The sequence below is a fragment of the Balaenoptera physalus genome, assembly GCF_965194825.1.
Source record: "Balaenoptera physalus genome assembly, chromosome: 13".
In the NCBI taxonomy this organism is placed as follows: domain Eukaryota; kingdom Metazoa; phylum Chordata; class Mammalia; order Artiodactyla; family Balaenopteridae; genus Balaenoptera; species Balaenoptera physalus.
The window spans coordinates 103537356-103681534 of NC_138892.1; the positions used below are offsets into that span (position 1 = coordinate 103537356).

The window sequence follows — 144179 nt, forward strand, 5'->3', positions numbered from 1 at the left end:
TAGAGAAGAAAACAAAAGTCCAAGATCAAGGTGTTGGCAGGGCTGGTTTCTTCTCAGTCCTCTTTCCTGGGCTTACAGATTGCTGTCTTCTCCCTGTGTCCTCACGTTGTCTTCCCTCTGTGTGTGTCTGTCCTAATCTCATCTAACAAGGACATGGGTCGTATTGTATTAAGGTCCACCCTAATGACCCCATTTTAACTTAATTACCTTTTAAAAGGCTCCTTCTCCAAAAACAGTCACATTTTGAGGTACTGGGGGTTAGGACACCAACATGAATTTGGGGGGGACATAATTCAGCCCATAACACCTATCCTTGAACTTTATGTAAATGTAATCGTACAGATTACACTCTTTTGTATTTGGCCTCTTTCACTCAACATATTTTTGAGATTCACTCATGTGCTTGTGTGTATCACTAGTTTATTCCTTTTATTCATTGTATGCATATATCCTAGTTTGTTTATCTATTCTTTTTTGTGGACATTTGGATTGTTTCCATTTTTTTGCTATTACTGCTAAATCTGCTATAAACATTCTTATTCAAGTGTTTTTGTACATATGTGTTCATTTCTCTTGGGGGTAGAATACAAGGTCAGAGGAAAGGTGCAGGGTTAATTTTGTAAGATCATACCCAGCTTCCCAAAGTATTGGGTTGGCCAAAACTTCGTTCGTGTTTTTCTGTAACATCGTACGAAAAACCAAACGAATTTTTGGCCAATCCAATAGCTATACCATTTTACAAGCCCACCAACGGCATTCAAGATCTCCAGTTCCTGTACCTCTTTGTCAATACTTGGTATTGTTGGTCTTAAATTTGATCATTCTAGAGCGTGTGAAATAGTACCTCATTGTGGTTTTCGTTGAATTTCCCTGAAGACCAGTGATGTTGAGTCCCTTTGCATGTGCTTATTGAGTTTTCATACATCTTTGTGAAGTGTATACGGTGGTCAAGTGTTTTTGCCCTTTTAAAAAAGTTGAATTGTCTTTTTTATAACTAATTCATAGGATTTCTTCTGTATTCTGTATAAAAGTTATTTGTCAGATATGTGTATTAAGAATATGTTTTCCAGTCTGCGGCTTGCTTTTCCATTTTCTTAATGGTATCTTTGAATGAGAAGAAATTGTTAACGTTATGAAGTCCAACGTATCATTTTTTCTTTTACAGTTAGTATTTTTGATGTCCTGTCTGAGATATTTTTGCCTATCCCATAGTTACAGATGTATTCCCCTATGCTTTCTTCTAGAAGCTTTATAGTTTTACCTTTTGCATTTTGTTATATGATCTATGTTAAACTAATTCCTGAGTGTAGTGTGAGGTATTTTTTGCAATTCACCTTTTCCCCCGTACAGGCTCTAGTTGTTCCAGCGTTATTTGTTTAAAGACTTTCCTCTCTCCATTGAATTGCCTTGATGACTTTGTCAAAAAATTAATTAACCATATATGTTTGTGTTTATTTCTGGACTCTCTATTGTGTTCCATTGACCTACTTGTCAATTCTGTGTCAGTATCACCCTGTCTTGTTACTGTAGTTTTATAATAAATCTTGAAATCAGGTTTATAATTCCTCCAACATGTTTAAGCAACAAACGTCTTTGCTTTGGTCCTTATCTTAGGGGGAAATAATTTCAATATTTCACTATAAATTATGCTGCTAACTATAGGGTTTTTGTAGATATTATTTATGAGACTGCAGAAGTTTCCTTCTATTTCTAGATTATTGAAAGGTATGTTTCTCCTTTTTCATGAATAAGTATTAAATTTTGTGAAATTCTTTTTCTCCATCTAGAGAGATGATAATAGATTAATGTGGTTAATTATATTAATTGAATTTTTAATGTTAAACTTTGCTTTCCTCAATAAATTCTACTTGGTCATAAGTATCATATATATTCATTTTATATATATATATATATATATAATTTCTAACAGTTTATTAAGAATATTTATATAGAGATTTTTATGTAGCCACAGAATTAATAAGTGGGGGAGTCACAGTTTGAACCCACGTCTATTTGATTTCATATCCAGTGTTCTGTCTAATACAACGTCCTACTATGTTCTGCTAAAGCATTCTATAAGCCTGTGTTTTTTAAACATCTATGGAGATTCTAAAAGATCTACCCAGTGGCTGGTATCATTGAGATGTTGCTGCTCGCTCTGTCATGGGAAGCACCTTAGAATTGAAAGGTGGGCTGGGCTAGGAGTCAAAAGTATCCCTCATGGAGATAGTGGGACAAATTCGACTCTTAATTATCAATCAAACCCATTTTAATACCTATAAAAATGGTTCTGCTCAAACAGAAGTATACGGTAAAGTTAGTGTCATTTGAGTAGAGATACTCAGGTTCTGCCCCTACTTCTGCTACAAGTTAGAAGTACATCTGTGTATAATATTTTAATCTTTCCATGTTTGCAAATTCTTATTAAAATTGCATAAGGTGCAAGATAAGTGCAATCAGTTATCAACAATTAAAATCCCAATTGACCTTAATAATGGATACTCAATGTTTATTTTCACTTTTGTCTATGAGGATTTTGGTGATATCCTTCTGCTAAATCAAGTGTCATATACCTTCCCTTGTTAGAGAAAGTACATTTCAAAACACTTTATAACAATTTTATAAAAGCAAACAGAAAGAAAAAGGCCATACATAGAAGAAGAAGAAGAAGGGGAAGAAGAAGAAGGAGAGAAACAAGGCAAAACCTAACTTCCCATTCATAGAATAGGTATTTTAAATCAATAATATTTGAAGCAGTGGGTAAAATGCACAGCACTTTGGCACATCATGTCGTTAGCATAAAGGCAATCTATAAACTCATAGAGGGAATTACATTTATAATAATCAGTAATCATAGAAATGATGAAACATCATCCTGGCTAGAACTCAATTTCAGATACTGACTGTGTCCATCTGTCCTTTAAAGTTCAAGAAAAGTCCATAGTCCTTTGTCTCTGGATGAATCCACTTAGCTCCTGAATGGAATGGAAATGCACGTGTTTTTCATTCATCTGAGTCATCTGAGCTCCTCAAACTCCCTCAGAAGGGCAATCAGGTGTCTGACCAAATGTCCTCCCTTCCTTGTGCTACATTAAGTCCTTGTAGAACATCAAGAACCCATTAAGGTAGGAGGCCCAGTCCAGGCCGTGGTTCCAGGAGCTGAGACCCGGGCAGAAAGGGTCTCACAACCCTGGACCATGGTGAGGGATGCCTGTCTCCCCTCCTCTGCTAGGACGGGATCTGGCTCACCAACACTTCATCAGCCTGATGGTCCTTTTTCTTCTTTTTTTTTAAAAAAATGAGCAGCCAGCAGCTGGGACTGGCTTCCTGAACCCCCTTCTTTGTTTCTCCCTCAAGTGATGATAAATTCATGGGTTTGCCTAAGAAAAATAAACCCAGGACTTCCGGTTGTTGGATTCCATACTTTGTTCCCCTGATTAGACAAAAGGCTTATTCCTCTTTCAAACACACCGAATTATCCCCAGATCAGAGTCAAAATCCTTGAAAGAAGTGATAAGTGATAAATCCCACAGGCCCTTGGCTATTCCTAAAAGGGATTCAGGGATGAGAAAGCAAATCTGGTTCCAATAGTGGTAGCAGAAGTTAAGCACTTTCTAATCCCATTGTGATGGGAAAAGGATCAGAGCCACAGGGTATTCAATGCTGGGATTATTTTTTAGCTTTACTGTTAATATCTAAGATTTTTTTTTTTTTTAATTTATTTATTTATTTATTTTTGGGTGTGTTGGGTCTTCGTTTCTGTGCGAGGGCTTTCTCCAGTTGCGGCGAGCGGGGGCCACTCTTCATCGCGGTGCGTGGGCCTCTCACTGTCGCGGCCTCTCCCATTGCGGAGCACAGGCTCCAGACGCGGAGGCTCAGTAATTGTGGCTCACGGGCCTAGCCGCTCTGCGGCATGTGGGATCTTCCCAGACCAGGGCTCGAACCCGTGTTCCCTGCATTGGCAGGCAGATTCTCAACCACTGTGCCACCAGGAAAGCCCTAAGATCTTTTTAAACTGTTAAAATGGTCTAATTTTGGATCATTTGAATAATTGAGGGAATAGGCATTCTGGAGAGTTTAGTTTTTTTAATAGCCAGAAAATTATTTTCCTTCTAACCCATGTTGAAAATTTCGCTATGATTGTGAGCTATTGTGTAGCAGAAAGAACATTCAATTAAAGTCAGAAGGAAAGGATTTGATTCACTGATTCTTCCACTAACCAGCTGGGTGATCTGAGCCAGAGCTTCCCTCCTCAACCTTCTCCAATTAAAGTGGGGAAGCAGAGGGTCAGGAAGCTGAACTGGACTCCTAAGAAGAGGGTACATCCATGCTAAGACCAAATGCCCGATGGTGTTAATTTGCAATCTGAAGTCTGAGTTTCTGCTTGAGGACTTTGCCCCAAGGATGGGGCCAAAGAAAACCACTGCTGGTTCAAGTACAAACTCCACCTACTCCAGGTGACCAGGAAAAATCACAAGAGCTGCCTTAACCTAATCCCCTCACCAGTTTGATGGACAAGGTTATGCAGCAAGGATGTCCTCCCACAAGGTGGATTGGACCCTGATTCTGCCACTTACTAGGTGTGAGAACTTGGGAAGGTTATTTAAATTCTCTGATCCTTGATTTCTTTTTTTTTTTTTTTTGAACTTTGAATCATTTATTGCTGCCTGTTCTTTGCCGAGGTAAGGAGACTGACATCTCAAGAGATAATGGTTGAGAATGGAGCCAGGCCTTTTATACCCAAGTCTGGTGCTTTCCCTCTATGGCACTGTGAAGGGGTGGTTCCTGAGTATATGCTCCCCCTGACATTGGTTGGAATCTTCCTCTTCCCCAGCTGTATGAGAGGCAGGAGAATGTGGTAGAAAGAGCACTTGTCTTAGAATCAGAAGCCCCAATCTGATCCATGATTTCTCCATCCACAAATAGGGATTAAAAATAGCTATCTTTTTGTGATCAATAAAAATAATGATATCATGAATTTATGAGAAGGATCTAGAATAATTCCTGGTATACAGTAAGTACAGTCTGTCCTCCATATCCATGGATTCAACCAACCACAGGTCAAACATATTTTTTAAAAATCCAGAATTTTCCCAAAAGCAAAACTTGAATATGCCATGCACTGGCAACTATTTACTTAGCATTTACATAGTCTTTACATAGTATTAGGTATTATAAATAATCTAGAGGTGATTTAAGGCATGTAGGAGGATGTGCATAGGTTATATACAAATACTATGCCATTTTATATGAGGGACTTTAGCATGCACAGATTTTGGGATCTGTGGGGGTCCTGGAACCAATCCCATGAAGATACTGAGAGATGATGTACTAAATAAATGGAACCCAGGGTTAAACAGTCTTCCTTCATTTTCAGGCTAAATTGATAATCCAAGAATCATTTGCAAGTGGATTTGGCATCCAGGCAGACACTATGACACCTAGACATATACAGATGCACAATCCACTTACACATGTACACATTCTTGAACACTTTGATTCACCTGGGCATGATTCCCAGTTCAGTCCTCTGGAAGTTGCTCAAAACACATGAGCAGGGCTTCCCTGGTGGCGCAGTGGTTGGGAGTCTGCCTGCTAATGCAGGGGACACGGGTTTGACCTGGTCTGGGAAGATCCCACATGCCGCGGAGCAACTGGGCCCGTGAGCCACAGTTGCTGAGCCTGCGCGTCTGGAGCCTGTGCTCCGCAACAAGAGAGGCCGCGATAGTGAGAGGCCCACGCGCCGCAATGAAGAGTGGCCCCCGCTTGCCGCAACTGGAGAAAGCCCTCACACAGAAACGAAGACCCAACACAGCCAAAAATAAATAAATAAATAATTAAAAAAACAAAACAAAACAAAACACATGAGCAAGTGGGTACAGATCCTCCAAATACTGCAAATAAGACATAGTGAGTGAGCAATGCCAATGGCTCATACCATGCTTCAGGGGCACCCATGTGCTAGGAAAGGAAAATGACAAAAGAGAAACAGTTATCAAGGACAACCATTGGAAGGTTGCTAAGAGTGTAAGAAAGTAGGACTGACATGCCTAAACCATTGTGGGAAAAGGTGGGTGGCCAGTGGGAGTTAGAAATCTCTCCAAACATCTTAAGAATGGAAAAACAAAATTTCCTAAAACCAATCTATTAGAGAGTGAAACTCTGAAAATAGCTCAAAGAAAAGTGGAAAGGATGGGAGAAAGGAGACCTAACACAGCAAGGGTGGTCTTATATAGGGTACATCCATAGAAGGGACGGGGAAATGTCTGGAGTCAAAATATGGTGTGGAGCGAGCATCAGAAAAAGGTTGTGAGAAAGTAGGTTTACTTTAGAAACAAAGATCCAAAGCATTTCCAATCTGGACTGTACTCAACTGGATGGAGGACTCACAGCAAAATTAGAGTTGGAAGGTAGAAAATGTAGAGAAGATCTAGTCCTACGTGCTAACTTAGTTCTAGGAGGCAAAGCTCCTGCATAAAAAAGTGTGCATAAATGAAGATAGATATTTAAGAGTTTTTAAACAGTAAGGGCAGCTGAATTGTATAATGCAATTTATATATTCTGATATGATAGGGTTACAGCAAAAAGCAAAGAGACATCACAATGGAGAATCCCAATTTTCCTTTTCCTTTATAGACATCAATCATTTTTATTTGTTGAGCCACCTAGATCCTCCCAGCCTCACCTGTTTCTCTAGCTCTTGGCTCCTTGTTCTGCGGAAAATGCAACTGATTCCCTGAAGGCACAACCCAAGAGCCCTTAGCTCATGCCCCTGCTCTGCCTTCTCTGCTCCTACCTTGAGACTTCCCACTGAAACAGTAGGGACCTGCCAGGTAACCCCACATAGTCAACCTGAAACTCTGAGGGGGCTGATGCACATTGGGTGAACCTTTGATCAACTAGACACAAGAGCTGGTCATTACATTTCTCTCCTTCCTTCTTCTGGATGGACTGTCCTGGGTATCCAGAAATTGGCAACATGATAACACACCCTCATATTTGCTCTGCCCTCCATCCCTCTTATGACCCTTTCTCTCATTCATGCTTCCCAATTAAATTAGCTTGGTTTACTTTTGATTCAGACTCTTCTCTCTAGGATATCCAGACTAAGATGTTGTCTATGGGGCTTCTAGACTGTAAGGCCCTTCAGGACAAGTATTTTGTGCTTGAACTGAGTGCCGAGCTGCCTATCAAATGCCTGAGATGAATAGAATAAAAGGGCTAAAAGTGGTATAAAGAGACATCAGGTTCAATGCTTGTCCTCTATTAGCTCAAGCTAGAAAAATATCCATGCTCTTGAAGTGCTAAGTAATCTTAAAAGTCAGAGATCACAAGGCTATTCTCTGCAGCCTTCATCTCTCTCACACCCTTGTCTCCAGGACTGCACTTCTACAGCCCATGTGGAAATACAGTCATCTTTAGCCCCCTCCAAAGATGTAAACGTCGCAGCCCAGATAGTGAAACCTGTGAAGCTGACAAGGAGCATCTGCTGTCCCAACCAGTGGAGCTCCATCAGAGCCCAGGACCCTCCTGCCTTTTCTACCTTCTACTCCCAGGAACCCATCCTAACCTGATTTCCACTAAGGAGTGAGTCTATGGTTCTTATCTCTGTCAGAGCCAACATGGCTTTTATTTTTTTTAAACCTGTCAACCATCTTACAGGTCAGTACTGTTACATACATTCAATTAATATTGTGCAATCAATCTCGAGAACTCTTTCCATCTTGAAAAACTGAAACTCTATACCCATTAAACAACAACCCTTATCCCCCCCACTCCCCAGCCCTTGGCAATCACCATTCTACATTTTGTCTCTGTGAATTTGACTATTCTAGGAGCCTCATATAAGTGGAATCATACAGTATTTGTCTTTTCGAGACTGGATTATTTCACTTAGCATAATGTCCGGGAGGTTCATTTGTGTTGTAGCATGGGTTAGAATCTCCTTCCTTTTTAAGGCTGAATAACATTCCATTGTACATATAGACCACATTTTGCTCATCCATTCCTCAGCTAATGAGCACGTGAATTGCTTCCATCTTTTAGCTATTCTGAATAATACTGCTATGAACATGGGTGTACAAATATATTTGCAAGACTCTGCCTTCAGTCCTTTTGGATATATACTCAAGAGTGGAATTGCTAGGTCATATAATAATTCTATTTTTAATTTATTTGGAAACTACTATACTGTTTTCCATAGCAGCCACACTTTTTGCATTCCCGCCAACAGTGCGCCATAGTTCCAATTTTTCCTCATCCTCGCCAAAACTTATTTTCTTTCTTTCCTCCTTTCTTTCTTTCTCTTTCTTTTCTTTCTTTCTCTTTCTTTCTTTCTTTCTTTCTTTCTTTCTTTCTTTCTTTCTTTCTTTCTTTCTTTCTTTCTTTCTTTCTCTTTCCTTTCTTCCTTCCTTTCTTTCCCTTTCTTTCTTCCTTCCTTCCTTCCTTCCTTCCTTCCTTCCTTCCAGTGCAGTTGGTGGTCCAACACTTGTTTTTTATAACAAATAAGCCACTTTGCCTACTCCTATCTATATTCATAATATACAAATAATATACTGAATAGGAACAAAATAAAATTCATAGAAATATAGGTATTTCAATAGGTCAGTGCTCAGGTATAACTGTACTAAAAGAAAAAAAAAAAACATTCTGCAAATTTCCCACGTGCCCCAGTGCCTCCTAGGAAGTGGCATTGCCCCAGCTGAGGGTCACTGGAGTTGATGACTGATAGGAGTCAGTGTATTATCCCTCCCAGAGATGTTTGGACTTGGATATGACTCAAACCTTTAGCCTAAAGAGCTTTAGCATATTGACCTTAAAAATGAAACTGTTATTTTACCAGCAAAAATGGGTTTATTCAGGAATAGCAGAGAATTGCAATTCAGGGACAGCAAACCATGGCAAAAACCACAGGCAAATCCAAGAAACAAAGGAGAGGAACATTATTTTATGGAGAAAAAGGAGGACATCAGGAGGGGTGGTTTGAAAAGAAAGTCCATTGGAGAAAAGTCAGAGTTCAGGGTGGTTCAGGGCGGTTTCTCTTTGGCTGAGTTGCTGGGGGAGTCGATTTCTTACAGGAAATACAACCACCATCTTTTCCTGTAATTGATGATTCTTTCCTGTCCATGGTTCTTCTGTCAGGGTCTGTAATTGACATCCAGTGGTTCTGGGTGAGAACTCCTCTCCTGGCCTCCCAACTACACTTTAGCAAGGTTCCTTTCTTGATTTTCACAAGCCTGATAGCTCCTGGGCCACTGGCAGGTGAGCAAGAAGGGTGGGATTGGAACCCAGTCTTCCAGCTTGGTCCTACGCTCCTGCCAGTATACCACACTACCTCGCAAGGATGTCCCCTGTTCTTACACCTGAAGAGATGGCTGAACATGACTAGAGGCAGCTCCCTCTCTGGGGTGATTTGAATGTCTTCCTTCCTGAAGGCAGAGGAACGACTCACAGAGGAATCGCTGAGATCAGCCCAGACTACAAGGGAAGAGATGAATGCAGACCCAGGTCCAGCATAACGGGTGTCTCTCCAGCCAGAAAAGAAAATCCTGGAAAGCCCTGGGCCACAGATTCCTACCCAGAGTTAACAAATTAACTGATACCCCTTCTGCTCTAAGTCAGAGGCATTTGAGCAATGCAGGGCAGTGAATTTTCCATGTTTAAGTCCAATATCATGAGGAATTTCAATTCCCCAAATCCCTTCTCTCTTTTCAGCCAGCTGTCTCCTTTCTTCAGATTGCTCTTTGTGTGGAGGCCTCTCCGGACCAGTCGGCTCCTATCATGGAAATGATTCTGTTTCCCATTAGAAGGGAAAAGAAAATTCACCCACTGAACCACAGCAAATTGCAGTGACAGCGTGCAGACCCTGGAGAGGCGCCATATTGATTAAAATGTTCAAGTGAGTAAGGAAGGGGCCTGGGGAGAAAGAGCGGGAGGGGATGGGGGAGGAATGGGATGGAGGAAGAAAAGGCGGGGGAAGAAGCATCCAGCTTCTGGCAGTCTGTCCCCCTTGGTATCTTCCAAAGAGATGTGTTGGACCCACCAGGAGAAAAGGCAGTTGGAGAGGAGAGGGTCAGGCAGGCACCGCTGCACGTCCCTTGCAGCTCCTCCCTCAGATGGAGCACTCCACTATCGCCCCCTGCTGGGGACCAGCCCTGCCAGGTGCAGCCAGGAACTCTGCAGAGCAGCCCCTAAGCGTGGGGCAGACACCAGGCTGCCGGGCGCTGCCCGGACCTGCAGGGGGTGCCTGGGGGTATTTCCCAGAAGCCCTGAATCCTTCTAAGTGACCCTGGGAAAAAGGAGTCCATCACAAGGGTCAGCTTAAAAGGTTCTCTCTGCATGAACAGTCATCTTCAGACGGAGTGGTAATAGCTCACGTGGTCACTGCACTTGACAGTTTACAAAGTGCATCATCTTATCTCATCCTCACTGCCTCCCAATACGGGAGCAATTACTGTCCTTGTTTTAACAGATGAAGAAACAGTTCAGTGAGATTAAGTGATTTGGCCAGAAGAAAATAGGAAACCACAGTGCCTCGCCTTACATGGGGGCCCAGCTCTCAGCATTTATAAAGCACCCTCCAGACCCCAAGGGGGAGGGGTCTAATCCCCCCTTCCCGCCTCCCCCTACTCGTGTGTGTGGCCACCACATCAGCTCTCCCAACCCCAGCACCTGCCCCCCAAGATCATGCTCTGGAGTCGTGGGACTGGTCTGCCTGTATAGTCTCCACATGCTTTCTTGGGGGCAGAAATCAGAACATTCCCAAGAATTGGAACATTCCCAACATGTCCCTCAATCGGAACATTCTCAAGAGGAAGTGATTCACTTAACAAACATTTTTTGAGTTTCTATTAGAAACTGAGGCATTCCTACTAGAAACTAGGGGATTCAGTGACTTAAAAAAAAAAATTCTTAGGTCCAATGGGCCCCAAATTATTCTCTCCACTCAACAGAGAAACAACAAAAACTCAGAAAGAGCCAGCAGGGACTTCCCTAGCGCTCCAGTGGTTAGGACTCTGGACTTCCACTACAGGAGGCGTGGGTTCGATCCCTGGTCAGGGAACTAAGATCCCATGTGCCATGTGGCGCGGCAAAATAACAAAACAAAACAAAACAAACAAAAGAAGAGCCAGTGGCCTCAATCACGGCACAAATCAACCAGCCAGACAGGAGACTCTGCACTCACTATGTCACCTGCATTCAGGGGCCAATCAATCTCCTTTGCAAGGAGGCACGGAACTTTGGGGAACTTTGCAGAAATTGTGGGGACCCCCCCCCAGACCCGGGGACTCTCCTGCTCAGAGGGATTGTGACGATCCCTCCAGACCCACTCTCGCCCCATGGGCAGTGGAATGGGATTCAGAGACAGCCGTCCCAGGTTTGAATCCCACTGCAGATCAGAAGTGCAAGCTCAGGCCATCCCTTCCTGCCTCTGGGCATCGGGGTCCCCAGGTGTGATGTGAGGGGTGGAATGAGCTGGTTTCCTCTCCCTGCCTCACTTGCTGGCCGAGAGCAAGGCAGCCTCGTGGGAGGCTCCCCTCCCTCACCGGCTGCTGCTGAGGGTGTGGACTGAGTTCACCCATGTCCCGAGACAGAGGCAGCTGTCCCCCTCCGATTCCTTCATCACAGGCGCTGACAGACCCTCCTGGGCAAGGTTCCTGGCACCGCCTCTCTGGGGAGCATCTCCAGTCCCTGCCCGTCCTCATCAAATGCAGATTTCTGGAGTGTGAGCCTGGAAGAGGCCCCTGGAAGGTCGTGGAACACATGGTCCCCAGGCCCCTGGGAGATCGTGTTCTGACTGCGGGCCACCTCCCAAGACACCCGGCCAAGCAGGTCAGTGTCACGTTCCCACCCCTCATTCAATGCCTAGGGGCAGGCCGTTTAACTAGCCGCTCGGTAGCTTTGCATCTGTGGCGGTACCGGCCCCTGCATGAAACTTAGGTGATATTTTTATGTTGCCTATATTTGGGGACCACCTGTTATGCTATGAGTGTGGGGAGGAGGAGAGCCTTGAATCTACACAAATTACATCCTCTTTATACCACCAGACACTGGTTTTAAGCAGTTATTCTATACCAGCTCTTATTCTAAGTGCTTTCCATACCCATTTGCTCCTTACAACAATCCCACGAGTGAGTATGAGGAACCCCATTTCACAGACAAGAAAGCTGTGCCTTAGAGTGAGCGAGCAGCTTGCCGGCTTTTGGACCAGGTCTGATGCCTCACTCTTGTCCACTGTACCCCAGCTTTGTTGGGGTAACAAATCACCCCTTGCACAAAACCACGGCAGACCACAGAACAGTCTATCAGTTAAGTGCCACAATTAACTGCCCAGTGTGAGTGTGGGGTTGGGAGGAAGGAGAGAGCAGTGTAGGATGGAGCTTTCGAGAAGGTTCCCCTGGGGAGGGTGGGTGGGGCTGGCGCCTCCAGGGCAGGTAGGATTTATGCAGATGGAACAAGGAGGCAGGTAGGAGCAGGGAGAGCAAGAGCATGGGGGCGGGGGGCGGGGTACAGGAGCCCAGAAGGTGGGGGACACTTCATTCTCACCCTTCCTACTCACCGTCCTCACGGCTTGATTTCCAGATGCTTCTGAGTCTCTGCAAGATGCTACACTCTGTGGGGGTCACAGACAAAAGCCTGCTTTCTGACTGGCCAGTGGGAGACAGGAAGGTAAAGAGGGTGCGACCCGAGGATGCTCTGTACTTATCTGTCAGGTTGTTTGACTGTGGTTTTCAACCATTTTTTTCGGATGCTAGATTTGGGGGCTATAGACAGGAAGGAACTAAGCTGCACCCCAGAATCACTGCACTCATCTCGTGGTGACTTTGCAGCCCCGGTTTTCTCTCGGACACACACAGCAGAATTCTCGCGTGTTCTGATGACAGGTTGTCCTCGTGCTGTGCCTCTCACCTGTGCTATGTCTCAGTTCACTTGGGCATCACCAGGGCAGTATGTATCCTCGATGAGCACATGCCAGTTTTAGACACTGATCAAACTTTGGCAGCTCACCTGTGAAGGGGTTGGAGTGCACCTGGGCTCTGTGACTGAGGGTGAAAGCCACGCCTCCTCCATGGCTGAGAAACTAGAATCCTGCTGGTGAGGACCAAGGTGGACAGCAGAGTAGATCTGGGGTAAAGGATGCTGAGTCCTTAGCCAACCCGCGACGGGCAGGATTGGGATTCTGGTTTTCAGATGTAGCATCACCACTAACGCATGTGGCCAAGTGCTAATTTCACCACCATGACTTCTTAGAATCAAGGTTGGAGACTCAAAGATCTCCTTCAGGTTCACCCTGCTTCCTCTGCCCCTGCAACACACCCACAAGCCACATGCATTCAGAAATAGAAAAGGTCAAGCCGCAAACCCTGCCCCAACTGTTCCGTCCCCTCGGAGTTATTTTTAGGTTGGAAAAGACCCTTTTCCTTCTGACTCACGGTCCTGCTGACAAAAATGGAGACAGCTAAATACAAGAGTCATTCCTCATGTCATGTTCTCTTATCAAAGAGGCCCTTGTGACTGCACCCTCCCCTCCCCCTGACCCCCCCCCCCCCCACCGATTCCTTTGCTCTGTGGGCACTTCTGCAGACCAGGGTACCAAGGCCAAGTAATCCCCTCCTTACCCTCCAACTGTCCCCCACCCCAGCCTCCGTTCACCCTTGCCACACACTTCAGTGTAAGGAGACTTAGTTTAACATCTTAGACGATGTTACTATGTATTTTGCTCATTTGGCTTTGGAGATCCCCTGTGTATGGAGGAGACTAGGGCTATAAAGAGGACTGGGAAACCAAGGTAAGTTACTGGAAAATTACTGGTTTAGTTATTAGTCTCTTAATACTGTTATAGCCCAGGGAATTTGCAAAGTGTGTTGGAACCAAAGAGCGCTTGCTCGTGAGAGCCAGTGAGCACATCCTGCTCTAAATAAAGATTCTGACAAGCTCCTGGTCCCTTTCCTGGACCTTGGTCAAACCCAATCCTTAGCTCCACTAACCCCACACCTTTCTTCTGCAACCTTCTGGTCAGCATATTGCTCATTGGTCTCTCTGTAGTGAGTGGACATTAAGGCACCATGTCTATTTGCCTATTATTCTTTTTCTAGAAAAAGGACTAAATGGTTTTTTTAAAGTTTAAGATTAGAGGCTAAGACAGAGACACCAGAATCTTCTGTGGGCTTCTGTTCTCCGCGTCTTCTGTCACGTGGAGAACACACACCTGGTTGTAAACATCCCAAACTCTATGAGAAATGATCACATCTGTCACCAAAATGGCTCCTGTTTTTCTAGCAAACTCCTCCACGTCTGTGATTTCATGTAATGTTCGTACGAATCTTGGGAAGCAGGTGTTACTGTCCTCATTTTACAGATGAGCAAATTGAGTTTCAGAAGAGGCTGAGTCTTTGCCCAAGACCACTGGGGTCTTATAGGACATGAAGCAGCCTTGACCCCAAGTCTGCTAACCTCTAGCTGAGAATCCTTCAAGCCAGTCACTGTGAAACAAACATCTGCGGGCTAGGAAATGCTCACGAAGATGAGTTTCTACAGTTTCTGGCTGGGGGCTGTTGCTGTGCCCCAAAATTACAAATGTGCAAAGTCTTCCAGACTCTTCCAGGCAATCTCCCAACTTTCCTGGGAAGCTGTCCCCCAAGGTCACAAGGACCCAGGATTGCAGGGGAGAAAAGCCCAGGCGCACAGCTGGCTCGCCTGCCACCCTCCCACCTCCACTCCCATGGAAGAGAAACCCAATCTCCTCAGCCCAGTGTTTGGGGTCCTGGGACCTTTGGCCTGGCAGTGGCCAATGGGATTATCTTTACTGGCCTTTCTGCCATTGTTAAGCCTCTGGGGAAGGGAACCAGATGTCCCCATTTGACCAGCCTTTGCCATTGTGTCCAGCAAGGTCCAGCTGTTCCAGGCTCTGTTCACAGAGCCTCCCATTTATCTTGGATTTCTTGGTGCCATAACCAAGCTGCCGGAGGAGAAAAGGATGCTCCGTTCCTGACATCAGGGGGAAAATATGAATCAGGAATCCAGGAAATGCTGCAAAGCATTGTTTTTTTCCCAACATGCACCCACCCCTCCCTTCTCTCCCCACAGAACCAGGGAGGCATGCTTTGCTTTCCTTCCTTGAAGAATGTGACCCAGGCATCTCTCCTTTCAGAAAAGATTTTCCAACCATTTCTGAAAATCTGCTGCATTTTAGGGTCAATGGCATTAAGAGATTAGCTTTTGGGTGTTAGTTCCATGTCACTAGAGAATTAGGGTAACACAGCTGGATGGATATCTTAGCTCTACAGATCTACCAAGGAGAACTTTAGGTCCCGGGAAGTATTAAGGACCTTCAGCCATTCACTTCCCCTCTTACCCAAGTGTAATTTCATATTTCTTTCCAAGAATTGGGATAAGATGCCACTCTAGCTTGAGATTGATCAAGATAGGAAGTCAAGTTGTCTTAGATTAACATGGGTGGAGGGTTGAAGGGAAACTCACACTACTTGGGAATTCGGGGTCCCGTGTTCTAGTTCTGACTGCATCCAGACTTGCTGAGTGGGTTGGGTACCCACTGGCTGCTCATGTCACAAAGATCTTGCATCTCATGCTAATACTAGGTAGGTTCCATGCAGACATATACAAGCAATGTGGTCTTTCATCCCTGGGACCAAATTGATGGATCAGGGCTTGGTTCCTGACCCAGACTGGACCAAACAGAGTCCCTTCTCCAGGAACTTGGGCTTGGCATTTGGAAGGCCCATCCCCCTTGGGTTGCTCTCTTAAACTGATGAGGGTGCTGATGGCAGCCACGCTCTCCACCAAATAACCTAGACAGCAGAGACAGTCGTGCAGAGAGAGAAGAATAAAGCAGATCTAAAGAGAAAAAGAAATGTCGGCTCTCTGCATTTATGCATTTTTCTTCAAGAATTCATTTAATTCAGCTTAAACAAAAAAGGTGATTTATGAGCCATGCTAAAATTAGTGGGCACGCTTTTAAGGAGAAAAAAAATGATATTTGTATGATCTCAAAGTAAATTCACCAATTACAATGGGAAAAATAGTCATGTTAGAGAGACTAAACCTGGCAAATATCACCTTTAGATGGTGATCAAGATTACACCTGCGGTAATGGGATGTATCAGCCTCACGGATCCCCTGATATAATGCACCAAAAAGACACAGCATCATTTCTCAAGAGTCTGTAGCCTTAATTAAAAAATGTTATCATGAGAAAACGTCAGAGAAACCCAAATTGAGGGACAGTCTGCAAAATGTCTGGCACTTCTTTAGAAGTGTCAAGATACAGAAGACAAGACTGAAACTGTCCCAGGTTGGAGGAGACAGAGCTATTAAATGCAATGTGAAATCCGAGATTAGATCTCGGAACAGAAAGAGGACCTTAATAGGAAAAATGGTGAAATCTGAATAAAATCTACAGTTCAGTTAACATCACTGCACCAGTGCTAATTTCTTAGTTTTATTCATCGTGCTATGATTACGTAAGATGTTGACATTAAGGAAAATTGGGTAGAGGGTATGTGGGAATTCTCCTGATTATCTTTGCAAGTCTTCTGTAAATACAAGTTAGCTCAAAATAAGCAGGTTAGAGGTGGTGGTGAGGGTTCTTACCAAGAGAAGGATCCCTCATGGAATTCAAGGGCATAGATATAGTTGAGTCTCAGGCTCATGTTATCTCCAGTGACTTCTGTTTATTACAATCAAAAACGTCTGACTAGTGCACCCTGGATAAGTCATTAGAATTCTCAGCACCTCAGATGGACCCTTCCCTGAGCCCACACAAAACACTGAACTGAAGGTTTAGCGCCTTACAAGTTACAAAGCATCATCACTGTCTTCTCTTCCCAGCCCACACAAGCCAAGTTTGAGGACCAAATGGGAACTGTGCTCCTACAAGGACCTGGAAGAAAGAAATGTGAATCTCATTTAATCATCTCGGCAATAGAGGTGATAATTTTCTCAGTTGGATTATGGGCTTTTAGAACTAGGATGTCATCCAATGAGCATCCAGCAACTTGGAAGTCATCTGTAACTAGTGACATCGAGTAAGCTCCCACCTACAGCAGGAAATCCTTGCACATTCATGCCTAGCAATTGCAGCATGCTTCCAATGACGGAGGCACTCAGCACTGGACTCAGCCTTTTTGTTTCCCAGTCATGTCTCTGCTCTTTAGGGAGATTTTCCTCTGCACAGGGTGATAATCAACATCCCGATTTGCCTGGGACAGTCCCAGTTTATGCCTGTTGTTCAGGTGTAATTATTACTAGTGTTCCGTTTACTCTCAGAAGTGTGCCAGCTTAGATGATTGGTCACCTTCTTATGCTAAAAAAAATGCCTCCTCTTAGTTAAATATGAGGACTAAAATGTCATCATAGAGAATAAGTCAACCTCTTTTTCAATAGTGTTTCAAATACTGGAGAACAGCTGCCTTGCCCACTCACATGCCAAACAGTCCCAGGTCACCCAGCTAAGCTCCATAAGTCATGGTTTCCAGAATCCTCACCTCCCTCATAAACGCCCGTGTGCTCTGAACACTAAGGCCAAAATAGAATGCAAAACCCCAGATGTGGTTTGACCAATTTTGAAGCATTAGAATTATTATATCATTTTCCTATCAATCTTCTTAAGATATCCTTAGCCAGCATTATGTACAATGCAGAAACCAGAGGCCAATTAAATGAACGACAATAGGGGAATAATTAAATTTTTAGAGTATAATTATACTATGAAATATTATGTAGGCATTAAAATAATATGGCAGAATAAAAAATATTTAAGACCCAGAAGCAAAGAATGGCGTATGGTAAGGGAAAACCAGTAAGGTTACAATGGGGAAACCTAGCAGACACCCCCATAACCAAGTGGAAAGTCATGTCCCCTCGGACATGATGTGGTGGGAAGGGCACATCTCCTCTGTGGTCTCCTTCCCATTAACCCAGAACCTCTGTCTAATCATGAGGAAACATCAGACAAAACAAACCAAGGGGCATTCTACGAAATACGTGACCAGTGTTCTTTAAAACTGTCAAGATCATGGGAAACAAAGAAAGGCTGAGAAACTAGGAAACGAAGGAGACATGATGCTTAAATGTGACGTAGTATCTTGTATTGGATTCTGGAACAGAAAAAGGATACTAATAGAAAAACTGGTAACATCTGACTATAGTCTGTCATTTAGTTAATAGTAATATAGCCATGTTCATTTTTTATGTTTTGACAAATACAGCATGGATATCTGAGACGTTAACCTTAGGGGAAGCTGGACAAAGGGTGTTAGGGAGCTCTGTACTATTTTTGCAACTTGTTTGTAAATTATCTAAATAAAACATTACTTAATAAGAGTAAAAATCTCTACGTATCTCATGATTCCAGTTTTGTTTAAATAGACCCACCTGGGATGGACCTAGAGTCTGTCATACAGAGTGAAGTAAGTCAGAAAGAGAAAAACAAATACCGTACACTAACACATATATATGGAATCTAAAAAAAAAAAAAAAAAAAAGCTTCTGAAGAACCTAGGGGCAGGACAGGAATAAAGACGCAGACGTAGAGAATGGACTTGAGGATACGGGGAGGGGGAAGGGTAAGCTGTGACAAAGTGAGAGAGTGGCATGGACATATATACACTACCAAATGTAAAATAGATAGCTAGTGGGAAGCAGCTGCATAGCACAGGGAGATCAGCTCGGTGCTTTGTGACCACCTAGAGGGGTGGGATAGGGAGGGTGGGAGGGAGGGAGACGCAAGAGGGAAGAGATATGGGAACATATGTATATGTATAACTGATTCACTTTGTTATAAAGCAGAAGCTAACACACCATTGTAAAGCAATTATACTCCAATAAAGATGTTAAAAAAAAAAAAAAAACTACACAGGAGCCAGCAATACCACTTTTGAGTATTTATCCAAAGAAAACAAAAACACTAACTCAAAAAAAAAGTACTCCCATGTTCATTGCAGCATTATTTACAATAGGCAAGATATGGAAACAACCTAAGTGTCCATCAATGGATGAATAGTAAAGAAATTTTGGTGTATATGTTTATAGTGGAATATTACTCAGCCTTGGAAACGGATGATATCTTGCCCATTTGACAACATGGATGGAACTCGAGGGTAATACGCTGAGTTAAAAAAGTCAGACAGAGAAAGACAAATACCATATGATTTCATTGATGTGTAGAATCTAAAAATAAATAAATAAATAAATTTAAAAACCAAGCTCATAGATACAGAGAACAGACTAGTGGTTGCCAGAGGCTTGGTTGGGGGAGAAATGGGTGAACTGTTTTTGTTGTGTTTTAGTTTAAATAAATTGAAAGCAAAGGAAAAAGGACACCCTATGTAACCAAAATAAATACTCATCACACCTGACGAGACACAATAGTAATCGTCTTAATGAGTTTTTGCATCATTTATGACCCAAGCCATATTCCGATTTCCATAATCGTTCCCCAAATAGATTTTGTAGTTTTTCAAAACTGTTCGCACTAGGATCTCACCTAGGACCACATGCTGCCCCTCTGGTTGAGCCCTGTCCCTTAAATTTCTTTTCCTCTGTAACGGCCTCTGTTTAGATACTGCTGATTTGCCAAGGGCTCAGGATAGTTGTTCAGTGGAATGTCTCATCTTCGAGATTTGCCCCAGTGCTTTGTCATGGTATTTACCTTGTTTCTACTTTTTCCCTTTATTATCTCTCTTTTCGATATATCATTCTGATACTTAGAAGGGCAAAAAAATAAATCAAGTCTGCAGGCTACTCTAGCAGCCTAGAAGAATTCCCTGAAGACTGAAGAGGGGAATGCGCAGAAACTAATGACTGAAGGAACATTTTTGGATTATCTCTAGATTTAATGTATTTGAGTAATCCCTGGATGAATGACCAAGGGCCATCAAGAGTAGAAAAAACAACAGCCTTAACAACTTTCATTATGAGCAAAGACTAAGAACTGCAGGCACAGGGCAGCTTTGTGAAATGGATGCCAATATACAGATTAAATTTGGGGGTTTTGACTAACAGGTGTTATCATATTAGATGGGGCTTTGGGAGCCAAGTTCTGATTGGACACTTCAGTCTTTCCAGAGTCAAAGTGTAAAGGAGCTAGGCTTAGCTGCTTAGGCAACCAACAGTATAAGACTGATGAGTCTTCATATAAATTCAGGAGTCAGGGACACTCCGCAGGATACTGGGTGGGTTAAGCTTTATCCTGGTTGCAGTGGGAACTGTGACAGTTTTGGACTTGTTTTTTTTAAGTCAGAATAATGATATGATTGGATCCTTGTCTTAAGAACATAACTGACTCCATCATGGAAAGGGAATTAAAGAGGAAGAAATGAGAGGGCAGGAAACCAATGACATGTCACTGCAGTAACTGCAGCAGGAGATGGGGAAGATGTGACCATGGGAGGGAAGTGAGTTTGGAGAGAAAGGCAGGGAGGAGAGAAACCACTGCAGCGTGAAAATAGCAAAACTGGGATAACAGAGGGGAGGGAGTGTGGCAGCATCCCTCAACAGCTCTCTGGTTTGGGATAAGACCTTTCAATTCCCTACAAAAGGGTCAGGAGAATGATGTTGGCGTTGCCCAGCTTACTGGGTTACCATCCGGCTCAAATAGCACCAGTACTTTGAAAAAGTAGAGAGACACAGGGGAAGTGGATCTGAGGTCATGGTTAGCAGAGCCATTGACCAGGACAGGTCTGTAACCCACAACCAAAGATGAGTCAAGTCCCCCCTGGTGTGTACGGAGGAGAACAGGGGCCCATCCTTGCAACCGAGCAGGACCCTGCGGGGCTCCTGGGCACAAAAGCCTTTCTGGGTCCCCTTCCCTGAGTTCCAAAGGGCAGGTTCAAACAGTTGCTAATTAGGGAAAGGAGGGGATGCAGAGACAAGGGAGGAAGAGTCAAGAAACAATGGTGCAGCCTTGGGGCAGGGTCCTGATGCCTCCTCAAGGGATATACATAATAATATCGCTGAGCTCCTCTGCAGAACTAAAACTCCCACCAAATGGTAGATGTTAACTGCTTGAAGAAGCACACTCTTCATTCCAGAGAGAAGGTCACAGTTCGCCCATCACCACCTGATGCCAGATGATCTCTGGATTGAAGGACTGCAGGCCCTGCACACACACTGATCCTTATCGGCACCCCTGCCCCTGGGCTATAAGACTCCTCACAGGCCCCTCCGGTTCGGATACACAGTTTTGAGGGCACTAGCCCACTGTGGCCCCCTTTGCCTGGCAAAGCAATAAAGCTATGCTTTTCTACTTCACCCAAAACTCTGTCTCCGAGATTTAATTCAGTGTCAGGGTACAGAGGCTGGATTCGTTTTCATCCTCACCTCCCCAGGGTCTGAGAGGCAGATTCACACTGAGGACATCCCTCCAATCTCCCCAGGCCCCCTTGTCCATGACCTCGATTTCCTGAGCTCAGCTTGCTGAAGCACGATTGTCAGTTCATGGGTCTGACCCTCAGCCTGGCCAGTTCCTTTAAAGATGGGAAGAAATCTAAAACGTCTGTGTTGAACAGTAACTCTCCTCTCTAAGGGGGAATGTTTGCAATATGGCCTTTGGCCACCAGGTGGCACCCAAGGCCCGTGGCTGAGGTTCAGCACCAGCCTCCAGCCTTTGCTGGAAACTTCCCCGCTCAAAGCCCTGTCCAGAGAAAACACTGCAGTGACACTGGTCTTGGTGACCAGTTCTCTGCGGGACACCAGTCTGGGATGACAGGACCAGGGCAGAGGATCCAAACTACATCCATTTGTGATGGATGGAAAGGAGACTGAAATGAGAAATAAAATATTGCCGGACATATCAGCAAACAAAGGATGTCACAGTCATCAGCAATTGCAGCCCTCCAGCTGGTGAGCTGGTGAGCCCTGAGGGAACTCAGGAAGGAAACAAAGAATACCTGCCACCTAGCAGCCATCAGACTGCAGCAACTCCCCACGGTGAACCTGAGGAAACTCAGGATGTGAAAACACAGGATACTCGCCCCAGAGAGCTGAGGTGCATATCAAAGGAATGATTTCAGTGAGACTCTTGCATCCTGCCATACATAGAAAATCACTAAATTCCTTAACTTGAGATTTCTAGTTTTCTTTTATTAACAGTAACCTTTTGCTCCTACTACTTGCCCTTTGTTGCAAAACTCCTATATATCCTGGCTCCCCCCTCGCCTCCTCGGAGCAGTTTTCTCAGGGTTACTTGAGATGCTCCCTCCCAGGCTTGAAGCCCTTAGTGTGTCTGCTGAATAAAACCTAACTCTCAACTTTTAGGTTGTATATATACTTTTTTAGTTGACAGAAATAAGAACGTTCCAGGGCTGCTATGTGCTTGCCCGCTGGGGATGGGTGACCTCCACCTGCAGGGGGCTCATCCGAGGCTGGCATCTTAGCAGCCTGGAAGCAGCAAGCGGATCTGGGAGACGGGAAAGCCAGCCTCTCCCGACATCTGTCATTGCTTCCAACCTGGAGTCAAGATTTTTGAGTTGTGTGGGCGTTGGCCTATTCTTGTAACTTTCAGGCCACATCTTCAAGCTTTAAAGTTTTTGTCTTGTGCTGTCTAGCTTAGTTTTAGTTTTACTTTTCTGCCCACATTTTTTAGTTTCTCGGAGACAGAGTTTTGGGTGAAGTAGAAAAGAATAGCTTTATTGCTTTGCCAGGCAAAGGGGGCCACAGTGGGCTAGTGCCCTCAAAACTGTGGATTGCTAAGTTCAGATTCACACCTACTAAGCTGCGGAGGCTCTGGGGTGTGTGCTGGATGTGGGTTGTGGGTGAAGGGCTGTCCCAGAGATCCATGGGACAGAGTCCCTGACCTTAGGGAACACCGGGAGACACAGACAGAAATGAAATACAGAGTGTGCTAACAGCCCAGAAAATGGACCAGTGGACAACCTGTGAAGTCACCAGGGAGGGTTGAGAGGTGAAGAGGGGCATCACCGGAAGAGAATAGCCATGCAAAGGAACTGAGGCATGGGCTTGCCCGATGTCCAGACAGAGCGGTGAGTGTGGACGGCACAACAAAGGGGAAGGGGAGGAAACGAACGACTTCCTTTAGGCCTGACACTGAAGAACCCGCAGGACAGAGGTGTTGAAGTTTCAACTACGGGGCACAAAGAGATGGTTTGGGCCAGGGTGTTAGGGGCTTGGGAAGGGAGAGGTGCTTCCCAGAGAGCATTTCCATTCTCCTACGATGAAGAAGTCCTTGGCAAATCACCTATACTCCAATAAAAATTAAGAAAGAAAAAAAAGACTAATTAGAAAAGCGTTTCGATTCTAGGTATAAAATGATAAATGTATAGACCAGATGGGACTAGAAAAAGAACTAAGATGAGTGTGATAAGTAGTGCATGATATGACAGGACTCGGAAATCATTTATTTATTCATTTATTTTTATTTATTTATTTTTGGCTGCGTTGGGTCTTCGTTGCTGCGCGTGGGCTTTCTCTAGTTGTGGTGAGCGGGGGCTTCTCTTGTTGCAGAGCACGGGCTCTAGGCACGTGGGCTTCAGTAGTTGTGACACATGGACTCAGTAGTTGTGGCTCACGGGCTCTAGAGCGCAGGCTCAGTAGTTGTGGCACACGGGCTTAGTTGCTCCGCGGCATGTGGGATCTTCCCGGACCAGGGCTCGAACCCGTGTCCCCTGCATCGGCAGGCAGATTCTCAACCACTGCGCCATCAGGGAAGTCCACTTGGAAATTATTAAAGGTGGTGGTGACTGGGGAATAGAATAGAAGAAGAATGTCAGATGACCTACACGTTAAATAAATGAAAGATTTTGAGATTGGAAAAAAAAACTCTGAAGTTTGCTGCAATTTTATTAGAAATGACTTGAAATTTAGTCTTTGTCACTGACTTTGTAAATACTTATGCAAATTAAATGTTCAATCTTATCTTAAATTTTCTTCTTACCAATAATATCATTCCCAAATTTAATGAAGGATAAAAAATGAAATGAATAAATTTCTGGCCATCTGGGAAAAAAAAAAAAAGGAAGTCCTTGGTACCTTAGGGGAGAGGGAGAAGACAGCTTTCTTTGTTGATGTGAATCAGGAAGAAAACAGAAACTTGAAAACCCACTGGGGAAATCCAGCTGATCCACCAACTTTACCAAAGGACCAAGGGCTTGTAGACAAAGCTTCTTCAGATGCAAGTGGTGGTCAGAACATAGTAAACACTTGAGAGGATCCGGCAGGATTCGGGGGGTGGGGTTGGCACTGTGGTTTTCAAGGACCCCACAAAAGTCTCTTCCCTTCAGTTTCCTTTGGGGTAAAGAGCCCCGTACTCAGAGTCGGGAGCTGGGGCTCCTAAGGCCATCCCTGTAAGGCAACAGGAATCTGTTGTCCTTGCTGGGCCGGCTTCTTTTCCATAGAATGGCATCTGGATTAACACAGCTTTTGTCTTTATTTACTCCAGGCCACTCCTTAACTGAAACACATTAAGAACTCCAACTTAGGGCTTCCCTGGTGGCACAGTGGTTAAGGGTCCACCTGCCAGTGCAGTGGACACGGGTTCGAGCCCTGGTCCGGGAAGATCCCACATGCCACAGAGCAACTAAGCCCATGAGCCACAACTACTGACCTTGAATGCCACAACTACTGAAGCCTGCATGCCTAGAGCCCGTGCTCTGCAATAAGAGAAGCCACCGCAATGAGAAGCCCATGCACCACAATGAAGAGTAGCCCCCGCTCGCTGCAACTAGAGAAAGCCCACGCGCAGCAATGAAGACCCAACACAGCCAAAAATAAATAAATAAAATAATTAATTAAAAAAAAAACTCCAGCCTGTTCATTCACTGAAAAATTTTATTGAATATATAAGATAAAGGTTAATTTGTTCCCTGAAGGCTTTGCAAAGTCACTTTTAAAATGACTGCTCCTGGTGTTTTCATTTGCTGATTTGTAGACATTTGACTAGACTATCCAATTCATGTAAAAGTTGTTCGTACATTATGTTTTTCTATTTCTTTTTAAGACCATTTTGCTAATTTTATTTTTTAATTCGATTTTTTCTAAATTTTCATATTAATGGCATGATACTCTTTACTTTGTTCTTATAATTAGTAAAATCCCAAAAATGTTAGTAAAGACCCATTTTCTATCATAATTTTGTTTGTGCCTTCCTCTTCTTCGAATATAAACAAATACCATTCTTTATGGTATTGTCAAAGAAATAAAACTGAATTTTATTGATCCTCAAAAAAAAAAAAAAACAAAAAGAACTCCAATCTAGGGCCCCAAAGTAGGCAGAAAGGCCAAATACTGAATGTAGGGACCAGTGGACCAAAAGGCAAATACGGTAACGTCACTCTTTCTCTCTAATTGCTTCTCCCTGTTCTTTAGGTGGAAAATTCTTACTCCCTAGATAGTCATCCTGGACCTGATATGAATGACCCTGAAATGAGCAAGATGTGCCCCCAGCAGCCCGACCTTTGACAGGCCCTTGACCCTCTTCTTTCACTCCCACGCTTCCCCCATCAGAAGGAGTCTTATCTAGTTGCCCCTCCACCAGCGGTGACATCAGAGGCAGCTGATCCTTCATGGCGCCCTCGGCTTTATCTTGCTTAAGAAGACAGATCTGGCAGTGCTGGAAATCAAAACATCTCTCTGGCCAGATCTTGCTGACCAGAACACAATTATCACTGACCCACCAGACATGTTAAAAATGGCTTTTATTCCTGTAGAAATAATTGCATGCTCGTGATCTTAAAAAATAGCTATATTACAGAAAGACACGAAATGAGGACATTTTCCCTCCCCTGCCTTCTGGAAACAACCACGATCACCAGTTTCCAGGTCTTGTCCTCTTGGGGTTGCCGTTGCAGCCTAAAATAAAATGTTTATGCCTCTATTCCTTGATTTATCAAAATTCGACCAAAAGCGTTGTCCACCAAATGTCACAGATGAGGAATTGTTTGCATTCTAAACCACTACTTCCCCTCTCCCATCCATCTCTTAGTTTTTATTAGTTATGCTATTTTAAATTTTTCCCTGGTAGTTATCTTTGTGATGTTAAATCACATGCTTAAAATAATTTCACTTTTAAGATAGACTTTCAAGTATACTTAGAAGCATTATTTTAAGATAAGCATTTACTGCAAGTACCCTTATAATTAGAATTTTAAGTTTATTACTTAGACAGTACCTGTTAAGGTCTCTTTATGAAAGATGAGGAATACAATGTGTTTGCTTTCCTTCCACCTTTCCTCCATTCCTCGAAATCTTAATTCCTTGTGTTATTATTCTTTCCACGTCAAGAGAATGGCATAATCCAGGCCAAAACATACCTTCTATCTGAGCTCTGAACATTAGTAAGACTCTGGTTTTGAGGCAGGAGATAGATGGGCTCCAGGCTAGACATTTACAACTAGCCTCCTATTTACATTTCCCGGGAAAGGAGCAGGTAGGCTCCAGGTTAGATATTTACAACCAGCCTCCTGTTTCCACTTCGAGATGGAAATAACAACAGGAACGGGGTAAATAGCTGGACTTTGTCTCCTGTGGACACTTTAAGATAACAGTCATGGCAGGGACAGAGAGGGGCTAAACCCTGTTTGAGCAAAAGATCAAGAGGTCACATATTTCCCATCCTTGGGGTAAGGGAGACACTGCACATGTGCAGAAAGTTTCCTTGGGGGGGTCAAAAAGAAGGGGGCTCCACCCCTAGAATAGGCCTCCGCCCACAGGCATCTGGGCTGGAATCCATCTTGGCAAAAAGTTGTGCACACATGTTGGGGAGTGTCCTAGGTCAGGTCAGGTGTGGAAAAGAAACGAGATAATTGGCTAAAGGTAAACAAAACCAGAAGAACTGTCCTATATAAAGGACGTAACCGTCTCTTTACTGCATTCCTTCTCATTGGGGGGATACCCATGCCCTTTGTCTCCGGGTGTGCATCTCTGCCTTGCTTCTGTCTTAATTAAACAAACTCTTTTTCTGTGTGTTTTCCCACTTGTTGTGCTGTGTCTCTAACAATAAACTTTGTACCTGGTTTTACAGTTTTTGCCTCCTTGAGAAATGCATTTTTCACTGGGGGCAAGAGCCAGGGGAACGTTGCTTCTAGCCTCGAGCCCCTGGTGGACCAGCGGCTAGGACTCCTGGTTTCCATCCAGGCTGCCCAGGTTCAGTTCCTGGGCAGGGAACTAAGATCTTGCTTCACGCCACCACTCACTGCTGTCTCTCTGAGATCGGTTTCTCATTTTCAGTGTAAGGGTGGAGCGTATTAATAACTATTCTACAGGGACTTCCCTGGTGGTCTAGTGGGTAAGACTCTGTGCTCCCAGTGCAGGGGGCCTGGGTTCGATCCCTGGTGGGGGAGCTAGATCCCTCATGCATGCCACAGCTAAGAGCCCGCCTGCCACAACGAAGATCCCACGTGCCGCAACTAAGACCCAGTGCAGCCAAAATAAATAAATAAATATTTTTTAAAAAAATAACTATTCTACAAAGAAAACTCCCCCAAACAAGCTGCTTCCTCCTTTTCTTTTCTTCAGCATCTCTACCTCCCACCTCGATTAGCTAATAACGACGAAAACTTCTGGATCCATCTTCTGACATCGTAGAAAACTGATACTAGGATAAACAAACGTCTCTGGCTGTAGAAGAGAGCAGACCTTTCCTGCCCCATCTTCCTCAAGGAGGTCACCAATGAACAGCTTCCTTTTGCCCTGTGCTGTCACCAGGCAGGGTCAGCCCACCCTGGCCAATCCAATAGCAGCCTGTGAATTTGAAGCTAGATCAGCTTCTGGGCCTGGGATGGGAGGTAAGCAGTGGGCAGTGGGAATGAGAGGAGGCATCAGCTCCAAAGCTGATGATGGAGCAGCTTCAAAATGCAGCTCCTGGCTGCCGTGGGCCTCTACTGACCTTAAAAATGGGTGTTCTGAGTTTGTAGCTCCTGGTTCAACATCAGTAGAACTCCATGGAAAATCTGGAAAAATAAAAGCCTCTCTCTACTAATCGCATAAAGGACTTCCTTGTCTAGAAAGCAACCTGGAAACGATAGCTCATTTGAGACTTTTCGTTATGGGGCTTTGGTAGGCTGAGGTCATGCCAGCTTCCTCAACACCAAAAACCCAATAAAATACTTTTAAAAATTATATATGCAGTTGGGCTCACAAGAAAAAAAAAAGGGAAATCCATAGATGTCTGAAATAATGGAATTGAAAGCCGGAATAAGAATATTGTGCTGCAACAGCCCCAGGGAGAGAGACTTGAGGGCCAGACCCTGAAATGGGCCCTAAAAGCCAGAGGCTTCACTGGCTGGCACAGGACAGGGGAAGAGACCTGAAGGAGCCAGATCTGAGACCGTTATGCCAAAGTGTGGTCCTCAAGTAAAAGGAAACTACACGTCTCTGTCTCATTTGCAAAGGGCAGTAGCCTCTGTAAAAAGGACTCTAAAATCCCTCCCCTCCCCTTCAGCCCAGGGTACTGGCAAGGAAGGCTGTCTCTACTCAGAGTTCTGAGTGAAAAAGGCTCTCGTGAGAAACCACGAAAACCTCAAGGCCATGTTGAACGTGAGCTTAGTGTCCAAAAATACGCTTTGCACGTGATAGAGGAGGACATCAATATAGAAGCTTGTCCTGAGCCGTGATACCCACCACACGGCCTCTCATAGACGCAAAGTCCTTGCTGATTGACAAGGACCCTACAGCCAAGTGGCCCAGGATTGCCATGTAAACAATTCTGGTGAAGATGAGCTCACCACGGGACTTCCCTGGAGGTCCAGTGGTTAAGGCTCCGCGCTCCCAATGCAGCGGGCCCGGGTTCCATCCCTGGTCAGGCAACTAGATCCCTCATGCATGCTGCAATGAAGACCTGGCGCAGCCAAAGAGATAAATAAATAATAGAGGAAAAAAAAAAAGATGAGCTCACCATGAAGAAATAGTGGGAGTGAGAATCAGCTTTTCTTGAACGCATTAAATACCTAACAGGAGAATTATAAGAGATATAAAAAATAGACACCAAAAGAACAAGACACATGAGAGAGGTACCTCACCACACCTGATTTCTCTGAGCAAGGTTGTCCCCAAACCATCCCAGGAAGAGAAAGCCAGGAAGGACCAGACACCTTCTCACCGAGCATCAACCCCCCGTCTTACAGATGAGGACCCTGGATCCCAGGGAGCAGCTCATGGCTGTGAGAGACCTGGGGGATGGAACAGGAGAACTCAGGTTTCTAAAACCACAGGGTGCCTCTTGAGTTGTTTATTAATTGAAAGTGGGGTGGCGGTGAGGATGGCGGGCAGAACTGGGGAATCGTAATACCCCTTCTATTTCCATAGAAATGGCCAGGGACCCACGGTGTCCATTTCCACTGCCCCAGACCCACATGGCCTCAGCACTAAAGAGCCCGAGGATTCTGATGGTTTGGGGGGAGCCCTCTTTTTAAGGGACAGAAGTCATGGTTCCATTTCATTGATTTGCCCTACCCTCCCTCCCCATCTTTTCAGCTCCTGGGATGTCTAGATGTGTGTCTTCCACATTACAAAGGCCAATTCTCTGCTAAAAGAAGGAAAGAGAGGCCCCCTGAAGCACTTATATTTGCTGGGACCCGAAGTGGCCCATGGGTACTGTTCTGGCTGCACTGGCCATGGTGACTCAGCACCATCCTCCTGACTCATTAAATGATCTTGAAGTGGAAGCGTATTCTACATCAGGGGTTCTCAGGCTCTAGTGTGCCTTTGAATCATCTGGAAGACTTACTGACACCCCGAGGGCTGAATCCCCGTCCTGGGGTTTCTAATTCAGCACATCTGGGGCAGAGCCTGAGAATTTACATTTCTAACAAGTTCCCAGGTAATGTTGACACTGCTGGTCCAAGGACCACATTTTGAGAACCACTGGGCTGAAGCAGTACTTCTCACACTTTCACGGGCACGAAGTCACCTTAGTGTCTTGTTACACTTCAGATTCTGATTCAGAGGGTCTGAAATGTTGCCTGAGGCTTTACACATCTAACGAGTTCGCAGGTGATGCCAGGGACCACATTTTCAGTGGCCAGCCTTGAGAAGTTATGTTTCTAAAATCTGCTACCTGTTACCCACACCTATCATAGACAGGTGTGGGCGAGAGGAAGGAACCACTACGATTGTTCTTAGTGTCGGTTTTCCTGCAGAGCTGCCTAACCGGCCTCGGTCACTTACAAGGATGCTGAGCAAGTCAGTGAGGCCAGCACAGAGCCCGTCACCTCAGCCCCGGGAGCCAAGGGCTCCTGTGAGTGGCCCCGAGGGCATCAAGGACGCCAGGTTGGGTGATGCTGGGAGAAGGAGCAGACAGTGAAATGGGGAAATCACAGCCAGGATGGCAGGAATGGCTGAGGGAAGAGAAAATGGTCCAAGCCCAAGAAGGCTCAGGAATACCTAGCCTGAGACCAGAGCAGAATGTCCTGTACTGATGCCAGCTTGCGTAGGAAAAAAAAAGGAAGAAAGAAAGAAAGCTGTTCTAAAATTGGCCTTTCTTCTCTTGGGAAAGTCAGATTCTTTCCCAACAGCCAGCCATCTGAGGGCGATTGTGAGAGGGGGAGGGGAGATAAATGCTTCCACGCACCATTACTTTCTGTGATGGATGACTTTTCCCTCGGGGCCTTGCTTGAAGCCAGCGGTCCGAGTCCTGGCTCAGGTCCAGGCCTTCTGGGAGCCCGGAGAGCGCATCAGATAGCCAGGGCGCGGGGAACCAGCGTCTGGGTTGGGTTCCCAGCTCCAGCTGTGGTTTTCTAATTATCACAGTCTCTGGCTCTCAGGTGGCACAGAGCACTTCTCAGAGCACTTCATTCACGCCCCCATTCCTTCATCGACAAATATTTATTGGGAGTGTGCAACGTACATAGCATTGCGTCATGCCCTCAAGGAAGGAGTAGAGAATCTAAAAGCCACGTGGATCCTTAGATCCAAGAGAAAGAGACACGCTCTGTGCTGGTGTTCAGACCTCCCCCAGTGCCCATTCCTGACAACATCTTTCTGTGGAGGAAGGGGAAGGGGAAGTGCCCTTCTTAGCCCAGAGAGGAACATCCAACGTCACAGAACAGTCAGCCCCGGAGCTAGGACTGCAACTTAAAGCCCATCCCATCCTGTATCCACTAACGTAGATTCACTCAGGGACTTCCCTCCGCCTTCTCTCAGACCCTAAAAGAGGAAATGAGTTTAGAAGAGAAGTTTGAAGGTCAGAAAAGAGACAAAATAAGGTAAGGGCTTCAGTGAGGGCTGAGGGACCCCAGCAGAGCCACAGAAACACCCCAAAGGGCTACTGAACACAGCACCGTCCTCACTGCATCACGCCAGGGTGGTTCCAGGTGATCCGGACCAGGCAGAGAACTAATGAGATGGCTTTGGATTTTTATCCAGCCATAGGACCTCAGCTGTTCTGACTGCCTCTGGCCAGAACTTAGCACCCCCAGGGTCTCCCAAAATAGCAGGAACCATTTTCTCCGGGCAGAAGTCTAATAAGCAAGTGGCTTCTGAAATGAGAGCAGCCGTCTACCTGGGCAAGAGGACGTTACATCAGGACCTTGCTGAGAGGTCCTGCCGTGTAAACCTTCCAGTTGGGTAGACGGGTGGCTACAGCATCTCGTCCGAGCCTGGTGGGGTCAGGAGCATCATGTGCTCTCAGAAACCGGCTTACCTGGGCTTCACCTTCTGAGGTTCTCACTCCATTTATAAGTCTGAGTCGGGGCCTGGGCTTTGTAGGTTCTGTATGAAGTCAGAACAGAGACCCCCGGGTGGTGGTGACGGGTATAGAATGGCTCTTCACAGCCAGAATTTTCTTTATCTTCATCCTCTTACCCCAGATCTTTTTTCTTTTTCCTTTTTTTTTTTTTTTTTTAAGATTCGGTCTATTATAAAATTTTCAAATATTCGGGAAATAAACCACTTACCCACAGCCGAGATTGAACAGATTTTGTGTACCTTAATTCCTTTGTTCTGGATATTTGGTTCAGAAATAAGATGACAAATAGCACTAAAACCAGTCTGAATAGGCTGTCTTGCTCTCTGCCCTCCCCTCCAGGAGGAAATTGTTCTCCAGAAGTCATCACACATCTTCCCCATGCATAGGTTCTACTTTCCTACAAATGCACAGGCTTGTTTAAGAAGGTCTCGTGGGCAATGGCTTAGTGCCTGCGTCCTTTTGCACCTTGCATTTTTCACTCATCATTAGGACCTCATGGTGCGCTGACATTCATCCATATGGATCTACTCCATTTGCCTTTTCTGCCTTTGAGAGATTGCCATGCCCCTGGGCCTGGGTGGCTGCGTGAGGTCAGGGTGAAGGACTTACCCATCGTTACCTTGTAATCTCTCCCTGGGTCTCGGATCAGGCACTTTATCCATCAGGCGCTTATGGACTCCCAGGTTCCAGGGCTCCTCTGGGGTGGGCCCACACCCAGGGGTGCTGATGCCACAGGAGTTGGTTCTGTTTGCCCAGTTGAGCATGTCAGGAGGGCAGCTCACGTTGCAGCCGTCCTACGAGAGCGGATCATCTCACAGGGCAAGTGGGAAACGCCAGGCCTGAGCTCTCTGGGTCGCTCTTGTTTCCCCTTCCAGCCCTGTGAGAAAGGAAGGGCCATCTAGACCTGCAGGAGCCAGGGCAACGTGGGGACGTGGCCCTTGCTTTGTGCCGTTGTGGAATTTTCTTTCAGCGTTTTAAATTTTTCTGAAAAGTGAAGATCCGACCCAGGGAGGCTGTGTGTATTGCAGCAACCCTTCAGAACAGACAAAGATGGATCTAGGTAAAACCCTGACTTTGTAACTGACCCACAGACTCCCAGCATCTTGGGGCTGGAAGGGGCTCAAAAGTTCCTATTATGGGTGACTTAGCTTCTGAGTATCCCACTTCTGTGTCTCAGTCCCACTTGTAAAGCTGTGAATGCCCTAAGGTGGGGTCCTCATCTCTTTGCTGTAACTCCTTGAATGCTCACTCTTTCTTCTGTTCATGGACCACCAAGCACAAAGCTTGGCATATGTAGGGAGTGGAGGTGGCAGCAACTGTAAATATTAATAAAAACCGAGCCTCTCCCTGACCCCTGCCCAGGAGCCCCACACCTGTATCCACACCTCCCTGGTACAAAGCAGATTCTGCTGAGTCATGATGGAGTCATATGGGGATGGGCTAAGCACACAGGGACTCCAGAGGGACATGATTTGGGGAATCCTGGAAGCTTCTGTAACAGGGAAGAGCCAAATCTGACTACACGTTGGATCTGTTTCTTTTACTTTAACCTTTGCTTTCCGCTGCTTTTGCTCACTAAAACGATACTGTCTCTACATAATGGCCTACCTCTGGGAACCCTGCCCCTCTGCCTGAATGTTAAACCAAAGCGCCTTTGTTCAGGGAAACATCCAGACCCTGTCCCCCTGTGGATGGCTGCAAGAAAGAAGAAATTAACACATCCTCTCCCCAAGGCTGGCCATTCCAGGGGATATTTGCAAAACTTATGACCTTTTTACTTTACTTTCTCATCTCCTCCCCCTCTCTGTGCTATAAAAGAAATTGGCATCCAAACCCCGATAAGATGGTTTTTCAGAGACACTAGTCTGCCATCTTCTGGGTCTGCCGGCTTTCCGAATAAAGTCGTATTCCTTGCCTCATCACCTTGTCTCTGATTTATTGGCCTGTCATGAGGCGAGCAGAGCGAGCTTGGACTCGGCAACACTTCTTGGAGAAAGTGGGCTTAACCTGGGTGCAGCCCAACTTAACCCGTAGAGTTTTTTTTTTTGGCCATGCTTCGCGGCATGCTGCGCGGCATGTGGGATCTTATTTCCCCAACCAGGGATCGAACCCACACCCCCTGCATTGGAAGTATGGAGTCTTAACAACTGGACTGCCAGGGAAGTCCCTGAAGTCATTCGCTTTTATGCAGTGGACTTTCTCATCGCTAAGCTGAGTGAACTGGCCCTTAGTGTTTACTGAGGGGCCCTCAGAGGGGGCGACTATTGCTTGGAACACAGATGGGAGCACAGGGTCTTTACTAGCACTTTCTGGGAAGCCGTGTCAGCTGCTGTTATGAGTAGAGAAGATGGGGGAGGAGAGGAGGTGGACCAAGGAGGTGGAAGCCACAGGGTGGGGAGGCAGGGTAAGGACCCTCTGCTCACCCTGTGTAATGAGGGCAAAGGCCAAGTGTACTGCATGTGGGGAAGGCAGCAGTGACAGAGCATGGATGGGTAGGACCCACCTGAGCCTGGGCTACTTCCTCCCTACAGGCCACGGAGAGCCCGGACCATGTGGTTGAGGCCCTCGGATGGAATGTGATGGGGGGGTCACCCCACAACATGCTGTCGAAAATTCCCCAGGTCCCCGTGAATGCAGCTTGTGACAAGATACTGGGCAAAACCTGCTCCAGGGCCTGGGGAAGGTGTCTTCTGCTTTTCCCAAGGAGAACCCTGTCGACTGAAAAACAAACGCACAACCTAAAATTTGAGAATTATGTTTTATTTGGCAGACAAAACTGAGGACTTAAGCCCAGGACGCAACATCTCAGACAGCTCTGAGAGACTGTTCCACAAAGAGGTAGCGGAGCAGCCAGGATATATAGCAGTTTTTGCAACAAAGATCAGGTAGTCGGAACATCAACTCATTACTATTAATTAAAGAAAACCAGATATCTCAAGGAATTTAGTGCTTTTCTATGTATGGGAAGATGCAAGAGTCTGGGCTCACTGAATTCATTCCTTTGATATGCATCTCAGCCATCTGGGGCCAGTATCCTGTGTGCTTTCTCATCCTGAGTTCCCTCAGGGCTCACCATTGAGTCAGCTGTAATGTGATGGCTTGATGGCTGCAACATCCTTTCTTTACTGTTATGGCAGGCAACATTTTTCATTCACAACCCCATACAACTGGAAGGAGATTTGGAGAATACTTGAAATCTTAACAATAGTGTTAGTGCTTTATAGTAGATCTTGTTCTTTCATCCAGAGGAACTCATTAGGTTTACAAAACAAACTCTGGGATGTAAGATACACAGTTACTGCCCCTTTTTTTGTAGAAACTGTTCATGGAGATGTTAAACAGTCTCCAACCAACTCTCTGAAAAGTTAGAGATATAATTCCAGTCTTCTGATTACAAATCCAGTGGGATTTCCACTCTGCCCTACCGTCTTCTTCACATATACATTGCAGTGTATAAACACAGACAGTAATGATGTCAGAAAGAATAGGCCCAGGATCTTGGCATGAACTTCTCTTGGGCTTGTAAAATAACACTCTTCCTTGCAAGAGTGTTAGGGAGAAGGAGGGCACATTTGAGAGAGAATGTCTCCAAACTTAGAGAAAAATACCACATTTAGTTGCATTGTCACAAATAGCTTAACATCACTCTGAAGGGATCATGTGACAATAAACAATCCAAGTGTGCTCAGAGAGAGAGCTGGGTCTGGGGATCCTGGACCAGGAAGAAACTGAATTGCCCCATTGTGTGGGATGCCCAGGCTACCAAGTCATTGGAGGTTGACCTAAATCTAGACCCAGTCACACCCTGCCCTTGCCGTCTCTGGACCCTCTGTTTACCACGTTCTCTGATCATCTTTTGTCCCAACTATTGATGTTGGCCAAAGTCCTGGAAAGTCCTGTGTTCTTCAATGAGGCATGCACTTCCTGTGTGATATGTATTTGGGGGCATTTTTGGCTAAATTAAGCCTTTTGTTTAAATGGTATTTGTTGTTGTGTTTAAATCTTTCTCTAAACTGGAAAATAACTTCATGTGTACTAACCTTCTTGACTTAAGGAAATAGAAAAATTGTAATGTTACCAAACCAAACTTGGGTCCACTTGCCCACAGGCAGTAAAGCCAATCTACTGACACCTGGTGGTTGTGAAGGAAAATGCAGCATTTACTGCAGGTGCCAAGCAAGGAGTCCTGGTAGACAGTGTTTAAAAGGCCCAAATTCCCTGAAGGCTTTCAGGGAAAGGTTTTTAAAGACAGGGTGAGAGATGGGGGACTGTGGGGTGTGTGATCAGCTCACGGATATTCTTCTGATTGGTTGGTGGTGAGGTAGTTAGGAGTCAACATGATCAACCTTCTGGTTCCAACCAGAAGGTCTGGGGTCTACATGCTTGTGGGCAGCATATGGTTAACGTTTTCCACCCAGTGAGGGCTTCAGTATCTGCAGAACAGCTTGAAGGACTTTGCTCAGAATGTCCTCTATAGCCCTTGAGGAGGAACTAAAGGTCCTTGACTTTGTTTAATGGATAAACTATTATTATTTAGTCTTGTTTGACTGTTTTCCTTTCTTTCTGCATTTTCTCACTTCTCTGATTAAATTTACTTTTTGCAACTCAGGGAAGGCCTAGGAGGCTAAAGTTTTTCTACAGACAAGAGGCAGGCAGAGGACATGAGGGGAGTGGTCTGTTCTGGGAGGACCCCATAGGGTCCTACTCTGTTACAGGGGCATTTGAATTTGGGCTGCTTTGATGATCCAAGGATCTTGCAGATTGTAGAATTAAACCACAAAGGGAAGCCCAGGTCCCCCGGCCCATCTTCTGCCTTCTGTACTTTCTTCTGCTCCTTGCTCAAGTTAGCAGCACAATAAGTAGCTGAGTAAGCATCTCATCTTTGGGCCACCAGTGACTGTCTGCCCCTGTCCCCACCTGACCCCATCCCAATGCATAATCTCACAGGAGGAGAACTGGAAAGTCAGGTATGGTCCAGAGGTGGTCGCTGAGGAATCACACTGGGTAAGGCAACGCTGAACACAGACGGGGTCCAGCTTCTCTACTCCCCAGGTAATTGTGGCTTATGGGAAAGTGAGCATGCCGGCACCCTCCAGATTTTTAAATGGGGAGGAGGAGGTGCTGGGGAGGGAGGAGGAGAGGCTTCCTCTGACAGCCCCACATGTCCCACTCCCAGAGTAAAATCCTTGGAAGTGTTCTGTTGGGGGAGGGAGGGGCGTGGTATGAACTGGAACTCTGGCTCCTCCAGGGACAGCTGTCTGAGGCTGTGTCACAGTACCAGGCACTCTGCAGGCAGGTCCCCTCCACGGCTCCCCCAGGGCAGTTGCACTGGAAAATACTGCCATCTGGTGGGCATTTTGCAGCTTTCCCTCTTTTCCATGCCGCCTGCCAAGGAACGAGGAGCATCTCAAAATGGCTGGAGGGTGGAGCTCTAGAGGTTCCAAGGTCTTCTAGACCTTCCAAGGCTGGCCCAAACCTTTCTAGGGTGTGAGAATCCAGGGCTGTTGCCTCAGGTTCTGGACTGTGAGATCAGAATATCCGTGTACTCCGGGCTCTCTCCTGCCGGCCTTTCCCTGATTCCATAATGCATCCCACCTCTGTGTCTTACCCACGTGCCTCTGCCTGGGATGCGCTCTCTTCCCACGGCTCCAGGGCTCGGACCGAAGGACCGCCCATTCTTTAAGACCCAGCTCGCTGTCTCACACGGCCTCCCAGCCCCCGGCCTTGGCATCCTCCAGTTTGATCCCCCTAATCCTTACACATCCTATAGTCATCTTGTGTCCCTGTATCCTCTCCTGACGCCAGCACATCGCTCAGCAGTTAGAAGATGTTCAGTGGAAAGCTGTTGATTGACGTCCAGCTTATATGCTTCTAGCTACAGTAAACGCAGCTCTTGCATTAAGAATCTGGCTGCACCCAACTCTCAGTAGCAGAGCAGGAACCAGAGACCCTCTTGATCCCATTTTTAAAGACGAGACTGCGGGCAGAGCAGAGCGTTGTGGCTGCTTGTGGACCAGCGTCAGCTGACCACTGTAGAGGCAGACTTTATGGCTGGCCTCTCTGGGTCTTCCCAGTGGAAGGAGGGGAGGCAAAGGGGGGGAATAGTGAAGTGTGATGCCCCTCGGGGGTACCCAGCTGCGGGGTCTGGTGAGAAGGCTCTGAGTTTTGACCCAGTTTTGACCCTTTATGGAACACCTACTGTGGGTCGGTCACTGAGTCTCGGTTCCCTCAGCCACGAAATGTGACTAATAATTAAATACACGCTTGGCCAGCAAGAGTTTCTTGCCTCCACCGCTCATCCCCAGCCACACAGTAAGAACTCAATAAATATTTGTCCAAAGAAAAAAGACACCTACCTCAGTGTGTCTGTGCAGAATTAGATGAGGGAGCGTGGGAGCAGCGAGACGGCTGTGAAAGGCCCCCCACATGAGCAGCGGCCTTCACACTGGGGAGAGTCTGCAGGGGGCCTCTGGGGCTCTCGGCACCCACGCACCCCCCTTCCCCAAACAAGCCTTCCTGTGCGCTGTCCTGTCTGTCTCTCAGTTTCTGTCTCTATCTCTCTGTCTCTCTGTCTCTGTCTCAATCTCTCTGTCTCTCTGTCTCTCCCTGACTTTGTCTCTCTGTCTCTGTCTCTCAGTTTCTGTCTTTATCTCTCTCCGTCTGTCTCTCCCTGACTTTGTCTCTCTGTCCACCTCTCTGTCTCTGTCTGTCTCTATCTCTCTGTCTGTCTGTCTCTCCTCTCTCTCTGGCTTTTCTTTCGAGGACAGACCCTGCTCACTGTGGTCCCTCTGACGGCCGAGCCCAGGGGTCCCGGGCAGGGAGCCCTACCCTCTTCTCTGCAGGCTGGGTCCCCCTGGTCTGCGCCCCGGCAGGAGAGCACTCAGGGCAGCTGCTCCAACACTGAACGCCCGGCGGCTGCCCCCTGCCCGCTCCTTCCTCCATAAATAGGTCACCGCGGCCAGATCCTCTTGAGGCCCCGCTTCTGATGCTTCCTTGGACCAACGCAGCCTGGCTTCTCCAGCAACTTCTCTCTCTCCTCCAGTGATCAGCCTGGGGCAGTGCAGAGCAGGCTGCCCGCAAGGCCACCATGGGGCCAGGAGCAGACAGAGGGGACGGCGAGAGGAACCCAGGTGCCTGGGGACCTGCTTCAGGCCCCAAGCTGCCCCCAGCGTTCAGAGACCTCGTCCTCTGGTCTTCCTCGTCCTCATCTGCAAAGGAGAGGCTTGGGTTTGGAGATTCCTAAGCCCTTGCCCGGGCCTTCAGTATCAGGAGAGATTGTGCAAACACAGGCAGCTGGTGTGCTTGTCCCAGGAGGGAGGGGAAGCCCGGAGCTTCTGCCCTGCATGCAACGCGGGGCACTGTCTATCAGGCACTTCCTCTGTGCCAGGCCCTCCAACACCTGCTTCATGTGCATTTAATATAAGCCTTCTGGGACTTCCCTGGTGGCACAGTGGTTAAGAATCCGCCTGCCAATGCAGGGAACATGGGTTCGAGCCCTGGTCCGGGAAGATCCCACATGCCACGGAGCAACTAAACCCGTGTGCCACAACTACTGAGCTTGTGCTCTAGAGCCCACGTGCCACAACTACTGATGCCCGCACACCTAGAGCCCATGCTCTGCAACAAGAGAAGCCACCGCAATGAGAAGCCCGCGCACCGCAACCAAGAGTAGCCCCCGCTCGCCACAACTAGAGAAAGCCCGTGCGCAGCAACGAGGACCCAACGCAGCCAAAAAAATATATATATATGTGTATATATATAATATGTGTATATATATAATATGTGTATATATATGTGTGTATATATATATATATATATATATATATATCTTCTGACAGGTGTATTAGGCCAATATTATCATCCCCACTTTACAATGACAAGGACTGAGATTCTGCTAGGTGAAGGGTCAACCCGGCTAGAAGGAGGGAGAATTATTTTAAATGCAAGACTTTCTGGCCCTATCACTCATATGTGGAATCTAATTTAAATAAGAAAATGATACAAGTGAACTTATTTACAAAACAGAAAGAGACTTACAGATATCGAAAACAAACTTACAGTTACCAAAGGGGAAACGTGGGAGGGGGAGGGATACATCAGGAGCTTGAGATGAATATACACACCCTACTGTATATAAGACAGATAACCAACAAGGACCTACTGTATAGCACAGGGAGCTCTACTCAATATTCTGTGCTAACCTATATGAGAAAAGAATCTAAAAAAAGAATGAATATACATATATGTATAACTGAATCACATTGCTGTACACCTGAAACTAACACAACACTGTAAATCAACTCTACTCCGATAAAAATTTAAAAAAAACAGAAGACCCTCTGGCCCTGAAGCCCATGAAGATAGCAGGCTGACAAGTTGCCAGGGAAGACCCTGCCCAAAGGGAGTAGGGCCTGTATTACTCAGGATTCCCCAGAGAACAGAACTGACAGGATACCAGAGACATGTAAGAGGGAATTTATTCCAGGAATCTGCTTGCACAGTTATGGAGGCTGAAAGATCCCACGATCTGCCGTCTGCAAACTTGGAGACCCAGGAAAGCCCAGGGCGTAATTCGGACCAAGTCCGACGGCCTGAGATTCGGGGCTGACAGGGTAGGTCCCAGTCTATGAGTCCAAAAGCCGGAGAACAAGGAGCACCAGGGTCCCAGGACAGGAGATGGTCTCAGTTCAAGCAGAGAGAGAGAATCTTCCATCCTTTCCTTCTACCCATCTCCAACAGACTGGACTCTGCCGCCCGCACTGGTGAGGGTGACCTTACTCAGTGCACTGATTCGGATGCTAAACTCCTTCCAAGACTCCGTCACAGCCACACCCAGAATTCATGTTTTACCAGCTCTCGGGGCGTCCCTGAGCCCGGTCAAGGGGATGTATAAAATTCGCCCCTGCAGAGACCTGCACACGTGGCGGTGTGTTCAGTTCACCACACCCAAGTGAACGTCACAGTTCCAGCTCACGCTTCTCCAACCGGTTTCAGTCATTTCATTTTCTCAAGCGTTGGCTCACTTATGATCACAAGATCCCCATGGGGAATGCAGGGTGACACCTCCTGAGAAGGAAGGAAAAAGGGGCTGCGGAAAATTCGGTGCCTGCGGTTACTCAGCTGGGAAAGGAGAGCCGGACTAGCCCCCGGTCACGGTCATCGACTGCAAGTCAGGCCACACTTGGAGAAAAAGCACCAAGTGCCCGTTGTCCTCTCTGCCCCAATTTCCCAATTCACAGCCAGGATAACTGAGGCGTAAAGAGTCTGCGTCTGGACCGGTCCAGAATAGAGCTGGTGACCCAGCACGGAAGACAACCTCTCCTGACTTCCAGCCCACAGCTCGGGCCTTTTCCGCCTCTTCACCCCCAGCTTAAACTGGATAAAGGTAAGCTTCCTCCCATCGCTCGCTAGGGCTCGGCCCGACCCACCCCAATTCCTCTTTCCAACCTATGCCCTGGCCTCAGGCTCGGACCCAGCATCCGAGAGGTGGTCTCTGCTTAGGGTAAGGGAGCTCGGAGCTCCACAGGCCTCGGGCTTTGGCAGGAATTCAGCTCCACCATGTAGAGCCGGGGTCCTGGGGCAGAGTCGCTCGATGGGCGCTGTATTTAGGGAACTGGGACCTGAATGCCACCTGGTCACTCCCTCCTGCTGGGCAGTGTGGGCATAAACACTGTTCTCACCTTAGGGGGTTATTTTGAGGGTTAGATGAATATATGAGTATTATTATTATCATCAGCTACCTTACGGAGGCTGTTCACAGTTTAAAAATAAATAAAGGGGCTTCCCTGGTGGCGCAGTGGTTGAGAATCTGCCTGCCAATGCAGGGGACATGCGTTCGAGCCCTGGTCTGGGAAGATCCCACATGCCGCGGAGCAACTGGGCCCGTGAGCCACAACTACTGAGCCTGCGTGTCTGGAGCCTGTGCTCCTCAACAAGAGAGGCCGCGATAGTGAGAGGCCTGCGCACCGCGATGAAGAGTGGCCCCCGCTCGCCGCAACTAGAGAAAGCCCTCGCACAGAAACGAAGACCCAACACAGCAAAAATAAATAATAAATAAATAAATTTATAAATATATGTGACAATAGAAAGCACAATGTCTGATAAATAAGGCTATTCAACAAGCGTTCATTCCTTTCTCACCCATCCATCACTTAGTTTGGCCACATTACAATTGCAAGATGACAGAGGTGGTGTTATTTCCGTGTATTCACAGTCCGGGGTACATAGCAGAAGATTTATAGATGCTTGATGAAACAGAGAAAAGAGAAGAAAAGGAAAGAGAGGAAAGAAAGGCTTGCAATTTATTTTTTAAATTTTTTTTAATTTAATTTATTTTTTTTTATACAGCAGGTTCTTTTTAGTTACCTATTTTATACATATTAGCATATATATGTCAATCCCAATCTCCCAATTCATCACACCACCACCCCCACCCCCCTACCACTTACCCCCTTGGTGTCCATACGTTTGTTCTCTACATCTGTGTCTCTATTTCTGCCCTGCAAACCGGTTCATCTGTACCATTTTTCTAGATTCCACATATATGCGTTAATATACGATATTTGTTTTTCTCTTTCTGACTTACCACACTCTGTATGACAGTCTCTAGGTCCATCCACATCTCTACAAATGACCCAATTTCGTTCCTTTTTATGGCTGAGTAATATCCCATTGTACATATGTACCACATCTTCTTTATCCATTCATATGTTGATGGGCATTTAGGTTGCTTCCATGACCTGGCTATTGTAAATAGTGCTGCAATGAACATTGGGGTGCATGTGTCTTTTTGAATTATGGTTTTCTCTGGGTATATGCCCAGTAGTGGGATTACTGGGTCATATGGTAGTTTTATTTTTAGTTTTTTAAGGAACCTCCATACTGTTCTCCATGGTGGCTGTATCAATTTACATTCCCACCAACAGTGCAGGAGGGTTCCCTTTTCTCCACACCCTCTCCAGCATTTGTTGTTTGTAGATTTTCTGATGATGCCCATTCTAATTGGTGTGAGTTGATACCTCATTGTAGTTTTGATTTGCATTTTTCTAATAATTAGTGATGTTGAGCAGCTTTTCATGTGCCTCTTGGCCAGCTGTATGTCTTCTTTGGAGAAATGTCTATTTAGGTCTTCTGCCCAGTTTTTGATTGGGTTTTTTTTTTTTTTTAATATTGAGCTGCATGAGCTGTTTATATATTTTGGAGATTAATCCTTTGTGTGTTGATTCATTTGCAAATATTTTCTCCCATTCTGAGGGTTGTCTTTTCGTCTTGTTTATGGTTTCCTTTGCTGTGCAAAAGCTTTTAAGTTTCATTAGGTCCCATTTGTTTATTCTTGTTTTTATTTCCATTACTCTAGGAGGTGGGTCAAAAAAGATCTTGCTGTGATTTATGTCAAAGAGTGTTCTTCCTATGTTTTCCTCTAAGAGTTTTATAGTGTCCAGTCTTACACTTAGGTCTTTAATCCATTTTGAGTTTATTTTTGTGTATGGTGTTAGGTAGTGTCCTAATTTCATTCTTTTACATGTAGCTGCCCAGTTTTCCCAGCACGACTTGTTGAAGAGGCTGTCTTTTCTCCACTGTATATCCTTGCCTCCTTTATCATAGATTAGTTGACCATAGGTGTGTGGGTTTACCTCTGGGCTTTCTATCCTGTTCCACTGATCTATATTTCTGTTTTTGTGCCAGTACCATATTGTCTTGATTACTATAGTTTTGTAATATAGTCTGAAGTCAGTGAGTCTGATTCCTCTAGCTCCTTTTTTTTCCCTCAAGTTTGCTTTGACTATTTGGGGTCTTTTGTGTCTCCATACAAATTTTAAGATTTTTTTGTTCTAGTCCTGTAAAAAATGTCATTGGTAATTTGATAGGGATTGCATTGAATCTGTAGATTGTTTTGGGTAGTATAGTCATTTTCACAATATTGATTCTTCCAATCCAAGAACATGGTATATCTCTCCATCTGTTTGTGTCATCTTTGATTTCTTTCATCAGTGTCTTATAGTTTTCTGAGTACAGGTATTTTACCTCCTTAAGTAGGTTTATTTCTAGGTATTTTATTCTTTTTGTTGTAGTGGTGAATGGGATTGTTTCCTTAATTTCTCTTTCAGATTTTTCATCATTAGTGTATAGGAATGCAAGAGATTTCTGTGCATTAATTTTGTATCCTGCAACTTTACCAAATTCATTGATTAGCTCTAGTAGTTTTCTGGTGGCATCTTTAGGATTCTCTATGTATATCATGTCATCTGCAAACAGTGACAGTTTTACTTCTTCTTTTCCAATTTGTATTCCTTTTATTTCTTTTTCTTCTCTGATTGCCGTGCCTATGACTTCCAAAAGTATGTTGAATAATAGTGGTGAGAGTGGACATCCTTGTCTTTTTCCTGATCTTAGAGGAAATGGAAAGGCTTGCGATTTTAAAATGTGTTTGAGGGATGAAAAAGGGGTCATTTGTAAAACAATTACATTATCAGTACAATCTATTATTAACACCATATAAAAGAATCACTCTGTATTTTATAAAAGCATCACCAAAAGACAGATCCTCTGTTCCCAGCTGCTGGAAGGGTCTGGATCAGGGAGCTTAGGTCTCTGTCCCATTGGCTCTGTGATCCTCGTTTCCAGCTCAGCCATTGGCCTCTTGCTGTGTAGGTCCTATCACCTGTGGGCTGGAGGGGGCCTCTGGCTCCACAAGGCCCACCTGACCCCTGATGTCCCCCTGCTCATGAGACCAGACACCAGAGGGTGTGAGAAGGGCGGCCAGAAGAATCACACTGCAGGTCAGGGCTCAGGAGATAAAGCCTCTGCCCGTATCCTCACACCCGCCACAATCAGGGGGAGGAGCCAGGCCCACCACCAAAATAGTGCCTTCCTGGGAACTGTCACCCCATGTTCCCCTGTCACTGCCTGAGTCTTCCAGAGCTCACTCCCCAGAGGCACAAAGAGTCAGGGAGACAAGGACAAAGCACTAACTCAGATTAGAAAAAACCTGAGGTTTATGAAGACTTCTACAGAGACTCCTTCTTTTGGTCCTCAGCACATGTCCCTAAGATGGGTGCCATAGGAAAGAAGAGGTTCCTTGCCACCTCACTTTGGGGTCTGCAAACTGAGCTCAGAGCGATTAAACAATCTGTTCAAGTGACAGAGATGAGACTTAACCCAGACTCTTTCCCTCTAAATTTAAAGTCACATGAGTCCCACGATAGTGATGAGGATATATCGAATTTCCATAGTTCCCTTCCTTTGAAACACCTCAGAGATTTCAATTCTTAAATGTGTTTTTATCTTCATACCATCTCTGGTGGTTGGAGAAGGCCACATCTCCACATTTTATAGACAAAGAAAACTAAGGTAGGAAATAGGATTTGACCAATTTAAGACTCAAGTATACGAACAACTCACAAAAAAAGGTCTCGCTGGTATTTGCTGTGCTGCCTTCCAACCATCCTGGCCCCCCTCTTTAAATGGCGTTTGATGGTGGGATTTTCAGTGCACTGTGCACACGTCCCATTTTCTCACCCATGAACTTTGAGTTCTGAGCACCTAAAATGCAGCTTCAGCAGGTGATTTGATGCCCAAACCTCCAGGGAAGTGTAGAGGAGGGAAAGTTTTCCTTGAACCTCTTAGGGTCCTTGGCTGGACCTGAAAATTTACCTGATGAAGACAGATTAACAGGAGAAAAGCATACAACTTCTATGGAATTTTTACATGTCCATGGGAGCCTTCGCAAGAGAATGAAGACCCAAAGAAGTAACCAGAAAAGGAAGTTTCTAGGCAAAGAAACCAAAAAAAAAAAATTGTAAAGAACTGACAAAACAGAGGAGTTTGGGCTTGGGTAGAAAATGATAAAGAAGTAACTGGAAGAGAAGAGTTTAACAAGATTTGTTTATGCTGATTCCTTGGCCCCAAATTCCATCTCCGTTGATAAGAAACTCTTCCCTCCTCCTGGTACAAGGAGAGCATCCTTCACATGGGAGATTTATGACCCATTTCAGGGGAGGAGGGAGAAGAGGGGGAGGTCAGAGTGATCTTCCTGCTTCTGCATTTTGCTCAAACTCCTTCAGCTTAAGACACTCAGCACACCAAGGGGCCATATTTTGGGGTCGTGTGCCCTGAACCCCACTGGAAGCAAATCAAGCACTACATATTTGGAAGACTCAACCCTCTCAGCCACTATTCAGATGGGAACTTGTCAAAGAGCAAACAAGTAATGACGGAATGGCTTGAAGAAAACATAAGAATGAACTTTCTATAACCCACCAGCAATTTTCTCTACATTAAAAATCTCAGGAATTCTTTGGTGGTGCAGTGGTTAAGAATCCGCCTGCCAATGCAGGAAACATTGGTTCCCGCCCTGGTCCAGGAAGATTCCACATGCCGTGCAGCAACTAAGACCATGTGCCACAACTACTGAGCCTGTGTTCTAGAGCCCTCGAGCTACAACTACTGAGCCTGAGTGCCACAACTACTGAAGCCCGTGCACCTAGAGCCCGTGCTCCGCAACAAGAGAAGCCACCATGATGAGAAGCCCACGCACTGCAAAGAAGACTCAACGCAGCCGAAAATAAATAAATAAATTTTTAAAAATCTCTATCAGAAAAGGGAATCCTCCTACACGGTTGGTGGGAATGTAAATTGGTGCAGACACTATGGAGAACCGTATGGAGGTTCCTCAAAAAACTAAAACTAGAGTTGCCATATGATCCAGCAATCCCATTCCTGGGCATGTATCCAGACAAAACTCTAATCTGAAAAGATACTTGCATCCCTATGTTCACAGCAGCACTTTTCACAGTAGTCAAGAAATGGAAGCAACCTAAATGTCCATTTACAGATGAATGGATAAAGATGTGGTACATGTATACAATGGAATACTACTCAGCCATAAAAAAGAATGAAATAATGTCATTTGCAGCAACATGGATGGAACTAGAGATTATCATACTAAGTGAAATAAGTCAGACAGAGAAAGACAAATACCATATGATATCACGTGTCTAAAATACGTTCAGAATCTAAAATACTGAACTTATCTATGAAACAGAAACAGATGCACAGACATAGAGAACGGAGCTGTGGTTGCCAAGGGGCAGAGAGCTGGAGGAGGGATGGGGTGGGAGTTTGGGGTTAGCAGATGCAAGCTATTGTGTATAGGATGGATAAACAACAAGGTCCTACTGTATAGCACAGGGAGCTATATTCAGTATCCTGTGATAAACCATAATGGAAAAGAATATGAAACAGAATGTATGTGTGTGTATATATATATATATATACATATATATATATATATATAATTGGATTACTTTGCTGTACAGCAGAAACTAACACAACATTGTAAATCAACTAATACTACAATAAAATAAATTTTTTTAAAAAGATAGAGCTGTATTGTCACCCTTGGTCTCTGAGTGACTAGAATGAGCAAAGGCCCTGCTATCCCATTATGGCCACATAATATGAGTAAGAAATAAAGCTTTGTGCTTTAAGCTCTTGGGATTTGAGGGTTATCTTGTTACTGCAGCATAATCTAACCTATTCTTACTGATGCAAGCTTCATATGAACGTTTTGCTGATCTCATAGCTTCACGGCACAGAGACTGGAATCGTGAACTAAAATGCTTTTCATGTAAATCTGACCTCCTTGCACCTGACTTGGCACTGCTGCAGCTGCTACAAGAGACATCATTCACTATGTGCTCCTAAAGGTGCCATTCGTGCGGGATACAATGTGCAAAGCAGCTCCGGATGTGTCACAGGATAGGGGACATAAACGCAGTCCACTTACCGTTTTTACTTCATTGATTTTCAGGTTACTGGAAGTAATCCTTTTTATTTGCAAAGTATTTTATAGTTTCTAAAAGCGCTTGCATCCAAAATATGTCATTTATGAAGTATTCACAACCCTGTAGGGCAGATAGCATTAGCTCCGTTTTAAAACCGAGGGATTGGAGAGCCATACAGTTTAAGGGACCACGTAAGGATGCCAGTGAGTAAGCAGTAAAGCTGGGATTTGCACTTTTGTCTGCTGGCTCCCGGTGTGGGACTGATTCAACTGTGCCCCATTCCTGCAGCATCTTAACTCTGAACAGAAGTTTCCATCTATTCTAATCAGGTCCCTCTTAAGGGGAGGCACTCTGTACTGATCAACTCCTCATCATTTTTAGTTTTTTGCAATCTGGTTGTTCAAAAGGTAGTCTTAGGGCAGTGGAACCACTCTGGCTGGCAGGTCCAGAAGAAAGTGTCATCGCCTGGGCTTGATAAACTGGAAGCTGACTATCTGACCAGCCCTGAACTCCCAGCATCCTGCCTTGGTTATCAGTCCTGGCCCTGATCTTGGAGAGGCTGAGAGCCCATCCCCCGAGTAATCTCACACTTGGACTTGGCAAAGTGGCTCGTTTATGAAGTGCGGGGAGAGTGAACAGGGGGTGCCACTTACGGTGACGACCCCACGTTACTTCTCACCTCCTCTCCCAACAACTTTGAGAACTCTCTGTCTCCCATCACACCTCCATCGGCTTTCTCTTTTTCCTCCATGTTTCTTTGCCCCTCTGGGAATTCGTTGGTTTGGGTTGATCAACCTCCTTTCTTTAATTGGCTTTACATGAATGAAATCTCCCCATTTTCTGGGCCCCTGAGCCCTGAGATGTCAGCTGGGCTTGAGCTGAAGGACTTAAAGACTTAGAATACCTCCTCCATCAAGGGTCTTCGAGGTGAAAGAGAGAGAAGCTCTCTCCATCCTCCCCCCCAATTAGTACACTGTACCCACGTGGTGAAATGCTTTGGAAATCACCTGTGTGGTCCCTGAGTTTCTGAAGCTCCCCCATGCACAAATGTGGTGACACTCACCTCAATCTCTGGAAGTGATGAGGCATCAGGGGTCCATGCTTGTCCTCACTTCACCACAGAAGACACACCCGGCAAACAGAGAAGAAGGGCCATGTCCATCTCTCTGGGACCTGCCACCAGGATCCCAGCTCCCTTGAGGTCTGCATGCCTGATGCCCATTGCTCTCCCAGCAAATCTGATGTGGCCGATGTGGCTGATTCTTTTCAAGAATTGATGCTGAGGGCTTCCCTGGTGGTGCAGTGGCTGAGAATCTGCCTGCCAATGCAGGGGACAGGGGTTCGAGCCCTGGTCTGGGAAGATCCCACATGCCGCAGAGCAGCTGGGCCTGTGAGCCACAATTACTGAGCCTGTGCGTCTGGAGCCTGTGCTCCGCAACAAGAGAGGCCGCGATAGAGAGAGGCCTGCGCACCGCGATGAAGAGTGGCCCCCACTTGCCGCAACTAGAGAAAGCCCTCGCACAGAAACGAAGACCCAACACAGCCATAAATAAATAAATAAATTAATTAATTAATTAATTTAAAAAAGAATGGATGCTGATGCTGTGTTGTCATCCTGGCAAAGAGTGCACTTTCAGGGTGACCTCTGGAAGACCCAGCTGCTTCAGTGGCCTCAGGAGCTCAACCTCAGCGTTGGAAAGAGCAGCAGGTGAGAGAGGGAGGAAGAGGAGCTGCCTGGGGGGCTATAAGAAGAAGCAGCCCCCCCTGTTTCTTCTTTCTTCCTTCCGCTCAAGGCTCCCAAAGCTGGGGTTTCATCACTGAGTCCTTAGCAGCTGTGGGTACAAATAGGCAGGTCCTTTGTAACAAGGGCCCTTGTAATTTCAGGCTCCAGCTCCGACCTACCTGACCAGGTAAAATCATCCTGTGATGCACTCACCTGGCACGGTAGACGTGTCCTTCAGTGCTCTTTTTGACACATACAGTTTCACGTAGATTTGTACTGTTATTTGATCAGTGTCTTTCTTCCCATTAGGCCAAGCTGCTTGAAGGCAGAGACCATTCAGTTTTCCTTACCTGGCAAAGAGTAGGCACTCAATAAATATTTGTTGAATGGATGAATTAATCTTCTCTGCTGACATCGCAGGAGAGGATGAGCTTAAGCTCTGGCAAGAAGGGTAAGCTCTGGAGCTAGGCTGCCTGGCTATAAATCCTGGCTCGACCACTTACTTCCTATGAGACCTTCAGCAAATATCCCCGTCCTGTTCATTGTATGGTCCTGAAGGGCGATAATAGTAGTACCTGTTCCATAGGGTTGTTTTCAGGGCTACATGAGCTAATATATGTGACCATTTCAGTCTCTGGGAAACACAGATGCTCAGTAGATATTAGCTAACTACAGCCTGCTTGTCGATGGTGGGTGGCTGAGAGATGCCTTTGATTTTGTCCTTTGCAAGACACAGGAGAAGTGCGATTCCCTTACACTTATGCAAGGAGACAGTTTTGAGAGTTAAGACAAAAAAGATATTCTAACTATAATTGTTCAACGAAACTATGGGCTATATCTAGAGATAGTGAACTTATAACTAAAGACAAAGGCATGGTTACCATAACACAGACAATGAGATTGTTGACGGAATCAGGATGTAAACCTTGGGGCTCTCTGGCAATGGATAACTCATCATAGGTATCTAGGATCAAAAGAGATTCAGTGGGAATCCCAGTCAAAGCCCATTTTATTAAAAAAAAAAAAGAAAACTTCCAGATTTGATGGATTGAGATTTATCATATATCACAAACTCAGAGCTCTTCCAGTGAAGAAGCGGAGTCCAGGTGAAGTACAGTGGTTAGGAGAGCACAGACTTTGAAGCCAGAATGACCAGGCTAAATTCCAGGTGGGCCATCATTTGCTGTGTATCTTGGGCATGTGACTCAACCTCTCTGGGTTTCAGCTTCCTTGTCTGTGAAGTGGGAATGATAATAGGACACCAATCTTCCAGAGCTATTGTAAGGATTGAACATACAATAGCACACAGTGACATTGCATAAGCGTCAGAGCTAATTAAAGGGATCAAAAAAACATCCCAAGTGTGTAACACGAAACCTCTCTCTAGCGAATGGACAAATGATTGTCCATTTTTCCTGGAAGGGGAGATCATCTGAAATGAAAGACTACAAAGGGAAATGGACAGGAGTTGGGCCTCATAGTCAAGGACCTAGAATGGCCCAAATCAGAAGGCTGGTGACAAGGAGATCTGAGAAAAGACCCTTCTGAAGGAGCACAGAGCATGTGACTGCCCGCAAGTCCCCTCATGCGGGGTTGATGCTTGGCCATCAGGTGGACCAGGTGACCGTCTCTAGGAGGTCCTTCCTCCTCCTTCGCTTTGCCAGAGTTTGCATCCTCAGGAGCGCTTCTGCCTGCCCAGCTTCCCTCAGCTCTACGTGCACACGTGTTCTCTCTACAAGCTCCTTTTCTGCTTAAATCATACAAGCGGCGTTTCCCGTCACTTACAACAAAGAGTTCCAATAAATAATGCAGACTCCTCAGACCTATGAAGTCAGAAGCCCTGGGGCGGGGGTTCTGACGAATCTGGACCTTTGGAAGAGTCCCAGGTCACTCTTACACATCCTGAAATCTGAGAACCACTGCTATTGCTGGACACCACCCAGCTCTGATACTCTCTGATCCTATGGTTCTCTGGTTGTATGAACTCCTGACCCCACTCCACGTCGCCTGATCCCCCGGGCACAGTTTTCAGAGGCTGAAGCCATCTCTCGGATGTGGAGAGAACAGGGAAGCAGGTGGCCCAGACTCCTCCCTCCCCTGCCCCCATTCCCATATGCCACACTCCTTTCTGCTGTGTGTCACCTGAGTCTGGGGTGCTTGTAGCAACCCACAATCAGGGAACGGGCACACAGTGACATTGCACACAGTGACATTGCATAATGTCACTGGTAAAAGTAACTTCTTTTCTTGGTAAAAGTAACTCTGTCTTTTCCAGGAGCCCTGACTACATTGTAGGGGGAGAAAAATCATGACATTTTGCCTGTACTTTATGGACAACTTTCTAGCAAAAGGTGAGTGTGATGTTACGGGACATGGGATGCTGGTCTCCCGTTAAAAACAAGAAGCACCAACTTGCCATCCTTCCCCAATGGGACAAGGGCAGTAAACTGTGTTCTACAACATCCAGTTGTTTCTACAGGGCTCAGTAGCATTTTTAGCAAGAGAGCAAAAGCTGTATTCCCCTCCCCCATCCCCCATGATGGCAGTACATTGGCAGGCTTCCCTCAGGCTCGGGACAAGGTCATGTTTGGCTCCGTGAGGCCCAGCATGGCTGGGCCACCTTAGACATAGTGGGGCCCGTGGCCTGAGGGAGTCAGCCACAGTCCCAGCGAGAGCTGATCAGCACCCCTGGGAAGGGCAGGACTGCCTCGGCTATTTTGGGAGGACGTCAGCAGCTGTGGTGAAATGGAGGTGAGCAGAGAGGGGGGGAACTCTTTCTCAGAGCAGCTAATGGGACACAGGAGCTTTCTCACATCTCTGCCCTTGCAAAACCTCATGGCTGGTTTTTCCCGGCCCCAGATCTCCCGAGACATTCTCACCAATCCTCCTAAAATACCACTTTTGTCAGGTTAATTCTCCCTCTTGAACACCTGCACAGCGGCCCTCCCTTGAAGTATAAGATCAGTTCCAAACCCCACCTGCTATGCAAAGGCCACAACCACCCCGCCTCACTTGTCTCTCCAATTTGGCTCCAAGGATTCCCACAAACCCTCTCCAAGGCTCAGAAACTTTCTGCTCAAGCAGAGTGGTCTGTCCTTCTCTTTCCTGTGCCTACGCCACATACGTACCTGCAGGTTTTTGCTGGCAGGATGTCCCCTTCCTACTGCTGAGCTCTACCGTACCCTGACGTGGCCCCTCCTTTCCTAGTCTTCAAATCCAGTGTTTGCCTTTAAATTGCCTCTTCCTTGTTCTACCTTGACCCCTACCAAAACAGATCTTCACTCCTCTATGGTCAACCCCGGACAGCCTTACCAGCTGGCCAGGCGGAAAGAGACCTCGGTCTGGAGGCAGAGAGTGCAAGTTCAAATCCAGCTGTGCCAGTTCTTAGCTGTGTGGTTTCTGTAAATTTCATTGGCTCCACAACCTGGCAAGGTTATCTCTGCGCTTGAGGATCATGTTATGAAATGTCCCCCAGGGAACACGGCACACAGTAGGTGCTCAGCAAGTAGTAATGAGCAGTAAAGTTGACGCTGCTCTCGGACCTTTGTCTTCACTGTTCATCCCCTCCCCACGGCGCTTAGCTCCCTTCTGTGTTCTTGGAAAGGACTCAGAGCCTATTTCCTGTGGTCTCTGGGGGTTTGTGCTCTGAGTTCACTGACTTTTCTTCAGTAAAATAGCAAAGTAGAGAGGCCTGAGCCTGCTTTGCACTCAAACGGGCAAGCTGGCTTCACAGAGCCCAGACAAATCCAAATAACAGCCTGAGGATGAACTCAGCATGTGCTTCTGAGAGAGGGAGCCTCTTGAGAGCCACTGTCCTTGTTGGAAAGCCAAAGCTTTCTCTGCCGAGCTGCCTGAGGACGCCATCAGCTTGCTAAGGAAACCACTCGGTTGTCAAAACACATCCTGGCTTCCCCTGTCCGAGGTGTCAGCCAGCATCTTGGAGAACGGCGGAGCAAGCTCTGGGGAGTTCAGCGCTGATAAATGCTTTGTAAAATGTCACGTAGGCTCTAGGGTGGATGCCAGTGTGGTTGGAAGTCACCTCTGTTTCAGAGCAATGGAAACTTGTGAAACCTCCAGCTTTCTCGCAGAAGCTCACATACCATATTTTTAAACTTACAAACAGTAAAAACGACTATAAATCTCCTGTCCCTAACATACCACAATTAAAAAAACTCCCCTACACTAAAAAACAATTTCCTATTTTTTTGGTCTTTAAGACCCATAATTCTTGTCTTCAAGACTCATTACCCCATCCAGGCACACCTCTTGTTGCTATTGATTTAACCAACCCACCAACAAGTATGCTCCACTGTGTGCCCAGAACTCTGTGGGAGCCAAGAAAGATAACAGAAGAAAATATGACCGCTGTCCTCAAGGAACAAATTAAATCTAGCCGTTCTGTCTGATCTACACCACCCAAGACCTGCTGGGCTTCCTTCAGGAGTCCGTCAGACAATAGATATTTATTCAACACTGCTGTGTGCCTGGGATACAGGACGTCAATGAGCCAGACGAGGTCCTGGTTCTCCTAGCGTTTACATTCCAGTAGGAGAAAGAAGCAGTGAGCAAGCCAGCAAGTTTTCTAAGAAAATGGTAAGTGCCGTGAAGGAAATTAGGTACGATAGGAAGACGGTATTGCTGAAGAGGTGGCAGGACTAATCTGTCAAAAGGGCTAAAATGTAAGGGGTTAAAAATCCCCTCCAGTTGGGGACCTGCCCATAAACCCTGGGAAAAGGAAAGGACATGGGAATGAGTTCACAGCTGCTGCCCGCTACGTATCCATCTATGCCTCCTGCTCAGGTTCTGCTCCTTTCATGGCACTGAGCACGGTGCCTGATACATAGACGAGGCTGAACAACCAAGATGAGTACCATTACTCACAATCTACCACCTGCCGGGCCACGTGCTAAGTACTCACCGTGAGATATTTCATTTGATTCTCACAACCACCATGGGAGGAAGGTCCTATTATCCCCACATGACAAACACAAAGAGGTTTATACAGAAAATAGGCTTCAGCTAGAAAACAAGCTCTCACATTCTACTTCCAGACCACCTGGTCTACTAGGCTGTAATGCCTGCCGGCATCAATGAATGAATGAATGAATGCTCCTCTACCTGATCTGAGATCTCAGAGGGATCTTTTTTTTTTTTTAATTTTTATTGGAGTATAGTTGATTTACGGTGTCGTGTTACAGTGTTGTTGTGAATGGATATATATATCCATTCTTTTTGAGATTCTTTTCCCATATAGGTTATTACAGAATATTGAGTAGAGTTCCCTGTGCTATACAGTAGGTCCTTGTTGGTTATCTATTTTATATATAGTAGTGTGTATATGATACAAATGGATATTTTATATATAGTAGTGTGTATATAATACAATTTTATATATAGTAGTGTGTATGTGATACAATTTTATATATAGTAGTGTGTATATGATACAAATAAAAGCAGATCTCGAAATCAATCTTACTGTTACCCTTACCAAAGGGGAAACATGGGGGCAATTAATAAATTCGAAGGGATCTTATTTCTAGCAGGGATGCAGAGGTGGAGGTTAGGTGCTTAGGCTTTGAATCATTGGAATCTGAATATTAAGTTGCACATGGGACATTGCTACACTCAAATGTTCACGCCTTTTTCACTATCCAAGCAAATAGCTTCCTGTCCCAGACAAGAGGCAGTCTGAGAGAGGTTTAGTTTCTGAGGCTGGACAAATCAAATAGTAAAAGAAATGGCTTTTTTTTTCTTCTTCTTCCTGTGTAGCTCACAAGAAACATTTGTGAACTGGTAGATTTTTTTAAGTTGTGTCTGAATCACTCTAAACGAATTACAATATTGACCTGTAAAGTACACTGCCCCACGACGGTCGAGAGCAAGCCTGGATCTCAGACCTGCATTGGACATGGAGCTGGGCTGAGATAAGGTGAGACGCAAGTAGTACATTTGGGGCTTCCTGTACGCTAGGATGGGGCAGTTTTGTTCCCACTCTGCAGCACTGACTGGTCCACTCCCAGACCCCGATCCTGCCCTTTTCCCCGACCCGTGTAAATCTCCTCCATCCTCCAGATCCATCTCGAACACCTGATTCCTACATCTGATTTTGTCATTGGTGCGCTTAATTTGGGCTACCCAGTAGACTGTGGGCAAATAATTCCCCCCAGTTCATTTTTTTACATCTCATAGCTCTGGCACGGCAGGGAGCTATTAGAGCTCAATACATGTTGCCAAAATAAATTTGATGGTGTTCCCACTTGAAAGGGGCAGGCTTGTTCTAAGCTCTCTCCTGGAACCCTACATAATAATAATAATGATAACTGACCTTTATTGAGGGCTTTCTTCCTAACCAATATCTATGTAGTTTATTACATTTGCTTTTGACAACTCTGAAAGAAAACTTTGTTATTATTCCCATTTTATGGCTGGAAATAACTATTTGATTTATTTATCTATTATTATTTATTTGTTTGTTTATTTAATTTATCTTATGGTTGGAAAAAAACTGTTCTATCATAAGCCATTTAGAAAGGTATCACTTGCACTTGGTCACATAGCCAATGACATAACTAGGATTCTAACTCAGGTCTACCTGCCTCCAGACCTCTCCCTTAACCAAACACTTGACTGCCTCCATGCCTCCTCATGTGCTGGCCCCAAGGCTCCTCTTTATGCCCTCCTAGTCCTCCCCCACCCTCCATCCCTGCATCCCAGCCCTTCTTTCTTCAACCTCCTGGGGCACAGCCCACCCCCTAGCTGCTCCCTAGAGGTCCCAAGTTATCCTCTCCCCACAACCCTCTGCTTAAACTCCCATTTCCTAGACTGTCAGATTAGAGCTGAGTTGCATTTGATTTAACTAGTTCATACTAAAGTGTGAGTGACTGCCAGTCACTTCAATTTCAGTGGGAAGTTGCCATTTGATGAGAGGATCTCCATCAACTCCAGGAACTGGGTCTGAATGTGTTCCCAAAGGAGAATTCCAAAATGTCTTGAGCAAAGGCAGTATCTTCTAGTGACGTGCGTGGTCTTCTCCAAGATGACCTCTTTAAATATTTATGTATGTGTCAGAAGGTCTGTGACATATACATTTGCTTAAAAAATGTCTGAGGAGTTCATAGTTGGACCCCATGCACATACTCTATTCATACACTTCAACTGGCTCATTAAAGTACACTTTTCACTATGATCGTATCAATGTTCCTTTATTTCAGAGAAATAGTCCCTTCCATCTCTGAAATTCAGTGTCCACACTCTATAAATCCCCTCTGCTGCTCACAGCACGAGGGTGGTCCAGGTCCAGTGTCAGGAAGGGGCGATCACTAATTCACAGCAGAGACTTAATCCTCAGGTTCGCCTCTCGGCATTTTCCCAGAAAAGATGCAACCAACCATGCCTTGCTGGGGGTAGTATCAAAGCAGCCCCTTCAAAGCTGCAGAACGAAGGCCTCTGTGTGGCTGTGGGGAAGCCCAGGTCTGCCTTGGTGGCCTCCAGCTGTCAACATCTGGAACCATTTCCCACTCGGAAAAGCCACCCAGACAGAACTGCCTGTGCCCCTGATTGGGCCCCGGGATGTGGCCAAGGAGGACATGGGGAGGGTCCTGGTTACCCAAAAAAGAAGAGTCAACCTGAGCTGAGGGCACCAGCTCAACAGGGGGCATCACAAACTTTTTTTTTTTTGAAAATAACTTGACACGATATTTCAGTAGAAGCATCAAAGAAAATATTAGCAGGTTTGGGGGCTCTCTTATATTTATGCTTCAGTTAGTCTTGTTTTTTTTTTTAATTAATTTATTTATTTTATTTATTTTATTTATTTTTGGCTGTGTTGGGTCTTTGTTTCTGTGCAAGGGCTTTCTCTAGTTGCGGCAAGGGGGGGCCACCTTTCATCGCGGTGCGCGGGCCTCTCACTATCGCGGCCTCTCTTGTTGCGGAGCACAGACTCCAGACACGCAGGCTCAGTAGTTGTGGCTCACGGGCCTAGTTGCTCCGCGGCACGTGGGATCTTCCCAGACCAGGGCTCGAACCCATGTCCCCTGCATTGGCAGGCGGATTCTCAACCACTGCGCCACCAGGGAAGCCCTAGTCTTGTTTTCATTTTGAATTACACATGGGGGAGCACCATGCTCTTTTCTCTGCTTAGAACATCTAAAGATTTTACCCAGTCCTGGGCCAGGGGTTGGAGAACTATATTACGTGGGACTGGGATTGAGGATGTGGATTAAATGCCACACAGGGCCCCCTCATGTCTTACAGGTGCCTAAACACCCGTGTCTAGCACAACACCTGGCATCTGGGGGCTCAGAAAATTCCTGGTGGCCTGATTGCCCCTGGCCCTGCAGGCGCCACTGCTGCAGGTCAACCAACCTGGTGACGCAGGGGTCCCCCTGAAAATGACAGCAGAGAATGATGGAGAGAGAGACTGTCCCCTACCACCCCCACCTCCGCTTGGGTGACCACTCAATTCATCTTCCAAACTGGGACATTTGGGGAGTGAGGGGGATGGAGTGTCAGAAACAATCAAAAGACTTCGTTGACCAACCGCAGGTATACACTGCGTGTCCCTGGCAGATGTGGTGTATTGTCACCCCATCCTCACCAACATCTTTTGACCCAGAGTGACAATTTTCCCAGTTTTCCACCTCTAGCCCTCAGCTCATCGTCTGTCTGTTCCCTCCGTGGCTCTTTCCTGGTCCCTGAAACACTCCCCTGAATCCTCACCCTCATCTTCCTACTGCTAGGAGTCCCAGCTCACGTGGAATCCACCACGTGATCACCCATCTGGACTACACACAGGTGAGCGAAGGCAGGGCAACGGCCACTGTCCAACCAAGTCCTGCATCTTCCTAGATGCCTGAAAGTGTCCGTATCGAGGATTGCTCTACCACATCCCATGTGGGAGGCCCGGAGGGATTGTATTTGACTGCACGTCCAAACAGCTGGCCATAGGTATAACCCAGCTCCCTACCTGTAGCAGATGTCTCATCAACACATCACATATGGAGATAATGATGCCAGCTTGCACGTCCAGCGGCTTGGGAGGCCTAGGACCTAATTCCATGGTCAAGGCAAGTAATCAAAGGAGGATCAATTCAGTCCAAACAGCCTTGACACGGAGTGCCGGCTGTATTCCAGGCCCGATTTTAGGCACTGAGATGATTAGGAAGATGACAGACCAGCCAATTCCTGCTGTGAAGGAAGAGTTTGAACTGCGATGGGCCAGAGGTAGGGAAACAGCTACCATGTTGGGGCAGAATGTGTTTATGATAAGAGCATGGGAGAAGGGGACATGGCTTTGGACTGGACAGACTGAGGATGGCCCTTTGAGGAGCAGATACTTGAGGTGTGCATTGAAGGATGAGTAGGATTTCAATGGGTGAAAATAAGTCACCCATTCCAACCAAGAGGATGACCGATGGGAAGGCACACCGGTGGCGTCAGCTGCAGCCATGAGTCTGTCCAGCGTAGCTACAACGCATAGGTGTCTTCGGGGGTGGATAAGGTAGACAAAGAAAAGGCTGGGAAGGAAGGGTTAGCCTCACATTATGGAGGACTTCAAAAGTCAGGCTAAAGGGACTGGACTTATTCTGTTTAGGAGCCTGGGAATGACCTGACCATACGGATTGTCTTCTGGGGAGATTAGTTGGGAAGTCTGTGTAGGGTGGGCCAGAGGCAGACAGTGAAAGGAACACAGAAGGACGAGGAGGTGGTGACTTTGCCATCTCAGACAATTTCAAACTGATGTGGAAATGATGTGGGATTTACAGGTGACTTCACTACAACTAAAGAAGAACAATAAACAATAATATAATAACAACGTGTACACTACGGAGAGAGGAAGAGAAGCATAAACTACAGTCAGTGGTCCATCCTGGATGTTCTATGAGAAATTCGTCCTTGCAACTAGGTGCCTTGGCCACCAAAGCACAATTGGGACCACTCGCCTCAAGTTCCTAAGGGACATCCATTTAAAAATGCAAAGTGTTGCAGGAATAGAAAGTTTCATCAGCTGGCAGCTGGGGAGGAAAGCACACAAGCAGCCATGGGCATCTTCTGTGCGTTTCCTGTAATTGGCATGGATCACCAAGAGGTACCCATTCGTGTTCGAGTCATCTCAGTTGTTTACAAAACATGCCGCAGGAACAGCAGTTTGCACTCTTTGGAGCAAAGCTGCCGTCTAAATCTTCAGTTTTATTATCACAGTGACTTGGAAATTGCTGATAAACACGACATTGCAATAGTGTCGCAGTCAAGCACTCAGAAGTTCCCAAAGAGTAGATCTTGTGTTGAAACAGGATTTATAGGATCATCGAAGTAAGAAGCCTAAGACTCCTAAAAGCAGCCTTCAGATGTGTCAGGAGACCAATCACTGTAAAACTGAAGGCTTAAGAAAAAAAAAGGCAAAGCTCATTCTTTCCATGTAAAACTCAGGGTTCAGCAAGGTCACTGTCAAGGCTCACTGTGGGATCACATGGGTTTGACCTGCATCAAAGGCCACATGCAGGAGCTGACAGCCAGCGAGGCACAAGACACCGTGTGCTGTGAGCCGGCCACCTCCCAACCTGAGACACTCAAGGGACAGAGCGCTGAGTGACAGGAGAGGGCTGCGGGAGTTGACAGGAGGGCTCCCAGGGGATGGACAACGGGGAAGATGTAGATTAATAAGCATTAAATGATGTTCTCACGTAGAAAACAAACTTATGGTTACCAGGGCAGGGGAGGGATAAATTGGGAGACTGGGATTGACATATACACGCTACTATATATAAAATAGATAACTAATAAGAACCTACCATATAGCACAGGGAACTCTACTCAATACTCTGTAATGACCTACGTGGGAAAAGAATCTCCAAAAGAGTAGATAGATGTATATGTATAACTGATTCACTTTGCTGTACACCTGAAACTAACACAACATTGTAAATCAACTAGACTCCAATAAATTTTTTTTAAAAAAATGTTCTCTCTCCTTCACTCTGCTTCTGAGATCACTTCTCCCAGGAGTCCCAGCCCAAATAACTCCCCTGGGCTTAGATCAACACCCCCCCCAAACCTTTACCCACAATCACGTTTCCCAGGGACACTTCAAGCTGGTTCTTGGACTTTATTTTTAGTTTTGTTTGCTATGATTCTTTTTTTTTTTAATTAATTAATTTATTTATTTTTAGCTGCATTGGGTCTTCATTACTGCACATGGGCTTTCTCTAGTTGCGGCGAGCAGGGGCTAATCTTCGTTGCGGTGCCCAGGCTTCTCGTTGCGGTGACTTCTCTTGCTGCGGAGCACGGGCTCTAGGCGCACAGGCTTCAGTAGTTGCAGCTTGTGGGCTCTAGAGCGCAGACTCAGTAGTTGTGGCAGGCAGGCTTCAGTAGTTGTGGCACGCGGGCTCAGTAGTTGTGGCTCACAGGCCTAGCTGCTCCGCGGCATGTGGGATCTTCCCAGACCAGGGCTCGAACCCGTGTCCCCTGGGCTGGCAGGTGGATTCTTAACCATTGTGTCACCAGGGAAGTCCCTGTTATGAGTCTTGCATTCTTGCACGTGTCTCCTCGTGTACAGGCAGGTGTCGCCTGACCACATCAGTCTCTGAGTGTCCTGAGGGCAGAATTGGTCTCCTTTCTGTCCCCACCACTGTACCCAAGACTGGCTAGCTTGTGCCAGCAGATGCCAGACACCTGTAGGAGGCAGAAGTGACTCCTCCTGGGCACAGACGTCACGCAGGAGAGGACACGGAGCACAGGGTGAGAGGAGGGAGGCCCTGAGCACATCTCCCAGGTGGGCAGCACTTACTTCCAGGTCCTTAGCCCATGTCTCTCCGTGTCCCCCAAAGGAGGGGCTCCCACACATGCAAGAAAGAACCGGCGCCTACCTGGAAGGAGTGAGGAGTGTAGGTGGGCTGAAGGGGGAAGCCGCTGTCCTCCAAGGCTCTTCAGCCCTGAAAAGACCACAGGGGAGCTGCTCGTGGGGTCCAAGCCAAGGTCACCATCCAGGTGCATGTGGAGTTTCGTTCTGCACTTCCAGGCAATGACAGGCTTTGCATGCAGAAGTTTAGCTTTCCCACCGGGCTTTCTTCCAGACCCACCTCAGCCCCTCTTAGATTTTTCAGCTCCTGTTCCTGGTCTTAGAATAGTCCCCTAGAAGCTCTAGCCTCCAGGGCCTTTTGCCTCCCTGCTCCCACCTCTCGCCTCTCAGCCCCGGATGGCTCCAGCTGGATTTTTGGCAACGGCTCAGAAAATCTGCCGGGGTCTCCTGTTCATTGGCCAAAGAATCAAGGGGGCATCTGAGGGCCTTTACTTACCCTCTAAAATTTTTAAAAATCAGATTGGAACCCATCGTCAGCCTTGCAGCAGAAATCCACGTTGTGCTTTGCTTGGTGACGTTGTCTGCTGCGTCTCTTTTGGGGGTGCCACCTGGAGGGCAGGGCCAGCTTCCTGCTCCAAAGTGGTGAGTGGCCCCTGGGGTGGTGCTGGGATTTAAAGTCCGTCTGGAGCTCTCCAGGGGGCCTTGGCTTCCCTGCCCCACCCTCACCACCCCCCCGTACCTGTCTCCACCAACCCTCTGCTTGTGCAGGAAAACACACACACCCTGCTAGTGCCCCTAGGTTCCCCACGTCCCTGTCCCCCACTCTTCACCTCGTTTCATGTCCTCTTCTGCCTCGAGTACACGTCACCCTTCTCTAAAGGAGCACATCCATCCCCCGGTTACAACCTGCCCATTTCCTCTTTGGCTCTTACCTGTCTTTAAAAGTGATACTCAGTGCTCTTTGGTGACCTAAATGGGAAGGAAATCCAAGGCAGAGGGGATCTATGTATACGTATAACTGATTCACTTTGCTGTACAGCAGAAACTAACACAACATTGTAAAGCAACTCTACTCCAATAAAAACTTTTTTTTTTAAAGTGATCTCTTATTCATTTGCTTCCTTGATGGTTGGTTCTCCCCACTAACCCGGGAAACCAAGCAGGGGAGATCCCTGCCAGTTGGCCTCAGCGCCTTAGCAAGGTGTCTGCCTCATAGTAAATAATGTTGTCAAGTAAATATTTGTTGGATGAATGGAGAAATGAATGAATGAGGGTATTAAGGACACTGGATTATAAAGGTTTTGGTTTTCATCCTAGACAGTGAGTTGCTTGCGTGTGGGCGCCAGGCCATCACAGGGCTGGATGTCCATCGCTTGTACTGCCGTGGCCTTCTCAAGAAACGCAGGTTGAGTTGAGTGAAATCAAATCGGAGGAGACAGGTCAGGGTTTCACGAGCACCCGGGAGGCAGCCCTCACAGGCCAACTGGATACAAATGAACTGATGCGGCAGGAACCTGCCTTGGGAGGTGGGGTGGCCATGGGGGGGCGGGGGGGGATGGAAGGTCAGGCAGCTTTAATGAGAATGGGGACACTTTGATGCAGAGGGAGCAGAATGGACCACACAGAGAAATCCAGCCTAGGGCTCGGGGGAGACTATTTAACTACGGTGACCTTGGGTAAGGGGCCTCTTCCCTCTGGGATTCTGCCTGCTCATCTGTAAAATGAGTGGACCAACCAGATTACCTGCAACGTTCCTTCCAGCTGAAACATTGCTTGGTGCAAAGTTTGACATTAGAAGACACCGGCCAATTAAAAAGGGAAGGTGGCAAGCATCTTACTCTGTCTGGAGGCCTGTGGGCTGGAGCTGATTCACATCTTCCCACCATGCACACTGTGAGGGGCCCCGCCAGCCCAGGCCCATCTCTACAGCCAGAGAAGAGCCAGCTGAAGAGGGAGAGGGCAAGGGCATCCTCAAGGCCCCCAATGTGATGTCACGTCCAGGAAAAGACTTAGGGCCAAAAGGAGAAGGAGGCCATCCTCTGGCCACCTGGGCCCACTTCCTCCAGCCTCTGGGGGAGAACCCCACTGCCCAGAGCCCTGGGCAGAATGTCCAGTTGGGCATTTTATTCCTCCTTCCTAGAAATAAAGCAGGCTGTCTCACAGCCACCTAGGAAAATCTAATTTTCATAAGGAGGTAGAAATAAGCTCCATTTTCCTCATAAAGCCTTCCCTAGTCTAGGAAATCCCAGCCTCAGATCCCCTCCTTAAGCCAGGGTTGGTATTTGCAAGAAATGCAAGTTCAGTGAAGTAAAATCAAATCAGGGAGCCAGGTCAGAGCTTCCCAAGCATGACGGGATGCCCAGGAGGCAGCCTCAGTGTGACGGATAAATGGTTACGACAGGGATGTACAGCTCTCGAGCGAAGGCTGGTTCTAACATTTTTAAGTGACTACATTTTCAGTGGTTATATAAATACCTACAATAACAACTTCAGTTGTGCCTCATGGCCTACGAAGCCTAAAATATTTACTATCTGGCTCTTTTCAGAGCTTTTGCCAACCCCTGCCCTAAATAACTGCTGAGTCCCCCTGCCATTGATAAACTCAGGGCTCCTACTGGGGTCCTGGGGAGAGACACCGGCCTGTAACCCTGGACCCCATCCCTCCTCTCTACCCAGCTACCCTTCAAGGTCTCCAGAAGCTTCTCCTTCACTATTCCTCCTCGCCCTCCCACTCCTGACCCATCCCACTTCATTTTGGAATCCCCTACAAGGCACTTGATGGCACCCTGTCCTGCATGATTTGATTTGTTGTACACTGATTGCTTCCCCAATGGGAATGGAAGCGTATGAGGGCAGGCGCAGCATGTTAACATGTGTCCCAGTATCCCAGCACACCGAGCAGCTGCTGAGCGGATATGCGCTGCTGAGGTCAGCCCCAGGGGACAGCATCCCAGGGTCACACTCACTGTGCTCGGAGGGGACTCTCCACGCCAAGAGAAACACTTTGCTCCATCCCCTCCAAGTCTGGAAGTGCTCCTATCATCAACATGAGAATAAGTCACAGCCCAGTCCTACGGGAAGATTCCTCCAGGGCTGGTCCTCTGTTTCATTTTCCCTCCAGGGAGTGTCCCGGGCAGGGCGGATCAGGGAGCTGGGGCTTTAAAGCACGTGACAAGACTTTTCTTTCTGAACCTACCCTTGTTCAGGGTTCAGTGAGCATATGGGCAGGAGAAGAAAAAGTAGGTGGTGAAAAACCGGGGTCCACATGCTCTGCAGGAGAGCAGCTGTCCTTACGTAGACACACCACACCAGTGCATGTCTGCCCTCTGCGCGGAGGTTGCCAAAGTTGGTAGATTATAAACCCAGGGATGGTTTCTTGCTGTGGGAGCCCAGAAGGAACATCTGGATAAAGGTTTGGCTGGAGCCACTTGATTTAATTTCCTCGGGAAGGAAAATCAATGACAGCAGTGAAAGGGAGGGGGAGAGAGGACAGGAAGGGGCCCCTTGCCTCAGGTGACCTGGGTAAAAGACATGACATTCGTCCTCCTTTCCTGCCAATCATGTGAACAGGGAAACCACTGGGAGGGCTGGAGTGAAACAGCGGGCCATTTCCAGAATCATAGCAGCAGGTGCACTGAGAAGGCAGAGAGACTGAAATACCTGCACTGCCTTTGGGTGCCCTCCCAGTGCCCCAGGACAGATACCACTGGCCTCCAGGATGGAAAACTGCAGCAGGGGACTGGAGTACCTCTGGAACCACCTTGATTCCCTTTGTAAACCTGCAGGGCAGCGCCCCCTCCTCCCACACAAAACAGAGAGACTAACGATCTCATTCCCGCCACTTCATCCCTGAGGCTTTGTATAAGCTGGTACCCATTACTGGACATTCTAAAGAGGCAGTCAGTCTATTTGAACCAACACCTGTCAGTCATCTGGACACATCTAAGACCTGGGCAGGAGCAGTTCTCTCTTTGCTGCTCAAGCCTAAAGGAAATGACCTTCAGGGCAAAGGTGGCACCTTCTCTTTTATCTTCAAGGTAGGGTGAAGCCCGAGTCGTGCCCACCCCCAGTCCCAGCCAGCAGGGGTGTGTTAATCCACAAGCGTTCGCTTCACAGCCTTAGAGGGCTTGGCGGTGAGACGGTGTGGAGGAGAGCTTTGGCAAGATGCCCCGCTTTTAGGCAGATTGTAAATTGCAAACAAACAACTTGTCTCTGCTCTCCTTCCTTTACTTCCCGTGTGTAATGAAAAACAACAGAGCCCTGCAGGCACAATCCTTCTGTTTCCTCCTCAGATGTGTTGTTCACAGTTCCCCGCTGGAAATGACTCTGGGCAGTCACTGGGCAGTCACGGACGCTGGCTTTTATTCCTGCCTCGGCATCTCACTGAAATCCACAATCCTCAGACATCAATTTCCTAGATCCTCCTTCCCCCCCCCCCGCCCCCCCCCCCGCACACCTGGATGTACCCTAGAACTAGCCATCAAGCTCACTGTTGTGGTGGGAGCCATGTGGGATTATCCAGCAGAAAAAGCAACAGCAGGAATCGGGAGCCCATCGCGGACAGCTAACCCCCCAGAGAGACACTGCAGCCAGTGTTACACCTACTGTGATGTTTTGCCAGAATCATCCAGTGACGAGGGAACAAAGGGATTTGTTCTGAGTTTAGGGATTACTCGAGGCAAGGTTACAATCTGTAGAAACCAGCCTTTAATGTGGACAAGCAAATCCTTCCATCCTCTGGCCACCTCCGCCATCACAAAGGCAAAGCATCCTTCTCGGCTGCACCACAGTTTAGGGGGTGGGTAGGATAATAAGAAGGTGCTGCTGCCTCTCTGTAATTTTCACACCAGGGCTGCCTTTTTGCCGACAGGTTTCATATCTGGGAGAACCAGGCTTGTTCCTCAGAGCTGCTGAGAACCATGTTAAGAAGGGCTTAAAGCCTGCAGACCAAGGCTGGGAAACCCAGCCCCAGGAGACCACAGCGGGACTGCGGGGTTGGGGGGGTGGAGCGGGGGGAGGGTCTGGTCATCCTTTGCCTTTCAGCTCCATCCACACTCCATGCTGATGGCTGGATCTAAGGCCACCCAGGCGTGTCTGTGTCCTGACAACCTGAGACAAACAGAATTCACCCCTCTATCTTCAAGGTACGGGGCAGGGGAGGTGCTCAGCAAAGAGTTGTTGATGATCAAATCATGAGCTTTCCAAGTTTTCTACCCCAGTCAAGGCGGGGTTTGCTCTGACTCCAGAACCAGAAACAGCAAGGGACAGACTTTTTTTTTTTTTTTTTTTTTGATTTCCAAAGATACATCAGCCGTAGAAAAACTAACACTTGCCTCAACCAAGTCACATTTTATTTCCTGGGATGAAAATCAAGAGAATGAATTATCAGAAGTCTTCCTCCAACATCATTAAAATGCTTTTCGAAGAAAGTTACAAGCACTGTTTAAGGCGTACAGAAAAAGTTAGACTTGCCTTTCTTCCAGAGCATTCCCTGCCCTAGACACAAAGCACCAACACTACATCTCAAGAAAGAGAGAGGCTTGCAGACACAGGAACCAGAAAAACCGGACCAGGGTCTCTGGCTCTAATATAAGTATCACAGGAGAACATCACAATAACCTTCTCTTCCATAAATACAACATACATCTTGAAAATATATCCAAAATATCTCCATCTGAACTACTGTACAAAAATCCACTTGCCAGCCATAAAAATAATATTTTCCCCTATACACAAATATAATCATATGTAAAGCAAATTTGGAACGCAGGGATATTGGTTGGGGGGTGGGTTACAAAACCTCTGGGGATCTGGGCTGTTTACGGTCATTTTTGTTCGGGTTACCCCTCTGCTGGGTATAGGAAACTGGCGACAAGTACAACCATCCCCCAGTGCTCACCATTTCAACAGCTCCTGCGTCACGGAATGTGGTACTTTTTAAAAATAGGCGACCCTTGGTGTCATGGAAAGAAGAAGGAAAATGAGGGGATCAAGGTGGGGGTGGGGAGGCAGAAGGGGAGCAGTGGGAGAAGAGAGACAGACATAGGTTAGCGTGTGGGCTTGAAATACTCTGCGGCATAAAGTAGATCCCCAGGGTCAGGAGGCCTCCGCTGTCCCCGGGCCACGGCCAGCTGTCTGCCTGGGTCTCCCTTACAGATCCGTTTCCCGACTGGCGTCCAGGCAGAGGGCATACAGGGATCTCCGCAAATCCACATTGCTCTTGGCCTTGAGGTTACACTTCTCCAGGGGGCAGCTGCCCCTTCGAGATCCATCCGCATTCTCCAGGGACCCCGCAGCCTTGCAGGGGGACGCCTGGCTCCAGCTGGCCTTCCGCTGGCCTGCGCCGGCCGGTCCTGTCCCCTGGCTCTGGCTGCCCTGCTCTTCCTTAAGGGCTGCCTGCTCCTCGTGGTCCGTCTCCCGGTGGTAGAAGTAGTTGAAGTTGGAGACGATGACGGGCACGGGCAGGGCGATGGTGAGGACCCCGGCAATGGCACACAGCGAGCCCACGATCTTGCCCCCCACCGTGACAGGCCTCATGTCCCCGTAGCCCACCGTGGTCATGGTGACCACCGCCCACCAGAAGGCATCCGGGATGCTGGAGAAGTGGGTCTCCTGGTTGTCGGCCTCTGCGAAGTAGACGGCGCTGGAGAAGAGGATGACGCCGATGAAGAGGAAGAAGATGAGCAGACCCAGCTCCCGCATGGAGGCCTGCAGGGTCTTGCCCAGGATCTGCAGCCCCTTGGAGTGGCGGGACAGCTTGAAGATGCGGAACACCCGGACCAGGCGGATCACTCTGAGGATGGCCAGGGACATGGCCTGCTGCCCGTTCTGGCCGCCGCCTCCCCCCGGCTGCTGCTCCAACAGCTCGGTGCCCAGGGTGATGAAGTAGGGGAAGATGGCCACCACGTCAATGATGTTCATGATGTTGCGCGAGAACCCGGCCTTGCTGGGGCAGGCGAAGAAGCGCACCAGCAGCTCGAAGGTGAACCAGATGACGCACGTGGTCTCCACGATGAAGAAGGGGTCAGCCAGCGTCCTGGGCAGGAGAGGCGCCGCTGTCGGGCCAGAGGGAGGCGCCGCTTCCCCGCTGCCATTGGCCTCCCTGTGGGGCTCAGGGGGCTGGTGGGGCACCGGGCGATGGCGCAGCAGCTCCCGTTCATCCCTGAACTCAGGCAGGGTCTCCAGGCAGAAGGTGATGATGGAGATGAGGATGACCAGGACCGAGACGATGGCGATGCCCCGCGCGGAACCCGAGCTCTCGGGGTACTCGAAAATCAGCCACACTTGGCGCTGGAACTCGTTGCGGGGCAGGGGCTTCTCCTCCTCCTTGATGAAGCCCTCGTCCTCTCGGAAGCGCTCCATGGCCTCATCCCCCAACTGGTAGAAGCGGATCTCATCTGCGAACACGTCCAGGGAGACGTTGACCGGCCTCCGCAGCCGGCCCCCCGACTGGTAGTAGTAGAGGATGCCGTCGAAGCTGGGCCGGTTGCGGTCGAAGAAGTACTCGTTCCTCAGGGGGTCAAAGTAGCGCAGGCGCTTGGCGGGGTCTCCCAGGAGCGTGTCGGGGAACTGCGCCAGGGTGCCCAGCTGCGTCTCGAAGCGCAGCCCGGAGATGTTGATGAGGATGCGCTGGTGATGGAGGGACCCCGAGCCCAGCACCTGGTCCTCCGCCACACCCAGAGCGGGGTCGCCTTCTCTCTCCTCGTCCTCCGGAGGCAGCCGTCTAGCCCGGGGCAGCTCCTGGGGCACCGGTGGCACCGGCCGGCCTCCCGGGTCCGCACCCCTCTCGGCGCCGCCGCGATCCCTTGGCGCTGGCTCCTTGAGTCCATCGCTGAGCGCAGCCGTCGGGGGGCAGCGGAGCGCTCCCCCTGTGGCCCGGACCTCCTCTCCTCCCCTGACGGTCATGGCACCGCCGTTCTCCGGGGGCACCAGAGCGACCTCCATGGCCCGGGGGCGGGGGGCATGCTGCGCCCCTGCGGACCGGCTCCGGCGCCCCCTCTCACCCTGCTGGGCGCCCCGCGCCGGGCTCCTCTCCCACCAGCGGCCGGCCCAGCTGTGGGGCGGGCTGGGGGGGCTGGCGCGTTCTCCTCGTTCGGTCCTGACGTCAGGAAGCCGCTGCCCTGCTCTCTGCCTCTCTCGGCTCCGGCAGCCCGTTACCAAGCAGCCAAAAGCCGCCTTCCAGCAGATGCAACCTCCAGCCGCCAGGCTTGGCCTCCACCCGGCGCAGTTCCCCGCCTCCTGCCCTCCCCTCCTCCCCCCGCCTCCCCTCGGGGCACAGAGGCCGCGGGTGTCTCCCCGGAGGGCGCAGCTGGGGCCCCCGGCGAGGGAGGGAGGGGCTGAGCTGGGAGCAGCCAAGGAGGAAGCCTGGGAAGGAAGGGAGGGAGGGGGGGGGAGGAGGGAGAGGGAAGGGAGGGAGTGGAGAGGATGGAGGGACAGGTTGTACCGAGAGCGCGCTGAAACTCCCAGGGCAACCAGATGAGAAAAGCTCTGGATTTCAGTTCACCTGGGAACCCGCTGAACGCCGAGTGGACTCTAGGGGAAATGAATTGTCTTGGGCTGGAGGGATGAGACTTCGAGATGAGTCGGAGTATGAGAGAAGACAATCCTTTTTACATTTCTCCTTTGGCGGAAAGAGGGTTCTCTCTTCTTTAGGAAGAATTACAAACAGGAGGGGGCGGGACAGAGCTATGGACCTTGAAAAAAAAATATGTGTATGTGTATATCTCCAGACCAATGGAGAAGCATCTCTCTTCCCATCTCCCTACATACATTTTCGTCAAAAGGTAACTGGCTGAAAATTTACAGCATCTCCCTGCCCTTAGCCTCGGGAAAGCCCTGATTCCCAGCACAGACAGCGGTGGTCAGCTGGGCAGACCCAGCCTGGCAGCCCCAGGCAGGCAGCTGAGTCTGGTGATTCTCTGCCTGACTTCATATTCCTACGACACACAACCTCTCTGCTCTCTCCACATATCTCATTTGTAGAAACCATGGACAGGGAAGGAGGGAGAAAGAGATCCTGGTGAGAGCCTTTTAGCCTGGTGAAGCTGGGAGGTTTGGGTAGGGAGTGGGGTGGTGCTGCTTAAGGAGAGGGAGCCCCCGGGAGCTTGTGGAGTACCCAGGGCTGGAGAATTCTCAGGAGTAGAATAAAAACCAATACTCACTCTGCCCTTCTGCCGTACCAGGCCTATTTTCAGCACTTCACAAATCTTAATATTATGATCCTCATTTTTACAGATGAGGAAAATGAGGTTGACTAACTTGCTCAAGGTCACACAGGTAGAAAGTGGCGAAGCTGGGATTTAAACCCACACAAGCAGAGTTTGGACCCCTGTTCCCTCCACCCAGGTCCTCTGTAGAGATGTGTGATCCCCTTTCCGATACAAGGATACAGATGCTCCCTCCCCCCATCATCTGGCCTAACAGCTTTAGTTCCTTCCTGCAGGAGGCAGGAGGATGGCTAAGATGACACCTAAGTGCTTCTGGGTTAGGGAACCTGGTTATCTATCCCACCTCAGCCCTGGATTTTAGCATCTGTGACCAAGAGAGAAATATCCTTCAAGGTGTGTCCGGCAGTTACAGGCACAGCCTCCAGATTTTTTTTTTTTTTTTGGTTTTAAGTTAACCTAAAACCTCTGTGTTTTTGCATGTCTGGGTTTTTATACGTGATGTTACAGCCTGCTGTCCATGAATGCATCTGTGCACAGGTGGTGTTCTGGAAACTTGGTACTGGGTGCACGAGTGTTGGTTGGAATAGCAGGGTGTGGGCTCACAAGCTGTGTCAGGGTCGGAAGGGTGTGTGTCCACGTGGCTTTTCTAAGTGAACTCAAGGGTGGACGTGCATTTGGCATACGCAAATGTTTTCATTGTGTGCAACGCTGCAAGTGCGGGGGGGCTGTCCTTGCAGACATGAATGAGTGAGGAAGGCGTGTGAAAGTGAAAATGAGTGTGTGGAGGCACCACTGGTTATCTGCAGGGCCTTGCACGTCCCTCCCCAGACCTGTGCTCTTCCTGCTCCATCTCCTCTGGGTTTTTCTTCTTCTCCGGCTGGCTCGGAGGTCGCCAGTCAGGGTCAGGTCCGCCCCTGGGGAGCCTGGGGCTGTGGAGCTCATAGGAGATGATCTCAGAGACCTATGGGCCTTGTCTTGTTCACTGAGCCACGCACCTTGTGAATACAGGGATGCCGTGTCGGTTCACAAGGGCTCTCCCTGGGCTCCCTAAGGGAGAGAGTTCCCTGGACCTTGTCTTCCAGCGGCCTTGGGGGGACTGCTCCTTGAAGAATAAGAGTACAACGTAAATAGTCCCAGAAGAGCATGTAAGTCAAGCCTTTAATGTGGTACTTTCTTAACTCTGCTTTCCAGACATTTACTAGCTTTCATAGGTTTCTTGTCAAATTTCTTTCAGATGTTACATGTGTCAGCCAGGGGGTACACTGCAGGATCGCCCTTAGAGAAAGAACTTGCTTTTTAGCTTCCAGGAATGCAGTTAGCTCTCAGCCCCCAGCTGCTATCACCTCCCGTCTCTGCCTGATTTCCTGCAGAGGCTGTTGCCATCCTCCCTGGGAGCCCCTGGCAATGACTGAGCACAACAGGGTTACAAGGACCTGACCGGTTCTGTTGTCTGAGACTCTCCCCATCCAACCCTTCCTCTTCCCCTTTCCTTTTACAGGTGTCAGAACAGCATCTTGGTCTGAAGACACCCCCTGCTGAGTTCTGCAGGTTCTCTTACCTTTCTTTTATTGCCTCCCAATAAACCTTTTGCGCTCCTAACTCCATCTCCTTGTCTTCTCTTTACAGGGGACATAGCTACACATCACCTAATGAGACCTGCTTTCTTCTCTGCCCAACCAATCCTGGGAGTTCAGCTCTTTGACAGCAGTGCTTGACGTGCATCAGCACCGGAGGACCTTGTTTAAATGCAGGATTGATCCCCCAGGTGGGCTTAGACTCAAATAAGCTCCCCCTGTGGTGGTAATGCTCCAGTCCTCACGTCACAATTTGAGTAACATCTCCTCTCAGACAAACTCCAAACGATACCTTTGAATGAATTACTTGCAACACCTATGTTATATCCCCCAGAATGAGATAACCAGAGGAAAACAAATGCGCGATCTTCTCTCAATTCATGGGACTGGTCCTAGCAGACCACAGGGGGACTCAAGGTATGCAGACCAAGAGGAAAGAACGTTATGAGAAGTAAGGCAACAAAAGAAAGCGGAGCTGGGCTGGAAGAGAGAGGAAAGGGAAGGGAGGAGGAAGAGAATTTTAAATGCCATCTTTATTAATCCCTTCAAAAATATTCATTGAGTACCTACGATGTATTGATACAAGATGTTCCCGGGTCTGGGAGTATACTGATGACCAAGACAGACATACTCCCTCTGGGGAAAGCAAACTGTCTGAGCATCTAATTTTATGTTGGTTGTTTAACTACAGTTGTGAGGGGTACGTCTAGAATATAGGGTGCTGTGAGAATAGTGAGGCATCTGACCCCACCTAGGACCCAAGGAAGCTTTCTGAGGTGATGATGAGGAAGAAAAACTATTCCAGGTGGAGGGAAGTGTATGTCCCAAGGCCCTGGGGTGGAAGGGACAGGGCTGGTTGGAAGAACTGAAAGAAAGTGAATGTAGCTGACACAGAGGGCTGGGGAAGAGTGTGTGAGATTGGGCTAGAGAGGTGGAGGAAAGCAGATCACGAAGAGCTTGCTAGGTCATGATTCCCCCTGCAAGATGTACTAGTAGCTCCTTTCCTCCACACTCAGATGCTTTGCTTATGTCTCTGTAAAGCATATGTGCTAATATCCTCTATTTTATCCATCCATTACTTCTTTTAGCCTCTTCTCCCCATCTACTCTCACTGGAATATATCTTTATCTTTGTCTGTGTGTGTGTGTGTGTGTGTGTGTGCGCATCTGTCTGTCGGCTATCTATCTATCCATCTATCCCATATATAAATAACATTTACTACACCATTTATCTATCTATAGATATAGATGGTAGATAGGAAGGTAAATAGATAATAGAGATACAGATAGCTTGAAATCGAGGACCATACTCATCTCTGGTTTGCTTTACAACACCCAGCGTGGTTCCATGGCCATACTGTGAATTTCAATAAGAACATGTTGAGTGCAATTGAACCAAGAGAAAGGAATTCAACTCTGGAGCTGAGAGGCAGGGGAAACAGAGAGATAAGACTTGAAAGAGGATTTCTGAGATTAGCTAAACACTCCAAGTAGTTGTGGAGATGCGACCTAAGCAGACAATGTGAAGACTCATTTGGACGGCCAAATACGGGAAGTCGTGAATTAAATCTGCTCTGGCCCTTTGTTCAGGTTATATATTACTGCATTATCTATTACTACACAGACGGCCTCACCTTTGTGGGTTAAAACAACTTTGTGGATAGAAACAATTTAATATTTTGGACTGGGCGCTTTCATTCCTAAATTAAGATCATGTTTGAGACCTAAAGGTAGTGTAGCTCTGTTTATTATGTAAGAATGAACCAAAAAAAACATGGAGATCTGCTGTATTTTTATCTAGGTCAAGGGAAAAGCTTCCCCCGTTGGATAAAATTTAAAGGGGCACAAATAAAATTCTGTCCTAATTATGTCGATAGTCTTTCTTGTCAAACTTCGATTTTTGCCCCTCCGCTTTGGAGGGGATTGTAGGCAAGGGAGCCTCATCAGAAATGTGGTTCCAGGGAAGAGCCTGGACAGACACACCCTGCCAACCAGCTACCCAGTCGGCCAAGGCTCGGCTCAGCCTCTACTCCTTCCTCTCAAGGGGGAGAGAGCTTCTGCTGCGGGAACCCCCTCTCTAAAGCGACCCTAGGGACTCTGGCAGGGCTCCACCAGCCCATCCCAGGGCACTACGGAGAGATCTTGGATTTCTTACGGAAGAGAAGTGCCCTCTGAGCTGTTTGCCCTGTCCTTTTCCCATCACTCTGGTAAACCAGGTATTTCAAATTACCCCCATCACCCTGCATCTCCTCTCCGTTAAAAAAGGAAACTGAACAAAACCATCATAGTGTTTCCTCCACAAGGGAAGCTGTCACACCCAGACTGGGGAAGACTTGTTTTCTTATTTTCTCCAACCTCCCCACGACTCCTTGGTCAACATCTTTCTAAGGAAACACCCAGGTGCTGGGAGTCGGGGGAGAGGGGTCAGAAATTCTTAGGCTGGACCAGGCAGAGCCAAACAGCCGGCAGCATAGTTAAAATAAACCAAAATAATTTTTTAAAAAGTTAAGAGGAAGACTCAATTAATAAGTCTTGGATAGGCTGGGTCTTACTGCTGAATGTTACAAAATATGTGATCCTATGGTCATTACTGTTGAATAACAGGTCTCAGGATATGTAATCATGCAATAATTAGTAATAGAGTATTAATCAGTAAAGCCCTCTCTCACCTAATCCTCTCTCCCAGATGTGTTCCTCTCGTGGATCTGTGGTGAAAAACATCTTAACGAGGGGAGCAGCTGTCTTCCTTAACACCCCCATCCTCACCCCTTCCCTTCTCACTTGCCCCTCAATCCAACCCCTTGGGAAGGAACTTCTGGAAATGACCTTCCTTTCCTTTTTGATGGAAGCAGCAAAGGTCGAGTCAAGCAAAACACACGTGCAAAACAAATGTGTTTGTGTTTGTGGGGTGTTTGGTGGGGAAGAGATGTCTTTGCTGTGTTAAGAGATGGAAGCAGAAAGCCAGGCTGAGGGTTAGAGGAGAGGAGAGATTTTGCTGAAATTGACCCAGATCCTGAGTGAGACCACAGAAGGCTGTTTCGGTTTCCTGTTCAGAGGGATTAAAAGGAGAGCCATTCACAAGTCAAGGCTCACATCTGGATCGTGGCTTTTTCTCTCCCTCCCTTCCTCCTGCCCTAGTATAATCCAGGAATAAATTCATTAATGGGTCCAGTGCATTTTCAGAGGCCGGACTAGAAAGGAAAGTGACCCAGATAGACAAGGCTGGGAGGTTCAAGGGATGACTAGCCCTGGTGAGTGAGGGTCTCTGCTCTCTCCGGCTCGTGGGTTAAGGATGCATTGGGACTATTTATCTCAGTCTCTCTTTTTCTCACATCCACCTTTCCTTCCTCAACCCATCTCACTGTGGTATTCACCAATAGAACATGAAAATCCTTTAACTTTGGGAGCTTCATTTGTCGTTAGGGTTAGAGATATTTGAATTTGGCTTTCCACTTTCTCAATAACAACTGCAACTCTGATTTCATAACTCTCTGCTTAGGCATCCAGATCAAAAAAGGCATTCTTGAGTATTTTATATTCAATAACTTGTCGAGCCAGTTTATTGCCCACATGGTGTAAAGATACATTTATGAGTTTAGGTTATGTATCCAGGTATATGAAAAAAAGCACTTTATTTTAAAAGTGCTAAGCAAATGTAAAACAGTTTTATGTAAGGACTATCCCTTCTAAGTCTGGGAAATTAAAAAAACAACTTGTGGTTACTACACGATTCACACAGGCCAGACAGCACCCATTTTTCTCAATGTCTCTCTCAAAATAAATCCTCTTTATTCTAATTTGATTAAAAGATGCTTTAGTCGTGGAACAGGATTAGGGCTCAACCACAGTTTCCATGTGCCTGGACTTGGAGGTGGGGCTGAGATGGGGTGGCTTCTAGAGGCTTGCCACTCAAAGTGCGGTCTGCGGACCAGCAGGGTCAAGATCTCCTGGAGGCTTCTTAGAAATGTAATTGCCAAGCCCCTCCCAGACCTACTGGATCAGAATATGGGGAGATGAAGCCCAAGAATCTGTGTTTTAAGAAGCTCTCCAGGTGATTCTGAGGCCACCAAAATTTGAGAACCACTGTCCTAGAGGACAAGTCCCACCTGAGAGTCTGGTGGTTTTACTGGATGCTGTGAGGCACGAGGAATTCAGGGGCTGGAAGTACATTCTCCAGGATATGAGCTTGGATCTGGATTGAGGTAGGTCTGGGCAGAGTGCCAGCGACACCGCCTGTTCATGATGACACTCAGCCTCTCTCGGCCTCAGTTTCTCCGTCTGTCCAATAAAGACACTAATAGTACCTACCTTCTGTAATTCTTCTAAGTATTAAGTGGCTGGAGAATATTAAGCACTCAATAACTATTAGTTAGTACTGTTAGTACTAGCTAGCCTGTGTAATCTGGCAGCTGACAAATGCATGCACAGGTCCTACGTCATCTGCATTAGTTGCCTGTAGCGACCAGTGGGGTTACTATATTAGTGGATTTTCTCTTTGTTGCTCCAATGATATAGCCATGGTCTCGAGTTTGGTGGAAAGTGAAACAGGATCCCCTGGGTGTTAGCCTGAGCATCACAAATGCCCTCAGTGGTGGGTGTGGGAGCTAGTGACCCTCATCTCTGGCCCCTGGCCTTCCTGTTACTATTAGTTGCCTATGGCTGCTCTAACAAACTACCCCAAACTTAGGGGCTTAAAACAATACAAGTCTATTATCTTAGAATCCTGGAGGTTAGAAGTGGAAAATGGGTCTCTCTGGGATTAAGTCAAAGTGTCAGCAGGGCTGCTTCCTTCTGGAAGCTCTAGGGAAAGATCTGTTGCCTTGCCTTTTCCAGATCCTCAAGGCCACCTGCACTCCTGGGCTTGTGGCCCCTTCCTTCAACATCAAAGCCAGTGACTGCATCACTCCAACCTCTGCTTCCTGTGTCACATCTTCTGTGGCTCTTCTGCCTCTTTCCTCCATCTTTTCAGGCCCTCTGTGGTTGTGAGAGCTTCACCCATATCATCTAAGATAATTTTTCTATTTTGTGATCCTTAACTTAGTCACATGTGCAAAATCCCTTCTGAGATGTATGGTAACAAGTTCACAGGTTCCAAGGATGAGGACCTGGACATCTTTAAAGGGACAATTATTCTGCCTGCCACACAGTTCCCAGGCAACAAAGAGCCTCCTCGGATTGGACTTTGAGAGCTGAAAGAAACTTAAGCTGTTGGCTCTTCAAATCATTTCATTTACAGTCAGCAAACATTTGGAGATTTGCCCTAGACAAGGAGCAGAGACCGAATAACCCAAGTCCCTGGTTTCCAACCCAGATCTGCAGAATCTAGGCTCGGTGGTCTCACCAGTGGACAATCTCTTTGCAGCTGGGGAAAAAAAAAAAAAAAACCCATGAGAGGTCAATAGGGTTAAGTCATAATTTTTCAGAGCCAGACTTGCTCTAAAGGCTGAATCATACCATGACCATCCCCGTCTCCCTGCCTGTGGAGTCGAGTTTATCATGTTTTCTCCTTCTCTGGGAGCTGTCTCTCTATTCCTGAAAGTCCCCAGGCATAAGTGAAAGATTTGTGAATTTCGAGCCTGGTCCCTCTTTAATTACTGCCACTTTTCAAGAAGCAAGAGGCAGCATGATTTCTCACGCACAGCAACCATTTCTTTCTCTGTTCAAAGACAGTCATCTGGGGAATGGCAATTATCTCAGCAGAATCACCAACCTTGCAGCGTGACATTATCGACTGTCGGAAATTACACGGTGTTCATCTGCTGCTATTTTAACGTCTGTCGTCTTCTATTTCCCCTTCCCAACCCAGTGCTGAAACCACCACCCTCCCAGCCTCTTCCTTTCTTTTTATTGATCTGGGGAAATAGCTTTCTGAGTTTTAGCATGCTGATGCCACCAGTAGGGATGTGATACTGAGGATCGTAACAAGGACCTTCACAGTTCAGACGGTGCTCAGTCACCACTCATTGGATTCTGCAACTCAGCGTCAAGCCTTTGTCTCTGCAAACAGAGAAAAGGCTGGCAAACGCCCCATGGCGATTCATGTCTTGAGCTGCCTGTCTACCCTCAGGTCCCTAATGTTATTCTACGATACTGGGTGATTTTGAAAACCAATGACCAAGTTGTAAAGACTGCTTTCTTCAAGCTCAGGAACAAGTTGCAGTGTGCATACCTGTGTTTTGGTGGAAAAACAGAGATTATTGCTAACACTGTCTCTAGGCAATGTAATAAGCAGGACATTGGAAAGCATAGAACCATGACTTTGAGTCCCACTCTGCACCTCTGACTATTAGCTACATGGCCCGGGAAAGTACTTTAGCCTCTCTAAATCTTTTTTTAAAAAATTTTAATCTGTAAAGTGGGAAATACAGCATGGAATTCATAGGTTTTAATGGGGTTCACGTAAAATAACAAATTTCCTATTACATATAGAATGGATAAATGACAAGTTCTTCCTGTATAGCACAGGGAACTATATTCAATATCCTGGGATAAACCATAATGGAAAAGAATATGAAAAAGAAAATATATATATATATATGTATAACTGAATCACTTTGCTGTACAGCAGAAATTAACACAACATTGTAAATCAACTATACTTCAATAAAGTAAATTTAAAAAATAGCAAATTGCATTTAAGCTGGTGTCTATTATATAATCATAATAGCTAACATTTCTTGAGCTCTTGTTATGGGCCTTGAACAATGCCTTTTACAGACACTATGGTGTTTAATCCTTAGCAACAACCCTGAGAGGTTGCTATTATTAATCCTAATTTATAGGCGTGGAAGCTGAGAGTTAATGCACTTAAGCAAATTGTCAAAGGTTTATTGAGAAGTGAATGGTAGAGGCCTGGCAGCTGCTGGCTATCGTTATGCACTATTAGGGCATCTCCTCTGAGCCAGTGTAGAGCAGAGAGCTTTTCACTGTGTTTCTCTTTCTAACTTTCTATACCCGTCTCCCATCCTGCCCTTGGTCATGTCAAGTCCCTGATGAGGCCTGATGGGGAAAAGCCAGTAACAAAGATGTGAAGGACCAATTACCCCAAAGAGTTTGCAAGACGTCGTCTGTCAGCACACAAGAATTTCTGAAAGGTGGGAAGTTCAGCATCTTGTCAAAACCAAGTGACTCCAAGAGGCCTGGTGTGGTGTGGCTTCCCAGGTGGGGTCAGCTGACAGCTTCCTCAGAGACGACGCTCCCTGTCACTTCCTCCCTTCCCTGCACTGGTCCAGCCTGTACAGCTTGGCTGAGATCACAGGGAGTGAGGGGGAGAGGAAGCTATTGAGAGGAAAGTGAAGGCCAGGCTTAGAAATTTGATTTTCGATCTCAAAAGAAGGAGCCTTCTTGGAGGCTGTGAGCACTTACCGAACACTAGAAATAAAAAAGAGCCTCTTTTCTGAAACAGAGAGTCGCCAGGAACTACAGCTGGGCCATGCCAGCTTTCACTTAGGATACATATATATATTTTTAAATTTTTACAGGAATATAGTTGACTTACAATGTTGTGTTAGTTTCAGGTGTACAGCAAAGTGAATCAGTTTTATTTTTATATATATATATATATATATATATATATATATATATATATATATATATATATATATCTTCTTTTTCAGATTCGTTTCCCATATAGGTTATTACAGATTATTGAGTGGAGTTCCCTGTGCTATCCAGTAGGTCCTTGTTAGTTACCTATTTTATATGCAGTAATGTGTATATGTTAATCCCAATCTCCTAATTTATCACTCCCCCCACGTTTCGCCTTTGGTAACAACAAGTTTGATTTCGAGATCTGTGAGTCGGTTTCTGTTTTGTAAATAAGTTCATTTGTATCATGTTTTATTAGATTCCACATATAAGTGTTATCATATGATATTTGTCTTAGGATACATATTTGTTAAAGATTTGCACTTTTCCAGCACCTTTCTTTGGAGACACTCCAAGCCCTTGACCTCCCCTAACTATCTCAGCACTCCTAGGAGATAGTCGGGGGACAACTTAGGATGAGAAATCCAAATCTCTGAAGGAATCTGGGTCACACTGCATGACAATAGATGTGAATCCTGGTTCTGCAAAATTTACTGGCTGTGTGACCTTGGGCCAGTCACTTAATTTCTCTGTGCCTTAGTTTCATTATCTATAAGATGAGAGCAATAATAATAGTGCTTAACTAGTATTTATTTTCATAACCATTTATTGTTATAAAGATTGAGTTAATACGTGTAAACTGCCCAAACCAGTGTCTGGCACACAGCAGCAGGATTACGTAAGTGTTTATTAATAAATGAAATGTTAAAGATGCCTGGCATTCCCGGTGAGGTGCAGTCAATGCCAGGAATAAGGCCCAGCACATTCCTTTTTAGAAAGACTATAATTAGAGCCAACCAAAGGATGCAGGAATTTCCCGTGAATTAGGGAAATGTGGTGGCCAGGCAGTGAGGCAGTGTGGGAAAAACACAGGCCTTGGAATTAGACAAATCTGGATTTATTTATTTTTTTTTAAATTTTTTTATGGAAGTACAGTTGATTTACAATGTTGTGTTAATTTCTGCTGTACAGCAAAGTGACTCAGTTATACATATATATACATTCTTTTTTAAAATATTCCTTTCCATTATGGTTTATCATAGCATACTGAATATAGTTCCCTGGGACCTTGTTGTTTATCCATCCTATACATAAAAGCTTACATCTGCTAACCCCAGCCTCCCATTCCATCCCTCCCCCATGGCAACCACCAGTCTGCTCTCTATGTCTGTGTGTCTGTTTCTGTTTTGTAGATAGGTTCATTTGTGTCCTATTTTAGATTCCACATATAAGTGATATCATATGGTATTTGTCTTTCTCTTTCTGACTTACTTCCTTTAGTATGATAATGTCTAGTTGCATCCATGTTGCTGCAAATGGCATTCTTTCTTTCTTTTTTATGGCTGAGTAGTAATCCACTGTGTATATGTACCACACCTTCTTTGTCCATTCATGTGTTGATGGGCATTTAGGTTACTTCCATGTCTTGGCTATTGTGAATAGTGCTGCTATGAACATAGGGGTGCATGTATCTTATTGGATTAGGGTTTTAGAAAAGTCCGAGTTTAAATCCCATTCCACCACCTGAACAAGTCTCTGTGTCACCCCGAGCAAGTCTCTGAGCCTCTCTGAGCCTCCCTTCTCTCATTTGTAAAATGGAGATGGTAACATTTAGCATCCAGGGCTGTTACCCGGATCAGCCACCCGGGAAGTAAGTGGGATCCAGCAGCCCCTCCGTCAGGGGCGGCTCTGTTGTCACCATGGCCATCGTCACCTTCATCATCATCATCAATTTGCTGTGCAGGAAGAATCAGGAAAACAAAGAAACCTTGAAGTCAGCGAGTCTAAGCATGAGGGGTCCAGGCAGGTTTTATCAACATTAAAGGAATCGGGGATGAATATGAAGGTTGAAAAGTATATTCAATCAAATCATGTTATTTAATATTTCGAAGATGAAAAATAGAACTACTGTTTTCCTAATACAGACCAGATAGAGTGAGATTCAACATTTCTCTCTGAAGAAAATGGCTCCCCAGGCAAATTGCCAGATGGGAGAGTGAGGGTCCGGGGATGGGATGGGGAGATTTTATTTTTCAAAAGGTGTCCTATATCTCCAATCGGTGCTGAAAAAGACCTGAAGCCCATATATATGGTGACTATTAATTTTTTTTTTTTTTTTTTTTTTTGACTATTAATTTTTGAAAGCCTCACAGACAGTGAACTCATATGTGCAAAATGTTAATTCCTTAAAACTTTCTGATCACTGGATTTGCTTTTTAATATTGAGGTTCCGTACTAATTGCAGAAAATTAATCTCGTCCTTTCCGGGTAAACCAGTTAAATTTGGCAATGTCAGCGCGCTCCCCTAGAAATCCTAAAATGTCATTTCAGGTTGATAACAATCATATTCAGGCTAGTTCTCCCAAACCCTTTCCTTCTTCCTGGGGTTGACGGTAAGCTTGAGGTGGGCGTCAGGGAAGCTGGGCTTACAGAAATGCAGCTGCAGTGTCGGTGAGAAGCAGGCATCCACTTCTAGGCCTAGATATGTCTTGATCTCATACTCCTGCACCAGAATAATCATCTCTCTTCTATTTCTTGTCATCCCTCCTCCAGCCTGGAAATCCCATGAGATGCCGCTGAATCCTCGTTCAATCCTGGGAGGGTTTCCCATGTTGCCTCCAATATGTTCCCCTTCCAATTAGCTCTGAAACTTCTTAAAGCCCCACCAGGGCTCTCTCTCCTTCTCTTTCTTAACTTTTTTTTTCAACTTGTGGGAGTGAGGCATGAGAACTTTTCGTTGCTCTCCTGTAGGGTGACCAGATTTAGCAGATAAAAATATAGGACACCCAGTTATATTTGAACTTCAGATAAACAACGAATACTTTTTTAGCATAAGTATGCCCCAAATACTGCTTAGGACATATTTACACTAAAAATTTTCATTGCTTTTTTTTTTTTTTTTTTTTTTTGAAATTCAAGTGTATCCGGGAATCCTGCCTTTTATCTGGCAACCCTACCTTCTGGGCTAGTGCAAAGCCACAGGAAACTTGGGGAGATGTCTCAGGTCCTCTTCAGCATAAGCAGACCATACCACCCTCTGACCTTAAGGCTACTACCTGTGCAGGCCCCGAAGACTTCTCGATGTGAAAATAAACAAAGACCAACCAAATGGCAACAAGCAAAGGCTATGTATTCGGAGCTGGCTAGAGCAGGAGGCAGACACCAGCACTTGTGTTTTGGCAGAGATTCAAAGGCAGACAGATGGGATAGCTTGACAGTGGAAAAAGAGAAGGCTTCAGGTGTGCCCGGGTTGGAAACTGTTGGCCTGGAGAACACTCTAATAGAAGTGGAACATCCTATGTGATTGGTACTTAGCTCTCTCTGATTGGTCCTAAGTTGGAAGCAGGGACAAAGGTTAGGGAAGCTGTCAGTTATTCATCAGGTCCAGTGTTTGGGAGCGATTGTCATAGGGGTTATTGTTTGGCTTCCTGGACCAGTTGCTAGAGCTGGTGGTCTGACTTCCTCCAAGTCTGCTTGTGGATGGTAGGCTGGTTTCCTGGGCTGGTTCTGCAGACTGTGGGTCCGAGTTCTACTTCTGTATATGGTCCGGCCATTGTCTGTTAGCACATTCACCTACAAGATGTGCCATCTCCTTGAACTTCACTGAGGTCTCTCCTCTCTCAGATCCCCAAACTCAGTGAGGCTGGAGACAGCACACTCACATAATCTCCAACTATTCTCTCCTCCTGTTGTTTTATTGGGTAGTGGGAAGGAGGGGAGGAGGAGAAAGAGAAAAGAAAGACCAGCCCTCATTGAGCACGTACAGACTTCCTAATCTTTCCTTACATTTCAACTGAGATTTCACCTAACAGACCAAGAAGTCCAGATCTCTGTTCTGAGATTTCTTAGTTGATGATCTTAAAACAACGAGCTGCCCCAAGGAGGGAAGGTGACCAGGATGTGGGTCTTCAGAATGGGCCCCAGGGTTGGCCAGGTAGGGACAGCACACCTGGGCAGTGGTGACGCTCCCCATCCCAGGGCCAGGCTGCTCTGAGCGCTCACTGCACAGGAGCCCTGGTCCCCCTCCCTTGGTCCCCCTCCCCTGGTGCCCCCTCCCCTGGAGTCCCTTCCCCTGGTCCCCCTCCCCTGGTGCCCCTCCCCTGCTTGCTCCAGCTCTCACACACCTGCAGATATGCCCCAGGGGACTTCTCTCCCTTTTCCGATCAGGGTTTTCTATGAGTTTGTGGCGCTGGTGCACCTGCAAGGAGATGGCATCAAGCACAGTTTGACCAGAGGCCCGCGTGATGAAGAATCCGTCGCAGGGGCTGGCCCTGTGCAGCTGCGGGGGCTGGTGCCCGTCTCTGCGGGGCTGTGACCCTCCCCGGGGCGGAGGCTGGGAAGCGAGCTGGCAGGGGGCGTGGATGAGCTGCACCCCCAGGGCAGAAGGACGAAGCCCCTGTCAGTTCTCACCGCCTCCTCCCCCCACCCCGCTCCCGCCCAGTGACGGGCTCGTCCTGCAGGAGAAGCCCTCTGTGGTGGCACCAAACCCACGTGTGGCCCAGGGACCAGAGAGGGTAAGGACCCCAGGGATGGCCCACCTGCCGCCCACGCCCAGGACATGGGTCGGCAGATGAGTGACAGCGCGTGAGCTACAAAGGCGCACGCCCAGCCTTCAAGAATGAAAACGACACAGCTGTCCCCTCAGATCTCCTGCAAAATGTCTCCTGTGCCCACTCGGACCCAAAGTAGACTGGGAAGGGAGTCCTGGGGAACTAGCCCAGCCAAGCCAACTGGAGTCATTAAAAAACCGCCACGGCGATTGCTGGAAACTCCTTACGGTGAGTTCACATTTCCAGAAGTCACCAGGTTCACAAACGCTAGTATAAAAAACGTAATATTTTTAACCAAGTGTTTCTTCTGTGTTATGCCTCACTTCATCCCTGCAGAGGCCCCTGGAAGACGTCAGCTGTCAGGTGTAGGCTGAGCGCTACTCACACACATTCAGTGTTTAATTAAAGTGTGATGGTGGGGAAGGGTAGGGGGAGGGGTAAATTAGGAGCTTGGGATTAACAGGTACAAACTACTGTATATAAAACAGTAGATGAACAACAAGGTCCTACTGTATAGCACAGGGAGCTCTATTCAATATCTTGTATTGATAATAACCTATAATGGAAAAGAACATATATGTATTTATATATTATATATATGTATGTATATATTATATATATGTATTTATATATTATTTCAGTTATTAATATATATATAAATAACTGAATCACTTTGCTGTACACCTGAAACTAACACAACATCGTAAATCAACTATACTCCAATTTAAAAAAATTAAAAATTTTTTTAAAATGTAAAACAAAAGTGTAATGGCGAATTTTTTTTAGGGAGCAGCATTTCTCCAGCGGAGCTAAGAATCAGTGCTGAGGTACGGCCGGAAAGACCCAGGCGTGAGTGGTGGGCAGTGGAGGAGGTATTCAGGAATGGCATCTGCGCCCTGTGGCCAGTGGGGGAAAGCGGATCTCAGAGCAGTGGAGGTGCCAGGACATCTACGTGACAGCCCATTACTCACCGGGACGCGACCCTGTGTTAATTGCGGGGGTGGGCGAGGCCGTCTCAGGGACTGTTGTCCTCAGAGCTGATACTGGAGCTTTGAGACCCACACCTGTCTCCCTTTCTTGCTCCCAGAGAATCTGAAGACTGACAGGTGCCGTTTTCCTTCTTCCTTTAATAAGCAAGCTATTTTTAACATTTTCTCCTCTGTGTCTCTTCTTTCTTCCCCTCTTTTTATCCTGATCCCATTTGAGGTTCGGCAACCAGTGAGCTAAAGGGTGAATTTAATCACCAGGGAAGTACTGTGTCTGACAGAGGGACGAGAAAGAGGATGCAGGCTGGGGCTGGGGAGTGGGGCACAGACACCAGATATCACCTTCCCCAGTAGGACGGGCTCCGAGCTCGGCTTCAGGACCCGGATACCTGAACGACTTCATTTATGGGAATAAATGCCTTTCACCCTGACCGCGTCCTACAGGACTCAGAGCCCAGGTCAGGGAGTCAGGAGGCTGAATCCCAGCCCACCTCCTTCACTGTGGTGATTCAGGGCAAATCTCTTTTCAGCTACGAAAGGCATTTTCTTCACTTCTCAAAGAACAGTTTTTAATTTTTTTTAATTTTAATTTTTTCTTTAATTTTTACTGGAGTCTAGTTGATTTACAATGTTGTGTTAGTTTTTGCTGTACAGCAAAGTGAATCAGTTATACATATACATAGATCCACTCTTTTTTAGATTCTATTCCCATATACGTCATCACAGAGTATTGAGTAGAGTTCCCTGTGCTATACAGCGGGTCCTTATTAGTTATGTATTTTATATATAGTAGTGTGTATGTGTCAGTCCCAATCTCCCAATTTATTCCTCGATTGTCATGCTGAGTGAAGTAAATCAGACAAAGACAAATATCATATGCCATTGCTTATATGTGGAATCTAAAAAAAGGCTACAAATGAACTTATCTACAAAACAGAAATAGAGTTACAGATGTAGAAAAAGAAGAACAGTTTTTCAATCCTAAGGTCATTTGAAACTCGACAGGGCTGTAGGTTGGGGACCATTACCATTCACAGCCACCGACCCGCTGCTCTTACAGGTGTGAAGACCCCGTCTCCTCCTCCTTAAAGTCTCACTCCAAGAAACCTTTCCTAGGAAGCCAAAAGGAGTCTGTGGTCCTGGGCAAAAGTTAGCTCTTAGATGTATAGCATTTTCATTAACACTTTTTTTTTTTAGTGTTTTTTTGTTTGTTTGTTTATTTGGGTTTTTTAAAAGATTTATTTATTTAGGCTGTGCTGGGTCTTAGTTGCAGCACGCGGGATCTTCGTTGCGGCATGCGGGATCTTTTTATTATTTATTTATTTATGTATTTTAGTTTAGTTGCCACATGAGGACTCTTAGCTGCCTCACGCATGCGGGGTCTGGTTCCCTGACCGGGGATTGAACCCGGGCCCCCTGCATTGGGAGCTTGGAGTCTTACCCACTGGACCACCAGGGACGTCCTCATTAACGCTTAAGAAGGTGTTTTTGTTTCTGTTTAGAGTCCACACTTGTGATGTCCTGGGAGCTGACTTCAAACCCAGGAATGGAGCCAGCAGGGAGGCTGGATTCAGCCATCTTCATATCGGACATCATGTATCAGTTTTGTTCAAAGTCTTCTTCCCCTCCCACACTGAGACCAGTTGGATTTCTTCCTAACTTTCCCTGGAGCCGTGGGAGTGGGTAAAGGTTGGCCTTTTAAGCAATTACCTGGTCCTCACAGCGCAAATCCAGTCTGGTTGTGTCCGACCCCTCGCCCAGAGCCCAGTGTGTCAGCGAGCCCCTGAGGTGTGCATGGAAGCACTGAGAGGTCACCAGTGGGATCAAGGTTGCATCCACCCCAGCATGAAGCCTGATGAGCGGATCCAATCGACACTTCCATAATTCTCAGGAAAAAAGAACAGCTGAGGTATCCTGAATCCATCACATTGCAGGAGTAAACGTTTATGATTCAAAAAAGAACAGGCATGGCAGGCACCAGGGAATACAAAGAAATTGAAAACAACCATAATCTCACCATCTAGAGGTGAGGATGGGTAACATTTTTGCGTTTACATTTTAGATGAAATTCTTTGCAAAGTTGGGATGCACCTACATTTGTTTAACATTGCATCGCTAAATTATTAAATGGTTGTAAAAGAAGGGTTCTTAGTGAACAGAGGTTATTATTCCATCTCTCTCAGAGTATATTTTTAGCTGAAAGCAACTCCTATACTGAATCCTAGACATGAAAAAGGCACTAAAAGATGATGTAAGGCCCCATACCTTCCCCAGGCAGCAAGAGGGCAAAGGCAGGCTGTGGCCTCAGCTGTGGTTTCTGAGGAGCCAGGGCTGTCTCTGTCCAGCGTGGTCCCCTTTATCATGGCTCTGTGTGGTCCGCTTAAATGAACCTTCCCTAATTTTATTTACAAGTCCTCACCCGCCCTCTCCCCACTGCAATGCAGAGCCTAGAAGCCAAGATCTTTCATTTCTTTGGTAGTTTATTCCCTCCTCTATCCACCACACATCATATCACCTTGCTGACCACCTGAAACTCACACAACCATAAGGTCTTAGGCCCTGATCTGAGGTTCTGAAGTCACAAACCCTAATTAAAGTTCTCCTTTGTAACAGACATTTTGCCCTAAGACTCCCCAGGGGCAAAAGACCAAAGGCAGAGGCTGCTTTCTCTCTTCGAGGGATTCCCCCTCCCCGCTCCATTTATACAGAGAACTGAAGAAAGAGAGAGAGAAAGCAGGGTGACAGAAAGGAGATTGGCCTTTTCCTCTGATTCCTGGCTCCAGAAGCCTGCTCAGACCCAGCAGCCTTGGGGACGCACGGACAGCTGAGTGGGACAGCAGGATGCTTATGGGGACAGGCAGGGGGTCTTCACTGAATTCTGAGCTGGGAGAGGACCAGGAAGCTGTTCCATGTGGGGTGGTTTTCATTCCTTGAATTAGGTGCGCTCTGATTTAGGAGGTGATAGCTGGAGACCCAGACCAGCAGCTCCGGCCCCCTAGTGGGGGGAACCCCCCCGTTCTGTCTCTGCGACCTTCCCCTGGGCAATCTGGGCCTCTGTGTCTTGGCAAATGGACACTCTCTGGGCAATAGCACAGCCCTGTTATAGATTTAAACATCTAACCAGCACTCTTGCTTCCCGTTATCTTTAAACGTTCATAGACGTGAACTTCTGCCATGTTAATTAGGGATCTGGCTGTGTTCTGACAAATCCAAATAACTTTGTGTTTTATAATTTCACACAACCTCTCTACGCTGATATACAACATCCTGCCCAGCAGCCGTGAATGAGGTAGAGTCGTTACAGTAAAATGCAGGTTAAAATAAGGATGGACACTTTCAGCTCACTGAGAATTTTTCCCCAAACCCTCTCCACCACGCTGCTTAATACTGAGCTCTCTCTGCCAAAACCTTATTTCATTCAGAGGTGACCCAGGACTTAGCGTTTCCTCTTGTGCTACTTAATCAGTCAGAGGCAGCCACAAAGGACAAATGTTAGCTCTGAACTCTGGGATGACTCCTCTTTCCCTTACCCTGGCTGTTAGGCAAATGAACAGACCTTACTCTTATGCAGTAAAAAAAAAAAAGATTGCCTTAAAATAAGCCCCCACCTGCGAAGGCAATCAACCTGCTGTGGAAAAGTGTGTGGGAGGCGTTCATATCCTGCATAACTGGGAGGGAATTTTCTCTGAGTATTCTGTCCACAGGGTGCAGCCCTGCCTGGCCTTGAGATAATTAACTAGAGTACCTGATGGATAAATAGTCCCCAAATAGCCTTGCAGAAACTTCAGCAGGTCTTTAATGTTCTTGACTGTTGAGTTCTTATGGCAAAATAAGAACTTCCGGAGTGAAGGAAAAGAGCTACGGGGAGAGGTTATAAAGGAGAACAGCATCCTGCAGGCATAGAGGCAGCTCCCAGGAAAACTGCATTCCAGGCGCCCATCCAGTTCCGGTCATAAACAGCGCAGCAGATGTTTGCTTCCAACATCCCACGCGATCTCAGTGGTACACTTCCTTTTGCTGGTCCTCTGTTTCTCTCTCTGTGAAGTGGATGGCTGCGTTCGTTTAACCCCATCCCTCCTTTACTCACATCCCTTTTTGGAGGCTCTCGGTGGAACATGTATTCGGAGACCTCTTGTGGACTTCCATGTCTCCCATCGGGACAGGAGAGTTACGGATCCCAATAGCTTTTGTTTGCTAGTGTGGCATTTTCCGAGATTTACAGAAGAGGCAAGCAGAAAGCATCAACAGAGAAGATCGTAAACAGAAACACACATGTGATTTGAAAACAAGGAGTCAGACATATATGTGTAGCCCTCTCTGCCGCCCCATTCACACACACAGAATCATACAACTATGTAAATGCATGTGTGGGCACTCATGAACAGACAGAGAGATATGCAGGGGGACCGTTTGCACAGCCATGCTAGAAATCACACAGACCCACACTCCTTGGATGTTCTCAGTCATCGACTCAGCCTGCAAGGTAAGAGATCAAGCCAGCCTTGACTTCCTTCATGCTCCCAGCCCTGCTTCCAGCCCTGCTCCTCATCAGAGGTCATGACTGCCAGTGGGGGAAGATTGGGATCCAAATGCACATTTCTTGAGTTGCTGTGCCAGGTCTGGGAAACACTGAGAGTAAGACAGTCCCTCCCGTGGGGGGATCATGTCTAGTAGAGGAAGGAGGTGTACAAACAGTGACAAATCCACATGAGAAGTGAGTTCAGGAAGCTGGTCCATGTCTGTCCTCCTGAACTCTGGAAGGAGGCGAGTATTGTCCTTCCCTCATGGGATGAAGTGCGGGGCCCAGAGGAATCTGCTCAGCCAGAGTGGGATGTAAGTCATGGCATCGTCCACCAAACTCTCTCTGGGGCTGGCTCTGTTAGTTTCAAGCCTTGGTCCTGCCCCTTAAGCCAGCTTCTCCTGCTTGCCCCTCAGATATGTCTGGTGGTAGAAGCTGAGGAAAAAGGTGATGAGGCTGAGGGAATACAGGAGGACGGCCACATTGAACCCATCAGGGAAGGGGCACTCAGCAAAGAGATTGTAGGAGGAGTGGGCCGCAATGGCCACAAATTGACACAGGGGAGAGGAAGTGCAAGAGGAAAGAGACGACGGGAAAGGTGAGAAGCAGTGCTAAGGAACGGGAGGGATGCTCCTCTTGACCTTCTTGTCATCCCCTCTGTCTACCAGCAGGGGCAGGCCTCCCACAGCTCAGGAAGAAGAAGAACTATGAAGCACCACCCCAAGCTTTCCTACCTGTGACGCTAGGTACCTTCCTGACCCCTCCCTTAGTCTGGTCTCCCATTTGCCCCCATCCAGCCGTGTCATGTTGACACTGATGACGACCTCAATCCATCCTCAGCCCCAAGAAGGACAGCTCAGGTTGTCACCTGCACCTGGCAATGGTGCTCCCCAAACCACAGGGGCCCCAGGCCCTGGGCGGTGGATCCGTGATCACAGACTCACAGGGCATTAGCCCTCTGAGGGCATCTAGCCCAGCCCACCCCTCCCATTTCACTGGAGATGAGACTGAGGCCCGAAGCATGTTAATCACTCGATCTGAGCCCCACTTTATGTCAGGGAGTTAGGGTTGGTCCTAGGATCTAGCGAGATGCTTACTAGACCTTTGCAAGTTGAGAAGCTAAGGAAGACCAAGTGATGAGAAGGACTTGTTCATGGTCAGATAACAAGTCACTGGTGCAGCCAAGAATAGAAGCCAGGGCTCATCTGAGGCCCCTGGAGCCAGTGGGTCTTTCTCACCAGCTGCAGGATGGTAAGACGTCGCTTCCACCACAGGTAGGGTCGCAGGCGGGGCCCCAGACTGGCCAGTCCATAGTACAGGTACATGAAGACATGGACCAAAGAATTCAGCATCCCGGCGAAGAAGGCTACAGAGTGGGGTGGGGAGATGGAGGGAAGTGAGTGGAGCCAGGTCTGGCTGTGCTCTTGGGTTTTCTCTTTCAGGTTTCAATCCTCCAAGGTGCACCCCCGCACACCCCACAGAGAAGAGCCCTGGGAAGGTCCTATCGTGAGGACATCCCGCATGAGCTGTCTGAGGTCACAGTGGTGGGCTGGGGTTAAGAGGATGTGAAATGAGGATGCTTACAGCCCCCCCTACCCCCTCTGGGCTGATGGCTCTGAGCATCTCCTAGCAGCCTCCTCCTGCACGCCAGGGAAGGGTGGCTAGGATGCTCTGTGGGGCAACAGAGAGAAAATGGGAGCAGAGGCCAGGAGTCATGGCCACAGGGAAAGGGAACCTGGGAACCAAACCGTGATACTACAAGGATGCAACCCTCCCGAGCTGGCGCTCAGTCCAGCAGACAGAGGCGCGCCCCACAAGTCCTGGAGCAGGGATGCCCAAGACCGTCACTCACCTTGACCCTCCGGCACATATTTGACCCCAGCTTACCAGTTGAGGAGCACGGTGCCGTGGTGGTAGACGTGCAGGAAGGTGATCTGTTCGGGCTTCTTTCGTAGTATAAAAAGACCTGGGGAGGAAGAAAAAAAGAGTCAGCTCTGGGGTCATTGTTCCTCCAGACTCTTCTCCTGGGGCCTCAACTACCAAGGACAGGGCAATTCTGCCTGTTGTACTGAGGGGAGGATAAAACCCAATAGGGTTTAACACCAGTCCAACACCTGTACAGCCCCTACTGTGTGCCTGTATGTATAAAAACTTATATAAACATTCATAATGGTATGTGGTTTATACTCATCTCCATTGTATAGACAGCAAAGCTGAGGCACAGTGTTTAAGTAACTTGTTCAAGGTTATACAACTAGTAGGAAGACAAGTTGGGATGTGAACACAGCCAGGCTTCAGAGATCGGGCTCTTTCCAATACTACCCCACCCCCCAGGGCACTGGGAGAGAACTCAGGTGTGGAACACTCAGTCCAGGGCCCAGACAGTTATAAGACAAATTCCCAAAGGTTTCCCATGTTTGAGAGAGATTTTATTACTACCCCTGCAAGCCTGCAAGCCTTCTGGATTCACAAGAATTCACAAGGGATTCTTTCCCTCATAACACTTAAGGATGGCCTTTGCTGTCTGATGACCTTTGCCACATAGCAACAGGTTTTTAAATTTGTTTATCCTCCTATTTTCACTTAACCTAGAACCTGGTTGCTAATGGGGGCAAACGCTACATCAGTAAGCATCCTTCATCCTCCAGGTCGTGAGACCAAGGTTCGGCTCTGAGGTCAGCCTCAGGAGTGGCCAATAGGGATGCTGGAGAGAAGCATCAGCACACAGCGTCTTCAAAACCACCCCAGACCTGACTGACAGAAGTAATTCTACACAAGGGACAGGCACCCGCTGTGTCAAGCAATTCAATGGCCTTTGAGAGGCATCACCAGCACACGCTCGCCATCTGCTGGGCAGGGAGGGGACGTGCAGTCAGGCCACTGTCCTGCTGGTGGTACCACCCGCCCTGGCAACCCTGACAATCCCTCTGTACCCCCTGCTCCCACGGCGCCCACCTGTCTGCAAGAAGATGCCTGTTAGCACAGAAAAGAGGAAGAGAAGCTACTGGGAGTGATAACAGAAGCTCTCTCCAAACATGCCCCAGCCTGGAGCCATGACTTTTTGTTTGTTTGTTTTTGTCATTCCTTCTTCATTTATTAGCTAAAAACTTTTCTTTTTTTTTTAAATTTAATTTTATTTATTTTTTATACAGCAGGTTCTTATTAGTTATCCATTTTATACATATTAGTGTATATATGTCAATCCCAATCTCCCAATTCATCACGTTTAACCAGCACATGGATCACTCGGGATCTTGTTTGTTGGAAAGTAGATTCCCAATCAGTGTCCCTGGGGTGGGACATGAGAGTCTGCATTTCCAACAAGCTTCCAGGGATGCTGATGCCACTGGTCCGTGGACCATATTTTGAGCAGCAAGACTTGAAGCCATCGTTCAATATCCTTTGATTCAACACCGACATCACTGCCTGGTGACTTGCTAAGCCTCAGCTCAATTTATTTTTTGCTGCAAGGAAGACTTTTGTTCTGCTTCTGGTTGAAAGAGAGAACAGCTAAAACTCATGAAATATCAACCACTTGGCTATCACTCAAGGTGTGCCAGGCCCAGGGCTAAACACTTTCATACATCAGCTGGTTCAATCTTCTTCCAATTGTTTCCTTTTATCAAGTAGGTGTTATTATCCCCATTTTACAGATAAGAAAAATGAGGCCTGTAAAAGGTAATAAACTACCTACAGTCACACAGCAAGGAACTGGCAGAGCTGGGATTCAAACTGAGGTCTTCTGAGCCTGTACTGAACTAAGCAGGTCACTACCTCCCATTGGAATTCTTGGGTGATGGCACCTGGGTCAAGTTCTGGTTTTTATGAAGTGCATCCTATGAACCCTCTCTCCAGGCCCAAACCTCCCACTCCCTGCCATACCCTTATCCCGAGCCCACTCCAGCTGTCATCCACTGGCTGGCAGAAATAGCTGTAATTAGCCAGGAGCGAGGTGGCCACGAACTAAAAGGAAGAGAACAGAGAAAGATTAAGTCATGACGCCTGCCCCACCCTCACCGTGGTGGGGCCTGACTGGCTGAAGGCCCGAGAGGCTGGTGCCACCTCCGGACATGTTCCGGACACCAGCATCCCTCCCCAACCCTCACTGACACTTGGTGAACGATTGCCAGCCAGGTAAACTCTGTGCACTGGCTAGATCAGAGGCTAGGGCTTGCATACATCTTGCTGGTCTCCAATTTTTTTTCTGATGGGGGCAAATATGGACCACAAACCCACACTGGGCACCTACTATGTGTGAGACCGTAAGTCAGGAGGGGACATGAAGCCGTGTACACATCAGCACCCCCTGCCCCCGAGTAGCTAAGAGCTTCCCTGAGGCTGCAGGAAACCATCCTCACTTTCAAGGTTGAGGCCAGATGAAGAGTAAGAAACAGGAGATGTCCCAGAAGTTGGTAGCGGGCTCCGTGGGCAAACGGAGGGGAGGGAGAGGGAGCTTCATGCCAGGAGGAGAGTGTCTGGACCTCTCCTAACTCTCCAGGGCTGCAAGTGGAGACTTCTACCAGGGGAGGGGCAGCTACAGAAGTTGAGAGAGAGCAGAATCGGTTCATGAGGGGTCTTGAAGGTTGCTTTAAGAAACTTGAATTTTATCATTTGTTTACTCATTTGACAATGATGCGTTGACTGGTACCAAACACTTCTCCATGCTGGGCCCTGTGCTGAGCCCCGAGCCACCTTGATGATAAAACAGATAAAAATCCCTACACGAGGGCCTCTGCATTCAGGTTATATTGGCAAAGGGAGCTAGTGAGGGCTTTTGAGCAGGAAGCCAACACGGGCACAGCAGACTTTCAGAGGATCGCGGTGGCAGCAGTCATTTGTCACCACAATTAAATGACAAATTCTAGGACATGTCTCACAAGGTATCAGCATCTTCCACATGGTACCAGACGTTATGTGGCGCCTGCCTTTACAAAGAGAAGTAAGAGACGGCCGTGCTTTTGAAGCACTTGCCATTTGGAGGGGAGACAGACAAATGTGCACATGATGAAACAGGGGTGGGTCAGAGCCCGGGATGCTGCTGGTCAATGCCTAGCAGGCTCTCGGCGGGGAGGGGCTGATTGGCAGTGTCTGCCCGTTCCCAAGGTGTAAATCCTCCCACCCTGGCTGATTTCAAGGGAGGTCACTGAACTTGGAGCTGGGGAGACGCAGACGCTCACACTTAGAGCTCGCCAGCTGGTGGGGATGCCCGTCCACCACGGAGAGCAGACGTGAAAAGCAAGTGAGGGGACAACTAACCCAGCCCTGGGGAGTCAGGGAAACTTCACGAGAGGTGACAAAGGCCTGAGTCTATAGGACGTGCGGGGATTTGCCTGGGCACCAGGGGAGAAGAGCATTTCTAGCAGAAAAACAGTCAGCTGCCAGGGTCTTGGGCCTGACCCGGCGGGGCTGCAAGGCAGGTGAGCAGGGCCTGCACCGTGCCTCCTGACAGAGGATGGGATGAGCAGATCTTCACAAAGGCTGCAGCGCACGGCCTCGTTGTGGGGACCACTTTACATGTCAGCCGCCAGGACCACTTTCTCTGAAAAGCTTTCCCGGACACCCCAGCGGGGTCCCTGCCGCCCCTGCCTGCCCTGTCCCGGGTGCATGCTCTCTATGGCCCCGCTTGAACTGCCTTGCAATCACCTGTTTCTGCATCCATCTCCCCCTAGACCTCCGGCACCTGGAGGGCAGGTGTGCCTCATGCAGCGGTGACCCTGCAGGTCTGGCACAGCCTGGCACAAAGCACACGCACCGTGCACACTGGCTGACGGACTATTTGCCGAGAACAAGGCATCAGGAAGGATCAGAAAACTGGGATGAAATTAGCAGAGCCCGGCAGAAACAGGAGGCAGTGGTGGGTTTTTAGGTGCAGGTGGAGAATGAATTCCATTCTTGCTTGCCACTGACCTCCACTTTTTTATTTCAGGAAAAGGAAAATGGGTCTTAGCCATGGGGATTTGTGTCTCCATAGGGAAGATATCGCAGCCAAAGATAACCCAGGACCCCAGCCCCTGCAGGTCCCCATCAAGGCTTTTCAGCTGTCTGCATGGGAAGATCGTGGTTTTAATTATCCCCCGGCACCCCAAAAAAAGAGACCCTAGGACTGCAGGGCCCCCCACCGGCCTTACCTCATAGAGCACGTACCCCCGAGAGAAGCACCAGGCCCAGGTTGTAGGCCGCGAGGGGTCCTGCCAGCCTCAGAGGCTCCCGACGGGACACGAGGCGAGGACCTGTCACCACCAGGAGGAGATAGAGGGCTAGGAGGAGGGAGACTGGCAGCGGCCAGTGCACCAGAAACCAGGACTCCGGCCTCGGGTCTGGAGAAGCAAGGGGAGGGGGGACAGCTGAGCTGGCCACCAGGCCCACCGGCCACCCAGCCCTCCCTCACCCAGCTCCCCAGGCCTTGCTGGTCACCATCTCTTCTTCCTCCAAATGTCTGGCATTAGTCCGGGCGGAATAAACATAAGAACGACGCCAACAGGTCACACCCCCCTCCTACCTCCGTTTTCTAAGGCTCACGAGTATTTATTCCAGGGCTTCTCCAGGACCCGGGCCGTCGCGAGCACCTAGGAGTAGAACTGGGGTTTGGGGTCTCGTGCAGACCACCTCCCTCCGCCCACGCCCTCCCCCCGCCGCAGCGTGAGCTGAGGGTCCAGGACCCCCGGCCACGGGCTGGCAGCCCCGCTGTCCCACCCTTGGGCAGTGGACGGCCACCCATGGTCCCCTTCGGGGAGATTCCTCGGCCATTACTCTGCCCTGGTCCTCCCCCTTTCGCTGCCGCTCTTGGCAAACCCCACCCCAGCGCGCCCGGATCGCAGGGCCCAGCGGAGGGGCGTGGCTATTGCGCGGCACGCCTCTGCGGGGAGGGGCAGAGAGGCAGGACGCGCCCCCGTGTCCCTCCTCTTCTCGCTCCACCTGCGGCACTTGTGAGCATCGTGGCTTCTCCCCATCTCCCCGAGCCCAGCCCCACCCAGTGCGCCCAGGGCTCCACTCACCCCCGTCGCTCGTCCCCGGCTCCTCTGCTTGGTGCCCGACGTGCTCTGGCCGCTCGGGGTGTTGGAGTTGGCGGTGGGTCCCGGCCACAGGTCCTCGGGCTCCAGGGCAGGGCGGCCCCACCCGCTAGAACCTCTCTACTCCGGAGCTCTCGTCCCGTGAGCGATCCCAGCCCCGGGCCCACACACACTCGTGCTCACACTCACACACTTACTGGGGTCCAGGACCTGAGGCTGGCTTCCTCACCTGGACGGGTACCCCGGCCACTCTCACGGCCCCAGGGAAGGAAAACAGGAGGCCGCCCAGGGGGGGAAGAGGATCAGAGGGCAAAGGGTGGCAGCGGCGGCTCCGGGGAGGATGGGGAGAAAGTCAGAGGGGTCAGCCCCCAGGCGGAGGCCCAGACCCCCTTCTTAGGGTCCCCAAGCCCCTCGCCCCACCCTCTTAGCAAAGGCGGTCCCCTGAGAGAGGCAGGTGCGCGGGGACACCACACCTTCATGGCTATGCCCCCCATCTCAGGTTCACCTCTCCCTCCTCCCTCCACCCTTCCATCCCACACGGTGAAGGATTGAGTGTATTTCTTTCTGAACCTGCTAAACCCTCACACTTCCTCGGGCTCTCTGCTCACCAGTCGGCTGAAGGAATATCGGGGGAATAGGAATTCCCAGCCCGCCTTTACGCAGAAGCAATTTAAATGGCTGTTTGTCCCAATACCCTCTCTTAAATATATCCTTTCCTCCTCTCTTTCTAAGATACTGGGAAAGAAGCAGGTTTAAAAGCCAGGTCACTGAATGAAGGGGCGGGCGGCCCATGCTCTGTCCGGCTCCACGGTGACTCTGGGGCAGCTCCGAAACCACAGCCTCAGTTTCTCCTCCTGACAAGACCACGGTCTCGTGAAGGCTTGTGAAACAGCACGTGTACGTAAGACCTGGGTTATCCATGCTCGGGACCAGGAGGATTTAGGAGACTTGAAGAACTACACAAAGCCGTGGATAATTCCCACCGTGAGGATTTGGTTTAGCGACAGGGCCGGCAGGACACGCTTGGTTACATGTCTCTCCGCCTGCGTGAGCCACCCGTGCCCTTCTCTCCGCCCGGGAAAGTTTCCCAGCTGGGCCTCAGCCAGAGGACGAGTCTGTGTGGCTTCCCACATTAAGTCCATGCCATTTCCTATAGAATCAAGTCAGGTGATTCTGCTGAGACTTCAAGGCTCCCTGAGTCCAGCCGGACGCTCCCACCTGCAGCCCGATGCTCTCCTTTGCCATCGCCCTAATCTGGTCCCCTCGCCCTCCCCGGCAACTCACACCCGCTTCCCATCCTCAGAGGGGACAGGCCACTTCCTTCTCCACATTGGTCTTCCTTGTTTAACGCCAGACCTTCCTCTGCCACAAGCCTCCTCCTCATCCCTCCTCCCTCCCCTGCGACAGGCACTGTGGGTACCACGGAGGTTAGCTTGTGAGGTTGGCCATGCAGAGTAAACGTCAGTTCCCCGTGGGAAACGACCTTATACGGCATCTACCAGGCTGATGTCCGGAGGATGTAAACACGGTGCTGAAGTCTGTGGTCACCCTCTGCGGGCAGCTCTCACCTGTGTCTTCACAATACCACCCATTACAGGTAGATAACCTTACACCTGTTATGGGAGACCCTTGGAAAGCCCCCTGTACAGGACCCAAGGTGCCACGATGCCATCTAACCCCTGGGAAGCAGGTGGGATCCAGAGAACGGGACGATGACGTGTAGGCAGGACCCACCCCAGTCTAGTGCCCTTTCTCCGAGCACGGCACAGACCTGCCCTGAGGGAGGAGACCATGGGTCTCCTGCGTCGCCCACTCCCCCTCATTAAATACCACTTGGGTCTATAGGTCACGGAGCTTCGGGAAAAGCTTACCTTCCAACATCCCACAACTGCAAAATAAGGTTGTGACCGATGTCACCGTGGATTCCTTCTGCCCCAAGCAAAGCAACAAAAGGCATAAAAACCTCACCTCCCCCTTACCCAGTTACCCCGAGACTCACAGAGCCCTGGCTGCCCACCTGCAAGGCAAGCTAAGCCACCTCTGAGGCCATGAGGTGAGCAGGATGCCTACCTGAGGGCAGAGAGCTCAAACTTGTGTGGGCGACACCCTGCATCGCGGGGAATGGTACACACACACTATCACATACCAGCTACCATGTTAGGTCATTGCCATGGGCCACCCTCTGTTCTACACACCAGCTACACGCTAACTGGTGTCATCCTCACAATCCAGGAGCTAAGTACTCTCAACAGCAGCTTTTACTGAGGAAACTGAGGCACAGAGAGGTTAAGTAACTTGTGCAGTGTCACACAGCTCCTAAGTAGCAGGGCCATGGTTCAAACCCAGGCAGCCTGGTTCTAGAACCCATGCACTTGACAAGAACTACACCGTCCCCTCAGTCTCCTGGGATACCGTGGTTTGCTCTACTGGGATGAAAAGAATCAAAGGGTGGCCTTGCCTAATAAGAAGAGGGAGTCCCAGCTTACGCGAAGCAACTTTTCAGAGAGTGGCGTGCAGGAGGGCGTCAAAATGAATAACCACACACGCAAGCATTTCCGAGCATCTGTTCCGTCCTGCTGTGGATGCAGTGGCTGCTCAGAGTCAGGTGGGCGCAGCCTCTGACACCTGGCTCTCTGGTGAGTTGGGGGGGCGGGGGTCTTGGCTCTGCTAATTTCCCCAGAGTCCCCCCAGCTACACGTCAGGCTAGTGGAGGCACGTTCCTCAACCAGGACTCTGGGAAACTGGTTCCAAACCTGAGGACCTCACTCCTGAATAGAATATTCCTGAAGACAAGATGAGGGGAGGATGCATGTGTGTGCACGTGTGTGCGTGTGCGGGTGTGCCCACGTGTGTGTCGGAGATGGTGTTCTTCGAGGAGCTTCCCGCATTTCTGTCTGTATTTGCCTCGATCAGCCCTCCTTGCCTCAGCCACACCCACTTCTGTCTACTTTCCTTTCTCCTGCTCGCCCTTCCTCTCCTGAGCAGCTGCAGGGTGCGGACGAGGGGCCAGAGGAAAGCAAGGCGCGGCTGGACGGCCACCCTTGGGAACAGGGAAGGAGGGACAGGAAAGAGTGAGGTGGACGGGCGCGATGCGGTGCAGAGGGGGTCACGGGGGACGATGCCCGGCGTGGACAGTGGTGCCTGCCCAGCAGTCGGCGAGCCCTGCCCAGCTCTAAGGGAGCCTGACGCGTCACCACAGTCCCCCCCCACCCCGAATCTGTCCCTCCAAGAGGACGCAGCCGCGGCTCTGATGTGCTCTGGCCTCATTTCTTGCTTTGCGCTTAGACGCTCCAGCTCGGATGCAGCGCAGGGCATGCAGGGGACGGGCTGCACCCCCAGGGCCTCCCCCCAAAGCTGACCTGAGAGAGCTCATTGTCAGGATGGCTCACCCCTGCCCCCCCCAAAACATGAAGCAGCAGGCCTTTGTACAACGTGGGCCTTTGCCAGCGAGGACAAGGACATCATTCATTCCATTAATAACAGGATTTGGCAGATTGTCGTGCAAAGGACAGTGAGAGTCACGCACGTTCCAGGAAGGAGTGTGGTTGGCTGCTTCCCAACAGGGCTTCCGGGGAAATAGGGGACAAGGTTGAAACCACCCCTGGGCTCTCTCCCACCCCTGGAACAAGCACTCCTTTCAGCCTGTGGCTTTATGGCTTCATGGTCAGAGCTGCAGACAGAGTTCAGATTTAGTCCTTGTGAAACGGAGCAGGACCGTGTGGTCCTTCCCACCCCCACGTCCTCCGCTTGACTTCTGTCTGTAGAAAAATTTTAGCCAAAGTATAAGTTAAATCAGAGAAGTGAGAGCATGCAGAAGCAAAGGAAAGCAGTCAAACAAGACCAAATAATAATAGGTTAGTCACTAAGCAAAGTCAAGGACCTTTAGTTCCTCCTCAAGGGCTATAGATAATATTCTCTGAAAAATCAGAAAGAGAAATTAAGGAAACACTCCCATTTACCATTGCAACAAAAAGAATAAAATACCTAGGAATAAACCTGCCTAAGGAGGCAAAAGACTTGTACTCAGAAAACTATAAAATACTGATGAAAGAAATCAAAGATGACATAAACAGATGGAGAAATATACCATGTTCTTGGATTGGAAGAATCAACATTGTGAAAATGACTATACTACCCAAAGCAATCTACAGTTTCAGTGTAATCCCTATCATGCTACCAATGGCATTCTTCACAGAATTAGAACAAAAAATTTTACAATTTGTATGGAAACACAAAAGACCCTGAATAGCCAAAGCAACCTTGAGAAAGAAAAACGGAGTTGGAGGAATCAGGCTTCCCAACATCGTGTTTTAAGCTACTAAATTTGGGGGTAGTTTGTTATGCAGCAACAGATGACTGATCCACAGCACACGGTGAAGCTAAATAAGTTGTATCAAGCTAAATAAGTTGTATCAAGCTAAATAAATTGTATCAAATTAATTTTTATGAGTTTATTTCCTTCTCTTAATGATAAAGCAAAAAGAGTCTTTTATCACTTCTTCCAAACTCCAGGTGAAAAGCACTCCAGCCTCCGTGGCCACAGGTCACGTGGAGGTTGCTGTACCCACATCAGCCCTGGAGAGCCCGAGGGGCCATGTGCTCTGATCATCAGTGGTCCATGAGGTCCCGGCACAGCCCTGGAAGTTGACAGGCCCAGGTGGGTGATCAATGATGAGTTCCAGGTCCCAGGACTAGGGAGTGGGAACCAGGATTCAGACCCCGTCCAACCAACTGTCCTGTCCATTCAGTGGTCTTTCTATTATGTTGTGTCATTTAATTGTTGGGACCATTTCAAAAAAGGAAGGGACATGAGAGGTCCTGGCATGAATCAGGTGCCTGCTTGGTGTCTTCTGGTTTCTTAACTCTAAGCCAGGGGAGGGTTGAGAAGCCCCCCACCCATGCCCGACAAACACCACACCCACTAGAACGGAAACCCCATGAGTGGGTGGACTTGTCTGTCTTGATCTCCATTGTGATCCTACTGCCTAGAACCTCCCCCCACCCCCCTCCCCCGCCAACACACAGGTAGTAAACACTCCATAGATATTTGAATGAATGAACGAATGAACGTGTGAGGGAAACTTCACATCTGGGGCCTGGCGTGTGTCCAGGCAATGACCTCCATGTGTCGGCCTAGTTTGGGCTGCGGTGGGGCCGCCGCGTGTCCGGGTGACCACACACCGTCGCCCACAGTGACTGAGGTCTGGCCGCAGACAGGCTGGCCGAGCCGGGGGTGCCCATGCCTTTCTCTCTCTCGCCACTAGAGGGCAGGTGCGTCCTGTGGATTCAGCCGAGCGGGTCGGCGCCAAAGGCACCTTGGGCTCCCCCGCTGAACAAAATACTAAATAAAGGGCTCTGCCAAGATGCCTCTAACTCAGAGATCACTTCATGGGAACCAGGTGGAGCGCGGCATCAAGCAAAGTCCAGTGGCCTCTCTCTTGCCACGGGGGGTGAAACAGGAGCCGTCCTCTGGTCCTCAGCTCCATTGCAGAGGGGACCCCTGAACTAAGGGCTCTGAGCCCCTCTGCGCTCTGAACCAGGCCACATCCCCTTCTGGGAAACAAGCTTGGGGGCACCTTCCTGCACCCCACTCTCCAAAGTGAAGAAGGCAAATATTCCCAGCCGGAAAACCGCTGATGGGAAGAAGCAGGTCTGAGGAGGTAAGGAAGGGGGTCTCGGCGGGTGCCCACGGCCGTGTTTCGGATAAAGGCCGGTGAGGGCCAGGCCGTCCTGGGTGCTTGAAAATACGCCTCACTTCCGTCGATCCTCAGGGCTCTGTGGGAGGTGGGTATTGTTCTGACACGTTTGCAGATGAGGAGACTGAGGGTCAGAGTGGTTAGCCTGCCCCAAACCCAAAGTCATACGGCTGCTATGTGACCGAGCGGGGACTCAGAGACAGGGTGGCCTGGCCTCAGAGGTCCTGCTGTTTCCCCCACAAGACCGCAAATCATGCGGAGACCAGGGCTTTGGAGGAAGGGCGAACTCTGGCTACTGGGCTTCATGACCCAAGTCAGAAGTGCGGGTCGCGCCTTCATCCATCTCCCGATCCCTGGGGCACCGCACAGGTGCATGTACTTCTGGTGGCCTCTGCTTCCTCATCTCTAGACCTCCACTGCCCTCCCTCCAGCTCTCCCAGAGGCAAATTAGCCGGTTCCACTCGGGCCGGAGACAGAAAGGAAACAAGACAGCTGGCCTGAAACAGTGTGCAAGCTCTTCTCCTTGCAAAGGTCTCTGTAAGGACTAACATACGTTTCTAAGGGCAGATCCCAGGACTTTTCCTTTGTTCTCTCCTCCTCAGCCCCTCACTCATTTGGATTCCAGGCAACAGGAGGGAACCAGGCTCCTTAGAGACCCCGTGCTGGGCGCCGTGGTGGGGGAAGCATCCCTGGGAGAGCAGCTCGGGTCCCGGCATCCCAGGGAGGAGCAGCGCCCGGGCAGAAAGCAGGTGCTGGTCATGACAGGTGTGTGTTGGGCAGTTTCCGGAGCTCTGAGACCACCTCTGGGTTAAGGGGAGGCTCAGCAAGGCCAAGGTTTCAGGCCCACAGAGCCTGGGCTCCTTGGAAGAGAGGATGGCAGGGCACCTAGACCCACGGGTCTCACTTCTCTGTCACTGCCTCTAGGGCTGGCAGCGGCACTGTCGTGTCCCCAGGACACACTAGGAGATGGGGCTCCACGTCCCCACGTGGACCTCCTGCAAGGGGCTCCTCCTGGGCAGGTCAAACGCAGCAGCCCTGTATCCTCTCACCGGTGGGGTGACACAGGCTTCTCCCACCCGAGAAACAGCCCTGCTTCTCTACCTGCCGCATCTGCTCTGAACCCGCTCCAGACCACATAATCGTGCCTCCTTCTCCCGCTGCAAGGAATTTCACAGGTGGACGTTCCTTTTTCCCAGGCACTCAAACGTCCCCAGTGTTCTGTTCACACCCGCCAGCGGGGCACACACCGTTCTCCCTGATTCCTGGGGTCAGAGCAGCCAGGATGGGAGGTGGAAACTGTGTGTTCTGCCCAGTGCCATCACTGGGATGGGCGGAAGCTCGCAGGTACCCTGCCTCCCGGGCTGACCTCGTCCCTGAGCTGAAGATGAACAGAGGAGGCTGCTGTGAGCAAGTGCATTTTCAGGCTGGGGGACGAGCCTGGCACATAGTAGGCTCTCGAAAAACGCAGGCTGCATGAAGGAACTGGAGCGGCTCATTTTTGACAAAGTACAGGGAACGTGACAGCATGGGGAACCTCTTCCTCCCGCCTCTTCAAGGAGAGGCCAGGCAGCAGCGCCCCCTGTGGAGGGAGGGGAGGAAGAGGAGGCAGGTAGGAGCAGGTGGGAGGGGGCAGCTGCAGCCTCGGGGCCAAGAGTCCAGCCACGTGGGGTGCAGCCCACCCTCCTCGCTATGGTCATCCAGCAGGTCTGTGGCTCCCCTGGATGGGGCACGAAGACCACCCTCCAGAGCCTCTTTCAGTCTGTGCATTCTGCAGCCCGTTAGACAGCCGAGCTCCAGGGGCTTCTGGTGGCGCCGTGGGCGAGGGAGGAGGGAAGAGCCTGGATGCAGGTAAAAGGGCTTCTGCTCCCTGCGTGCCCAGGGCCTCCGGACCGTGGCAGGAAGGCTCCCTCTCCCAGAATGGCAGGAACGGCCGAGGGGACGAGGCCCAATGACCTGAACTGAGTGTCCAACCGGAGAGGTGGGAAGGGTGAGCGTGAGCAGGGCCTCCAGGCGGAATGCCTGCTGGTGGAGGAGCTGGGCCTCAGCAGCCTGTTGTGGAGGACCGCGGGGCTGCTGCCACCAACGCTGCCGCCTGGGGGCTGTGATCTGCAGAGCCGGGGGCCGGGGAAGAGCACGTCTGCCTGGCAGTGGGTCCACCTGGGAGGCACAGAGGTGGGGGAGGCCTGCCAGCCTCACACGTTCCTCATCCCCAAGTCTGAGAGCGTGAGGGCCTGTGAGGAAAGCAGCCAGTGCCCAGGGAGGGATGCGCCGGCCTCAGAGCTGGATGCAGTGACATCACCCACAGGGCCCGGCCACCGATTGGCCTGGGACCTGAGCACATCACTTCTCTGAAGCTGCATCCACAGGATAGGAAACGCCTTGTGCCGTCACTCTGCGCTAGTAATTGGCAGGACTTAGCGCGGACCAGAGCCATCACAGCCACCAGTATGCAGGTCTGAAACTCACCAGAACTAGATAAACACCCTTGCATGAGGTCAAGGGGAGAATGACGGGGTGTGTCAGTTATTAAAGATGAAGCGGTTCTCATCCGAGGCGGTTCCTTGGACCCTTCGTTCACAGAGAGCATCACCCACGGGCCCGTCTCCCTCCTCCCCGCCTCAACCACGTACACACATGATGCCAGAAAGTCCAGGCTGGATGAGACCTCACCCAAGTCCTTCCGGGCCAGTGCGTGCCTGCAGAGGGAGGGCTTGTGCCCCAGGGCGCGCAGCCGCTTAGAGGGGAGACCAGGACCCGCTCCTGCCGAGTGGGACACACGTGCTCACTGATCACCATTCTCCTTCTGTCTCTGTCTCTCTACTCACAGCTCCTAATCTCCACTGAAATGGCCTTTCCTCGGCCTTTCAGAACCCCTAGAAAGGAAAGACAAATAAAAGCACGGGGAGGGAACTCACATTACATTGCACGTGAGAAAATGTGCCATTTCATATCATATCCTGAATCCCAACAGAGAAATTGCTTCTTCTGTCCGTGCCCTCCTGCCACAACTGAGCACACCTGCCAGCTTTCCCCCTACGACACACATGTGCACAGTAACGCACGTGACGCACACAGCTGGGAAAGGTGCCCGCTCTTCTCCCCAGGGAGAGAGACAGAAGCATAGGGCTTGCAGTGATTAAAGAAAGACGTGAGCTGGGCCTCCAGGTCATTCAGGAAAACTCGGTTACACCACAGGCTTTAGGAAGAGGAGGCCCAGGATGTGAGAGGCTTGTCTAAAAGTCACAAAGTTAGTTCCTGCCCTAGGATTAGAACTCAGCTTTCCAGACACTGCTCAGTGCAACAATTATCATGGTTTTAGGATGCTGTAGCCCAGTGTTTTTCAAACTGCAGAGAAAGACCTACAGAGAGTCATGAAAGCAATTTGGTGGGCTGCATGATTTTTAAAATAAAATTAGAATAGAACAGAAAGAAAGAAAGAGAATAGAATAGAATTAGAAGATAGTAAAATTTTGTTTACCCAAATATTTGTTTCACACATGTGTATATGTGTCTGCTTATACACGGGTGTGTGTTCACTGCATTATGACATAACATATTTTTCTTACTATGGGTTGACATCAAAGTTTAAAATTTACTGGTTTAGCCTAGAAGTATAAAATACTGGTTTCAATCAGGGTTCTAATGCTGCTAGCATTGTGCTTTTGGACAGTTGTTTTCATCTTTCAGAACTTTGGTTTTCTCGTCTGTAAACTGAGAATCATGGTAGACCCATAGCACAGGGTTGAGAAAATTAATTGAAATGATCACAAACTGTCAGGTATTAAAGATCCATGTGATATTTCACATATATACTGCAAGGTGTCACCATATTCCAAGGTGACAAGAACCCATGCAGACAGGCCAAGCAGAAAGCAATGTGTGTGGCACTAAGGGGGCACCTGTGCCCCAGCAGGGCCCGAACCCAACCCCTCCATCAACTCATCAGATGGTTCAACATCACCTGGTTCCTGCAAGATTCAGGTGTGCTTGAAGGCTCCTCTTTACTTTTGCAAGAGGATAAAAGAGGACGGGGCAGAAAGAGGAGAGGGCAAGTCCTGAAGGTAAATTGTGCTCCTTCATAATTCCGTGAGGACCAGGCCCCCGTTTTCCTAACTCACCCATTCCTCCCAGAGCAGCTCCGAGAGCAGGAAATGCACCAGCTTCAGAGACGAACAGAGAAGGCCAAGGACGAAGAGACGGGCGGCCCCTGCTGCTCTCTGGGCTTTATTTGTATGCTGTTCACAATAAACTTCAGGGGAATCAACGGCCCCCGAGGAAGGATGGATTGGGCGGGAAGGACGCGCCTCTTGGCGTCTTTCGCGTGCAGGGAGAGAGTGGCGTTTTATATTTAGCAGATGACTCACCTTCAAGTGCATTAGTCACAGCCTCCCAGCTCCGTTCTGGAGGCTGGATGCTGGGTTCTCAGTGGGGTGAGATCAGACAGGAGATCGGGAGACAGAGCAAGGGAGCTCAGGGTGCTAAGAGAACAGACCAGCCGGGGAGACCGATGCGGGAGGAGGAGACACGAGGCAGCCCAAGGATGCAGGCGGCTGAGTCATGCCCTGCAGAGAGGTTCCAGGGCCCAGAACCCTCTGCCTCAGGGTTGCCCCAGACACCCAGTGCCGCCGGGCAGGGAGAGAAGGGGGGCCAGGCCCAGAGCACCCGGCTCGGATAGCACAGCTGCGGCCTGGCTCCCACGTCCAGGAGCCCTGCAAGCGGCCTCCTCTCTGCTCACCAGCCTGGCCCCATCCATGGACAGACTATGGCGGTGACCAGTAGGGGAGCAGGTATTGCAGAGGATGCCAGCAGACCACGCCCGGGCTGGGAGCCTGAGCAGGGCAGAGAGAGAACATCTAAGAAAGGTGCTCTGCGTCCTGAGAGGGGAAGGGCCAGAGGATGCAAGAGCATCTCAGGTCCTAGGAAAGGCTCTCAAGCGTGGTCCCCGACCACCCGTGTCAGAAGACCCTGGGAGCTCGTGACTAGAGAAGCCCAGCCCTGCGCAGGCCTCCCACCCTGACTGCTGCTGAGTGGGTCAAGGGTCTGCTTCTAACAGGCCCCCAGTGGTCCACAGGGACATTCAGGTTCCCAAACATCCATCTCGTCTGGAGCCAGAGCTCCACGTCCAGACACTTGATTCTGCTTCGCTGGGGGATACGGCGTGTTAATACTATTCTCTGTGCTTCCCTTTACCATTCAAAAAGGAGAGCCCACTTAAAGGACTGTTTTAAAATTTTAAAAACACAGGAAAGGAATATAAAGTTAGTTTGTTGATCTTCTTCTCAGCAAGACATGGAACAGCTTCTTAACCAGAACTGGGTCAGGCCGCAGGAGAGGACCACCAGGGACCACCGTCCCTCGCTGGGTCCCACAGCTCCAGAAAATGCAAAGATCATCCCGAAGCAGACTCCAGGGGCCGGTGTCCCATGGCGAGGGCAGCTGGTCTGGGACTCCCAGGCCGGGATGTGGGCCACCCCTTTCTCTGTCCATCCTGGCACGCAGGCCGGGCTGCTTAGGGCCGTTTTCCACCAGGGTAGAAGGGTGCCTCCTCGTAGAAGGTCAGAGGACTATCTCCTCTAAATCTCTCTCCTGACATGTGGATGAGGCCCTGGGACCCTGGGGAGAAGCCAGGCCAGGGGTGGCAGCAAAGGGCAGGGCAGGCAGCCGGCATGGAACAGCCCCCGCCCTCCTTGGGGACCGGGGTTGGGAGTGACATGGCCTGCCCGGGTTGGAATGTCTACACCTGCAATCAGGACTCGAACCCAGACCCAGAGCCCATTGTGTTTTTTCATTTCTCCAACTGCCCCTTCACTTTGTCGCCGGGATCCTCTGGGTCACTTAACTGACCTGCCGGGTTCTTGCCAGTGCATTCGGGGTACCATTTCGGCCCGCTCCCTTCTATCCATTATGGACCTAATGTTGAAGAAGGTCCTTCTGGTTCTCAATACGTCAACCTCCTCCCATTGGCTCCTGGGCCAGTGACCATGTCCTTCTAAAACCGCATGGAGCTCATTTGAGAAAACCAGGCCCACCCCTCCTTCCCCACCCTGCTGCCCTGCATGCCAGAGGCTGTTTCCCTAGAGCCTGGTAAGGGTTATTCCTGGACCCGGGGCTCCCTGAACACCAGGATTGCATCTTCCTATCTTTCTTGCCTCCTTCATAACTTAGTTTAAAGCTTCACGTCTAGAGAAATACACCTTGTTGCCAGGAATGTTAGCCATGAAAAGGAGTCTTCTGGAAGGGCCCCAGCTGAGACCCACACCCCTCCTTGAGATGCCCAAGGCGGCTGTCCTGGGCCTGTCTCCTTCCCGGCCAGCCTCGGCCGCTCTCTGCCCTCCACGGCGGAGGTGACCGGGTGAGCCCTGGGCTGGCTGCCACCGGAGGAGGCCCTATGCCAATAGGAAGAGAAAAGCACAGCCCTGCCCTCAGCAAGGACACGCCACCTCCTCTCTCTTAATAATTCACCCTCTCACCAAGCAGACAGCAGGCTCCTGAGGACAGGGCCCTGGGCTTCCTTCGTATCCATCCCTGCACCCTGGCTCGTGCTGAGGACACGTGAGGACATGCACGGCCAGTTGTAAGGAGATAAGCAAATCATCAGGAAGCAGATGTGAGAGCCGATGGGAAGGGTGCCGGGGAGGCCTCAGACGACCTGGTTTCACATCCCTGACCTCTGGCCTCAGCGATCCTATCTAGAAAATGGTGAAAGTAGTATCTACATTGCAAAAACAGTTGGCAGGGTTAAATGAGACAGTCCCGGCTCATAACACACGCTCTTACAGGGGCAGCCTGTGAACTGAATTAACTCCATGCTAGTGCAAGTTCTGCGTGTGAGAAGAAATGAAGTTACTAAAAGTTACCGCCACGTGGTAGATGCCTTGTCCATGTCACCCTAGAATGCTCAGAGCAGCTCTGTTTTACAGAAGACACTGAGGCTCAGAGAGGTTAATTTATCTACCCAAAGCCACACAGCAAGCAAGTGGCTAAGTCATGCTTTGAATGCATGCTTATCTATTCCCCAAATTAGAGCTCATTCTTTTAAACAATGATGCTTCAAACACTTAGGGAAATTTAGGGGAGAGAATAATTTGTTTTCAAATGGCATTTTGAAGAAGGTTGTGGGAGGATGAAGGGAGGGAAAAGGGAGGGAGCTGAAGCCTGGGGGCACCCCTTTGAGATCGGTTGGCTAAACCCCAGGGAGGAGGCTGAACAGAGCACGATTGTCACAGGAAACTCAGAGGCCACGTCAAGGCTCAGTGTATCTGGCAGGTGATCAGGGAGCGACTCTAAAAGTAATGAGGACTGGTCATGTCCAGGAAGGCCCTCTGGTGTCAGAGATTCCATGGGCCAGGAGACTGGGTGGGGTGGAGGGTCCTGGGGGAAGCGGGAGGTGGCAGTGGTCCAGATCCAACTGTGCACATGAGAGTGATACAGGACCCTTGTGTCAAAATTCCAGGGAGAGAATGATCGCTCCTCTCCACATCTCTCCGGACTCCCTTAAAGATCTCTCCTCGAGGTTTAAAAACTGTTCCCATCTGGAATACATAGCTTATCCAACCGGGATTTCTCCCACTGCAATTGATGCACAAAATCCACAAGGAGTAAACAAATCCCCAACTAACTTGTTTCCTGGTCCAGTGGCTCCTGGACCAAGTGGCTCCAGCCAATCGCCTGACACCTGGCACTTGCTGCCTGGTATGGCCGGTGGCCTTTTCATGGTGGCCCCTGCATCCCCCATCACTCTGAGTGCCCCTGGAGAAGCTGGGACCCAGGGCTTCTCGGTGATTTCCAATGTGCCCAGCAGAGCCCTTGGCATTTAATTAGCAGGCATTTAATTATATGTATGGAGAATCTATTATGGGGAGAGCCATTTAGCATTTCTAGAAACACAGGAGACATCACAATGCCGTCCTATCAATCACTTATTGATTATTATTTACTAATTTGTGATTAACTAATTAATAATTGAAAATCCAGCCTTGGAAAACAGAATAGGCTTGGGAGACTGGGAATAGGCTGGGAGGTTCTGAGTTCCCCGTCTTCTAAGTTTTGTCCCTCATACACCTTATTAGCTGAAGATGTCAGGGATGCTCTCACAATGTTCTGAACAGGAGGGAGGGAAGAAAGACATGCAAGTGGCCTCAGCTCGTTTCCATCAGGTGGACTTTGAGGTTTTGGTTGTACATTGTGGTTTGGCCAATACAGAACTGATAGAAAACACTTCTGTTCTTAGAAATGCAGTAGGCTGTCACTCCTGGAAGCCACTGTCCCTCTTGCCACCCTTATCTGGAGCTTCCCATCACGGGTGTTGAACCACCTGGGCTAAGTAGGTAGCTTCCCAAGGACACAGTCTGTCAACACCTTCCTCCTTAACTTTGCATCTAGATGTCTTTGAGGCCATGAACTGCCGTCCATGCGTTTATGATTTGCTGATAACTCAGCAAGATGCTCTTGGTCTTAAAAGCTACTAGATGACCCAAGATGCCCAAGGAGCTTTTCTTTATTTTATTTTTTTATTATTTTTGCTTCTTCAAGTTTCTCTCTGCACAACAGGGCATTTTGCCAGATGGAAGCAACCACCATCACACTGAGTGAAGAATGGGAACAGCGTGGCCCAGGGACCAGGCAGCAGCTGCAAGATCTGGTGCAGGAGGTCCGATTCTGCCCGCCTCCCTCCCTTATTTATTTTATTTATTTATTTTTGGCTGCGTTGGGTCTTCGTTGCTGCGCGCGGGCTTTCTCTAGTTGCAGATAGTGGGGGCTACTCTTCGTTGTGGTGCGTGGGCTTCTCATTGCAGTGGCTTCTCTTGTTGTGGAGCACAGGCTGTAGGCACGCGGGCTTCAGTAGTTGTGGCTCGCAGGCTCAGTTGTTGTGGCGCACAGGCTTAGCTGCTCGGCGACATGTGGGAACTTCCCGGACCAGGGCTCGAACCTGTGTCCCCTGCATTGGCAGGCAGATTCTTAACCACTGTGCCACCGGGGAAGCCCACCCCACTATTTTATAAATAATGAGATCATCGGTTTTGGCATGAGAATTCAGCATTTCAGAAGGCCGTCCTAAGGACAGTCCACGTTTGACTCAATTTCAACTTCCTGTTCCTTTTATATGTTCCACCTGTGCTCTCCGGAATAAGAAAAGCCAAAACAACAATTGCTACCACACGCAGGACACTAAATCCAGGCAATTTACTGACATGATTTCTGACTCTCATTATAGCCCTGCAAGGTGAATACAGTCACCTCTATTTCTGCAGACCAGAAACAAAACCGAGGCTGATAAAAGTTGTCAGGTTGCCTAAAATCTCATAGCCTGTAAGTGGCACTAAAAGCCAAACTCCAACTCTAGATTCGTCTCCTTCCAAAATCCTGTTCCTTTAGGCTTTAATGAGCCTCTGTCCTCAACGATAATGAGCCTTAGTCATTAGGCTAGGTTCAATTATTTGTAATTCTCACTAAGGCGAAAAAAGGGGTTAAAGATTTATAGAAATATTTTCGGTAGCATGGGCAACTGGAAAAAAATGTTCTGGTTAACTTTCAGAAAACCTAGAAAGTTCTTTAGCCAGGATAGCACAGCTCCTTGAGAATTCAAATTTGGCTGCTCAAGCCGTGCTAGCTATGTGGGCTGTCACAAGGGGATTTCAGAAGGTTAGAGGTGCTTGTGCCTGCTGTAAGCTGTTTTCTATCTTTCTGAAGACTTGGGCCTTCAAAGGTATACACATGTGCGTGCACGTGAGTGTGTGTTCATGGATGTGCATGCACCTGCCCAGGAGACGGAGGGCAATAATGTTCAGAGCAGAACTTCAGACCTAATCTAGTCATGTGATTGGTTTAATCAAGAACAAAGACGTAGATCATATTGCAAAAGGATCTGCAGGATGAATTAGATAAAACATTAAGCAGTTGATGTGTCTTGGCAACTGAATAGCACAGTGTTGAAAAGAGATAAAAGGTTGACTTGTACCTATAGAGTTGGTGGTGCAAACAAGCATGGCCTCAATTGCAAATATACAGCTAAGAATGGAACCACCAGTGGGTTGTTTTCCGTGTATGGAAAGGACACGTAAGGCCTTTTTTTGCAGCATGGCTCTCATTTAACTAGACAGGCACTCTGTGAATGGCCATACAGATGTTTCTTCCAAAGCTTGGCCTGTCCGTATATCACCAACACCTTCCCTGCTGAATAGCCAGGCCTGTTCATCTCTGCTCTGTCCCACAGAACTTAACTCCAGGTGAGGACCAAGGCATTTATGGGGGATGGAGGATGGCAGTCTCCCTCTCACAGACATCCAAGTTCATCTAAATAAGTCACATGTCAACCACTACAGCTTCCCACTCTGTTTCCCCAAATTAGGGCAGGGGTGGATGGATGGATGGATGGATGGATGGATGGATGGATGGATGGATGGATGGATAAATGGATGGATGGATAAATGGATGGATGGATGGGTGGATGGATGGATGGATGGATGGATGGATGGATGGATGGATGGATGGATGGATAAATGGATAAATGGATGGATGGATAAATGGATGGATGGATGGGTGGATGGATGGATGGGTGGATGGATGGACGGATGGATGGATAGATAGATAAATGGGTGGATGGATGGGTGGATGGATGGATGGATGGATAAATGGATAAATGGATAAATGGATGGATGGATAAATGGATGGATGGATGGGTGGGTGGATGGATGGATGGATGGATAAATGGATAAATGGATAAATGGATGGATGGATAAATGGATGGATGGATGGATGGATGGATGGATGGATGGGTGGATGGATGGATGGATGGATGGATAGATAGATAAATGGGTGGATGGATGGGTGGGTGGATGGATGGATAGATAAATGGATGGATGGATGGGTGGATGGATGGATGGATAAATGGATAAATGGATGGATGGATAAATGGATGGACGGATGGGTGGATGGATGGATGGATGGATGGATGGATGGATGGATGGATGGATAAATGGATGGATGGATAAATGGATGGATGGATGGGTGGATGGATGGATGGATGGATGGATGGATGGATGGATGGATGGATAAATGGATGGATGGATAAATGGATGGATGGATGGGTGGATGGATGGATGGATGGATAGATAGATAAATGGGTGGATGGATGGGTGGGTGGATGGATGGATAGATAAATGGGTGGATGGATGGATGGATGGATGGATAAATGGATAAATGGATGGATGGATAAATGGATGGATGGATGGGTGGATGGATGGATGGATGGATGGATGGATAAATGGATGGATGGATAAATGTATGGATGGATGGGTGGATGGATGGATGGATGGATGGATGGATGGATGGATGGATGGATGGATAAATGGATGGATGGATAAATGGATGGATGGATGGGTGGATGGATGGATGGATGGATAGATAGATAAATGGGTGGATGGATGGGTGGGTGGATGGATGGATGGATGGATGGATGGATAAATGGATAAATGGATGGATGGATAAATGGATGGATGGATGGGTGGATGGATGGATGGATGGATGGATGGATGGATGGATAAATGGATGGATGGATAAATGGATGGATGGATGGATGGATGGATGGATGGATGGGTGGATGGATAAATGGATGGATGGATAAATGGATGGATGGATGGGTGGATGGATGGATGGGTGGATGGATGGATGGATGGATGGATAGATAAATGGGTGGATGGATGGGTGGGTGGATGGATGGGTGGGTGGATGGATGGATAGATAAATGGGTGGATGGATGGATGGATGGATGGATGGATAAATGGATAAATGGATGGATGGATAAATGGATGGATGGATGGGTGGATGGATGGATGGATGGATGGATGGATGGATGGATGGATGGATAAATGGATGGATGGATAAATGGATGGATGGATGGGTGGATGGATGGATGGGTGGATGGATGGATGGATGGATGGATGGATGGATAAATGGATAAATGGATGGATGGATAAATGGATGGATGGATGGGTGGATGGATGGATGGGTGGATGGGTGGATGGATGGATGGATAGATAAATGGATGGATTGGTGGATGGATGGATGGATGGATGGATAGATAAATGGATGGATGGATGGATGGGTGGGTGGATGAATGGATGGATGGATGGATGGATGGATGGATGGATGGATGGATGGATGGATGGGTGGATGGATGGGTGGGTGGATGGATGGATGGGTGGATGGATGGATAGATGGATGGATGGATGGATGGATGGATGGGTGGATGGATGGATGGACGGATGGATGGATGGATGGATGGATGGAAGAACAAATGGAAAAGATGAACAAATAAACAAAAAGATGAACACAGAACTCCCAGTCGATGCCAGGAACAGACATGGGCACTTTTCTATAAGTTCTCTATCTGTCTATGAAATAGAAGCCCAGCCTCCAGGGGCTCATAAGGAAGTAACACCTCAAAGTATCTGTAAACAACTCCTGGTAAAAAGCCCAGTCAGAGAAATTACATTTAGGGAAGAGAATATGGTCACACACCTACTCCGCTGGGCATTCTAAGTTCTGTCCCCTATCAAGCTACAGCCTGGAAGCGCTATCCACCCTCAGGAGTTTTGCAGATCTGTCTTCACTAAGCTGCAGGTTAATACTATGTCCTCAGCGTTCATTAAGATTTGTTGTGAAAACCACTTCTGCATTTGTTGTAAAATTGTGGTTGGGGAAATTGTCCACTTTGTCATTCAAGGTCACAAGTAAAAATGTTGTCCTGTGATTTTGTCCTCTTTCCTTTTTTACATTGGCCAGCTGGAAGCTCAGAGACACATGATGATTAATCACAGTGATTAGAATAGACTGAAGAATTAAAATAATTTTTAATCCTGTTACACAAATATATACTTGCTTTAGTAAGCTTACTATACCTGTATCTATACATTATTTGTATCATCCAGTCCTTAGTGGTGAACTGTCTCAGATTTCTTTTTGGGAAAGGGGCAATAGGTAAGTAAAAATACATGAATGACAAAACGTAGTATTTATACAAAGCCAGCACCTTTACCTCTAATGGAGACTGAGAAACACAAAACACAAAATGAGACTAAGCCCCAAAGCACTTATATATGGCTTGGGAATCAAATTCATTTGACGACACCCAGTCTTACACACACATTACATGCCCTACGATATCCACAGCGGCGCACGCACACTCGCCAACCAGCGCCACTCCCCCATCTCTGACGCCCCCTGCCCCAGAGCTGAGGTTTGGCAAAATCCATGACTCAGCGTGCAGATAGGTGAGCAGAACACCTGCACACATAGAGCCAGGACGGAACTGCTTTGTTTAGCGTGCGTTCTGACTCTCTCTGCCTGCAATGACTGCATCTTCAGTGACACTCTTAGATTCCCAGTATCGCACTTGATTCCTCTTCCTGGTCACCCAGTGTTAACAGGGGAAAACAAACAAGCCCTTCATAGAAGTGCTGGTGCCTGTTACTATGTTAGCTGTCATTTCCTGAGCATCCACTCTGCTTAGACCCTCGTGTGGTTAGATGCCTGGGTCCGTGAAACTGAGGGGAAACTGAGGACAGAGAGATTAACTCCCTTCCGAAGGGCACCCAGCCAAGACCCAGGCCCGTCTAAGTCCACAGCCTGTGCCTTTCCCCATATAATGCCTGAGTCTGACCCAGGGGCGATCGTAAGGATGACCAGGATGCAGTGTGACCCCAGGGAATACCCTGGCTCCCCACCCTTCACCTGCTAGATCACAGCCACCTGTTAAACCTCTTTCCTGCTGAGCGCCCCTCAGACCCGATGACAGTGGAAGGTAGGCGACGACGGCGGGGCATGAGAGGGCAAGTTACAGCGACACTCATTTTCAGGGGAATCCTATGAATAAGCCCTAACCCCCCAGCCTAAGGCGAGTGTTCTGGCAAAGTCCAGCTGGCCTCCTTGTGGGTCCAGCTCTCCCATGTCAGCCCGGACCCCCTGGGCACCTGTGTAAGGCAGGGGTTCTCAGCCTCAGCACTAATGATGTTCTGGACCTGCTCATTCCTTCTCGTGGGTCATCCGGAATGATAACAGGATCATTCAGTCCTGTGCATTGCAACATCCCTGGCCTCTACCCAGTAGATGCCAGTAGGACCTGCCCTGAGCTGTGACAATCAAAAATGTCCCCAGACATTGCCAAATGTCCCCTGCGAGCAAAATCGTGCAGAGTTGATAACCGCTGGTCTGGGGCCCTGGGGGGGATGGCTGCAGAGCAGGGTTTGTGATACACAGAGGCTGTAGGGAGCGGGTGGACGGTGTGAGACCGCTACACCCGCCAAGCCATCACACCGAGGGAAGCCTGCACTGAAAGGGGGTTCAAGAATTCCAGGCACTGGGCTTCCCTGGTGGCGCAGTGGTTAAGAATCCACCTGCCAATGCAGGGGACACGGGTTCGAGCCCTGGTCCAGAAGCTCCCACATGCCGTGGAGCAACTAAGCCCATGTGCCACAACTACTGAGCCTGCGCTCTAGAGCCTGCGAGACACAACTACTGAGCCTGAATGCCACAACTACTGAAGCCCACGTGCCTAGAGCCTGGGCTCTGCAACAAGAGAAGCCACTGCAATGAGAAGCCCGTGCACCGCAATGAAGAGTAGCCCCCGATCGTCGCAACTAGAGAAAGCCTGTGCACAGCAGCAAAGACCCAAAGCAGCCAAAAATAAATAAATAAAAATAAATAATAATAAATTTTTTTTTAATTAAAAAAAAAAGAACTCTAGACACTGACCCCTACCTGGCCCCCAGCCTGAGCGCCTGTCTGGGTGGGATACACCCCACTATATCTTGCTCTGAGGCTGCAGAGACAGACGTTAATAAATGGTACGGACCCTTCAGTTTTCTGGGGGTTTCAGTTGGGAACCCTAATGATTTGGGATTTGTAAGAAGTAGGTCAACCTGGGCTGAAGTTTACCTTTTCCTCAGCTGAAGGGAGGACCATGGAGCTGATGAGGGTGTGAAGGAGATGGCCAAGGGGCGAGTTTCACTCCCCTCCCCACAAGGACCAACTGTTTACAATCCAAGAGGCTCCCATTCCCAGGAGCGCTCATGGTGCTGGTGCAGGTGACACTGTCCCAGGAGACCAGACCCCCCGACACCCCCAGGGGCACACGTTTCAAACGTCACAAAGGACAGCTGTGGACAAACTCGACAACCTGGCTTTCTCATGAATTCAGAGCATCCTGCTGTCACCAGAGTGTGTTGGCCTTAACGAGTGAGGCTGGAAGGTGTGTCTGATGGAGAAAGCTAGAATCTCACGCCCCTCCCCCAGCGAGGCTCCCCACCCCCTCGGGAGCCAGTCTGGAGGCCAGGGCACACAGGAGTCTGTGGGGATTGGGTCCTGGGCTCATCTGCTGCACGAGGCTCTTAAGTAGCTCTTAGCTCCTCTTGCAAAGAGAGAATCCGCTCTCCTCCCACGCCTGGTCCTCACCTCTTCCACCCCCAGATACAGACCCCAGGATTTTAAAAAAACCAAAATCAATCTTGAAGCATCACACCTGAGTCTGGAACCCACAGGCTTTGGAGAGACCCTACTGCCTCTCTCTCTACCTCCTTGCTCTGATGTCCGGTCCTCAGCCCCAGAGCAGCAGGTAGCCCCGGGAGCTGGTTAGAAATGCAGATTCGGAGGCCCCGCCCAGAGCATCAAATCCCAATCTGCATTGTAACAAGACCCCCAGGGGATCTGGGGCAAAATCTGAGAAGCACTGCCTCCCCCAGGGGTGGAGAATACCATCCCCAGGGCTCCAGATCATGGTGAACGTGCCCTTCGGGATTCACTGTCCCCTCTTCCTGGAATCTGATATGTTCATCCTCATCCTAAGGGTCTACAGAGGAAGAGGCCACACACCTTGGTCGACCTGTGCCAGGGTCCCAGCAGCCAGGAAGAGTCTGTCTCGTCTGCTCTCTGTCTCTCTTACAAGAATTGCAGTATTTGTTTTTCTCTTTCTGACTTACTTCACTCTGTATGACAGACTCTAGGTCCATCCACCTCACTACAAATAACTCAATTTCATTTCTTTTTATGGCTGAGTAATATTCCATTGTATATATGTGCCACATCTTCTTTATCCATTCATCTATCGATGGACACTTAGGTTGCTTCCATGTCCTGGCTATTGTAAATAGAGCTGCAATGAACATTTTGGTACATGACCCTTTTTGAATTATGGTTTTCTCAGGGTATATGCCCAGTAGTGGGATCGTATGCTAACACATATATATGGAATCTAAGAAAAAAAATAAAGATTTAAAAAAAAGAGGTCATGAAGATCCTAGGGGTGAGACGGGAATAAAGACACAGACCTACTAGAGCATGGACTTGAGGATATGGGGAGGGGGAAGGGTAAGCTGTGACAAAGTGAGAGAGTGGCATGGACATATATACACTACCAAACGTAAAATAGATAGCTAGTGGGAAGCAGCCGCATAGCACAGGGAGATCAGCTCGGTGCTTTGTGACCACCTAGAGGGGTGGGATAGGGAGGGTGGGAGGGAGGGAGACACAAGAGGGAGGAGATATGGGGATATATGTATATGTATAACTGATTCACTTTGTTATAAAGCAGAAACTAACACACCATTGTAAAGCAATTATACTCCAATAAAGATGTTAGAAAAAAAAAAAATTGCGTTGAATGGTGCTTGTTCTGTCCTCAGCACCTCACGGCTTCAATAACACTTCACTTGCTCAATGACAGTGAGTCACTGGCTGTCTCCTGGCTTGGTTCTGGTTGTTTTCAGAGAAGAAACCTGAGGCCTTTATCCATAGGGGTGGAAGCATGTCCCGGCCCCAGGCATGGAGTAGGCAGGGAACGAAAGTCATTTGAGGGGAGTGGGCAGTTCTGTCTCCCCACATTTGGTCCAGGAGACTCTGCTTCCAGAGAAAGGCCTGGGAAGCTCCAGGAACAATGGCTCAAGCTGTGCCTGAGATTACAATACACAGACTGGCTTTTGCCGGGAAACTCAGAACTCAGGGCAGCACTGAGGGTGGGCGAGCCAGCTGGACGGTGCCCTGCAGCCCCTCCTGGGAGCTGCTGCTTCCTCCCTCTCCAGGGGCCGATGGACCAGGGAATGCTCCTGGGTTTCCCAGCCCCGCAGGCAGGGTTTCCCAAAGGTTCCCGTAGCCCCAGTGCTACCGGCCGGAAGCTTTCTCTGTACCATAGCAATCTGAGCAGAGCTTTAATGATCCCCATCTGCAAAATGGGAGGGCATAACCCCGCTCTTTATAATAATGCAATCATTTTCATATACAAAGATATCCATATCTTTGTAACAACCCTTCCTGAAAGAGCAGGAAAGACAACTGGGAAAACCATGAACTGGTCCCCTCCACTGCTCAAGTAGGCTCTAGCACATTTTCTGCCAGTGGACTTCATCCCATGGAACTGCCTTTGGGAGCCCAGCCAAGATTTTAAGGACCTGCTCAATTTCAATCTCATCTAGGTCACCTTCCCACGCTCCCTCGCGAGAATTCATTAACCACTCCCTCTCCCTCGGGCTCCATGTGAAACTGGTGTCGCCTTCTCCATGGTTCTGGCTTCTATTTGCATTATTTGTGACAGTGAATATCTTGACTCTAGAATCAGCCAGACATGAGTTAAATACTAGATCTATTACATACTAGCCCAGTGCCTTGGACAGGTGGCTTCACCTCTCAGAGACTCAGCTTACTCACCTGTAAAATGGGTCTAATGATATCACCTACCTCCTAGGAGTGGTGTGAGGAATACACAGCATGAGGCGCATCAAGCACACTGTGCATTGCCTGGCACGAAATATGAGCTCACTCAGTCACCAGGACATCGCTGGCTTATTGCCACTGATGGTGCTAATTACCATGGCAATAAAGCATCATGGCCTCTAGGCTGAGCTCCTGGAGGGATGCAGCCATTCTAAAGTCACCTTTGGCCTGTGCAGTGTCCAATCAGACGCCTTTCATACAGTAACTGACCACAGCTTGCTTTGAGGATAAAGTGAGATAACAAAGTAAATGAAAGCAATTAGCGCAGTGCCTGTCACCCAGGAGCTCAAGAAACTGTAATATCCTTTTCCTCAAAAAAAGAAAAAAAAGATCTGTTGTACTGATGCTTCAACAGCCTGAATTAAGGCTGCTAGTAAAAAGGGCTTAAAGATTAGGGGCTGGGGACCCCAGGAACTGAAAAGGGATCTCTAAAGAGAACAAGACATTGTAGTTCTAAACAATTCATTGGTTGAGGCGATATCAGCTGTATGTTTTCAGAATGGATTGAAATCAAATCTTTCATGCCCTGGTCTCACCCTCGAAATGCCTGCAGGAATTCCAGAGAGGGGGTGGGTGATGGGTCTGAGGTGCTGCAGGAAGGCTGCGAGGGGGGAGAATCACGGTGGCAGGAAGGGACTTCTGAAGGATGTGGATGGAATACCCAGGAAGACCCCTTAACCCCGGTGAAGGGGCTTTGATGTTATCTCAGGGGCCTCAGGAGACTGGGCAGGGGGAGAAACTGAACGCCCACCTCTCCACCCCGATGCCTTCCCCAAAATAACCTTCCCCAGGTAATGCTCTCTGCGGTGCCAGGGGGCGGGAAAGAGCGCTGCTTTCTGCTCTGCACCCCGGGGAGAACCAGGCCGAGCCCAGAGCAGCAGAACCCATGCATGGTACCCAGACACCCACCCACGTCCCAGCCAGGGCCCCGGTCCAGCGGCTCCCTCCCACAAACACTCCAAGCCGTGGTGTGCGCTGTCAAGAAAAATAAACAATTCCATGACAGAGGAAGAGGAAAGCGTGGCTGGTAGACGGGGGACACAGCTGCTCCCCTCTCCTTTCTCCTTCCATCCCCCGGGGCCTCACCGCCAGCCACCTTCCTCCACTGCACCCAACCAGTTCAGGTGCGCTGTGATGAACACAGGCTTCGGTGTAGCAGAAGGTCTCTGCTACCTGAAGACACCTTGGGGTCTACCTGGAGAGAGCTTCCTGAAGTCTAGGACCCCTGGGCTCAAGTACTGGGCCTTTGCAGCTGGGGGTGACCCTGGCCAGGTCCCTGCCTTCTCTGGGTCACAGTTCCGCCTTGTGGGATGGAACATGGAGAGGAGGGAGGGGCTGGCTCTGGAGTAAAGACCAGGTCACCACTCGGCTAGCATTAGGGGTCACAGCTACGACATGGACATTGCAGCTTATAACTGTGGCATACGCTGGTTGGCAGCTCACTAAACCTGTCTTATATACCTGGAAACACAGCTAAAATGCATTTCCCAGCGCCCTTGCATCTAGATGCAGTCTGTCTATTGTTCTCACCAATGGGATGTGTGTTAGAGCCCCAGCTAAGGCAGCTGGGAGTGGATGTGTTTTCTCCATTCTTTCTGCCACAAGCAGGAGCCCCCTCACCCCTGTGTAACTGCCACAGAAGCAGAGAACCACCCAACCTATATTGGGTTGTGATGAGGCGGGTGAGACACTTTTATTGTGTTAGGTCACTGAGATTTCAAGGATTGCCTATCCTAGCTGCTGGGGTTACTCTAACTGGCTCCATCCTCCATTCTGGGAAGGACAAACCAATGGCACCCCATTACAATTCTTTAGATACTGGGCGGAAAGTTCACTGAGATTCAAGGTAGGAGACCTATCTCCTAGTCCAGGCTCTAAAAGCATGGAGCCGTGTGATATAGAAGAAGTCACTTCCTCCCCTGGCCCTCAGTTCCTCATTTCCATGGCAAGCGGGTTGAATTAGATAATCACTACCATTCCCTGCTGCTCTAAGACGTCTGTGATGCCAGGCACAGGGGCTCCATCCACTTACTGACATCTGCCTGTCCCTGAAATGTGACCTAATGATGTGTCCCAGGTCTTAGGGGTGCTGACCCTCTGCTGGTCAGGATGGCTGAGTATTATTAGAGGTGGTCTGAGTGGCCCCTGCTTGTGGAGTGGACAGGAATGGCAGACATATGGTAAATTCCCAAGTACTCAGTAGTTGCTCATCCAGTGTTTGCTGGGCGACTCCTCATTGATAGCCGAGGCAGCAGATGAAATGAACGTGAAATCTCCCGAGATGCCTGGCCACAGCCCCACCCTCCTGTGTATCGTCTGTCTAGCGCCATTTTGCTGGACTCAATGCACATCACAGCCTGGATAACTGGCCTCCCTGAGGTTGTGCAGGGCGTGGCAGCTGCAGCCATGGGGGGCGGCCTTGGCCCTCCTGTGTCCTCGATGAACACACCGAGGCAGGAGATACATAGGCTCCAGGTTAGACATTTACAGCCAGCTTCCTGTTTACACTTCCAGATAGAAATAGCAACAGAAGCAGGGTAAATAGCTGGACTTTGCCTCCGGTGGACCCTTTAAGATAACAGTAGTGGCAGGGGCAGACAGGAGCTAAGTCCTGCCCAGATAAGAGATAAACAAACCACATATTCCTCATTCTCGAGGTCAAGGAGACCTTCCCGACTGCACAGGCACAGAAAGGCTCCTCGGGGGTCAAAAAGGGAGGGGGCACCACCCCATAGTAGGTGATGTCAACCTACCCATAGGCATCTTTGCTAGAATGATCTTGGCTAAGACATATGCTCGCACAAAGGGGAGGACCTGAGATAAACCAAATACGGACTCAGAACCAGGCAAAGGAAGATGATTGGCCAAAGGAAACCCAGAAGAAATGCCCCATAAAAGTGATTCAAACTGCTAAGAGGGCACAAATCTCTCTCTGAGCCCTCCCGCGTGAGTCTATTCACACGTACCCTTTTTCCTCCTAATAAACACTTTACTTGTTTCACTACTTTCTGTCTTTGTGGAAATTCATTTCTACACAGCTGACAGGCCAGGGTCTTGCCACTGGCCACTGGTCCCTGGTGGTCTAGTGGCTAGGATTCAGGGCTCTCACTGCCATGGCCTGACTTCAATCTCTGGCCAGGGAACCGAAATCCTGCTTCAAGCCGCTACATGCTGAGGTCACCTGAGATCAACACCATGCCTTCCCACACTTCCTTGCTTTTGTCTGAGTGGCTCCCTTTGCCTGGAACAATTTCCCTCTCTTCTCCAACTAGGGAGATGTAGTGTTCATTCTTTCAAGGCCAGCTTGAAAGATTCCCTCCTCTGGGAATACTCCCTTGATCGTCATCCTTGCAGAAGAATTAATTGTTGACTTCTGAAGCTGAATCTGGCCTCTGTACCCTAAAACTGAATTAATTTTCGGAGACAGAGTTTTGGGTGAAGTAGAAAAGAATAGCTTTATTGCTTTGCCAGGCAAAGGGGGCCACAGCGAGCTAATGCCCTCAAAACTGCGTGTCCCGATCTGGAGGGGGTAGTGAGGAGTTTTACAGTAATGGCTCAAAGAGGGCGTGATCGGCTCGTGGACATTCTTCTGATTGGTTGGTGGTGAGGTAATCGGGAGCCAGCATCATCACCCTGGTCCCAACTGGTCTGGGGTCTACGTGCTGGTGGGCAGCACACCATTAATTTCTCCCGCCTGGTGGGGTTTCAGTTATCTGCAAAACAGCTCAAAGATATTATTATGTATATGCCTTGATGAGAAACCAGGACCCTGCCCCAAGGCTGCACTATTGTTTCTCTGGACTGCTCCACCCTTGTCTCTGCATCCCCTCACTTCCCTAATTAGCAACTGATTGAACCTGCCCATTGGAACTCAGGGAAGGTCATGGAGGCTGAATGATGCCTATTTCCTGTAATCAAGAAATGGGGGACACAGAAAGACTTTTGTGCCCAGGAGCCCCACAGGGTCCTGCTCCGTATCACTCTCCCTTGATAGCATCTGTCCCTTTGCTGCCTGGTTTGTTATTTACACGCCTGTCTCCCTTACTGGACTGTGTGTTCCTCAAGCACCACGACCTTGTCTTTGTCATCTTTGAATTCCCAGCACCCCAACAGTGCCAGGCTTATGGTACATTTTCAATGAATATTCATGAATTGCGTGAACCAAGTTGCCTTTTACTTGCTGCCCTGGAGTCATACACACAGATGTCAAAATGCGGTTTTGGAAAAAAAAAAAATCACACAATGTAAAAACATAAATCCACTCGAAATCCCCCTCCCTCAAAGAAACATCATTGATTATTGAGTTATGGAAAGGTGGTCGCTGACATTGGTGCCCTGACCTGAGAGCAGGGGTCTGTTGTTTTTTTGGAACAAATAAAGAGTTGTGTCAAGTGATGGGCTGCCCACCCCCGTAAAAGAGGCATAAATGAGCTCCGGTGTTGAAGCTCTGAGGACATGTGATCACGAGGCGCCCCCTGCAGAGGGCCATGTCCAGATGTGGTCTTCATAGTCTCCACTGACACTTGGCTGTCCTCCTCCTGAGGCCAGTTCTCTGCAGGCTGACAGGTGTGACCATCCCTCAGAATTGATCTGATGAAGCTGCTGATTCCCAGGGACCCAGAGAGGGAATGTGAGAACCAGAAAAGCGCTAAATTCCTTAACTTGACATATCTGGTTTCCTTTAATTAACAATCATTTTTTGATGTTCAGACCACCTCCACTTTGTTCCAAAACTCCTATATATCCTAGCTCCCCCTCACATCCTCGGAGCAGTTTTCTCAGAGTTACATGAGATGCTGCCTCCTGGGCTTGAAGTCCTAACAATTCCTGCCAAATAAAACATAACTTTCAACTTTTAGGTAGTGAATATTTTTTAAGTCAACACAACTATACTTCAATAAAAATTTTATTAAAAAATAATACTAAGAATAACTATAAAAGTAGCAGCTAAAATGGACCGAGCACTTTCTATGTGCCAGGAAAAATTCTAGGTCCTTTGCATTCATTATCTAAACCTTCACTACTCTGTGAGGTAGGTATGTTACTATTCCTATTCTACTGATGAGAAACCTGAGCGACAGAGAGATTAGTAACCTACCCAAGGTCACAGAGCAGGCACAGAGCAGACCCAAGAGTCCAGCCCAGGCACTTGGACTCTGGGGTCCCTCTCTTATTACTGCTTGTCCAACCACGAGATTCCGAGGTGCCTGGAGTCTTCCTGGACGGACAAGTCTGAATTGTCTATGTCACACAGGGGACAAGGGCTTATGTCCGTACTGATAAAGTTAATTTAGGAAGAATCTCCTAGGCACTGAGCCAAGCAAGCTCTTGTACACGTGGTATCTGATTAATCTCCAACAAGACTCTGAGGTGGTACCACTCCACCATAGAGATGGGGGAAGCTCAGTCTGCTTTGAAAACGTGAACCGCCCTCCCCCAACAATGTTCTAGATCCTCTCAAACCAAGTAACATGTCTTTATTTGGCACCTTTGATACCTTAGGTTGAACCTTACAATATTGCTGATATTTGACCATTTTGGACCAACAAAAATGGCAATTTCATACGGTTCAAGGTAATATATGTCAGACTACGTATGAATAGGAATAGCTAGGATTAATATGACGAGTAACAAATATTTGATCAATGAGGGACCAAACACCCTCCACCTTAGGGTCTCACCTGCCTATTATCCCTTCGAAAGTATTGGCTCCCGAGCCATCAATCATCCTAAGCACTTGTGAGCATGTGACATTCCAAGGAAGGTTTCAAATACGGCATGCGCTATGTCTAAGAGTCCAGGAAAACTAGCACAAGTATACGGTTTATTAAAACTCTTATAAACCAAAGACCCACGTTAGGGTTTGAAGCTCTGTCTTTCAACATCTATGTGACCTCCAGCAAGTGACTTAGCTTCTCTGAGCTTCAGATGAAAAAAAAAAAGAAAAAAAGGAATACCCTTTGCTCCCAGGCTGGCTGTGAGGACACGGACATGAGGATATCTTTCAGGCTCTCAAGTGCTGTACAAAAGTTCTGTGCTGCACGATCTCAGGCCACGTCATTCCTCAGAGGCTGTCACTCTTCCCTCAGCATTTGTCCACCTGACCCAGTTTCAGGCGGTAACTTTTCAGGAAAGCCTTCTGTGCAAGCTCTACATACCTGGTCACCTGTTCGGCACGCCTGGTGTCCCGCGGTGCTGAGCAGGGCTCGGGACCTCCGGGAAGTACGATAGGGAGGGCACCCAGAGCCCAGAACTCCTTGCCTCCCACCCCTGGGCCAGGAGAAGGGGAGGAGGGTGTGGAAACACACCGCAGCACCCCTCCTTCCTGGCCTCAGTCCTGGGGGAGAAGTGAAGAGACAGCCCCGTCTGCAGAAGCCAAAGGAACAGCTTGCACTGAGGGAGAAGGCTGGTGCCAGGAGGGGCTCTGAGTCACCCTGTGATGCAGCCAGGGCGCAGCGCCAGCCCTTCCCACTGCCCCGCCACCACCTCCGCCCCTGTGGGCACTCCTCTCCAGCAAGACAAGCGACACCATGCAGGGGGAAATCCACCTCCCAGGAAGAGGGCTCCAACCCTGCTTCAGGCCAGCTGGCACTTGGGGACAAAAGGGGCAAAGACTTCCTTCTTTAGGTCATCACCTTGTGATGCAGAGGTCCCTCGTGGCTCTCTTGACCTCAAACACCTGAATGCTGCTGACAAGTGACCATGCAGCTCCCCTCCTCTCTGGCCTTCCAGGGGTCCCACCATCCACAGGGCGGAGACCACACTTCCCAGCCTGCCATCCATGGCCTCCATGAACAAGCTCAGACCCACCTCCCCAGCCGTATCTCCCTCCCACTTCTCCCTTCAGCGCACCTCCCCAGTGTCAGCCAATCCGACTTACCCCCTCAGCTCCCACCCTTCCCCAGACACACTCACACACACCCTTGTTGGGTGCATGTGGACAGTTTTGTCCAGGCCCCACTCCCAACCTGACATGCCCCCATGTTTTTCCCTTTCCTTCCAAGTCTTACCCATGCTGGAAGAGCCAGCTCATACGCTACCCTCAGCACAAGCTTCCTTCCTTGACAATTCACTCAACGGGTGTTTAGGAAGCACCTATTATGCACCAGGTTCTGTTCTGGGTGCTGGAGCACATTGGGGGATGAGAAAGACTGGATCCCTGTTGTCATGGAGCTTATATTCCAGTGGCAAGAGATGGAAAATCAACAAGTAAGCAACGAAATACGACTCCAGTGGGAAATAAGTACCATAAAGAGAATCAACCAGTGTGATGTGGTAGAGAGGGAGTGTCAGGGGAGGGGACAACACTAGAAAGCCTTTCTGAGGAGGTGACATTGGAGTTGAGACCTGAGTGCAAGGAGCCAGTCCCTCCAGGGCTGAGCAGAAGAGCATTGTCAGAGGAGAGAACAGCAGTGCGAAGACCTCGAGGCAAGTGTCCTCGCTATTGGGTTTGGGATTCTGCTTTATTTTACTTTATATACGTCATGTGTGTTACCTGTAGATAGCACCTTGTGACGTGCTGTGCTTCGTCAAGGATAAACAGGTGAAGAACTCTAGTGATTAAACCACAAACCAGTTCTCACGTGACTGTTTTCAAATTCGCCTTATCTCCCTCCCAAGTAAGCCATAAGCTCCTTGAAGGCAGGAACCGTGTCTTATAGGTCTGTGCGTCCCCAAGACGTATCGAAATACCCAAGACCCCACAGTGCCCACAGCAGACAGTCACTCAACATTGGTGCATTCCGTCTGATTTACTGGCTGGCCTTTCAGTCTGCACCCAGGTCAGTGGTTCTCAACCCTGGCCACACATTAACATCACACGTGAAGGTTAAAAACAAAATCTCAGGCTCCACCGCAGAGCAGCTGACTCAGAATCTCTGGGAGAGGTGTGTGTACAAGGCTCCCAATGCAGCCTGAGTCAAGAACCTCTGATGAGTTGGTCGTACACCTTCCAAGAGAGCAGGAGGGGGCGTCGCTAAGTGTTCTGATCTGGCCTCTGATCAGGCTGAACCACTGACTGGGGTGTCCTGTTTCTCCATCTGCAAAATGAAGGGCTTCCACAAAAGGCCTCCAGACCAGCCCTTGACCTTGACCTTTACATGCCTCTACGCGCCCTCGGCCCAGGGGACATGTCTCTGGTCTCGGCACGGTCCCATGGTGCTTGCTCAGTACTTGACGGCATCTGCCTGGTCGGCCACAGGAGGCAATCATTGTCCATCATTTTCTTAAAGTTCTTCAGTAAGAAGCCTATATCCCCCGTGTCTCCTCCGAGTTTCAGGTGTGGCGTAAAGGGCTGCCTCCCGAGAGGCTCTGGTCAAGTCATCTTCACGCAGACCATTAAGAACGGAAACACACTGTCTGGGATGCTATAGGTGTGCTCTCGCCTGGAAGCAGAGGGCATGACGAATCATCTGTTTCTAGGTAATTTTCAAGGTAAGATGCATTGCACCCCCTCCACCCCACCCCGAAGGCTCGCGTGTGTTTTCTTTTAAGCCACCGCAATCCTGAGCCATGGGTCCTCAGACCGTGGAGAGACCACGCTGAGGGTACAAGCCAGGGAGAACAGGATGCCACCACCACACAAGATGCTTGCGGGCCCACGTGGCACTCACGAGGGGGGAGGCAAGCCAGCACGCAGGCAGCACCCCTGCCGCTTCCCCCAGCCTCAAGGGTAGACTGGCAAGGGCCAGATCCTCTGTTCTGAGAACGTGTGTCTGGTGCCCGTCTGAATTTCAAGTCTGCAGAGGGAAGGGACAGCTCCTCCTAATGGTCATCGCTCAGACACCACTCAGCCTGGCCATTCAGCCACTCCTTGTGTGACCTTGAACATACCCGTTGACTGTGCTGAGCCTCGGGTTAGCCATTTGTGAAATGGGCCAAAAAATCCCTGTCCAGTTCACTTTTCCAGACACTTAGGGATATAACTGAACAGTTAAATGCTAAGGATTACCGTTTACCATCTACCTATCTAATCATACTAGTTCTTGGGCCAGATACAACCAGGCTGGAAGATATTTGCTGAATGAAAACTATACATGTATCACAGCCTCGGGGCCACTGGCTTTTTGGAGAGGTGTACGTCATCACAAGAAAAAGATCATGAAACACACACAGGTTCAGATCCCAGGTCTGCTCCTTACCTGCGGGGCCATTTGAGCATCAGCCTTCCCATCTGTATGGTGCTCACATTAATGTCCGGCTAACAGGTACGTCTGGCCAGCAAGGGGACAGGGACACAGGGTGTATGCAATCCGCAATAATTATTAACATCATTATTTAACCGTTAAGCTCTGTCATTGACTGGGGCAGAGAGAGCTGGGGGATTATCCCAAGTTGGTTAAGTGTTTTCCAGCTTGCCTGCTAAAAAAACTCTACCTGGGACCTCGCATTTACCTAGAGAAACTCACTCCCTTTCATCATATTATCACTCCTCCTCCCACGCTCTCAGAAGGCAGAGGAAAGGGCTTTTAAGCCATGGCACTGAGAGGTGAGGGGCCTAATCAAGATTCTAGAACAAGCTGAGACCACAGTAAGAGACCCCAAGTTTGCTAAATCTGACCATGAACCTCCGGGCTCAAAACAGAGAGAGAGAGAGCTCAGGTGGACAGAGGGCCCTGCTAGCAGTTGCTTCCTCCCAGAACTAGCCCTGGATTCTGCTCTCAAGGGCCTCCCGATTCTGGCACTGCCTCCTTAGCCTCCAGGCCTCCCAGCCCGCCGGGGAAGCAACACCCACTGTTACGAAAGCAAACACTTCTCTATTTCAAGGCCTCTCGGTTTTCAATCCACGACCTTCGATGCACTTAAAATGCTGCTCTGCATCTCGCAGCAGCCTTTATGTAAGTGGGCAGAAGAGGGCTGTGTCTGCCAGCCTGGCTTTCTGTGTGCCTTGCTTCCAAAAGCCTCCTTGGAAGGTCGCCTCGCCACAGAAGCCTCTGACGGCTTCTCACCATTTGCTGGGGGCTTCCTCAATTTTTAAAGTTTCATTCATTTGTTTAAAAAAAATATCAGCATGGGTCTGCGCATTGATTCATCCTTTTAGGCTAATGTCCCCATGCTGGGTACCCAGGGGCTGTACAAAGGCGCAGACCTGGGGGTGACCAAGACTCAGAGGGGAGATGCAGGAGCCGGGTCCCCACCGAAAGTAGGGAAGGAAGTTCCAACTCAATTCAATTCAGTTCGATAGTCATGGCTTGAGGGCTTGTTCTTCCGGGCCGTGGGCAAGGTCTGCACCATCCAACAGAAGTAGAACAGGAGACACACAGGTAATTTAAAACATCTTAAGAGTCACATTAAAAAGTACAAAGAAACCAGTAAAATCCATTTTCATAATCTTTTCGTGAACCCAGTCTATCCAAACTATAATCACTTTGACATGTTCTCAATGTAAAATTATTATGATGTTTTATGGTTTTGTATTAAATATGTGAAATTCATGTATATCTGACACTTCCAGCACATCTCAGTTCAGACAAGCCGCATGTCAAGTGCCCAGTGACCACAGCGGGCTAGAGGCTGCCAGAATAGGCAGCTCGAGGTATTGGTTATTCTGGGTGTTGGGGATCAAAATTGGTGAAGTGTGGCCCTGGCCTTTGAGGAGTCAAGGACAGCCACATAGACAATTCCAACCAAACGCAAGAAAGCGAGAAGAGTGGGAATGAGGCACCCACACGCACTCTGGGCACAGGTGAGGGGCAACTGATGCAGCCGACCCTGGGGGCTCCAGAAAGCTCCTGGATCAAGCACATCGGAAGATCAGAGAGGCTGGGGAAACAGTGGCTGAGAACAGGCCACTACACGTGGCAACTGGGAGAAGAGGCGGGTTCCTGCTGGCAGGGGGCGTGGGAGCGGGGTGGATGGATCACAGAATCAGGGAGGGGGGAGAGGGTGCAGCAGGTGGCTATGTTGTGGACCACAAGGTCACGTGACCAAAGGAACAAGGCAATAGTTTGAAAGAGCAGCAGTAATAGTTAACATTGTGATCATTAAGCCACTACTGTGGGTCTGGCTGAGAGGAGATTTTCTGTTTTGATTTTAGGAGGAAGAACTGAACATGTCTGTAGGAAGAAGAGTCCAGCCAAGCAGGAAAATGTGAGAAATGCAGGGGAGAGAGAAGCTGATGAGGACATAGGACAGAAGAATCCTAAGGGGAGAAGGTCATGAGTTCCATAGAAAAGTCGGCCTCAGGCTGTGTGGGCAAAAAGAGGCTTGTTCCCTGAAGCAGGAGAGAAAACGGAGGGTGGGGATAGGGAGACCCTGATTATGTCGGTCCCCTGCCCCAAATCTTCCCCCACTCCTCGATGACGAGGGAACAAAACCCGAAGTCCTTAATACGGTGGCATGGTTGCCCTTGACCTGCCCATCACCCAGCTCTATTTTCCATACTCCATCCCTCAAAACTTCATTCCCTGGTACCACAGTCCTTTTTTTTTTTTTAAATTATGAAAAGGTATAATTTGTACTGGGCATGTATTCCTGATATTATGGAAAACATCCCTTTGATTTTCTTTCGTTTTTTTTTTTAACTTTTAAATTTTATTTTATTTATTTTTTTATACAGCAGGTTCTTATTAGTCATCCATTTTATACACATCAGTGTAGACATGTCAAACACAATCTCCCAATTCATCACACCACCACCTCCACCCCCCCTGCCGCTTTCCCCGCTTGGTGTCCATATGTTTGCTCTCTATGTCTGTGTCTCTATTTCTGCCCTGCAAACCAGTTCATCTGTACCATTTTTCTAGGCTCTACATATATGCGTTAATATACGATATTTGTTTTTCTCTTTCTGACTTACTTCACTCTGTGTGACAGTCTCTAGATCCATCCACGTCTCAACAAATGACCCAATTTCATTCCTTTTTTTGGCTGAGCAATATTCCATTGTATATATGTACCACATCTTCTTTATCCATTCGTCTGTCGATGGGCATTTAGGTTGCTTCCATGACCTGGCTATTGTAAATAGTGCTGCAGTGAACATTGGGGTGCATGTGTCTTTTTGAATTATGGTTTTCTCTGGGTATATGCCCAGTAGTGGGATTGCTGGATCATATGGTAATTCTATTTTTAGTTTTTTAAGGAACCTCCATACTGTTCTCCATAGTGGCTGTATCAATTTACATTCCCACCAACAGGGCAAGAGGGTTCCCTTTTCTCCACACCCTCTCCAGCATTTGTTGTTTGTAGATTTTCTGATGATGCCCATTCTAACTGGTGTGAGGTGATACCTCATTGTAGTTTTGATTTGCATTTCTCTAATAAGTAGTGATGTTGACCATCTTTTCATGTGCTTCTTGGCCATCGGTATGTCTTCTTTGGAGAAATGTCTATTTAGGTCTTCTGCCCATTTTTGGATTGGGTTGTTTCTTTTTTTAATATTGAACTGCATGAGCTGTTTATATACTTTGGAGATTAATCCTTTGTTCATTGATTCGTTTGCAAATATTTTCTCCCATTCTGAGGGTTGTCTTTTTGCCTTGTTTATGGTTTCCTTTGCTGTGCAAAAGCTTTGAAGTTTCATTAGGTCCCATTTGTTTATTTTTGTTTTTATTTCCATTACTCTAGGAGGTGGATCAAAAAAGATCTTGCTGTGATTTATGTCAAAGAATGTTCTTCCTATGTTTTCCTCCAAGAGTTTTATAGTGTCCGGTCTTACATTTAGGTCTCAAATCCATTTTTAGTTTATTTTTGTGTATGGTGTTAGGGAGTATTCTAATTTCATTCTTTTACATGTAGCTGTCCAGTTTTCCCAGCACCACTTATTAAAGAGACTCTCTTTTCTCCATTGTATATCCTTGCCTCCTTTGTCATAGATTAGTTGACCATAGGTGCGTGGGTTTATCTCTGGGCTTTCTATCTTGTTCCATTGATCTGTGTTTCTGTTTTTGTGCCAGTACTATATTGTCTTGATTACTGTAGCTTTTTTTTTTTTTTTTAATTTAATTTTGGCTGTGTTGAGTCTTCGTTTCTGTGCAAGGGCTTTCTCTAGTTGCGGCAAGTGGGGGCCACTCTTCATCGCGGTGCACGGGCCTCTCACTATCGTGGCCTCTCTTGTTGCGGAGCACAGGCTCCAGATGCGCAGGCTCAGTAGTTGTGGCTCACGGGCCTAGTTGCTCCACGGCATGTGGGATCTTCCCAGACCAGGGCTCGAACCCGTGTCCCCTGCATTAGCAGGCAGATTCTCAACCACTGCGCCACCAGGGAAGCCCTGATTACTGTAGCTTTATAGTACAGTCTGAAGTCAGGGAGCCTGATTCCTGCAGCTCCATTTTTTTCCCTCAAGACTGCTTTGGCTATTCGGGGTCTTTTGTGTCTCCATACAAATTTTAAGATTTTTTGTTCTAGTTCCGTAAAAAATGCCATTGGTAATTTGATAGGGATTGCATTGAATCTGTAGATTGCTTTGGGTAGTATAGTCATTTTCACAATATTGATTCTTCCAATCCAAGAACATGGTATATCTCTCCATCTGTTGGTATCATCTTTAATTTTTCAGATGTGGCCAATGAGGTATCGTGATGCTCTGCTCAAAGACTCCAACTTAACTCCAAGTAGGAGAAATTCTATTCAACAAAGGGCCTGAGGAACTCAAGAACGGTCAAGTAACATGGGAACGAGAAAAGCAAACACTCGGCTAGAGAGGTGTGGGTGTTGAGGAGAAACTCTAGGTCAGGTGGTGGTGGATGGGCTCCTACTCCTTAGGATAGAGGGCACTTGGGCATCACTCACAGTGCCCCCCTGAGAAGGGCTGGTTTGGAGACATGAACCTGACACTCTGGGATCTCAGTTTATACGTATTTATTGAGACCTTTAAACCTAGCATGGAATGTTCTAGGCTCTGTGGAGGGTATAGTGATGAATGCACCATGATTCTCTCCCTCAGAGAGCTTACCGTCTAGTCAAGAAGACAGGGCATGGAGGCATATACCTATAATCCAAGGCACTGTATGGGTGTGATATGAAACATACAAACTAACTTCAGAGGGGGCACAAAGGATGGAGAAGCAGGTTTTATTCTGTAAGGTTGAGATGTCGGCCATTTGGAATTACGTCATCTATTCCAAGAAAGCTAGGAAAAAAGGAAGTGAGGGGCATCCGTTGTGGGGATGACTCAGGTGGAAAAATGATGTCGATTCAACACACGGATACACTGAAGATTTTCTTTTTAGGAACCAAGTGAAAGGAAATGCATGCATCTGGGAAGTAAGTAATATGGAACGGAGGCAAATTATTGACCCAGAGCTGGTAACAGAACACCCCAACGTGTGCAGATGAGTAAGTGAGAGCAAAATATCTTTAGGGACTGGAGAACTGGCCAGAAGACTCATGGATTCCTAATATTGTTTATTTGCACTAAAATGTGAGTGGAAATAACACCAGCTAGAGTTCCAAAGGATGAGCCAATAATTGACTTGCTCCCTCTTTTATTGGCCTTCGATTCAAGGAGTTTAAAGTATTTCACATTTTTATCTTTGGATCCCCACAAACTAACTCCATGCTAGGAACATAGTAGGTCTTGTAAATGTCAAATGGATGAATGAATGGAAGCACGAACAAACAAGCAAACAGCAGAACAAGAGTTTATGACGTGGGATCCAATGGTCGAACCCATACTTTCTAATACTTATTTAACTTTTGGTCAAGAAGTTAACGTCTCAGGGCCCTGGTTTCCTCATCTACAAAGTGGAGATGATTATAGACACCTCCCAGGACTCTTGCAAGGATTAAATGACCTGAGAAAACACTTTGTCAACTTGGAAAGCACTAAAATAAATTCCTTTCCAAACTGGTATCTCATTTACACAATGAAGATACGTTTTACTGGGGGACCAGAGAGTCACTTTTAAGCCATTGCTGTCTTGTTTGCCCTGTCTGGGAAATGTCCCACCAAACCATTACTGGAGGGAAAAGTGCCCTCACCACTAACTCCTAGGCAAGGAAGCAGTAACAAAATCCCTGATGAAATGCATTAACCAGAGATATCTTCTTGGCCATTCTTGCCACATGGAGCTTGTAAGTAGCTTAGTCTGCTACTTACAAGCAGGAATTTCCATTATCCTTGCTCTGGGTTTGCTGAGCCCTAGAATTAGGATGTCAGCTGGAGATGCAGGCTTTGTTCTCATGGCAAAGCTGCTGATTTATCAACAACTTTTATACACACACTCACCCAAGCATGCACGGCTGACACTTGCCTGCTTCTGACAGGATAACAGGGCCATGTGGTGACAGTATTAATTAGACAATTGTTGCTGAAGAAGGAATCTGTACAACTCTCCACCTGCTTTCCCATGATACTCGGTTTGCCTACAACAAACAGCCAACAGGGTCTGACAGGTCAAATGGGACGGGTGTAGCTTTCCGCAGGGTAACAGTTCCAGAAGAAACACTGGAGATGCAGGCGACCTGACAGACTCCTGGGATGGAACCTGGCCTCTAAGACCCTTCTTTGCAAGGCACCCGTTGTCCAGAGGTTGAACACCAAACCCTAAGGTCGGCATTCAGGGCTCTCTGGTGGTTTTATTGGGGAAGTGAGTCAGTGACATAGTGGTAGGCTTGGCTTTCACGTAGAGCTGGGTTCAAACCCCAGGTCTCCCTTGTGCTAGCTGTGCGATCTTGAACTATTTACTTTACTCTTCTGAACTTCCTTCCATACCGTGAAAATATTTTTACCTTCCCTGTAAGAACTTCCCTTAGAACTATCATGAGAATTAAATAAAATGATATATATGTAGCTTTCCTGCATTGGCTATTTTCCCCTCTCCTTGCCCTCCGAAGTGCTAGCCACGCCAGTTCACTCACTATGGTTACTTTCTCACACACGTGCTTCACTCCATCATGTACCATCCCCTAGAGCATGCTCCCAGTTCCCACCTCCGGATTAGATTCATCCCAGAAGCCCCCGCTCATAGCCTTCATCTCAGCCGAGTCCTCCAGGACTCCCCAGCTGAAGGTGACCACTTCTTTTTCTGAAATGCCACAGCAATATTGCTAGTGATCTTTCCCATGTATGTGACCACAATATTGAGGAAGGCAATTGGTCTGTATGCAACTTGGGACTCCATTTTAGACTGAGTTGCATTGCCTACTCTTTTGTGGAACTGAGACCATGTCATACGCCATTCTTTATAGAACTTGAACACAGAGTGACCAAATCTCAGTTCCCCTGACCGTAGATCTGGAGGAAAACCCCTCTGCCCACTGTCTTTCAGAAGCATGTAAAACTAATCTCCTCTGTGCCTGGCAGTAATAGAAAAGGCACTTTTGAATAAGCTCTGTGTCAATCCACTCTGCAGGGCACAATATGCTCATTTGGCCAACAAGAGTTTTTTGAGTCCTGCTGTGTGGCATGCCTCTCTCTGCAGTCCTTTAAAATTTCTGCTCAGATCATGAGCTGGTTTCCAAGTGCTCCCTGAACTAGAATTCCCAAGGGAACTGATCCAAAATGCACACAGCCTCCTGGCCTCAGCTCCAGAACTCCCGAATCAAGAGTTGAGAGGGCTGGAGGCTGTAATGTTTTACATTTTAACAAGCTCCCTTCGTGAGTCTCAGGCACACTAGAGTTTAAGAACTAAGGCTCTAGACCACAGAGCTCACAGTGGCCGTGTCGCTCTAAAAATGTATCTGAGGAGACCACTCACGCAGGGTCTGAAGAAACGAGCAAGAGGGATTGTAATGTAAGGGATTACATTACATAATGTGATGTAAAGGGATTTCTGGGAGGATGAGTGGAAGGAATTGGGATTTTTATGCGGGGAGAGATGATGGTTATGGAGCTCCCTTCAGAGCAACCTCACATCCCCCAGAGTTTCACAGGGAATTCGATATTCACAGATCTCATGAGGAGCCCACAGGCGACTGTGGATGTAACACTTAGCACGGGTGGATTGGGTTGGTATTCCAGGGCCACTAAATGGAAGAGTCGGTTACAGAAAACCAGGAAAACTCTTTTCCATCCATAGGCTTCCATCTGAAGGTCACTGAAGGTTAAACCACAGACAGACAAGGTGATAGACTTCCATAGGTTCCCTTCTCCTCCGAGATTTAAGAAATGAATCTTTAACCTGGGACCCAGTATAAAGACCAGTTGACTCTTTAGGAAAATGGCTCTAAGGAAATTGAATGTGGATGCTGAATGGCATCATGATGGAAGGAGCAGAGGACCAGGAACTGGGCTGTCTGTGACTTTGAGCAGGTGCACGTCCCTCAACTCGAAGCGGCACAGTCACCTGGAGAGCACGCTGGATGGGGGTCAAAGGGCAAGTTTTGAGGCCAAGTTTTTTCTATTTACAAATGTAAAATTTTGGCTAAATCCCTCGGCGCATGGAGTTTCAGTCTCCTCATCTAGAATTGTAATCGTTAGATTTTGCAAAAGGTAAAATTGCTTAAAATGTAATAACACCAACTTGCTCGTTACAGAATTGTCATAAGAGTCAATCAGAAAACATACATGAAAGCGCTTAGTAATCAATAAATTGTTTTAAATAGATTTTTATAGTTCAATAAGTGTAATTCTATGGGCATTCCATTCTTGCTGTATCTTCTAAGTTCTTTAATCATATAGAAGCAATATGGGATTTGTGTGATGTGAAACGGTGTTTCTTTCTGAATCCTCTTTTACTGAGACTCTTGATAAGGGACTTTTTTGCTGGAGGGAGGCTAGGAGGTCCAGTACAACATAATCTTAGAAACTTTAGGATTTGGTCCATGAATTTCCTTTTTCTTGCAGTCCATTTACGCAAGTCAGAAAGGCACTGACCAGCTGAAAAGGGAGCCCTCATGATAGCAAGGTGATGGAAGTGTGCCCTCAGGGGACCATGGCAACAGGAGGCAGCAGGGTCACTGGTCCCAAGGGCTGATAACAGCTCTTATAACTGCTCAACCCAGGACAGACTTGAGACTTTAGCGGGAAAGAACACACCACTTTGTTTCCTTCCATATTGCTTCCAGATACCACGTATCTCACTGGAGAAATCAATACCTTCCTGATTTGCTACCGTCTCATTATAGTCCTTCTCTGATTACAGATTAAAGAGCGGCCAAGCCCTCTGCCTCCTCTGACCAGGGACAGACCCACAGGCCTTCCCTCAGGGCCTTGACCATGTGAACGAGCCCAGGACAGGAGGACGAGGGCACAGGGAGCTGGAAGGGCAAGCGTTTCCTTTCCAGGATGTCTGGGTCCCGTTTCTCATTCTAAGAGTCATTACCGACTTGTGGCCAGAAGTCATGATTTTCCAAGCTCTCCGATGGAATTAGTGGCATATGCCTTAACCTCACAGTAAAATGCTTTGAGGCCTTTACTGTAGCTTATTATCATTATGACTATTACCTTTACTATTATTATTACTATTATTAATTAAATTGTATGCCTTTACTATGTGCCAGGTAGGATAGTTCTATACACATTATTTCATTCCAACTTTATTGCACTTTGTGCAGGGATTCTTGTAATTCCTTTACTCTAGATGGATAACTCAGGCTCAGAGAGATTAAGTAGTTGATAGAGATTTAACCAAGAGCCAGAACTCAAACTCAAGTCTTTAACTACTAGGCATATATTGCCTCTTCTGCAAGAAGTGCTATGAAGCCAAGGCTGCTTTTGCAGTGTGGAGAATGGGCTTTTTCTCTCAAAAGGAATGAGTAAGAATATATATTTACATTTTAGCTTTTCCTGAAGCAGTGGAGAAATAGTGGGAAAAGGGGGAGGTACCCTCCCTGCTGTTGTCAGGTGTGGGGTGAAGGAAGGGTGTGCGCTAACCATCGAGCAACACAACCTTCCCAGTGGATGCTTTATAGCAGAGATTTTTAAAGAATAACAGTCTTATTCCATTGAGGAAGCAAATAAATTAACCAAAAATTTTTGGTTGCTTTATTCTAGATTAGTATAGTTTATGCTATATCCCTAAATTCTAGATGATTATATTTTGTACTATATCCCTAAAAAAAAGAAAGATTTTAAATAATTCAGTTCAATTAGGCAAAAGAAACAGCAGCTTGCCACAGCTGTGAATACCTAAGACCTACGTTTCTAAGTGGTTTGCAATCTCCAATTCATCCACACAACCTCACTAGTGGAGAGTTAAAACTAAGTCTGAAGTGGCAGTTCATCCTATGCAGGCCTGACCCAGAGAGTCCACTGAAGCCAAGAAAAAAAAAATCTGAAACGCATTTTCTTCTTCTAGTTCTCTTTTCTTGCATTTCCAGAGTCCCTGTGGATTCGCCCACCTGTCTAAATTCAGGAGCCTGAGTTTCCTGGGATTCCTGAAAGCATCTATGGGAACCTAAAGGGAAAACGGTACAGTCAGCACCAGTCGTGCTGCGTCACAGGGCTCTTGAAGGCCGGGGGCGTGGGAGCAGATGTGGGTGAAGGAGGGCGGGTCTGCAGAAAGGACCAGCACCCCTGGGTTCTGCCGAGTCCCAGGGAGAGACTGGTGGGGTTGGGGACCGCGGCTGCAGACCAACTGTGCTCAGAGGGCCAGCTCCGAAGGGACATCAAGTCAGCACACCTTTGCAGCACCTCTGACGGGCGGGCACCCTACTCTAGGAAGACACAACCCACCCTCCTGGTCTCCAGGCAGATACCTTCTTCTGGAAGCCTTCCTCAACCTCCCAAGACTAGATTCGGCGTTTCCTGGGTTCCCCATCCCACATTGCAGTACTTACTACACCGCAGTGAAATTGCTCAGTTTTACCCTTCTGTTTCCCCTACTAGACTGGCATCCTTGAGGGCACAGACTCTGTCATCTTCAACACTGCATCCCCAGGAACTAGTCCAGTGCCGGCCCGTAGCAGCTGCTCTGGAAAGGCCAACTGTATGACATAGGGCTGCACGCAGAGCTAAACGTGTGTTCGCCCCACTGGTCCTCACAACAGCACCAGGCATCACGGCACCCTAGGCCCCTGCTTCCCGAGGAGAAGCAGTAGACATGGATCCAGGGTGGAGGGCAAATGCTTTGAGTCCATCCGCCTCCATCCAAATTCTGCTGTGGCACTTCAAGTCACTTAAACCCTCCCAAAGCCTTTCTCCTCTGCTTCCTTGTCTGTAAAATGGGCACCTCATAGGATTGTGATGAGGATTAAAGAGGAAAGCTATGAGAAGTGCAGGAGCCAAAAGATAGTAGAGTTGAGTGGGGAGGTGAAGAGCACAGAGATGTAAGCTGGCATGTAACCTCAGGCAGTGTATTTAATCTAAGCCTCAGTTTCCTCATCTGTAAAATGGGGCCAAGAGCATATCTGCAATGCTAAACTGCCTCCCTAAGACAGGGCAAGGAGCTTCCTCCTGTGTGTGTGGGGCACAGGGAGGAAGGGCTGAATTGATGGGTGAGCCTGGACCAAGGAGCTGAGCAGCTGTGGTTCAGCTCTTCTGACATTTCTCTTTCAGACCTGCCTGGCTGCAGGACAGATTTCTCAGTGTGCATCTCCTGAGCTCCCACTCTGTCAGGCCCCAGGGCTAGGCACCAGCAAAACATCAGTACATCAAACAAAGTTCCAAACAAATAAGCATTATAAGTAGCTTAAAAATAAGCCAGACTGAAGAAAAGAGAGTAGGTAGCTATTTTAGGAAGAGTGGGCAGGGGAGGCCTCTCCAAGGAGGCAAACAGCCGAGCAGTGACCTGAATAAATGGATAGCAAAGATGCTCCCAAAATGGGAGCAGTATGTGCCAAGGTCCTGAGGCAAGAGAGAGCATGGAGTGCTCAGGTGACACCAGAAGGGCCCGGTGGCTGGGGAGTGAGCTGGGAGGGTATGAGAAGGTAAGGTCAGGGCAGTAGGCAGGGTCTCCATGCAGAGCTTTAGAGGCAAAAGTGAAAGAGCCTAGATTTTGCTTCTAATGGGAAACTATGGCTTCGGAGCAGAGGAGTAACATGACCGGATTTGCAGTGTTAAATCCACACTCTGGCGGCTGTGTTGAGAGGGGGCAAGAAAAGAGCCAGTGGGAAGGAGATTTAGGTTATCAGAGCAAAGAAATGAGGATGCGGGGATCGGGCGAAGGTGGTGGGAGAGCTGAGGGGTGGTCGAAAGGGAGACACTTTGTTGGGATATATTTATTCACTGTAATTTCTTGTCAAATTAGACGTGAGATGGGAAAAAGGAGTCAGGGAGACTCAAAGGCTTTTGGCCTGAATAACCGGGGGCTCAGTTGTGCTCGTCCTGAGGTGGGAGCCCCGGGAAGGGGCCGGTTTGGTTCTGGATGGGGTGATACGAGGGCACAGCTGCCTCTCTCCCCTTCCTCCTCTTTCTCCACGTGGCAAGAGACTTGACCCTGGGGCAGAGGCTGGATGCCTCCAACCCGGGCTGGGACCACATGGGCAAGTGTGACTCAGGGTGAAATATCAGAGGGCCCATCGTGACCACAGTCACGTCTTGCCCTCTATTCCTGCTTTATCTCTAAAATATGCTAACGGTAACTCCACCTTTCTAACTGTGAGGTCCTACTTCTCAATTGGTCCAAACTAGGAAAGAAAGATCTTGTATAAGCTCCCTAAAATCACAACACTAGAATCAAAAAAAAAATCATCCTGAAAACTCACTTTTGTATAAATAAGCCATTCATGTTCAATACGTATGAACCCAGGAGAGGCAATATATTAAAAATGTTGAGGTTTCCAATCTGCAACCTGAGTTCATAAATAAGGAACCTGTGAAAATATTTGCACACCAAGTATTTCTGCACACTAAATCAACCACACACCCCTCCCAGCTCTGTAATGACCCCTACTGCTTCCAGGCAGGCGGGGAATTTGCGAGATTCTGAGAAGGCCAGGAGGACGTGCCCCTTGAGGCCAAGACCACTGTGAAAACTCCTCGCCTCCTCTGTCCAGGCTTGGCCCACCTAACTGACCACCCAGGCATGGTCCAGCGTCAGAGGAGAATTACATGCACCAATGTGGCAAGCTTCATCCAACCACAAATGGGGACCCATCCAATCAGAGGCCAGAAAAATGTTCCATCCAACCACAGATGGGGACCCATCCAATCAGAGGCCAGAAAAATGTTCCATCCAACCACAAATGGGGACCCATCCAATCAGAGGCCAGAAAAATGTTCCATCCAACCACAGATGGGGACCCATCCAATCAGAGGCCAGAAAAATGTTCCATCCAACCACAAATGGGGACCCATCCAATCAGAGGCCAGAAAAATGCTCCATCCAACCACAGATGGGGACCCATCCAATCAGAGGCCAGAAAAATGTTCCATCCAACCACAGATGGGGACCCATCCAATCAGAGGCCAGAAAAATGTTCCATCCAACCACAGATGGGGACCCATCCAATCAGAGGCCAGAAAAATGTGACACTGATCACAGTTAACACTTCCTGACCAGGCACCGTGCTGAGTGCTCTCATCCCATCTTGCACGCACTAGGAGGTAGGAACTCATCTCCTATCTCAATATAAGAAAGTTAAAGCAACCTGCCCCAGGTCCCCAGGTCAGTAAGGACCAGTGTCTGCAGTTGCACCCAGCCACCCAATTCCAGAGTCCAGGTCTTTACCCATTCTCCCTCCATCACTTCTAGAACCCTCTGCTCCTGCTATTCCAACTCTTAGCAAAATGCCTCTCTTCCTCCGCGCTGATAAACGTCCACTCCCACCCGCCTGTCAGTCTCTATTTTGTACCGAGACAGGTGGGTCTTGACAAATAAAAAGTGATGGTGCAGTTAGGCAGTGTCAGTAGCGATGCTCGCCAAGGGGAGGACGGAGCGTGTGGCTTAGCGCCCGCTCTGAGCATGACAGGGCCCTGGGGTGACTCATGGCCCGTGGCGGGGCCTGGAGGCAGCAACTCTGGGAGGCTGCCTGTCAGTATCCCAGGCAGGATCGGCCTGCAAATGCTTCTGGCTCCACAGAGACGGCGGAACTGGAGCCTGGCCCGGCCATCAGGCACATTAGCCCTGACCCTCTAGCCCCAAACTTAAAAGGATCACGGCGCATGCGAGGAAGAGACTCCTGATGCAGTTGTCCGACGATGCAGCCAGACTCTCTGGATGGATGTTAGGGAAGGCAGCAGGGCAGGGGGACTTAAGTAGCAGATAATCCCAAATGCATTTCTTTCCAGCTTTAGGGAGTATTATAGGATTTTTTAAAGATTTTTTTTTTTTTTTAGTGGAGAGTAGTTTTGCTTTCCAGATTATGCCTCAAAAATACGAGTCAGACTAAATCTCTCCTCTGTTTAAAATCCTTCAGGGGCTCCCCAGTGCTCTCGGGGAGGCTGTACTTGCCTGGACCTGGCCCTCTTGTGCTCCATCCCCTGACACCCCATGCCCTCTCCTCCCCACATCCACAGCCTGCACCCCAGCTGCACCAGTGAAGCAGGGTGTGGCAGCTGTATTTTTGGTCTTCCCAGAATGCTTTGCCTGCCTCTCTTCTTCAGGTAATAAAAGTCCTCTTTCCTGTGGGAACCTGCTCAGTGTGGCCCGGGGGTACTGACTCTGGACCTGCATCCTTCCCAAGGAGAGGCCCGGGCCAGGACCTTGTCAAAGTTTCTCCTTCTCGTCCCAGCTGGGAGGGCCTGTGATCTTGGCAGAACTGATTTCTTGTAATATTGGCTGTACAGAGGCTGGGAGAGAAGTGTCTCTCTCTAGATTCACAAGTTCAAAGAAACACATGAGCCCAGAACTACAGAAGCGATTCCTCCCTTCTCCTTGCCTCCATCATCCCACCCTCCACAGCAGAGGAAGCTGCCTTGGATCAACCTAAAAACAGCAGAGGGACCTCCCTGGCGCTCCCAATGCAGGGGGCCCAGGTTCGATCCCTGGTCAGGGAACTAGATCCCGCATGCTGTACCTAAGGGCCTCCATGCTGCGACTAAGACCAGGAGCAGCCAAACAAATATTTTAAAAAAGAAGAAGAAAAGCAAAAAGAAAACAGCAGAGCTGAGATGGATGGAGTGAGAGACAGAGCCCTGATGATTATCTCTGCGTACCTGGCCCAGTGACGCCTGCAGCCCCTCGACTTCTTAGTAACTGGAAGCAACACATTTTTTCTCTCTAACTACTTTGAGTTTGGGTTCTACTATTTACAATCACAAAAGAACCTGCCTTGTCGTTTTCATTTTCTGTGATGCCTCTGCACGTGCTGGTCCTTCTGCCTACAATTTCAGTACTGACCTTGTCCACGGACCTAGTCAAGACTCAAGTGCAACGTCTCTGCTTCTGGAAGCTTTCCAGGTCCCTGCAGGTCCCTGCAGACTTTCCTCATCATGCAGTAACCCCCAGGGATGCAGGTGCCTCCCCCCCACTGGACTCCGCTCCCTGAAGAGCCCGGGTTCCCATCCTCCATCCTCAGTCTTTAAAGGAGGGGAAGGAAGAAGAGCTCCCAGACCCAGAGGGACAGCCGTGTGGTGCTGTGACCTCGGGGAGGAAAACGGCCAGC

General features: G+C 48.3%; 1 protein-coding gene and 2 long non-coding RNA genes across 4 annotated transcripts; all 3 read right to left on the bottom strand.

Moving 5' to 3' along the window:
• Positions 1–998: 998 nt before the first annotated feature.
• Positions 999–61640, bottom strand: LOC309641529. The gene is made up of 2 exons (XR_014252671.1): positions 57046–61640; positions 999–3799 (listed from the first exon to the last, which is right to left on the bottom strand). It is a non-coding gene; the product is annotated as an uncharacterized lncRNA (long non-coding RNA).
• A 4655-nt stretch (positions 61641–66295) lies between these two features.
• On the bottom strand, positions 66296–69038 carry KCNA5 (potassium voltage-gated channel subfamily A member 5). Its single transcript, XM_082420485.1, has one exon. The coding sequence runs from the start codon at positions 68904–68906 to the stop codon at positions 67113–67115; it is 1794 nt and encodes a 597-aa protein (XP_082276611.1). The 5' UTR covers positions 68907–69038; the 3' UTR covers positions 66296–67112.
• A 19565-nt stretch (positions 69039–88603) lies between these two features.
• LOC309641524 lies at positions 88604–96024 on the bottom strand. Of its 2 annotated transcripts, none has more exons than XR_014252663.1 (6): positions 95844–96024; positions 95473–95661; positions 93227–93307; positions 91232–91310; positions 90583–90710; positions 88604–88862 (listed from the first exon to the last, which is right to left on the bottom strand). It is a non-coding gene; the product is annotated as an uncharacterized lncRNA (long non-coding RNA). The 2 variants fall into 2 exon arrangements; XR_014252664.1 differs by having other exon boundaries at positions 91232–92190.
• Between the last annotated feature and the right edge of the window lie 48155 nt (positions 96025–144179).

What these genes read in the sequence shown, in the direction of transcription:
- KCNA5 (XM_082420485.1), bottom strand. Translation starts at nt 68,906, where the DNA reads ATGGAGGTCGCTCTGGTGCCCCCGGAGAACGGCGGTGCCATGACCGTC.